General features: G+C 41.0%; 6 protein-coding genes and 1 long non-coding RNA gene across 8 annotated transcripts in view; 5 read left to right on the top strand and 2 right to left on the bottom strand.

Annotated features, from left to right (window-relative positions):
- Window positions 1-32109: 32109 nt before the first annotated feature.
- PDP2 (pyruvate dehydrogenase phosphatase catalytic subunit 2) lies at window positions 32110-49277 on the bottom strand. Of its 2 annotated transcripts, none has more exons than XM_087728627.1 (3): window positions 49192-49277; window positions 45860-45924; window positions 32110-33938 (listed from the first exon to the last, which is right to left on the bottom strand). In XM_087728627.1, exons 2-3 carry the CDS (start codon window positions 45869-45871, stop codon window positions 32277-32279), a joined length of 1674 nt encoding a protein of 557 aa, XP_087584753.1. In that variant the 5' UTR covers window positions 45872-45924; window positions 49192-49277; the 3' UTR covers window positions 32110-32276. The 2 variants fall into 2 exon arrangements, with proteins under 2 accessions (XP_087584753.1, XP_087584752.1); XM_087728626.1 differs by lacking the exon at window positions 49192-49277 and adding an exon at window positions 48701-48796.
- Window positions 49278-50281: 1004 nt separating this feature from the next.
- Window positions 50282-54756, top strand: LOC148042780 (uncharacterized). The gene is made up of 3 exons (XR_015698453.1): window positions 50282-50564; window positions 50737-50852; window positions 54630-54756. It is a non-coding gene; the product is annotated as an uncharacterized LOC148042780 (long non-coding RNA).
- On the bottom strand, window positions 53687-67311 carry CA7 (carbonic anhydrase 7). The gene is made up of 7 exons (XM_087728874.1): window positions 67230-67311; window positions 64716-64913; window positions 63159-63277; window positions 62109-62204; window positions 59907-59969; window positions 56965-57120; window positions 53687-54739 (listed from the first exon to the last, which is right to left on the bottom strand). The coding sequence occupies exons 1-7, from the start codon at window positions 67267-67269 to the stop codon at window positions 54617-54619; spliced, it is 795 nt and encodes a 264-aa protein (XP_087585000.1). The 5' UTR covers window positions 67270-67311; the 3' UTR covers window positions 53687-54616.
- Window positions 67312-73308: 5997 nt separating this feature from the next.
- On the top strand, window positions 73309-90902 carry NAE1 (NEDD8 activating enzyme E1 subunit 1). The gene is made up of 20 exons (XM_087728563.1): window positions 73309-73408; window positions 75498-75601; window positions 75685-75745; window positions 77346-77376; window positions 78094-78165; window positions 79467-79546; window positions 80209-80318; window positions 81468-81577; window positions 84187-84249; window positions 85892-85955; window positions 86206-86297; window positions 86406-86465; window positions 86577-86710; window positions 87534-87609; window positions 87932-87971; window positions 88768-88854; window positions 89302-89394; window positions 89583-89697; window positions 89777-89826; window positions 90607-90902. Exons 1-20 carry the CDS (start codon window positions 73344-73346, stop codon window positions 90714-90716), a joined length of 1617 nt encoding a protein of 538 aa, XP_087584689.1. The 5' UTR covers window positions 73309-73343; the 3' UTR covers window positions 90717-90902.
- A 2678-nt stretch (window positions 90903-93580) lies between these two features.
- TERB1 (telomere repeat binding bouquet formation protein 1) lies at window positions 93581-105901 on the top strand. Its single transcript, XM_014071009.2, has 18 exons — window positions 93581-93614; window positions 93936-94046; window positions 94171-94299; window positions 95218-95349; window positions 95609-95669; window positions 95756-95868; window positions 95991-96113; window positions 96937-97089; window positions 99392-99523; window positions 100478-100603; window positions 101528-101688; window positions 102221-102591; window positions 103288-103352; window positions 103819-103902; window positions 104401-104628; window positions 104733-104833; window positions 104963-105187; window positions 105621-105901. Exons 1-18 carry the CDS (start codon window positions 93581-93583, stop codon window positions 105654-105656), a joined length of 2385 nt encoding a protein of 794 aa, XP_013926484.2. The 3' UTR covers window positions 105657-105901.
- A 612-nt stretch (window positions 105902-106513) lies between these two features.
- DYNC1LI2 (dynein cytoplasmic 1 light intermediate chain 2) lies at window positions 106514-129887 on the top strand. The gene is made up of 13 exons (XM_087729191.1): window positions 106514-106644; window positions 108762-108835; window positions 109267-109383; window positions 110620-110850; window positions 116229-116392; window positions 117371-117464; window positions 118769-118904; window positions 120123-120234; window positions 121649-121708; window positions 122838-122879; window positions 123706-123823; window positions 125213-125332; window positions 126261-129887. Exons 1-13 carry the CDS (start codon window positions 106514-106516, stop codon window positions 126365-126367), a joined length of 1506 nt encoding a protein of 501 aa, XP_087585317.1. The 3' UTR covers window positions 126368-129887.
- An 8540-nt stretch (window positions 129888-138427) lies between these two features.
- Window positions 138428-143875, top strand: part of CMTM4 (CKLF like MARVEL transmembrane domain containing 4) — a 35511-nt gene continuing 30063 nt past the window's right edge. The window contains exon 1 of the mRNA XM_087728677.1: window positions 138428-138744. Within this exon, the coding sequence (XP_087584803.1) occupies window positions 138559-138744 (186 nt within the window). The 5' untranslated portion in view covers window positions 138428-138558. The remainder of the gene's footprint in view (window positions 138745-143875) is intronic.

Genomic DNA, 143875 nt, shown 5'->3' with positions numbered 1-143875 from the left:
GAACTATGGGCCTCCTTTGCATAAGGAATTGTTCACCTTTTAACCCTTGCTCAGAGTTAAGCAAGGGTTAAAAGGCGAAAAATTCCTTATGCAAAGGAGGCACGTGATTTTCCCGCCTCCTGATCTGGGAGCAGCAAATCACGCCTTGCCTAAGTAAGTTGCTTTTTTATTTAATTTTTTACATTTTCATCATGGCGGGCGGACAAGAGGAGAGTTGAAATCCACAGCAGGAAAAGGTATGTGGATCGGATGGAGAGAGGGGGGGAATTCAAAATTATTGTAATTTGTAATGTTTTATTGTGAGGAATTTGTATGTGTGCATGTGTGTGTGTGCGTGTGTTTCTTCACAGTGGTGGGATCGGAGGAGGGGGGCGAGGCAGCGGAGCGTGGCAGCGGCAGGGACGTTCTTGCTGCTGTGTCCAACAGGCCAGGCGTCTCGTGTTTATGTCCACCATAAACACGAGACACCTGGCCTGTAGGACACAGCGGTGGCGGGGGGAGGAATGGGCTGGGTGGGCTGGCTGGCTGAGGAGGGGGGAATCATGGCTGCTCAGGCCCCGGTGACAGGGCTTTAAAGTGGTGGCAGGGCCCCGGCGGCAGGGCTTTAAAGTCCTGGCACCATCCGCCATAGAGTGGGACTGCTCTTTAAAGCCCTGCCATTGCCGGGGCTTCGGCGGGGCTTTTGCACTTGCCTCACCGGCCATGAAGCTCACCGCACGTCACTGGTCTAAGTATATATTTAAGTACTATTGCAGGTGGGCAGGAAGAGAAAACTTTTGAGAAATTGCAAGGCTGAACTCTGCAGAGCATGGAAATTTCCCCTTGGAGAGAGAGACATTCATCCTCCGTCATGTATAACTTTTTTTTTTTAAACAGAGAAGTGGTTTCAGGAATCCACCCAACGGAGCCTGTTAGTCATGATTTCCAGTTGGCAATTTGCAAACCCAGGGTAGAGAAGGAGGCACTCAGTAAATGCACTTAGATAAATGGCTGTGGTTGGCAACGGGAAAGGTGGAGCCAAGGTTGGCATAGCTCTTGGTAAACATCTTCAGACCATAACTCAAAACATCTGAATGTTTACAAAAGTATTGTAAGCTGAAAGCAATGAGATCAAACAGCTGGCTTCCCCCACCACCATACCTTAATCTGTCATAACAATGAAAGAGGCTGCAGATTCTTAAGCAGATTCTTAAGCCCCTCCCGAATGTTGAGTGAATGTTGTGTTTTACCGCTAATTATTTTTACTCACATTTTCTTTTTGTGTTTTGTCCTGCACTCCCCTCCCCTATTATTGTAAGCCGCCCTGAGTCCCCTCAGGGAAAAGGGCGGCCTATAAATGTTTAATAAAAGTAAAAAAAAAAAAAAGTAAAAGCAAAAGAAAGCAGGTTATAAAACTGTCGATCTGCCTCCCTTATCAAGGGATTTTAGGATTCAGGTAAACATAGAAGAGGTTTGATTGCCTAAAATGCTGATCCCCAGCATGTCCTCTCAGTGACGTTTTGCCCTGAAAGGCAAAAACACAGGAATACATTCCAAGGCCATCCGAAACGAGGAGTAGAAAACCAGAAGCCTCTTCCACAGGAACCCAAAATTTTCAGGAAACCTGAAGACTTTGTGCATTTAAGGATGCTCCTGCTACAGGAATGAAGCTTGAAGTTGTAATTGCTCCCAAAGAGAAAAATGGGTATAAGTATCCATAAGGACTTCATATGATTTAGCCCAGGAATGTCAAACTCAAGGCCCCGGGATCGAATCTGACCCACGAGGTACTTAGATCTGGCCCGTGACACTGCCCTGTGAAGGACCATCCCAAAAATGGAGCTCAGGAGGGTCACGCCAGCAAAAATGGATCTCGAGAGGGCCACGTGTGGCCAGTGGTGGGTTTCAAAAATTGTTCGAACCTACTCTGTGGGTGTGGCCTCCTTTGTGGGAGTGGCTTGCTGCCCATGTGACCAGATGGGAGTGGCTTGCCATCCATGTGACCGGATATGAAGATGCCGACGACACTTGTCAGAACCACCTTAAATTACCTCACACGCAGCACTGGCATGCATAAGAATATGATGTAAACTTGTTTTTTAAAAGGCATCTTTGGTTTGCATTAAAACAACTTCAACACATGCAATGTTCTGATTGCACCACAAACACAGTAGTCATCCTTACCTTTCACAGAGGCACTGAGTTTTATAAATATGAGCATGATAATGTAGAATAATCATATCCAAGGACCAGTGGTGGGTTTCAAAAATTTTTGGAACCTCTTCTGTAGGTGTGGCCTGCTTTCTGGGTCCACTGGTGGAACCTCTTCTAACCGGTTCGGTAGATTTGATGAACCGGTTCTACCGAATAGGTGCAAACTGGTAGGAACCCACCTCTGCGTGCGGCCCACCTGAGCTCCGTTTTCACTGGAAGAGGGTTGCAGGAGGCCGTGGCAGCTGAAAACAGAGCTCAAGAGCCCATTTTCATTGGTAGAGCGCTCGCGCTACCACAGGCGCCCCTGACACAAGTGGTGTCAAGCTGGCCACACCCATCCTGGACCCACACACAGACCCAAGGTCAAACACAACCCTGACGCAGTTCTCAATGAAATCGAGTTTGGTACCTCTGATTTAGCCCTTCTAACACATCAGTTCAAATTGGGGAAAAGAGGGGAGAAGAAGCGGTGTTTACCTGGGAGGTGGGGTGGATCAAAGAAATCAAGATGGCATCCCTCATCCTCATCCTCCACCTCAACCCTCATCTTTTTTTTTTTAATATGAATCATGCTCTATGTAACCCAAATCCAGTCTTAAATCCCACGGTGTTGATCACACATTTCATTTATCGCTTCCTCGTACAGACATTCTTGAAAGAAGAATTAAAGGCTCTGAGAACTAAGCAATTCAAATCCCTTTTTTGCTGTGAAGTGCCTGCTCTCTCTATTTTATGCTACAATTCTGAGAATACAAGGGACTAATTCTGAGTAGGCTGCTCCCTGCTCAACCAGAGGGAAAGAATATCAGCAATGTGAGATGGATCTTTTAATTGTCAGGCGGCGTTTTCTTATGAATCACCCGTTTTTATTAGAACTCCATGGAAGGCACCACTGAGCATTTGCAACAATAAAGATCCAGAGAATGAGCCAATATTTGCCTTAGGACAGGTTGTATTCTTGCATGAGTTTACAAAAAAAACAACAACCCTGAAGGTCAATGTCTTTTGTAAGCCTCATGGTCAATTGCGAAGCCCAGTTGCATTTCATCTCCTTTAGAAGAGGAATCGGAGTGTTCCTAAATGCTGGGCATGGGGGTTGATTTACCACCATTTAGCCACTAGAACAATTTGTACTTCTGCAATATTCTATTGTGGTTTGTTCACAACAGCCAAGGTAGGTTGCCAAGCAGAGAGGAGATCCAATAAATTTACAAAGTGAGACCAGAAATGGATGCCACAGCTTTAGCTCAGGGAAAGGGGTGACATCACTCAGGAAAAGTTATCTTGCATGCCATGGAATACCCTGAAGTTAGTTCAAACTTCTGAGGACAAACAGAGGTTTCTTTCTCCTTCATTTGAAATCACTAGTTGAATAGCAATAGCAATAGCAGTTAGACTTATATACCGCTTCATAGGGCTTTCAGCCCTCTCTAAGCGGTTTACAGAGTCAGAATATTGCCCCCAACAACAATCTGGGTCTTCATTTTACCCACCTCGGAAGGATGGAAGGCTGAGTCAACCCTGAGCCGGTGAGATTTGAACAGCCGAACTGCAGAACTGCAGTCAGCTGAAATAGCCTGCAGTGCTGCATTTAACCACTGCACCACCTCGGCTCTATAGTTGAACCCAGTTGTGGGATTCAATTTTTTTTTGCTACAGGTTCCGTGGGCGTGGTGTGGCTTGGTGGGCGTGGCAGGGGAAGGATACTGCAAAATTCCCATTCCTTCCCCACCCCATTAGCCTGCTTTCCAGCTCCGTTCTCCTGTGCAGGGCAACAGAAGAAGACCCGGGGCAATCAGCTGAGATTCGAAAGGCAGCAAATAGATGGGGGTAGAGCCAGCCAGAGGTGGTATTTGCCAGTTCTCTGAACTATTCAAAATTTCCACTACCGGTTCTCTAGAACCAGTCAGTACTGGCTGAATATCAGCTCTGGTTGAAACCAACCTCCTCTAAAGATATACTCTACTGTATGCTTGAGTGTCCTCATATCTGACCCAGAAAAATGTGAGCCTTGATAAGCATCAAGTTAACAGAAAAATAGACTTGAAATGGACCTTGGAGGTCTTCTGGTCTATCTCCTTGCTCAAGCAGGAGACCCTATGCCATTTCAGACAAATGGCTGTCCAGTCTCTTCTTAAAAACCTCCAGTGATGGAGAAGTGCCCACAACTTTTGAAGGCAAGCCGTTCTATTGGTTGATTATTCTCACTTTCAGCTTGCTAAAATGATTAGATATGGCATTTTTGTGCATTGGAGATCAGGGTTCAGGGTCACATCAGAACGTCTATTTTGCCCAACATCTAGACCAGTGTTTTTCAACCTTTTTTGTGCAAAGGCACACTTTTTTCATGAAAAAAATCACGAGGCACACCACCATTAGAAAATGTTAAAAAAAATTAACTCTGTGCCTATAGGTTGTAATTCCCCCACATTAGGTGCAGTATAGTTCCCCCACAGACATACAGACTTCAGCCATACAGTGTATTACTGAAGGCTGTATGCCTGTGTACTGCCCCACTTCGGTGCTCGGAACACCGAAGGAGATGCGCTGCTGGTAACACTTACCAAGTTGACAGCGCGCGTTCTCCTCGCTGCTCCGGTCCTCCGCGATTGTTGCTATGGGCGCACGCATGGGACGTCAGTGACGTCCCTGCGTGCGCTACCTCCCGGCAGTCCCCGCGTTTTTAAAGTAAACGCAGGGCCGCAGGGACTTAATAGAGGCATCCCTGTGTCCCGAAAGCAACTTTCGGGACACAGAGATGTCCTGAGGCAAAAACACCCAGCGGGTGTTTTTCCCACGGCACACCTTACACTATGTCACGGCACACTAGTGTGCCGCGGCACAGTGGTTGAAAAACACTGATCTAGACTATGGAAATTATGCAGCTTTAGAACTTGTTGCCTTCACACTTTTATAGCCCTTTTATAGCCCTATATATGGAGTGCACCATAATTTTTGATTCTCCAATCTTTTAAGGTGAGAAGGATGTAAATGTAGGCTTCCTGCAATCCAGAAAACCCTTCGGTGCAGTGATGGGTTGCTTATCCCGTTCCAACTGGTTCGGTTGGAATGGGGTGGTGGCGTCCTCGTGCACGTGCGCAGTTCACGCATGCGTCTTAGCGCCTGCGTGATGCTCCAGCTGCTCACGGAGAATCACGCAGGCGCTGTATGTGCCATGCCCCTGCGTGGAAGCGCAGAAGCCTTCAAAGACCAGTAAGGAGCGCAGGCAGGCGGGTGGGCCCTTCGGCGTTCCCGGAAGTTACTTACTTCCGGGTTCACCGACCAACCGGTCCGCGCGGACCACCGTGGACCGGTTGAAACCCACCCCTGCTTTGGTGCCATCCAATGGCGGTCAATATTTTTGCAGTCCAGTTATGGAACAGCCAATAATTGGTCTGATAAATCCAACTTCAATGATTTTTCTCTTCTCTTGCCCCGCTCCCAACTGATCTTACCACCGAACCCTCCATAATAGTTTATTTATTTATTTAGACACCGTGTGGCCTAATTACTTAAGGTGTGAAGCGAGTCCATTTTTAGCTATCTACTGTAAAGTTAGCATTTGTTACTATTCTTAACCGCACCATGTGTCACATATTCCCACACTAGGCGAATATTTAGTAAGGTCGCAAGGGTTGAGCGTGCCCTTATCAAACACGTTCCTTGGAAACTTGGCAGACTTTCCACTCTAAAAAGACTTCTGATATGTTGCTTTGGTTACGTACTGTTGTTGGGCCCGGCTTCTCTCTCCTCCCCCCCCCTCCCGCCCCGTGCTATTTTCATCCATGTAATTTCTCCTAACTGCTGTTTTTCAATAATTTGAATCATATAGGGCAGCGGTCAAGGTTTATACGTTAAGATGGAGGGCATCCAACCTATTTTAATGGCTCTGGAATGAATTGATATTTGTGGGGTAAGGGTTTTTTTTTTTTTTTTGCATTAGATGGCATTGTGTAGGTTTCTAGACATTTTCTCCATTCATGTTGGTTTGAGAGGGAAATCTCTGCTTTGATAATTTGGGGGTTAATTGATGAAGGTGGCAAGCTGAAAGCTGAGTTGCACAAGAAAAGGTGCTTGAAGTGAGGAAGTTACGATGAGGAGCATTTTCTTATCTGTAGCACTCCTTTTGATGTACCGTATTTTTCGGACTATAAGACACACCGGAGTATAAGACGCACCATGATTTTGAAGAGGTACATTTTTTTTAAAAATGTTTTTGCACTCTGCAAGCCTCCCAAGCACTCTGCAGGCCTCGTTTTTTGCAAAACAAAATTGGGGGGGGCATGCAGAGCTTTGGGAGGCTTGAAGAGTGCGTCTGGGGGTTGGATGGGCCCCAAAAACGAGCAAAAAATGGGACATTTTTTTCAAAAAAAGAGAAGGGCATGCAGAGGTTTTGGGAAATTTGTAGAGTGCCCCTGGGGGCTGGAGGGGCAAAAATGGCTCCTTTTATGCTCTTTTTTTGCCCTCCCCAGCCCTCAAAACACTTTGCAAGCCTCCCAAACCCTCTGCATGTCCATTTTTGCAAAGGGGGTGGCGTTTTGGTAGGCCAAAAATGCTTTATTCAGTGTATAAGATGCACTTAGATTTTCACCCTCTTTTTTGAGGGAAAAGGTGCGTCTTATACTCCGGAAAATACTGTAAACATCAGATCAGGGATGAGATATCTAAAGACTATGTCCTTCTGGTAGGCTGTCCTATGTCAGGCTTCCTGACTACATGTTATGACAGATCTCTACAGGCATAGCCATCCTTTTAATTAAGAAATATAATAAAAGCCAGCCTGCTGCAAACTGTCAACCTTTATTTCTCAGAGTGCCTGTGGGTTCCTCATAGGTATGCTTAGAAATGCTCCATTGCTTTGAAAGCAGACCCATTGATCCAGAAAGTACACATACTGTACAAAGAAAATAAAGGTCACTCATGATTTTGACAGGAATATCCTTACAGTGTTAGGAGGCTGCAATGAAGCATCCTTACCAAGTTGCTTCTGGTAAATGGACATTTGACGATTGGTTACTAACATGGTATCCACCTTGGGACTTAATATTCCCTATCCATAGTGGATCTTTCATTAGAACACCCATGGCACAACATCAATGTTTCCAGTGTGCCAACAGTTTTAAAATGTTGCCTTTCTCTGCATGAGACCTTCTATTTTATACCCATGAGAGCCATGAATATGATGATACTAAGATGTGCAACCTGAACACTTTCTAGTTGCCTGGTAACTGCAGCCATTTTATTATTCCCCCAGAAAGCTAACTACTAGATAATTTCCAAGCTATTTTTGACAATAGATGAGATAGATGGCTAGATAGATAGATAGATAGATAGACAGACAGACAGATGGACGGACAGATGGATGAATAGATAGATGATAGATAGATAGATAGATAGATAGATAGATAGATAGATAGATAGATAGATATAACCACTAGATGATTCCAAGCTACTTTTGATTATAGATAAGATAGAGATATAGAGAAGATAGAGCTTACCAGTAGATGATTCCAAGCAACTTTTGACAATAGATTAGATAGATGAGATAGATGGCTAGATAGATAGATGGCTAGATGGCTAGATAGATAGATAGATAGATAGATAGATAGATAGATAGATAGATAGATAGATAGATAGATAGATAGATGGATGGATGGATGGATGGATGGATGGATGGATGGATGGATGGATGGATGGATGGATGGATGGATGGATGGATGGATGCATGGATGCATGGATGGATGCATGGATGGATGCATGGATGGATGCATGGATGGATGCATGGATGGATGCATGGATGGATGCATGGATGGATAGCAGATAGATAGATAGATAGATAGATAGATAGATAGATAGATAGATAGATAGATAGATATGGATGGATGGATAACTGATAGATAGTTGATAGATAGATAGATAGATAGATAGATAGATAGATAGATAGATAGATAGATAGATAGATAGATAGATAGATAGATAGATAGATAGATATGGATGGATGGATGGATGGATGGATGGATGGATAGATAGATAGATAGATAGATAGATAGATAGATAGATAGATAGATAGATAGATAGATAGATAGATAGATAATATAGATAACTATAGATGATTCCAAGCTATTTTTTATTATAGATGATAGAGAGATAGAGAAGACAGAAATTACCAGTAGATGATTCCAAGCAACTTTTGATGATATATAGATGAAAGAGGGAGAGAGAGAGGGAGAATATTAGGTGAGCCAGATCAATACATAGACAATGTATTTTGTGGCCGAGTAGAAGGCACTATTATGCACTTCTTATTCAAACGCACAATTCCCATGGTCCTCTATACAGGGTCCTCTCTGTACAGTTATCTTTACTGTCGGCGGGCCCTTGATTGTCTTTTTATCTGCCTTGATTTGAAGTGGCAGTGTCAACACTCCCAAACCAAAATAAGCTACCTCAACTGCCCAACAGAATCGAGACACTCTTCGGCTTAGGGAAAGAGCTTTTTATAGGCACCCTTTTGATTGGAGATACATCAACAGCTAGCTATTTTTGGCATAACCCTTCCCCCAACTCCCCCCCTGGGACTTTTGTGATCCTTGCCCTATGACATATTTTCACACACAGACCCTGGGATCTTCGGTTGCAATTAATTGTGGAAGCAAATCTCATCCCTCCCTAGTTTAAGGGCTTTGGGCTTTGCAGACCAAGAGGGCCCATGGCAGATTGGAGATGAAGAATTTGTGTAGAAGGGGCAAGAATAAAGCTTGGTGGTAGCAAATGTATGGGAATTAAAACAAAATCCAGGCGTAATAGAGGTGGAGCTCTCACTTCGCAATCAGGAGGCTGTGAGTTCGATCCTTGGTAGAGGCAGATGTAGGTTCTCCTGCTTGGGTAGGGGGTTGGACTAGATGATCTGCAAGGTCCCTTCCAACTCTGTTAATCTGTTAATGCCCCTTCTGCTAATACTTGGTTTTTTAAAAGAACATTTCAACAATCATTTCAAATACTGCCAAAATAAATTATCTTGAAGAGATTTTGGCATTCTTAAGTGAGAGCCAGTTGTAAGTTTAAAAAAAGAGAAAACTGGAAAGGGGCAATGAAACTATCCCCTACTTTTCATAAATGAACCCTCTCATAAATTATGGTTGCCCCATGTATCAGTGGTGGGGTGGTCAAAAGGAAAAAAAATTAAGAAGTTGGGAAAAGTGATATTATTCCAGATGTTAAAGGTGGGATTTGGGCGTGACCCAACAAATGTGCGCCCGACAAAACCGCCGTGACAAAACGGCAAAGTCGAAAGCGCACCCATTAAAGCGCACCAACAAAACCGCGCCCACAAAAGCGTGATTAGAGTTTTTAGGTTAGGAGTAGGGTTATGGTTATGGTTATGGTTATGGTTGTTATGGTTATGGTTATGGTTATGGTTATGGTTATGGTTAGGGTTAGGGTTAGGGTTAGGGTTAGGGTTAGGGTTAGGGTTAGGGTTAGGGTTAGGGTTAGGGTTAGGGTTAGGGTTAGGGTAAGGGTTAGGGTTGTTAACGTAGTTACCGTTGTTTTCACATTGTCAACGTGCTTTAGTGGGCGCGCTTTCGACTTTGCCATTTTGTCACGCTGGTTTTGTTGGCGTGCATTTGTCGCACGCATATTTGGCGGTGAACTGGATTTGGGAAATGTACCACTTAACCGATTCTAGAAAAGTAGAAAACTATTTTCTACTACCATGGCATATGGTATTTTTGTTAAACAGGGACTTAAAAGTTTAATATATAAGGTAGGTCTTTCTTATATGTTTGTTTTCATTTTCCCCCCCTCTTCTTTTCTTCTTTTGTTTTTGTTTTTAAATTATTTTTAACTTTAAGGATTCTTTCATTTAACTTCGTTGACCTGAGCTTAGTGCACAAGATTATGTTCCATAACGTCCTACCTGTTAATGACTACTTTTACTTCAACCGCAATAACACAAGGGCTATCAATAGATACAAACTAAATCTAATCCATTCTAATCTTGATTGTAGGAAGAACAATTTCAGCAATGGAGTAGTAAATGTACCCAGGTGGCGCGGTGGTTAGGGTGCAGTACTGCAGGCCACTTCAGCTGACTGTTATCTGCAGTTCAGCGGTTCAAATCTCACCGGCTCAAGGTTGACTCAGCCTTCCATCCTTCCGAGGTGGGTAAAAGGAGGACCCGGATTGTTGGGGGCAATATGCTGACTCTTTAAACTGCTTAGAGAGGGCTGAAAGCCCTATGAAGCAGTATATAAGTCTAACTGCTATTGCTATTGCTAAATGTGTGGTACACCCTACCTGATCCTGTTAGTTCTTCTAACCTCCATACCTTTTACCTAAAACTGTCTATTGCGAACTTTACACATTACTTAAGAGGTCCCTAAGCGCACCAGTGTGCCTATCGTCCCTGTCCTACTGTCCAATTTATATGTAATCTTTTTTATGTGTTTATGGCTATGTTTTGCTTATTTATATCCATTTATTTGTGTCATTTGTTCATGTGTTTTCATACTTGTTTCTTTGTACTTGTTGACAAATAAAATAAATAAATAAATAAATAAATAAATAAATAAATAAACTTGGTTATTTTAATGTATCTTGATATTTTGGGCATATTTTATACCCTTCTGAAATACATTAAAAGTAAGCATAAGTGACAACTCTTACGCAAGGGAGACATTTCAATACCTTGCAGTCAGATTTATTTTGTTTGTGAAATGATGTGATGAACAATGTCACACCTGTCTCTGAAACTAACACTGTGTGGATAAGAGGTGTCATCCTTCGGCCCAGCAGTGCAGAAAGAATGGCTACTGGATGGGTGGGAAAGATTGGTGGAATAACATGATGATTGCCTCTTGAAGCAATCATCATGATATTAAAGGAAAGTTGTGTGAGACAATCTACTAATTGCTTATGTGGATAGTAACATTAGAGACGTCAGTGATGTTACATCTAATTGACATTATGAGTCTTTAATATTTGTTTTGCTCTGACTAAGACACATAATCAGTTTTTTTCTCCCAATGAAAAACAATTCTTTGCTACCAAATCTATAGTAGCAAAGCTTGATCTAGTGATTAAGATACCAAGCTGGGAATTAGGAGTCTGTGATTTCAGGTTTCACCCAGTAAAAAAGATGATTAGGGGACCAGTGGCTTAAATGTATAAAGAACGGTTGCTGGAATTGGCTATGTCTAATTTGATGAAAAGAAGGACGAAGGGAGACATGATAGCATTGTTCCAATATGGGTTGCCACAAAGAAGAGGGAGTCAAGCTATTCTCTTAAGCACCTGAGGGGAGGAGAAGAAACCATGGGTGGAAACTAGTCAAGGAGAGAAGCAACTTAGAACTAAGGAGGAATTTCCTGACAGTTGGAACAATTAATCAGTGGAATAACTTTCCTCCAGAAGTTGTGAATGCTCCAACACTGGACGTTTTTAAGAAGAGAATGGCTAACCATTTGTCTGAAATGGTATAGGGTTTGTGCCTAAGCAGGGGGTTGGACTTTTTCTGGTTTCCAAGAGATGGAGTTGGAGTTGGAGTAGTTTATTTATATGCCGCCCTTTTCCCTGGGGGGACTCAGGGCGGCTTATAATTCGAAAGGAGGGGAAAACAAACAGATTAACACATAAGAACAGTACATCATTAAAAGCACAACATTCATACAATTCGGGTGGGTTACGGTCTTTAACCCCAGGCCTGACGGGATAGCCAGGTTTTGAGGGCTGTGCAGAAGGTCTGGAGGGTGGTGTGGGTACGAATCTCCACGGGGAGATCGTTCCATAGGGTCGGAGCTGCCACCGAGAAGGCTCTCCTCCGCGTGGTTGCCAGTCGACATTGACCGGCAGATGGAACTCAGAGGAGGCCTAATCTATGGGATCTAATTGGTCGAGTGGAGGTAATTGGCAGTAGGCGGCCTCTCAAGTTCCAGAGATCCAGAAAAGCAGAGGCTGTGAGTAGAAGGCAACCTCCGGATGGAAAACACAATGCAGGAGAAGAAAGAAGGGAATTGTCGGGTTGTTTTAGTGACTCGCCATTTTGCATTGGAGCAACCAACACTTAGCTAGAACTCATCATATTTTATGTCTTGCAATGTTTACGTTGGGGACGACAACAGAAACCAAGCAATTATGCTCCTATGGGCAATTAATCAAAACCAAACAATAATGAGAATATGACAGTGACGCGGAATAGATATTTGCTATTATTCCGGGCCCTCTCCTTGATCAGATCTTGTTGTATGGAGTGGTTAATTCCTGACACAAGATAAGCCAACTTTGTTTCCCTTAAAATTTTACTCTTCAGCCTGAAAATTCTTTTCTGAAACTGCAAGCTCAAAGACCTATTGAGTGCCTTCAGAATGAAATTTAGATATTTTGTGTGTGATTAGAAACTGTTTCCCCCCATGGATAGAGCAATAGCACTTAGGCTTATATACAGCTTCACAGTGCTTTACAGCCTTCTCTAAGCAGTTTACAGAGTCAGCCTATTGCCCTGAACAATCTGGGTCCTCCTTTTATCCACCTCGGAAGGATGGAAAGCTGAGTCAACCTTGAGCCTGATACTAAATAATCGCAACCAAAATGGCTGATGACAGTATAATTGTTAGAAATAGCTAATTCTGGCCATGCCTTAGTTTTACTTTTGGCAGTTGCGACTGTATCTGTCACAGACAGAGGTGGGTTCCTGCCAGTTCTAACCTCTTCTATAGAAGAGATTCCACAAATCTACAGTGCCATTTAGAACTGGTTCCAGCTCCCTCCGGCCCCTCCCGCCCGTCCATCCACACATCATCAAGATGAAGAGTGAGAGAAGGAATTCTGGGAGTTGAAGTCCACAAGTCTTAAAGGTGTCAAGTTTGAATACCTCTGGGTTTTTTTTCTAAAGGGTTAGGGGTGCAAGGGTCTTGTAACTTGACAGCTTTAAAACTTGTGTGCTTCAAATGCCAGAGTTTCTGAGCCAACATTTTGGTTGCTAAGCGAAAGCATTGTTAAGTGAGTTTCACCACATTTTACAAATTGGCCACGCCCACTCAGTCACATGACTGCCAAGCCACTCCCACTCAGTCACATAGCTGGCAAGCCACTCCCACCCAGTCACATGGTTGGCAAGCCACTCCCACAAAGCAGGCCACACCTACAGAAGAGGTTCTAAAAAATTCTGAAACCCACCACTGGTCACAGAGCTTACACTATATTGGACAAGAAAAAAACAGGTTTATAATCCGTAATTTGCATCCATTTTCCATGTAAAAGGAAGTGATTAAGTGGTCAAGGGTACACTTGCTCACCTGCGAATGATCACAGAGCTGTAATCTCTCTTGCTACTGCATCCCATGGTTTCCCTTCCATCATTGCACAGAATCCCCAGCAATCGTTCCAATTATCCGCTTGAACAGAACTCTTGGCAAAATGCCGTTGCTTTCTTGGTTACTGGGAAATTCTGCACGGAGACCTATTCTGCGCACGCTTTATATTTAACTCTCGTTAAATCATTCTCAGAGCAAGAACAGTTGGCTCCCTGCATAAGTGTTGCTATTAATTGTTCTGTTCCACTGCCTTGTTTACTTTAGAGCAAGTACTTAAGAGGAAAGTTGTATCTTCAATGATAGGGATGGCTTGGTCTAAGAGGGAAACCGGGAAGGAGTCAAGACCTCTGGTGCTGAAAAGAAATTACACAGCTATAAATTACAAGGGATGCACCGTGTTCCTTGCTCAGAAGTTATATTTAAGGCACTTCAACTTCACAACCATACCTCTATGACCTTACAACGCTGGCTTGTTTCAGACCGGAGCTAATGTATTGCTGGATCAGCTCTGATATGCATTGAAATTGCAATAAAGCTAGTTTTTTTTTCTTTACTGTAATTCCTTACAGCAGTATTTTTCCAACTTGGCAACTTGTCCAGATCTCTTTAAGTTGCCAAGTTGGAAAAATACTGCTGTAGATCTTTTGGCCGATCTGGTCTACGTCACCATAAGTTGTGCCTTTAGCCACCGTAACAGATGTGTTAAGGCAGAGGTGTCAAATTCAATTTCATTGAGGGCCACATCAGGGTTGTGTTTGATTGAAGGGGGGCATGACCAGCTCAATGTCATTCGTGTCAGGGGCACCTGTGTTGAGCAAGTGCTAAGGTAGGATTTCCCTCAGAGCCTCCCTCACTCTCAATATAATCCCCTTCCTTCCTTCCTTCCTTCCTTCCTTCCTTCCTTCCTTCCTTTCCTTCTTTCCTTCCCTTTTTCCTTCCCTCTTCATTCTCCTTTCTTCTGTCAGGGTTCCAAATAGCATCCAAAATTAAATCAGAGTCCAAGGCAAAGGATTCCTCAAAGTTCCAATTTATTAAAAGAGCCATGTTGGCACATCTGGGAAAACCCAAATCTGAAAGCTTCCAGGTTTTCCAACCCAGTTGAAACTTAAAGACCTGCCCCAACACTCACAAGTCCATCACATGGGCCAATCTTCCACTGCCACTAGGACAGATTCCACCCATCCAGTTCCGGACAGGTGCAGAGACAAAGATGACCTTGCCTTTCTAAGAAGAATGTTATCATGGCTACATATCATCCAACTCTGTATAATCCCCCCTCCCTTTTTCCCACAATAGAAAGTAGACGGTAGAAAGTGTGGCAGGCCTGAAATCCAAAGGAAAATATGGCTTGCAGGCATGACATCATCTTCCTTCCCCTCTTTCCTTATTTTTCCTTCCTTGTTCTCTTCCCATCTTCCCTTCTTTTTATTTGTCTTTCCCTTTCTCCTTTCCTGTCCCTTCTTGCATGCTCAAATGCAAAAGGAGAAACATTTCTCTTTTTGTTTTTAGTTTGTTTTGCTAGGGCTCTGCCAGTGAGAATGGAGCTGGCAGAGGGCTGTAGATGGCCAATGTGACCAAAAATGGAGGGGGGGCACTCGTGGCCCTCCTGCGCTCCGTTTTTGCTGGCAGAGGAACCACAGGCCAGTCCTTTGCTGCTTCCAGGGCGGCCAGATCTAAGCATTGAGTTGGACACCCTCGTTTTGAGGGAAAGATGGGTTGGTGACTATGTAACTTACCTTTCCACAACCCACTTGAATATTATAGTTTACTGTCATTATCATCATTTTATTTCTTCTGTTCACTCATGTCTGATTCTCAGAGACTGCTTGAATAAGTCCCTGTATTTTGGGCAAGAATTTTTCAGAAGTGGTTTTCCATTGCCTCTTTCCTAGGGCTGATAGAAAGTGACTGGTCCAAGGTCACCCGGATAGCTCTGTGCCCAAGGTGGGGCTAGAACCCACGGTCTCCGGGTTACCAGCCTGATGCTTTAACCCCTGTATCAATCTGGCTCTTCTTATCATCATTACTTTTGTTGAATAGAATATTGTGGGCTAATCAAGTAGGTGTTGAGTCAGATGGTTTGGATCATTGACAAAAATGCAAGAGGCACGAAGGCATGATTGTAAGTGTCTGCTGTTCCAAGAAGAGAAGTCTTGCAAAATTAGTGGCGTCAAGTCCAGTAAGTTTTAACTTTCCAAACTCTTGATGACTTAGTTTTAGCATGGCATTAGGAGTGCAAGTTACAGTTGGCATAACAATGAATGTTTAGGTCCATAATCTTGCAAGCTCAATTTGTTCATCACAATATTTCATTTGCTCTAGTTTTTTTCCTGTAACAGTAATATTTCTTATATACTGTTTTAACTGGCTATCAGTATGAATTCTGAAAACACACAATTTTATTGCCCTCGTTTTTTAAACTTTTGCAGGCCTAAAGTCTCAGTTGTGTTTGCAAACACTAAAGCTGAACACTTGGTTTTCAATGGATGATATTAGAGGTTTCCTCATGGAATTCCTTCCTTCCTTCCTTCCTTCCTTCCTTCCTTCCTTCCTTCCTTCCTTCCTTCCACCCTCCCTCTCTCCCTCCCTCCCTCCCTATTTCTACAACATCCATCTCACCTAAGTAATTCTAGGCAGCTTACAAAACACACAAACACCCCCCCACCCTCTGAAATAATTTTACTACAGCCACTAATGAGTTATGTTATAGTTTTATCTTACTTTTACCTAATCAGCATTTAGCATTGTTACAAATAAGTTCAATTTCAGTTCTGGTGATATTGCTTTGCAAGTTTTATCCTGAGCTGTCATATTTGCTTTCTCCATTTCTTTTTAAATGATTTCCAATTTCAGCAGCAACCATGATAGATTTTGATCTGCCTTTTCTTCATTATCCGGCATATACTGGACATGCAGTGGCTTGGTTTTCTAGCAATACAATCTTACTCCCTTTTATTTATTACTCCCATAACAGCAAGCATATACATAGAGGCAGTGGTGGGATTCAAATAATGGCCATCTGGGTAGGGGGGGGGGGGGGGCTTGGTGGTCATGTGACTGGGTGGGTGTGGCCAACTCAACATTACTCAGGTCGATGGGTGCTTCGCTGTTACAATGTAATAAATGTAATAAATGTAATAAAGGTTAACTGGAGAGGCAGTTTCTGTAAGCAGGGCAATAAAGATTAGGCTAGAAACAACACCAGAGTTTCCTTCCTGCCTTCCTTATAGGATTAGCCCTGTAAAGTGGAAGAAAACAAAATGAGATTTCTTCCAACAACCGGTTCTCCTGGATAGGTGCAAACTGGCTGAATCCCACCACTGCATAGAGGGTAATTCAACATTTGATTTGTAGGCTGTAACACAAAGACACAACTGGAAATTAATTCGGTTAATGATTATTCATTTTAATTCAGTAGAAATGCAATGAAATCAAATTTAGTTTTTATCTTAGTTGCACTAGCAACTTTTTGGAGTATGGATCCAAGCAAAAACCTTCCTTCCTAAAAAAAATTGTAAATTCTTTTTGGGGATTTTTGGCAAGTAAATAAATGGCCGGGAAGGCTTTCAGTCCCCTAACACCTACTCTCAAATGTCCTTGGCTGAATGGCTGCCAGGCTGTTTTTCATGCTATACTTTTAACTGATCATAATGAGATGAGATATTTGTTCTTAAATGGTCCATTGCTTCTAAATATAGATATCTTCCCGGCCCAGAATAAATGCATCTCATCACAAAGCCTTACTGTGTTCAAAAATAACTTATAATGAGTTGGGTGAGCAAATGTAAAGATGATACCGACACTGAAAAAGGAAAAGTAATCCTCCTTCATTTATGATTAATGATTCCCTCTCCCCCCCCCCCAAAAAAAGTTGAGAATTGAAATAGCATTTAACAAAAGGTTAGAGGAAATAGCCATTCCTTTCAGTTTGTAGCTGAGTGGAAATATAAGCCTATCCAATTACTTTTTAAATAGAAAATTCAGATGCAGCAAGTGCAGCCGCAGAAGTGGAAACAGAAAGAGTATTGATGCTCACAAAGAATAATGTTATCATCATCCGAGGCCTCTGAATGTTGAGGGTTAGAATTGGTTCAGCCTCGCAGAAGAGTTCAATTGAAGGAAAGTCCAACATCTGAACTCCAAAGTATCTTGAGGGAAACACTCGAGGGGCAGAATTGTCTCAAAAACAACTCGGTGAGGATTGCGCATGTCCAGAAAGTATGAGATGGAGGTACAGGAGAATACCCATCAACAACAGGAATGTACTTTAAGTATTACCCTGTTTCTCCAAAAATAAGATCTCCCCAGATAATAAGCCCAATCAGGCTTTTGATTGTGTGTGCTAAAATAAGCTTGTCATATTGGCTCTCCTTTGCAATACTAGGAAGAGTCACATTTGATTTCCTTTCCAATCGAAGTGCTAGCCAGTGTTGGGACCTGCCAGCAGAGCTGGCAGCAGATTCGGGCAGTGAGGAGTTTGGGGAGGAACATCGCCCAGTCCCGGAGTCTGGGGAAGGCTCTGATGAGGGCTCTGTGTCGGAGGGAGAGAGGGGGCCTGAGCCGCATGCCAGTTATCAGATGCCTTCGGAATCAGACATCAGTGAAGCAGATGAACAGCTGGAGCCTGTTCCCAGTGTGCGCATGCGCAGTTTCCAGATGAAGGGAACAGCTAAAGAACAGGGATCGACTTGAGGGTAAGGCTATAGGTGGATGATGAATGGCCCCTCCCAGAGGAAATAAAAGAGGAGCAAAAGGGGACTGGAGTTTGCAGGAGACAATTAGTTTGCTTAATTGGTTTGTGACTGTCCAGGACTCCTTGCCAAGTTTTGCAGATATTGGCCTGGCAGCTCTCCAAGCCAGATAAGGTCTGTGACTGTAAATCCTCCTTTGAGAGACTGGATGTGAATGAGCAGAATTCACAGTAAATTAATAATAGGGGTTTTTGTCAGGACCAGGAGTTTGCTTCATGCTCTTGGGAAGCCTCGGTCAGAACAGGCAACTGTAAGAGATAATAACACAGAGTGTGGCATTAAAGCAGCAAGTGCCAATTTACATGATATTAGAACCCGTTTCAACCATATGCAATGGTCGTCTTGTTCTTTTTTTCATCAAATCTTATTGGTGAGCAAACCAAAACCCTCTGTATGCTCCAAGTTCTTCCCTCTTTTTAAACATTTTCTGTGGGAATCCATTATCTGATTAAAAGCATTTCCAATTTTATTCTCTCTCTCTCTCTCTATCCAACAGTGAAAATAAGCCAAGTTTCCTAGCTGGATTGAAACCGATTGGAGATTAATTTCATGAGTTTGTTGTTGAAATGTCCTCCAAGTGCCAGAATTTTTCATAAATGTGTTTGGGGGTAGGAACAGGCTTCCTTGTTCATCAATTATAACTTTTCCTTATCTTTTCTGCATTCTGGTCTGCTCTTTCTCTGCCTCTCTCCCATCGCCTTCATTAGGAAAGATTTTAGTGGTCATAAATGAACAGCAAACAGTTAACCATCTGATGTATTATTATTGTCTAATACAAATCTCAGGATCTAATTTTAAACAGCAGCATGCACATAGATTAAAATAGCCCACTTCTCTTCCCCCACCCCCACCCCGGATGCTTGCAAAGCGTCCTGGAGATTTTTGATTTTGTAAACTTCCTGAAATGACTTTTCAGGATCTTACAAAAACCTTTATTTATTTTTTGCTCTCTTGCAAAAAAGAAAGAAAAATCAGTAAACAGAGCAGAACCAAAAGCTGTTCATTTTGAAGCAGGACATTTCTCAAGCTTCCTTTGCTTTCCAACTGAATTACCTTCTGTTGGCTTCCCTTATTTTTCATTGGCAGGATGAATAAAAGATGAATCAGCAGGGGAAACCATCGGAAGTCCTCATTAGAAGCCAGCAATGAAAGCAGCGAGAGGAGCTGTGCGGAAAAGCTGGCAGGAGAATCCATTTTAAATTGCATTACATTAAGTGGGCAATGTGATTTGGGATGGGTTCTTCCGGAGATGCCTTCAGGACAGCAATTTAGAACAGACGTCAGGATCTTAATAGAATGGGGAGAGCCCCGGAACCAAATCCATTAAGGAGCACGAGCTGAATTAGGAAGCCCAGGTAGTCCTTGACATACGACCACCATTGAGCCCAAAATTTATGTCGTTAAGTGAGACATCTGTTAAGTAGGTTTTGTCCATTTTATGACTTCTCCAGCCAAGTCAATCGCTGCAATGGTTAAGTTAGCAAGATAGTTGTTAAGTGAATCTGGCTTCACTCGCTGACTTGGCTTGTCGGAAGGTCGCAAAAGATGCTTACATCATCCCAGGACACTGCAACTGTCATAAATACGAATCAGTTGCCAAGCATCCGGATTTTGATCACATGGCCACAGGGATGCTGCAACCGTCGTGTGAAAAATGGTCCTAAGTCATTTTTTTCCCCAGTGCTGTTGTTACTTTGAACAGACATGGTTGTAACTCACAGTCTGGTTTCTGACCTGATGCCTTCATCACTGTACCAAGTTGGCTTACCCTTAGTGCAGGGGTCGGCCACCTGCAGCTCCGGAGCCACCTGTGGCTCTTTCATCCCTCTGCTGCGGCTCCCTGTCGCTGGTGAGTTCCACAATTGATAGGGCTTTTGGTTAGGACAGGTAGAGGAAAAAGGACACCACGCTAGGAAGAGACTCTATGGAGGGGGAACCGGACTTGCAGTCAGCTCCAGAATTGAATGGGAGGCTTCCGGTTAGGACCTTTGTGGCTCTTTGAGTGTTTAAGGTTGCCGACCCCTGCCTTAGTGAAATTAAGGCAGAGTTACTCTTCCTCTCTTTCTCACATTTAACTCCCTCCTCTGGACTCATAAATCCATCCCCCACTTCCTTTAACTGTCTTGTTAAGGTCTGTTAGGCATTCCTTTTTGGGGGCAGTGAGAATGGGGTAGACAAACAGGGAATATTCTTCGAGATGCCGCAGTCGCCATATTTTCAAAGTCCAAGTGGGCAAGATTATAACTTAAATAACTCACAGCATCTTAGTTCACCTCTCTGGGTAACATGGCTGCTCTGCTTTAATTTCTGCTTTGTGTAATTTATTCCATTTTTGAAATACAGTGTGTCTTCTCACCAACTGAAAATGTCAAACGAAATCTGTAGTGAAAGCTGTGCCCCAAAATAAAACAAAATATTTTTAAACTCGCCATGCGGGGAACATTTTGTTTTGCACGTTGACCTTATGCTGTCTTTCTCCTTTTTTTTCTTTCTTTCTTTCTTGCTGCGGATTCTTTATCCTAGCGGTTCAACAGACCCTGGGAAGGAGATAGGAAATTCTAATGCACCGGACTGAATGGATGCTAACCAACTATCTCTTTTGCTATCCACACAGTGTGTATTTCTTTCTTTCTTTCTTTCTTTCTTTCTTTCTTTCTTTCTTTCTTTCTTTCTTTCTTTCTTTCTTTCTTTCTTTCGGACAAATATGGAATTTTGCAAAAGGCATCTCAGCAGCTGGCATTGGCAGCTCCGGAAGGGAAACACGTTACAGGTAGCCCTTGATTTACAACACTTCATTTAGTGACTGTTCATAGTTACAATAGCACTGAAAAAAGTGATTTAAGACCGGTTTTTTTACACTTATGACAGCATCCCCATGGTCAAAATTCAGAAGCTTGGCAACTGACTCAGATTTATGATCCTAAGTTGCATTAACAGAGGGATACAATCAGTGGTGGGTTTCAAAAATTGTTGGAACCTACTCTGTGGGTGTGGCCTCCTTTGTGGGAGTGGCTTGCCACCCATGTGACCGGATGGGAGTGGCTTGCCACCCATGTGACCAGATATGAAATTATGAATTAGTACTTAGGTCGATCCAAGTAGCTATTCAAAGTTAGTGGTTAGAAGCAATCGTAAAGCAAGATATGGAATTAAAACCAAAAATATTTTGTTGGCTATTTGAAAAGGAGTATAATATATATTTAATTTTACACATGTTAGCAGCTGCTGGAATTGTGTTTGCACAACAGTGGAAAAACAGAGATATGTAAATGAATAAATATTACAATGTGCAGGAATAAATAAATTGACAATTAAAATCAAGAAGGCTTTGAATACTTTTTCACGTGGGATTGGTTTTAGCAATTGCCAACTAACGGAAACAGAAATTAGAAATCCAAAAGTATGAAAGAAAACACCAATTATGTAATGAAAGGTCCAGTGGTGGGTTTCAAAATTTTTTGGAACCTCTTCTGTAGGTGTGGCCTGCTTTCCAGGTCCACTGGTGGAACCTCTTCTAACCGGTTCGGTAGATTTGACGAACCGGTTCTACCGAATAGGTGCAAACTGGTAGGAACCCACCTCTGGATACAATCAAGATCGAGTGAGGTACTAATATCACTCTATAAAGCCTTAGTAAGACCACACCTAGAGTACTGCATCCAGTTTTGGTCACCACACTATAAAAAAGAGGTTGAGACTCTAGAAAAAGTGCAGAGAAGAGCAACCAAGAGGATTAGGGAACTGGAGTCTAAAACATACAATGAACGGTTGCAGGAACTGGGCATGGCTAGTCTAGTGAAGAGAAGGACTAGGGGAGACAAGATAGCAGTCTTCCAATATTTGTGGGGCTACTACAGACAGGAGAGGGGCCAAGCTATTTTCCAGGGCACCTAAAGGCCAGACAAGGAATAATGGATGGAAACTGAACAAGGAGAAATTCAACCTGGAAATAAGGAGACAATTTCTGACAGTGAGAACAATCCACCGATGGAATAGAAGCCTTCAGAAGTTGTGGGAGTTTCATCATCAGAGGCTTTCAAGAAGAGGCTGTACTGCCATGTGTCAGAAATGGTGTAGGGTCTGCTTGGACGGGGGGTTGGACTAGATGACCTATATGGTCCCTTCCAACTCTGTTAATCTGTTATCTCTTATGATGGTTGCAGTGTTGCAGGATCATGTGGTTCCCCTTTGCAACCTTCTGACAAGCAAAGTCAATGGAGAGGCCAGATTCACTTAACAACCATGTTACTAAGGTGATTCATTTAACAACTGTGGTAAGAAAGGTCGTAAAAGGGGGCAAAGCTCCCTTACCGACTGTCTTGCTTAACAGCAGAAATGTTGGGGTCCGGTGTGGTTGTGGTTCTCAGTTGAGAACTACCTGTATTAGTTATTTCCTTTATTTGATTATTTTATAACTCTTGGGGAGAGTTGATTGTAGAATTTCCTGCCTCAGGAGTCAAGGCAAGAACATCTGGAACCTAGTTCATTTGATTTTGGAAAAGTCAGTGGTGGGATTCAAATTTTTTTATTACCGGTTCTGCGGGCGTGGCTTGGTGGGCAAGGCTTGGTGGGCGTGGCAGGGGAAGGATACTGTAAAATCCCCATTCCCTCTCCACCCCACTAACCTGCTTTCCAGCTCTTGTGCAGGGCACAAAAAAAGACCCAGCTGATCAGCTGGGACTCTGATGAGCTGGGACTCTGATGAGTTGGGACTCCGATCAGCTGGGACTGGGGAGACAGAGAATAGATGGGGGCAGGGCCAGCCAGAGGTGGTATTTGCAGGTTCTCCGAACTACTCAAAATTTCAGCTACCGGTTCCCCAGAACTGGTACGAACCGCCTGAATGCCACCTCTGAAGTAAGTACTACTCAGAATCACTGATACACTTCTACCAGTTTCCAGCACTACCAACCTGGAAATTTGCTCTGGCAAATTTATGCCACTCGTCCAACTGGTTGCAGTCCTGAGGATTTTATTAAAGTTCCTTTGAGCCGTTTCATCCAAAGATCAGAGGGCTCTGTTGCTATTTTCCTTGGGCAAGTTTTTAACATTCATGTTTGCTTCACTGAATCTTATTGAATCAAACAACCTGGCTGACTTCGCATCATGCAGTAAGCCATTTACTGTAGTCTGATCCAGGGCCTTTGGATTAAGATGGAATTGCCTGGATTTACACAGCATGCTAAATGGTGAGCGATGCCTTTAGAAACCACATTGGCTTGCTAAGCCAAACTCGAGCAAGATTTAGTAAAGCTTAGCACATTGTGTGACTCCAGAAATGTGTTTATCCAATGCCCTGCTTGTCTCCTTCTTCGGTGACAACGGCAATCAGTTGCAGATTGGAGAACGGCTGCAGGTTTTGGGTTTGGCTAGTCCATAAAAAGACTGGGCTGACATGATAGCAGTATTCCAGTATTTGAGGGGCTGCCACAAAGAGAAGGGGGGTCAAATTATTCTCCAAAGCACCGGAGGGCAGGGCAGGAAACAATGGATGGAAACTAACCAAGGAAAGAAGCAAGCTGGAATTAAGGAGAAACTTCCTAACAGTGAGGACAATTAACCAGTGGAACAGCTTGAAGTTTAGGTGCTTCATCACTGGAGATTTTTTAGGAAGATACTAGGCAGTCATTTATCTGAAATGGTATAAGGTCTCCTGCTTGAGCAGGGGGTGGATTAGGAGACCTCCAAGGTTGTTGTAGCATAAGTGCAGGCATGCATAGGTATGCTGGAAAACGTATGCGGAACTACAACAGCAGTAATGATTTACTATACCATAAGGTCAGTAACACAACCTGCGGACTTTCAGCATTATGTGGGGTCAGAGGTTTGTGTGCCAGTAAAAGATTTACTGCTGACTTTGAGCATTATGTGGGGTCAGAGGTTTGTGTGGCAATCGATGATTTACTATACCATAGACTTGAATAACCATGATTGGCCTACATAGACCTTGCAACTTCACCCTTTTTTTGTGTATACTCAATAAAAGAGGTACCCGGACTCTGCTCTGGGTCGTCTCATCCCGAGGGAACTCGTGTCCGTGTCTTCCTTCATCATTGGCCTCATGGGCGACCCGCAGAGAAATCGCACAAGATCCCTTCCAGCTCTATTCTATTCAGATTATGGGTTCTGGCTGTTTTGCATCTTCTTTGTTTCTTCATCTCGTTGGGAGCTGAGCATAACCTGAAGGAGCTGTTACCTTTTTAAAATCTTGGACTTTTTCCAATCGTGGCTGATCTCCATAGGAGGAAGTTGGGGAAAAAAATTAAAAACTTTCCAAAGGTTGCAGCTATTCCAGTTGTATAAAGAGTCCCTTTGCAAAAGCAGAAGAGGAGCTAATGTTATTTTAGGCACCGGTTATTTTAAAATTGGTCAAGTTAAGAGTGAAAAAAGAACATGGTTGGTCAATTGGGACTGTTTACAATCAAGAGTTTACTCAAGCAAAGAAATGGTTACCTATGAATGAAACATTCATAAGCTGAGCTTATTGGTTCAACTGCCAAAACAGAAATGGTCTCAACTAAAAAAAATGAAACAAGAAAATAAATATTTGCATTTACAAGCATTCCATAACGTTCCTTTGTTTCTCTGCTTGTTGCTCCAAATATTTGGTTAGATGTATTGAAGATACATCTAGATGAATTGATGTATTGTAAGTTACATCTAGATGTATTGAAGAGGGACGTGGTGGCTCAGGGGCTAAGACACTGAGCTTGCCGATCAGAAAAGTCAGCAACTCGGCGGTTCAAATCCCTAGCACTGCGTAATGGAGTGAACTCCCCTTACTTGTCCCAGATTCTGCCAACCTAGCAGTTCGAAACAAGTAAAAATGCAAGTAGAAAAATAGGGACCTCCTTTGGTGGGAAGGTAACCATGTTCCGTGCACCTTTGGTATTTAGTCATGCCAGCCACAGGACCACAGAGGAGTCTTTGAACAGCGGTAGCTCTTCAGCTTTGAAACGGAGAAGAGCACCGCCCCCTTTAGAGTTGGGAATGACTAGCACATATGTATGAGGGGAACCTTTATCTTATTGAAGATAGCCAGTACAAGTGAGATCTGTTTTCCTTAAGAGTTTTAGCACATTCTGAAACCGGATGTACATTAGAATGAACTTTAACTTGCAAACTTTTGGTTTAGAATTGGAGGAGAGAAATAACCTATAGTTGCCCGAGATTTTACCATGCCAAAGTCAAGAGTGACATCTTGTGGCAGATCCTTGCTATGTCCTTTTCAAGCCTGCTCAAAGAGGAGATTTTGCCAGGTTTTGGGTTGGATCCTAAGTTGAACCCTTCTCTACGTAGAAGCAGGATGGCTCCGGATCTTGAAGCTGTAATGGAAGTTCAATATATCCATGTTCTTCTGCTGGAGTCCAACAGAATCAGACTCGATTCCTGGTCTGTGATAGAAACTCTGTTGGATCTGGTGTACCCTTTGCTTGAGCCAGGAGAACGTCTCTTGAGAAGGTCCAGCTAATCTCCCCTTGAACAAAAGAGAACAATCTGTCTCCAAATGTTAATTCTTAGAGGTTGAAGGAGATGGCCCTTTAGACATTCTACTCCCCCTCCCCGCCTAAAAAAACCGCTCTGATGGTAAGGGATTAGACTGAGGGAGAGAAGGGGATAAGATAGTAGAGGCCTCTGTGGGGCAAGCCTGAGGGAGAGAAGAGGAGAAGAGAAGAGAGGAGCCTGGTCACATAGTTTCGTAGCAGAGCACAGGTATCCAGCTAGTGTCTAAATAATGTGACCTGACAAATGTGCGCACGACAAATGCGCGCCGACAAAACCGCGGTGAGAAAACCACTATGTCAAAATCGCGCCCACAACAGCGTGCCGACAAAAGCGTGATTAGGGTTAAGGTAAGAGTTAGGGTTAGAGTTAGGTTCAGGGTTAGATTTAGGGTTAGGGTTAGGTTATTACGTTGTTTTCGCGTTGTTTGCTGATGGTGCGCTTTTGTCGGCGTGCTGTTGTCAGCGCGCTGTTGTGGGCACGATTTCGACGTCGCGGTTTTCTCACTGCGGTTTTGTCGGCGCGCATTTGTCGTGCGCACATTTGTCGGTAAACCTCTAAATAAAAGCTGAGAAGATAAGGAACATTCAGTTGCCTTTGAATCCCGCAGGGTAGATGTTTGTATTTAATGGGAAACTATGCTTGAATCGGTATAACTCAATTTTAAGAAGAAATTATTTCTACAAGTGATATAGAAGGTATGTTATCATTTGAACCTGTTGTAACCTCCTGAGCTCCGTTTTCGACCACGACGGTCTCCTGCTGCCATGCATGACCTTCCTGGGCTCTGTTTTCACTGGCAGAGGTGCTGCGGGCTGGCCCTTCTCTTGTTTCCAGGGCAGCCTCATCGGCCAGATTTAAGCACCTCACGGGCCTTGAGTTTGACACTGCTGCTTTATAGTCCCTCTGCTGAGGCTAAGCTGCATGGAAGATTGATTTTGAGCCGAGGTGGCGCAGTGGTTAAATGCAGCACTGCAGGCCACTTCAGCTGACTGCAGTTCTGCAGTTCGGCTGTTCAAATCTCACCGGCTCAGGGTTGACTCAGCCTTCCATCCTTCCGAGGTGGGTAAAATGAGGACCCGGATTGTTGTTGGGGGCAATATGCTGACTCTGTAAACCGCTTAGAGAGGGCTGAAAGCCCTATGAAGCGGTATATAAGTCTAACTGCTATTGCTATTGCTACCTTGAAATAAAGTTGGGTACTTCCAGTTTTATATTGTTGATTCTGTCACTGAGCGCATTACAGGTTTTCTCTCTCTTTTTCTTTTTCTGGTAAAGAATTTCACTTTTTTTTTTTTTTTACTTTGGTGGAAAGGCGTTGTTTTTTCTTCACCACAAGAGTTCCTTCTAGGTGCTGCAGACCACATTCAACACTGCTACGTCCAGCTGGAGCTAATGAAAAATGGAGCTTAATCATTGGCTTCTTCCTCCGAGTCTGTGACGAGCCAACCAAGGTATTGGACACGAGTTTAGCGTTCTTCCCGAACAGCGCTAAAGCTGTATTTGGAGAGAGTAGCAAGCACAGAACATGGTGACGTCATCACCTCTCCATTGAATGACTTGGTGGGGGGGGGGCTAAACCAGCTTTTCTGTCTTCACTTATCCATCTCCACCCATTTAGAGCAAGGAAACCCTCAGTTGGAGAGAAATGAAGGTGGGGGGAATATACCCGTCACCGTTCTTCATTGAACTCATGAGGCAGAATAGGGATCAGCGGAGGGCAATACAATTGATTCCAGTTTATGCTTTTTTTCTGGATTGAACGGGCATCATGTTTTTATATGCTTTCTGACTGTTCCTCAGTTAGAAAATTGGGAAAAGTACATGCTAGAAAAAGGTGTGTGAATATGCAGTTCAAGAGAGTTGCAAACTCCATTTACTTCTTTATGTTCACTTGGTTTATTTTTTTATTGTGTTATTGGGTTTATTTTGTTGTGTTATTGCATAAAAGCAGGATGTAAATCTAAAAATAAATACCATCTTGGGCCTGAAAACACAGTGTGTATTTTGCACAGAAGAAAAAACTGACTTCTTACCCTTTCAATTATCTTAACATACTTTTATTCCTGAGCAGAATAAGCTTTAAAAATAACAAAGGTATGTGAACGTATTTTTAAAGTACGTACATGTAAAAATGCTCTCTTCACCTCAATGCTAGCTCATTTTAACTTGTTAATATTTAAAAATGCTTGAAGTACTATGTTAAATTAACATTATACCTAAATAAATATGCTTCCTCTTGAAGCAGAAACATCTGTTATCTTGTAACCATATCATATAAAGATTAGTAATTTCTTGACATTGCTGATCCTGGTTTTTTCATATAACTCGTTGAACTGTATTTAACTCAGGCACAGGCCAGCTTCAAACTAGAGAAAATTCTGGAAAATGTTTCCAATTCAAATTCCTCTGAAATTAAAATACAGACATCTTGCTGAGAAAACCTGCATTATTTTGGAGATTGGTCTTAGAAGATCACCAATCTGCTTTGTAATTGTTGATACTCCAATATTCAAGGATATGTTGGTCTGTTCCCACATATGAAAGTAGCAACCAGCAAAATAGTTACAAGAAGAATGCACATAATCCAAACTATCATTTGCCAATCCATTCAAAAACTGGAAAGAGTTTTTACCATCAGCAATTTAAAAAATAAGCATGAGTTTTAAAGCAGCAATTGCTAACAAGTCTTGTTAAAGAAAACTCCTGCTTTTATTACTGGTAAAGTTCCACTTGCTAGAAAAATGACATCCAGTCATCCCATCTGTTAGCTGGGTGATAGGCAACTGATGATCAAAGAAAAACTTTGTCTAGGGAAAAGGCATAGACTGTTCTAGTGCTGCATTGGATTTTTCCCTGTGCTAAAAGAAACGATTCTGTAAATTTGATGTAGTCCAATAATACTTAGCAACATTACTTATAAAATGCACATCGTTGAGTTGTTCTCAGTGGTGGGATTCAGCCAGTTCACACCTATTCAGGAGAACCGGTTGTTAACTTTCTAAGCGGTTCGAAGAACTGATTGTTGGAAGAAATATCATTTTGTTTTTTTCCACTTTACAGGGCTAATTCTGTAAGGAAGGCAGGAAGGTGTTGTTTCTAGCCTAATCCTTGCTTACAGAAACTGCCCCTCTGGTTAACCCTTATTACATTGCAACACTCATGCTCATTGACATGAGTGACATTGAGTTGGCCATGCCCACCCAGTCACATGGCCATCAAGTCCCGCCTACCCAGTTGGTCATTAGGGCAGAGAACCGGTTGTCAAATTATTTGAATCCCACACCACTGGGTATTCTTGTTTTAAGCAATATTTTATTGTTAATTTTTTGTTGTTGTTCAAACTGCTAGAACTATTAGCTTAATGCTAACATTAAGGAAATGCTAACATTTCCCCTTTTCTGAATTTTTAAGCAGAATATATTACAAGGTTTGTGTTTTTCCTTCCTACTTAATTCTTCTTAATCAACTTGTTCCCTTTTTTCTGTAAACCACAGGCCATTCTTTAGAACCAAGGATATGAACTACTTCCCTTAACTACATCAAATTTAATCAACCATTCTGTAGCTTTTTTTTTATTGCTTCATTTGAGCCACTCCTTCCTCTTTGTCATTTGAAGACTTTCAATTCTCCCTGGGCTTAGTCCGAAAATATCTGCTATCTGATTGGTCATTCAAAAAGCTCTGAAATTTCCCTAAAAGAAAATTGTAAATGTCCATTAAAAAAAATATGGTCTGTTCGGTTTTTATGTTGAATTGGAATGCAAGTTGAAGAATGCCAAGCAGGGCTGGGCTGCTGGGGGTTCGCAGAGGTTTGGGAGAACCTCTAGCTGTGCAGTTCGCAGAACCCCCAAATCCCACTCCTGGCTGGCCTCACCCACCCCACTCCTCTCCTCCCAGGAATCCCCACGTGGCCCGTTTTGGATGCAGGTTAAGTGCAGGGCATGCGTGGATGCTTGGGGAGGGCAAACAACGGACCTACCAGAAGTTTGGGAATGCCAGAAATGGGCTTGTTCTGGCCTCTAGAGGGTCTCCGGAGCTCGGGAAGGTCATTTTCACCCTCCCAGAGGATCCAAGAAAGCCTCCAGAGCCTGGGGAGGTCAAAAAGCCCCCTCCTGTGGTGCAGGAAGCCAACAAGGCCACACCCACCATGGCCACGCCCACCAAGCAACTGGGCAGAGAACCCCTTGCTAAAAGTTTTGAAGTTCATCCCTGATGCCAAGTGTAACTCAGCAAACCATTCAATGGAAATGAAATGCAGCGTTGCAGACTTCCCTAAAATCATGAATCAGACAGTGACAAGTGTGTACTATAATAAAACCCTGCTTTTTTTCAGAGAACAGTCATCAACACAGTGTATTACTCATGCATGACTGGTATCAAACAGAATGTTAGTCAACGTTATGTTTGAAAAGATCAAACATAAATAAAAAGCACAATATTTGTCCATTCCCAGGGAATTAAAGCCATTTGTTTGCAGCTTTGTGCATTGGTCCAAGGGTGCAAATATCTCCTTATCTCCTTGCACTATAAAATGTCTTTTAATTACCTTTTCAGTAATCCTTTCTGAAGCTGCTTTTTTTTTTGAAAGACAACAAGAGAGACTCACGTAAGACTGCTATGGTAGCAGAAGCAATCAACAAGAGTTTGAAATCCCTGAAGTGCTTTCTACGAGTATTCCAGTAGTAATTGATGTAGTATATGAACAGTAGCCGTTCAGGTGAGGAAGGAAAAGGGCTTGCAGGCCTTCAAACAGAAAGGTAAGGAGGAAAACTGGTACCGTGGACGCTGTTTAAATAGCTGAAAGAAACTTTCCGTATTAATGTAAGGTAATGATGCCATCAGGAACCTTTGCAAATGTCTTGGGAGCAGAAGACAAAATTCAGCACTGCAGAAATGGATTTGCCTTGGGGGAAGTGTTGCACTGATCCTCCACAACCCTATGAAAATAGCTGTATCTTTAAGGAGCTCCAGTGGGGCAGGGGATTTTGACCTGGCGGAAATGGATATGCAGTGGCAAAGAGGTTCCACCACAAAATCGCGGAGGACAAAATCGCGCTCGACGAAAGCGCGCATTTGACGTCATCACAGCGCGACGAAAACATCGCACTGTGATCGAAAAATGTAAAAATAAAGCTAAAACCTTCCCCTAACCCCCCCAAACCTAACCCTAAACCTAACCCTTAACCTAACCCTAAATCTAACCCTAAACCTAACCGTTAACGTAACGAAAAACCTAACGCTAACCCTTAACCTAACGCTAAACCTAACGCTAACGCTCTAAACCTGACCCTAACCCTTAACCTAACCCTAACCCTTTAACCTAACCCTTACCTTTATGTGAATCGGCTTGCTTTAAATTTAATTTTATTTCAATTTTTAATTTTTTTCGTCGCGCTGTGATGACGTCACATGCGCGCTTTCGTCGAGCGCGATTTTGTCCTCCGCGCTTTTGACGGGTCACGGGCAAAGAAACATTATTGGATATAATTCTTTGACAGGCTCAGAGTAAACTCCCTTTGGAGTAGCACCTCTGCCTTTCAGTACAAGTCAGTGTGTATGGATTGGAATCCCCAACCCCACTACACCCCAAAGTGTCCTCAGGAAGATAATTCATCTCTTCCCCTGGGTGCAATCTTTTCACTGATGGTCATTTTGGAGACCTCGTAGAGCAGAGGTCTTCATACTTGGCAACTTCAAGACTTGTGGACTTTAACTCCCAGAATTCTCCTGCCAGCATAGCTGGCAGGAGAATTCTAGGAGTTGAAGTCCACAAGTCTTAAAATTGCGAGGTTTGGGGACCCCTGTCATAGAAGAAGAGCACTATCTGCCATTCCAATCTACTTTAGAGATTTGGAACATCACAAGCAACTCGCACACGTTTCTAACTACAAGTTTAATTTCCACTTAAATAACCATTACCAGTTTCTCCCCGGCACCCAGGGGTGAAATGCTACCAGTTCGGACTGGTATGCCCGAATCAGTAGTAAAAAAATGCTACTGGTTTGGGTGAACCGGTATTTCCGATGATCAGCTGTGATGCACGATTTATATTGGCTAGAAAGCAGGACTTCCTACTTTCTAGCTAATCTAAATCATGTGGCATAGTGGACTTCCCCCCTCTTTCTGTTCTACTTACCTTTCCAGGGACACTCGGTAGCAGGATCCACCCACCCACCCGTCCGTTTTTGACGCTCAGCGCATGCACGGAAGGTCCTACGCATGCACGGAGGTGGTGCGTGCCCTCACATTTGTGACCCAGTAGCGAAGGTAAGTAGATTTCACCCCTGCCGACACCCAATTGACTACAAAACCCAAGCGTTCCACTAAAATCAAACGATTGCCCCAAAATTATTTTACAAGCCAAAAATGAATGGATTTTTATAGGAATTCATGGCTTACAGAGAACTAAACTTGGTCTCCTGAAGGCAGGACAGAGTTTTTATGGGTGAGGCTCTCTCTCATGCAAGAATCTTTCAAGGAATTTGAAGTGAAGTGACCCTTGGAATTCGTGTAACTCAAGATCTTTCTTCCTCCTCTGGATAGTATCTGTCAATTACATCTGAATTAAAATAGACTACTGTAACCGTGATATCATCCCTATACATGCGTGCTAAGTCATCGGGAAGAGTCAACATTGCCATTAGCTTTTCCTGGTCTATCTCTCCATACTCATTACTGCCAATGGCATGTCTGATAAGGTGGGTTGCCACATTCTGGTCAGAGGGATGGGCAATCCGAGCCTTCCTCCGAAGTAGCAAGTCTTGTACATACCCCAGACTGGTTGGTTTCTTAAAAGTGAGCTGAGTTTTCTGGACATCGTCTTCCATTATATGGTTTGCAACGAGCTGGACCACCTCTTCATTGCTCAACATGTCCCACAGGCCATCAGAAGCAAGAACCAAGAACTTATCCTGCCGCCTGATTTTGTGGTAAGTGACCTCTGGCTCAGCTGTTAAATAAGGTGGGGTGTGGTAACACGGAGGGACATACTCGTAGATGTTTAAATCCTCCAGGTTGCAGTGGTTGTTGAGGATGCTCTGCTGCAGGTCCTGACTCCACTTGAACATGACGTCTCCAAAAGCTCTGGTAGGCATAAGGACGCCCAGCAATCTGTCGTTCATAATGAGGGTGTTCCCTTCAGAAGATGGGTGCGCGCCTTTCAACCGCGAGATTTCCGACACATTGAAAGCGTTGTGATCTCGGGTAAGGGGTAAAGCAGACCAGGAGCCATTGGGGTTCTGAACGCCCAGGATCACCCGGCAGTCCCCAGCATTTGCAACATGCAAGTGAGCCTGGTCAACATGAGCTAAGCAAGCCGTTGAGCCCGAGAAAGCCACCTGCAGAGCGATATCTTTCAGAAGTTCGTTCTTGGAAGGTGCCTGAGCTTCCAACGATATGTCTGAATCCAGCCGTTTATAAGCACCGATCAAAGCTTCTTCCATCGTCAGCCCAAGGTCTGCGTCCGAGTTCAGTAAGTCTTGCCAATAATATCTGAGCTTTTCCAGGTACACGGAGGCAACCTCGTGGAAGAACCTGTCGTTGGGGTGTTTGTGCCACTGGAGAATAGGCAGAATCGGCTTCATAGATTCCACGGCCATCTCAATCTCTTCCAGCGTTTGCCGAGACAGCAGAGAAACGGCAAGGTAAGAGAACAGCCTCTCGCTAACCGACTGAGCACAGGAATAGCCAGCATGGCCATCAAAGACTCCAAACATCATTCCCCTCGTCTGCAAACAGGTTGCCGCACTTCGGCGGTCTTCTATCGGCACATTGGCTGCCAGGTGGTTGGACTCGAATTTCAATACTGGGCTGGGATTTTTCCCATCAAATTCAGGGACGGTGTAGGACAACTCGCTCGCCCTTAGGACCTCGTTGATCTGCGATGGCGTCAAATGGAAGGAGAAGTCTTCTTCCTCAGTGGAGGTGTGTCGGAATGCTTTTCCCAGGGGGAAAGGGTGGTGATTGATCTTGCAACTGCAGCTTGCTGGGGACCAACCTAAACGACCTTTGGCAAACAGATTTTTCCATGCTTGATTTTGGGAGATAACGTATCTGGAGTAGAGGCGTCCTCCTCTTCCAGGCAAAGTGGCAACAGCGGATCTTGAAATAATAACCCAGCTAGGCATAATGCCTATCATACAATTCCTTAGACTTCCAATCAGCAGGTTCTGGAAAGTCTACAGGTAAAACGAAAACATAATTAAAGGAGAAAACAGGAAGATTGCATAATCTCTACAGCAAAAGGGTTGACCAAATTATTTTCTATCAAGAGGCTCCCGAAGACATAATTGCTTATGATTGTTCTCAATAATAATTTTGTCTGCATAGGCAACTTACACTCATCAATCTGGCAACATTCACATGGAAGAAATTAAACAATATGTCTGGAATCTTAACAGGGGTCAGCAGTAGGACACTTTCATAATTGCAATATCCCTTCTACTTGGAAACCACTTCTGGACTTTGTGCTTGAGGGGGAAAAATGAAACTTTGATTTTGGGTTTCCCCAATCAGATAGGATTGCTATTATAGAAATGGCTAGTATATATTATTATGTAAAAATAAAAAGTTGAGGTTCGATGTTATTAACTTATTCTATTGTGCCACAAGGAGTCAAAAGTCAATGTTTTCTGTTTCTTTTAGCTTTTACCCTCTTCCTCTTCCCTTTCTCGTCCTGTTCCCCATTATTTTCCTTTTTCTTTGTATTTCTGCATTTTACGTTCTGATTAATAAAATTTGCAATCTCCAAGATTTCATAACTGCAGCCTCTCAAAATAGCCTATACATCCTTACAAAATTCAGTATTTTTATAATTTTCAAAAATGGTAATGGTAGAAATCTTTTGAGATGGATTGCTCAATCTTTTGAAGCTTTGGGCTTTTCTTACATAATTTCTGATAATGGTATGTTGGAATGACCTTGAAGAAAAGAGGAAGAGCCACAGCCTAGACCAGGTGCATCAAACTCAAGACCCAAGGGCCAGATTCGGTCCGCGGGGTGCCTAGGTCTGGCATAATGGTTATTTAAGTGGAAACTAAACTTTGTAGCTAGAAATGTTTGTGAGCTGCTTGTGATGTTCAAAATTTCTAAAGTAGATTGGAATGGCAGTGCTCTTCTTCTATGACAGGGGTCCCCAAACCTCACAATATTAAGACTTGTGGACTTCAACTCCCAGAATTCTCCAGCCAACTATGCTGGCAGGAGAATTCTGGGAGTTAAAGTCCACAAGTCTTGAAGTTGCCAAGTATGAAAACCTCTGCTCTACAAGGTCTCCAAAATGACCATCAGTGAAAAGATTGCACCCAGGGGAAGAGATGAATTATCTTCCTGAGGACCTGGAAACAGTGAAGGACTGGCCTGTGGTGTCTGCCAGTGAAAACAGAGCTCAGGAGGGCTGTGTGAGGCTCTCCCCAGCTCCATTTTCACTGGCAGAGGGTTGCAAGAGGCTGTCACAGCTGAAAACGGAGCTCGGAAGCCCTTTTTCACTGGCAGAGCGCTTGAACCCACAGGCGCCCCTGACAGGAGTGACATCGAGCTGTCCATGCCCACCCTGGCCACGTGACCCGTCAAAACCGCGCTCGACTAAGCCGCGCCCGATTAAACCGCGTCGCTGACGTCATCAACAGGGCGACAACAGCCAGCGCGGAGAAAGAAGGGCGCTTTAAATAGCGCTTTGAAAGCAAGCCGATTCAACTTAAGGTAAGGGTTAGCTTTAGGGTTAGCTTTAGGGTTAGGTTAAGGGTTAGGGTTAGGGTTAGGTTAAGGGTTAGGGTTAGGTTAAGGGTTAGGGTTAGGTTAAGGGTTAGGTTAAGGGTTAGGTTTAGGATTAGGTTTAGGGGGGTTAGGTTTAGGTTTAGGGGTTAATTTTAGGTTTAGCGTTTACAGCGTGCTTCTGTCTCCGCGCTGTTGTCGCCCTGTTGATGACGTCAGCTACGCGGTTTAGTCGAGCGCGGTTTAGTCGAACGCGGTTTTGTGGTGGAACCCCCTGGCTATACCATCTCCCCACCCCCGATGACAAACACAACCCTGATGTGGCCATCAATGAAATCGAGTTTGACATCCCTGGCCTAGATAATCAAAAGGTATCTCAGTCCACCAAAAAAAAAGGGCGTGGGAAGCATCTCGGAAGGGACCTACCCTATGTTTCTGGAAAGTAAAAGTAAAGGAAGGAAGGTGAAAGTGCTTTCAAACATGCAAGATTCTGTTACTGTAGCCTTACAACAAAGGTAGCATCAATTCATGGTTTATATTTCTTGTTTGGACTATCTGATCAACAATATCTTAAAGAGCTGTGGTGGCGCAGTGGTTAAGTGCAGTATTGCAAGCTAATTCTGCTGACTGCCTGGGGTTCAATCATTACCAGGCTCAAGGTTGACTCAGCCTCCCATCCTTCAAGATGGGTAAAATGAGGAGCCAGATTGTTAGGAGCAATAGGCTGACTCTGTATACTGCTTAAAGTGGGCCGTAAAGCACCGTGAAGCAGTATATAAATATATAAGTGCTACTGCTATTGCTATTTCAGGAATACAATAGGTGGAACATTATGACATATAATGATCTTGAGAGCTTTCAAACATGGTATCAGACCTGGGTACTTGAGAGACCGCCTCCTGCCAATTACCTCCCTTCGACCAATTAGATCCCACAGATTAGGCCTCCTCCAGATTCTATCAGCTAGCCAGTGCCGACTGTCGACCACCCGGAGGAGGGCCTTCTCTGTGGCTGCTCCGGCCCTCTGGAACGATCTCCCCGTGGAGATTCGGACCCTCACCACCCTTCAGGCTTTCCGCAAAGCCGTCAAGACCTGGCTGTTCCGGCAGGCCTGGGGCTGATGAGTTCCCAGCCCCTCGAATTTGTTGTGACTGTTGAAGAGTTTTTTAATCTGTTTTTTGTATTTTGTTGTTTGTCTTGTTTGTTCTCTTTGTATTGCCCCTTTCCCTATCGGTTTGTTAGCCACCCTGAGTTCCTTTGGGAATAGGGTGGCATACAAGTTTAATAAAACTGAAAACTGAACTGAAACTGATTTCTTTTTAAGTAGGTGACACAGCAACCCATCATATATTGTGGATGCCCATTGCTTGAAAAGTCTGCTGATCTCTAGACCATCCAACAACATAGGTAGATTTCAAAACTGCCAACTGTAGGCATTGCTGGAATGTGTGTAGACACCAAGATAGCAAAAACTAGCATTTACTTAGTCCTCATCTCTTTTTACACAACATATGATTTTCTCCTATGGGTTAATTTTTGTAAGTTTATGTCATCAGAATAGGGTGATGCGGTGGCTCAGCAGTTTAGAGGCTGGGCTTATCAGCTAGGAAGCCGGCAGCCCAAGTTTGAGACCTGAGCACCATGTGATGAGCTCCCTTCCTCGCCTCCGCTCCTGCCAACCTAGCAGTTTGAAAGCATGCAAAAGCGAGTAGATAAATAGGTACCACTTCAGTGGGAAGGTAACAGTGCTCTGTGACGTCATGGTGGCCACATGATCACAGAAATACCTTCAGACAGTGCTGGCTCAATGGCCTTGAAACGGAGATGAGCACTGGCCCCTACAGTCAGCAGCAACTAGGAAAGTAAAATCCATAGGGATGGCTATTTTAGTTCACCAGAATGCACATTTTTTACAATTAAGGAAACCCAATGCTTTGCAGTGTTCTTTTTTCCAATAAAGACTTCTGACCCACTTCTCGTAAAATAGCTATAAATTAAAAGTTAGCCACCTCCCAGTCATCAACATCTTGCAAAATGCTTCATTTAAAAAAAAAAAATCCATTTTGTAACATCCCACATGCAGATGTAAAAATTGGGTTTGAGCTTCATGGCTGGCATAGAAGAAACCCAATAAATAAGGTAGCATCGTACATTGGCTACCCATTTCTCTTTGGTTGCAACTTAATGCACATTGTTTTGAGAGGAAATCAGGCTTATTGATATCAGAGTACTTGTTTCTGAGTAAACATGCTCAGTAGTGAGCAAATAAAAAGCTTGCATTAAATTGGAACAGGGGTCTGGAACAGGGGTCAGCAAACTTCGGCTCTGGAGCCGCACGTGGCTCTTTCCTCCCTCTGCTGCGGCTCCGTCACCGGTCGGTGCCACAATTTTGAGAGGAGCTTCCGGTGGTGGGGGGAGAGAAGCACAGTGTGCCAGGAGAAGACTCTATGGCAAGGGGAGGGTTTTCCAGTTGTCTCCACAATTGATAGGGCTTTCGGTTATGACAGGTAGACGAAAAAGTACGCCGCGCTAGGAGGAGACTCTATGGTGGGGGAACTGAACTTCCGGTCAGCTCCAGAATTGAACAGGGGGCTTCCAGTTAGGACCTTTGTGGCTCCCGGTGTTTTCTTTTCTGTGGGAAACGGGTCCAAATGACTCTTTGAGTGTTTACGTTTGCAGACTCTGGGACCATCCTTACCTTGACAAATGTTAACCCAACAAAGAGTGTTCTATTATTGTAAAAGGTAAACGTTTCTCTGTCTACTTGTGTCCAGTTCTAAGGCGCAGTACTCATATCCAGTTCTTGGCCAAGGAAGCCATCATTGTCTGAAGACAATTTCTGTGGTCATGTGTCCAGCATGGCTATATGTCAAACACACATGGAATGTGTTACTTTCCCCCGAAGTGGTACCTATTGATCTACTTGCATTTGCATGCTTTTGAACTGCTAGGTGGGCAGGAGCTGAAGCAAGGAACGAGAACTCACCCCATTGTGCAGAGCTCAGGTCTCAAACCCGGGATGTCAGTCTTCAGCTGAGAAACTCAGCATCTTTCATCACTGAGCCATTGCATTGCGTACATACACAATAAAACATTTGACTATGGACACCACTGAGTTAAATGAGCCCAGTGTAGATCTTCTACAGATGTTCCCCAGGGAAAAGAGTTATTCCTCTCCCACACCAATATTTAACAGTTTAATTAGGGGCAACTCTTGAGTAAGAGGGATGCGATGGCTCAGTGGCTAGGACGCTGAGCTTGTCGATCAGAAAGGTCAGCAGTTGGGCGGTTCGAATCCCTAGCATTGCGAGAGCAGTGAGCTCCCGTTAGTTGTCCCAGCTTCTGCCAACCTAGCAGTTCAAAAGCATGGAGAAATGCAGGTATAAAAATAGGAACCGGCTTTGGTGGGAAGTTAACAGAATTCTGTGCGCCTTCAGCATTTAATCATGCCGGCCACATGATCACGGAGATGTCTTCAGACAGCGCTGACTCTTCGGCTTTGAAACAGAGATAAGCACCGCCCCCTAGAGTCAGCAACGACTAGCACATATGTGCGAGGGAAACCTTTACCTTTTACCTTTAGTAACAGCTGAGCCTGGCTTTTGATCTGTTATTGAGAAACATAAAAGAAGAAATGAAAACAAAGCACAGGAGCATTTCCAAAGAAATTAATCTCTGGGGATACATAAGTCTACACTCTGTTTACCTGTGGTTGTTCTCCTTTTATCAAAGCTTGCAAGTAACTTAAATCATTAGGAAGTGTCCTATCTCAGTGGAAGAACACTGGCTTCCTACACAGAAGGTTTCAATGTTAAATCTTCACCCAAAGCTGGAGAATTGTTTCTCAAAACTTTCTTATCAGGAGCTGATTCACACATTACCCTGTATTTTGGTTGGTTCTATTTCAGTTAGTTCTGTGGAAATATCATTGGCAAAGAACGGATTAGAATCTAGTATAATATGGGAGCCAAACCAAGTGAGTTTTCCTCAACAAGCATGACTTTAAGACCTTTAAAAGACTTAAACAAGAAACACCTGTCAGGTGGAAGAAATCAGGAGCCAGGACAGAGTTCAAAGCACTGCAATTTTATTCTATGATACCTACACACAAAAATCAGATTTACTATGTCAGTCAGAATTGGCGCCAGATAAGTGTCAACGGATTTCAAGGGGAGCTGGAATTAGTTCTTACAGGGGTGTAGAGATTCCAAACTGATGATGTGTTTGACCCCACCCTCAGGCCCAGCCTCGTCATCTCCTACACTACCATGTAAAATAGGGTTCAGGATTTGGAGTGACCAGGACAAATTGATAACTTTATCAAGTTAAAAGATTCTCCCAAGATAAGCTTCTCTATACTTGACAATGATGGCCAAGAAAAGAGGTGGAAAAACTACACCAATATGGAAATCTATTTAAAAAACAAAACAAAAACGGAGAAGCCCAAAATTAAACCCAAACCCATCCAGGTCCTTCCAGGAGGTAATTCTGCCAGGGTCCTATTGGAAGCTGGAGCTTCTAAGGAAGATGCTAATAGCTGGAATGCAGAGAATGTCAACATGCAATCATTTTCAACCGCTATTCAAGGGAGCGTGGGAAAAGAGAGACCAAGGAAGCTTGGAAGCAGGGAAGGCTCTATAATATTCTATTCCAGTGATGCCAAAATTGTCTGTGTGCAGGCTATTGCACAGCAATTCAATCCTCCCCGCACACCTGCACATGTGCACGCGACCCACCCACCCACCCTGTGCATGCATGCATGTTTCCCTCCCCAGGCTCCGGAGGCTTTCCTGGGGAGAGCAAAAATGGCTTCCCCCGGCCTTCTGGAAGGCCAAAAATCAGCTGGTCTGCATGGACATGTGTGCTGGAGCTGATATGGCTCCGTGTGCCACCTGTGGCATGCATGCCATCGGTTCGCCATCACAGTTCTATACCATCTTTCACTTTGCTCAGTATGTGTCTTTCTTTCCTGAAAACAAAAATTCCTACACTGCGCTTGTCCATGTAACTGGGGAGTATATTGTCCAGTTCTGCCAGCCCTTCAAGGTGGTCAGGATTCAAGGAACACACAGGGCAAGAACTCCAGGAATATTTTATCGCCGTCTTGAAAGCTTGTTCTGAAGTTTCACCACCCCTTCTGAAAGACACTACAGCCTCTTCCTCATACTTTCTACTTTCCCAGAACTGAGTAATTTCTCTTCCCTCTTCCTCCTTCTAGCTTAGAACTAAATTCCTTTAACCACTTCTTCTCGTTTCAAGGGGATTTGACATCAGATAGGGGTTAGCCCAATTTGTAAATTCCACCCACAGGCTAAAACGTGGCTGGAGGAATCAAGATTTCAGATAAACTCAAGGCTGCTTCCAATTCCAGACTCAAGATAAAGTACGGTGCCTTTCTAGCAGCTCGCGATGTGCAAATTCACACTGGTAAATTATCTGACTCATGAGATCAGTAGAAGCAATCCCCAATTTTAATTCTGCAACTCAAGGTAGCTTTGCCCAAACTTGATGCAAAATAGGAGTAGGAAGGCAGGGTGGCTTCCTTCACCTCCGCCCATTATCTGCCCTTGAGAAGGATCCCAGGAGAGAGAGGCAGGAAGGCAATAAACTGACTCAACCAGATTCTTCTTTCTCCTGGCCCTTCCCCATAATCACAACAGCCACTAACCGGCCAAGTAACAAAAATGCTGTTGTTCATTGATTGCTCCTTCAAACAATATTCACTGCTGTTTTATTGACCCTAATTTACCCTGCTTGCAAACTGCTTTGGGAGGGTAGCTATCTAAACGGCAGGATATTAAAATAGCTGACAACAAAGATAACAACCAAGGTGACTAGGGGGAATAGCAGCTATCACCTATATTGGAGAACAATTGCAGGAATTGTGCATGTCTAATCTGATGATGGCAAATCTAGACAGCAGACTAAAAAGCAGAGACATCACCCTGCCAAGAAAAGTGTGCATAGTCACGGCTACAGTTTTCCCAGTTGCAACGGATGGCTGTGAAAGTTGGACCACAAGAAAGGCTGAGCGCCAAAGAATGGAGACCTTTGAACTCTGGTGCTGGAGAAGACTCCTGTGAGTCCCTTGGACTGCAAGGCGATCAACCCGTTTAGTCCTAGAAGAGATCAACTCTGACTGCTCTTTAGAAGGCAGATCCTGAAGATGAAACTCAAATACTTTGGCCACCTAATGAGAAGGAAGGACTCACTGGAGAAGAGCCTCATGCTGGGAACGATGGAGGGCAAAAGAAGAAGGGAACGACAGAGAATGGGGGGGCTGGATGGAGTCACCGAAGCAGTCAGTGTGAGCTTAAATGGACTCCAGAGGATGGTAGAGGACAGGAAGGTCTGGAGGAACATTGTCCATGGGGTTGTGATGGGTGGATACGACTTTGCAACAACAAATCTGATGAAAAGAAAGACTAGGGGTGACATGATAGCAGTGTTTCAACATCTAAGGTGCTGCCACAAAACACCTAAAAGCAGAACAAGAAGCAATGGATGGAAACTAATCAGAGAGAGAAGCAATCTAGAACTAAGGAAAAATTTCCTGAGAGTGAGAACAATTAATCAGTGGAACCACTTGCCTCCAGAAGTTGTGAATGCCCCAACACTGGAGGTTTTTAAGATGAGATTGGACAACCATTTTTCTGAAATGGTCTAAGGTTTCTTGCCTGGGACATGGGTTGGACTAGAAGCCCTCCAAGTTCCCTTCCAACTGTTATCCTGTTATTATTTCTGTATCCATCCCATCAAGCCCAAAGAAAGTCCAGAATGGCATAGGTTCTCCTGCAGGGGGTTGGACTACAAGACCTATTAGTCCCTTTCCAACTCTATTATTGTACTCTATGTTGTAATATGTCAGCTGTCAGTTTCTGGCGCCCTCCATCCTCAAAGAGTCCCTGCTCATTTCACAATTGGTCATGATACAATTTCTGCTTGAGACATGGGGAGGAAGAAAAGCAGTGAATGAACCCAGATAACACTCATAGAAAAGTCCTGGATTGTTTCATCAATTGGCACCACCTGTTTTTACTCTTTTGCATTAGGCATTGTGAAGTTACTGTCTCATAGCTGTTTCTGTCAGCCTCCCAAGCAGACCAGACAGGAAATACAACAAAGTGAGCTAATTCTGCTTTATTATAAGGCTACAATAAAAGAATCTTGCAAGTCCGGAAGAATAAATCTCCTGCCACCATTTCTTTTTACTGCCAGAAAAGCTAAGGTGGTTTTTTTTCTTTAAAAAAAAATTCTCTATACTCAGTTGTTCAGCTGCAGGCTGCGTCCTTATCTGATCATCCTCTAGGCAGCATTTTTATTCCCCTTCCAAGGTCATTTTCACATACCATTAAAAGTTTCTATTTGCCCCCAAACTACAGCTGCATCAACACATTCTGCTAATCCATTTTTGTAGAATAAGCCATAATTGGCTGTTAAGACCTTGCTAAGTTGTAAATCACAGTTCACAAGTTTAAATAGGAGTACCTATTCAGTGGTGGGATTCAATTTTTTTTACTAAGTTCTGTAGGCGTGGCATGGTTTGGTGGGTGTGGCTTGGTGGGCGTGGCAGGGGAAGAATACTGTAAAATCTCCATTCCCTCCTCACTCCAGGGGAAGGTTACTACAAAATCCTCATTCCCTCCTGATCAGTTGGGACTAGATGGAGGCAGGACCAGTCAGAGGTGGTATTTACTGGTTCTCCGAACTACTCAAAATTTCCACTACTGGTTGTCCAAAACTGGTCAGAACCTGCTGAATACCACCTCTTCTATTGATTTAAAAACAAAACCACCACATTACACTGCATCATATTCCTGGCAATGTCTGTGCCTGTAAATTTAATCTAGATTTTAGTTAATACTGAGCTGGACACAATTTCTGGCCATTGCATGGATGAACACTTGCTATCTGTCCACTATCGCTTTCCTCTTTTGTTATGTGTATGAATCTTATGATGTATAATTTTTTTTTCTAGTCACCTACTTGCAACTACGTGCCCAAAGTATGCAAATTTATGTCTGCTAATCAAAAACTCAACTATCCTGGACAGACTTGTTCAGTGGTAGTCAACCTGGTCCCTACCGCCCACTAGTGGGCGTTCCAGCTTTCATGATGGGCGGTAGGGGTTTTATCCGATACTGAAGTACTTTTATTATTTTAAATTTAATTGACTTTTTAAAAAAATGTCATAGTATTATTTAAAAACATTTTCATTAGGTTTTCATAAAATCACCATTACTGTGTGGTTAGAAAATTTTACTACTAACAGAGATCCAAAAGTGGGCGGTAGGTATAAAAAGGTTGACTACCCCTGGACTAGTTTGACTTGCAGCCCATGGTTTTCTTAGTAAATTATATGTATCTATAAATCAGTCCTCAATTTACAACCATTTGGAGTTACAACAGACCCTAAGGTCATATAATCAAAATTCAGGCAGTTGGTAACTGACATATCCTTATGTACAATGGTTGAACTTCCTAGTCAACTTCTGAAAAGCAAAGATAATAAGGGAAGCCAGATTGCTTAACCATATGAGTCTGTGGTGGTGCAGTGGTTAGAGTGTAGTACTGCAGGCTACTTGTGATTGCCAGCAGTTTGGCAGTTCAAGTCCCACCGGCTCAAGGTTGACTCACGGGGCAATATGGTGATTCTGTAAACCACTTAGAGAGGGCTGTAAAGCACTGTGAAGCGGTATCTAAGTCTTAAGTGCTGTTGCTATTCATTTAACTTCAGTGATTCGCTTAACAACTGGATGACTATTTAACAACTTATTTAGCAGTAGAAAATCTGGTCCAAATTGTGTTCAAAAATCAAGGACTACCTGTATATAACTCGGGTGAGAGCCATTGTCTACTTTCTCATTAAAAACAGAAGTTGTGTAGTTTCCTTTTGACAAATATAACATTGCCACTTTTTCTTCTGTTCGTTTCCAATGCAAATAGAAGAACAAGTGGAAATACTGTATTTGTCAAAAGGAAATTTCACAACTTCTGTTTTTAATGAGAAAGAAGATACTAGATCTTGCCCGTTATACATAGGTAATCCTTGGTTTACAACTGCAATTGGACCAGATTTTCTACTGCTAAACAAGGCGGTTGTTAAGTGAATAACTGAAGCGAATGTGATTGTTAAGTGAATCCAGCTTCCCCTGTTAGGAATATAATCTAACGGTTGGGTTGGCAATATATAAATCATATAGCAATGCTGTACCTGTTTCTCTAAATCATACTGTAAAATGTGATTGGTTGCTGTTTTCTTCAATTGGCCATAAGAGGGAACCAGAATGACTGTTAGCTCTCTGTTTTGTTAGATGCTGGGCTGATCTGATCTGAGTGTTTTGGAAGCTGGCTGTTAGAAAGTGCCATGAGCTATTGTAAGTTTTGCAACTGCTAGCAAACTTTGAGTACTGAACTGATTATAAGATACTGGACTATGTTATTTGGATTATCCCTTAACTGAAATGTATGACTTGGACTGTTTGATGGACTCTGATACCTCTATTTCCACGAAAGTAAAAGCCTATTTAAACTGCAGTGTCTCTATATGCTGGTTTATGTGTTCTCCAACGACACTCTCACAATGCTTCTCTGAACGTACTCGCTCTCCCAACGGGGAGCTTACCTAACACTGGTTATGGACCCAGAGTGTACCAGACGTAGCTAAAGGAGAGTTGGTGTTGATACGCAATACCGCATACAGACAGCTGTTTTCATTAGTGATTGTTACTATCCTGGAGAAGATGGCGAGCAACCCATCAACAAGCCTTTCGATGAGAACCCAGTTGGATGGAACAAACTATGTTTCCTGGTCTATGAAATGCAGTCTACTCCTGCGTAGGGAAGGTTTATGGGATGCTGTACAGAATCCACCGGATGTAACTGCTTGGAATCCAGAAAACGATGATGATGCCAAAGGAGGATAACAGGGTTACTGCTACTTTAAAAAATGGTTTGTATGTTATACTGGATGGCCAGATGGCTAACACAGCTTATCGTAATGTTAAACTCCATGATGAATGCATACATTTACTACATAGACGCATGGGGCACATTAATTTCAAGATGCTGCAACAAACTGTTAAGTTGGCAGAAGGAGTAAAATTAAAACCATGCAGTAAATATTTAAACTGCAATGTTTGCAATCAGGAGAAAAGCAAAGTTACTCCAGCAAACAGACTGAATGGTTTTAAAACAAAGGAACCTCTGGTTACTTATTATCTTTCCTTCGCCAAGTTTTTCAAATCATGTCTGCTTTCTTTTTTAGAGTTTCTTATTGCACTCCATTCTCATAAATTATAATCAATAAGTATTTTTCTATGTATAGAAACAAAGAATTTTTTTTAAAAAAACTATCAGAATTATGAAACAATTCAAAGTTATTTACCTTGTTAATCATTCATGTTTTGGCTTTTTCCAAGTATTAGCAAGGCAGATGTCCTTCACCAAGACCTGTTGAAAAATCAATGTGAGATTTTAAAAAAAAGATAAGACAGAAACATGCCAAATGTCAGGGCTGCAAAACAAAGCCATTATTCCTCTTTAACTATAAATTTAAATATATTCACAATATATACCTGACCATTAGGTACAGTTTGTTATAATTTCAATATCTCCAGTATCTCAGCGGTTGCCACAAAGAAGAGGGAGTCAAGTTATTCTGCAAAGCACCTGAAGGTAGATAAGAAGCAAGGGGTGGAAACTAACCAAGGACAGAAGCAACTTAGAACTAAGGAGAAATTTCCTGACAGTTAGAACAATTCATCAGTGGAACAACTTTCACCCAGAAGTTGTAAATGCTCCAACACTGGAGGTTTTTTTAAGATGAGATTGGATAATCATTTGTCTGAAATGGTATAGGGTTTCCTGACTAAGCAGGGGGTTGGACTAGAAGATCTCCAAGGTCCCTTCCAACTCTGTTATTCTATTTTTATCCACAGGCAAAGATTTATTTTCCTTGCACAGAAAAAGGATCCCACTACAATGGGATGCACAAAAATTCTGGAAAACAGTGCAGGCCACACAATAAAAAATTGCAGTGAGAAAAGTAAGCAGCCTTTTAAGGGCTGAATTTCCATATTACGCTGAAGTATCTTCCCCTCGACTCGGATCAGCTTCAGAAACACAAATACAAACTTGTTTTGAGTCTGAATATTATAGCCTTCTCTTTTATCATGCCACAGACATTGTTTAAAACAGCAATTTCCCACTCTGTAACTACACCCTTCACATAATTGCTTCACAACCTCAGTGCAAAATATAACGTGCAGTTAAACACCTTGGGGGATCAGGCCAGCTGAGCAAAACAGAACCTAAAATGTATCCAAGTTTTTAATAGTCACACATCCAACTAAACTGTTTGAGTAACAGGTCAGCAGAAGGAATGTTATTTTAGTTCCTGATACCAATGTTTGTGGATGAGGTTTGCTGTTGGTTGACTTTGCTTTTGTGATGTTGTTAGGCCCACATTTGCATAGGCAAAAAGGTCAGCCAGCAAAAAAACAGAACATACAACACTGATAACTGGAAACGTATCAGGCGGTTGATCTTTTCACACAGGCTTTCAAAAATTATACTGCATGCAGAATCACATTAAAGATGAGGCCCAGTGGTTAGAGTGCAATACTGCAGGCTATTTCTGCTGCCTGCCGGCTGCTTGCAATTAGGCAGTTCAAATCCCACCAGGCTCAAGGTTGACTCAGCCTTCCATCCTTCCGAGGTGGGTAAAATGAGGACCCGGATTGTTGGGGGCAAGAGGCTGACTCTGTAAACCACTTAGAAAGGGCTGTAAAAGCACTATGAAGCGGTATATAAGTCTAACTGCCATTGCCATAACTGCCAGAAATGGTGGCAGGAGATTTATTCTTCCAGACTTGCAAGATTCTTTTATTGTAGCCTTATAATAAAGCAGAATTAGCTCACTTTGTTGTATTTCCTGTCTGGTCTGCTTAGGAGGCTGACAGAAACAGCTATGAGACAGTAACTTCACAATGCATAATGCAAAAGAGTAAAAACAGGTTTGGCAGTTCAAATCCCACCAGGCTCAAGGTAGACTCAGCCTTCCATCCTTCCAAGGTGGGTAAAATGAGGACCCGGATTGTTGGGGGCAAGAGGCTGACTCTGTAAACCACTTAGAAAGGGCTGTAAAGAGTAGAAACAGGTTTGGCAGTTCAAATCCCACCAGGCTCAAGGTAGACTCAGCCTTCCATCCTTCCAAGGTGGGTAAAATGAGGACCCAAATTGTTGGGGGCAATAGATTGACTCTGTAAAACGGAGGGTTGTAAAGCACTGTGAATAGGTATATACGTCTAAATGCTATTGCTATTTCAATGATCCAGGTTATTAAAGCAGCAGCATCTTATTTCAGGGTCTGGTGAAGGCTCCCGCACAGACCTTCCTGTTTAATGAACGGAAAGTAGCTGCATTCACACAGGTTCCAAAACATTTCAAATCGTACAGCTCTAAAACATGCACAGCTCCTTACTCTGTGAAAAGTAAACCAACAAGTAGAGAAACTGTTCCTCTACTAAACTTACACCCTAAGTTTTGTAAATCCATTCCCCACTTATGCAAGAGAGAGAGAGAAAAAAAAACTTTAGCAAATGCACCCAGCTGCCCTCAAATCTTGCAACTTTGGAAAATGTTGGGATATTCATTAGAATCTTTTTTCTTCTTTTCTAATACTTTAACTACATTTCTTCCCCCCTTGATTACTTTTCTTCTTCTTCCTTAACTCCAAATCTCCGCCGTTTTAATTCTGCTTTAACACGTCAAATATAAAAAAATGGATTTTAGAAAGGAAAACTGAATGCAGCGCCTCCTTTAAAAAAAAAAAAAATCTTCCCTACCGCACCAAATTTGCTGTCGCACCTTTAAGAGCAATAAAAAGAATCATATTAATAAAATTGAATAGCAACCGAATTGACAAGCTTGGGAACTAACTAGGCGTCCAGCTAGAGAGCTTCCAAACTTTAAAAGAGTTCCTTGGCAACTCCTGAACCCAGTTCCGTTTCTGGACTAGCGCCGATCCGATCTGCAGCCATGAACGGCTGATCCCGTTTACACGGCGCTCCTTTGATAAACCTACCGTAGAGAAAGGAAATAACCTTAAAAACCAAAACAAGGCAACCAACCCTGTATTTTTTTCCCCTCCAGGCGATTAATAGGTTCACTTGCTGAATTCCTGGCACGTTGAAACCTCCGCGAAAAAAGGAAAAAAAAACCCTACTTTCCTCTCTTCTCCTTGCAAATCACATTCCGGTTTGGGGCGTTGAGTAGAAGCAGCAGCTGGATTTACAGTACGGCAAGGCAAAGCGAGGCTTCAATAGAGGCTTGGCTCCGCCCTTGGAATGCACAGCCATTGGCTGCAGCGGGAGGCGTGAGAGGGTGTTCAGCGAGCTGAATGGCGGCCGGCGGTGGCGAAGCCACGCCCCTCGCACCAGTACTAACTCGCGTGGGGCTTTTCCGGCTGGGTTCCGCTGACCCCCTAGCGGCCGTTCGGAGTTTTGCAGCCTCAACCAGGCACGCAAGGAGAGTTCCGAACGCGTCGAAATCCGCCCGGCAGGATTTCTTAGAACGTGTGAAGGGGCACTTATAGAACGTTTTTCGGGTTCTTTTGGATGCAGGCATCCCCAGGAATTAAAAGTGAACCGGTATGTTCTCAGGGAGAAACCTCCACGCCCGTGCCCCCTTAGGAAGACTAGGGAAGAAAAGACCTACCTCGTGTCGGGTTGTGCCTGCCTGCTAAGCAACCGGGAGCCGTGTGAGTTACACGGAGGCGAAGCAAAAGCGCTCCTCCCCTCCTCTACGGGAAATGACAGCCAGCCCAACCCCAAACTCGCTTCCTCTGGATAGAATAAACCCGCCCCGCGTCACTTCTAGAAGGGAGGTGGACGACCCGGGAGCCTTTTGTTGTAATTGAGTGTATCATCTGCACCTCTATAACTGCCTGGTTTGGTTCTGCAACCCAACAAAACAAGACAGAGACTTCAGAGGATAATTAGAAATGCAGAAAAAACAATTATTGCCAAATACTTGCCTTCCATTGAGAACCTGTATACTTGCACGAGTAAAAAAAAGGGTTGTGAAAATAACTACAGACCCCTCACATCCCGACATAAACTGTTTCAACTCCTACCCTCAAAATGGACTTATAGAGCAATGCACACCAGAATAACAAGACACAAGGACAGGTTTTTCCCCAACGCCATCACTCTGCTAAACAAACAATTCCCTCAACACTGTCAAACTAGTCACTAAGGCTGCATAACTATTACTATTAGTCTCCTCATCGTTCCTATCACCCATCTCCTCCCACTTATGACTGTATGACTGTAACTTTGTTGTTTGTATCCTTATGATTTATATTGATATCGATTGTTTCCTGATTGCTTATTTGTACCCCATGACTTTCATTAAGTGTTGCACCTTATGATTCTTGACGAATGTATCTTATCGTTTTATGTACACTGAAAGCATCTGCACCAAAGACAAATTCCTTGGCCAATAAAGAATTCTATTCTATTCTTGCAAACTGGGAGATTCCCCCACGCCTTTTAGTCAGCGTTTCCTTAACAAGCCTGGATGAAGTCGGTTTGCAATCCGGCTCAACCCTAACCCCACGCCCTGCCATCAGAACCCCGCTCTCCACCCACCCACCTACCTCAGTAAAAATAAAACAAAAACAAACAAACAAAAAAAGCCAGGAGCGCAGCCCCTGCAAACACGGAAAGCTCCACGTGCGCGCAAGTACCCCACGTTCTCCAAAGCCGCGTGTCGACCCGTGGCTCTTGGGGTCGAAGAAGGGAAAAAGCCGACAAGGAGCAGCCCCGCCTGGATACGAACCCGCCCTCTGCCAACCTCGCTTGTCCTCGGATGGCCTCACCGGCTGCCGCCCCTGTGATCAAAGCCGAGCCCGCGGGTGGAGGCTTGGTGCCCGCCAGGCCTTCCTGTGGATTCCGACGTTGCACGAGACAGAGGAGGAGGAGGAGAAAAACATGCAAGCTTACTCCCTGGGTCGCCCAGCGGTTTTCAGCGCCTTGCAAAGCGCTGCAAAAGCCGTTTTCTGCTCTTTGGGAATTAGCTGGTCAAAGGTACATCTTTAAAGGGATTTTGGATACGGTCGTTAAAACTAATCCATGAATAAACTCTGCCGCCTTTAAAGGTGAGGCGAGAGCATTTGGGTAGGATTTCACTGGGGCCCTAAACCAGAAAATCCATTTTTTGCTTCTTCTTCTTCTTTTTTTTTTTTTTTTTGGTGGACAGAAGGAACGAGGATGTTGATGGTGCAGATGGAAAAAAACCCAGGTTGACGTTTGTCACGTTTTTTCAGTTGCAAGCCTTTCCAAATCAGAGGTTGGGTTTTTTCCATCCTAAATCAGGTACTTGATCTGCTGCTGTGTACTGTTATAAATGTCAGTGAGTTGGTAATTTTTGGCTTAATTCCCTATTTAGATTTAGGGGAAATGCCAAAAGACAAAATGCATCTTAAAAAAAATAATACCAAAGCCCTTTTTAAAAAGATGTTGAATGACACTTTCAGTTATAATCAATTAAAAAGCTGATGTACTATAAACCTCTGGAGAGCCGTTTGGTTTAAAAAGCCCACTTGCGGTTGTAACATCTGTAGTAAAGAGTGAGTAGGTCTACAGTGTGGATTTTGGATCACATTTGGAAAAGGATCCCCAAGAGGTCAAGACACTTCTGATTTAATCTCAGTCATTACAACTATGAATAATAATAATCACAATATACAAAAACTCTCTAAGCATACTAATGTGCTAGGAATCCATTGGTGATTCCATTTTGCTGTCCAAATTCATGGAGACCTAACCCTAACCCTAAGTGGATCCCTGGTGGGATTTTCCCATGCATTTTTCCAGGAAACATAGATAAGTGTTGTGACTCAGCAGATGTCTTCTGTGAGTCTTTTCAGGATGCAAGATTAACACTGCAGCTGGGGCTTGTGCTTGGCGTGTTCTGGGGATAAAAGGACGGATGGTGCCACGCCCTGGTTGCAGGAGTCAACGTTCGTTCCTTGGTTTGTTCAACATTGATTGATCATCAGTCGTGGTTTATGTAAGATACACTTGGAAAAGTGCTTTGTTTCCTGTAATCCTGATCCAAGGCTACACTTGGAGAAGTGCATTGCTTGTAAGAGTTGTTTTGTATTCTGTTATCTGCTTGAAAGAGACTTTATTTCTGTTTATTTTTTGGGCTCGCAGCCAGTCCGAGCTGAGAACTGATAAAGAGAGTTCCTTTTACGTTTGTCTGCTTGCCATTTGTTAACCAGCTGAGAAGGGGGGACAGAACAGATAAGGCAGACTCAAAAAGCATGCACCCTCCTAACCATACCCCTGGGCTCCGAAACCATTGGCGATGTCCATTTTGCTCTCAGAATTCATGGTGTCCTAACCCTAAGTGGATTTTACTCCAGTGGGATTTTCCCATGTATTTCACCTGGAAACACAAATAGAATCCAAAAGTCTCCTAAGCATACCAATGTGCCAGGAATCCATTGGTGATGTCCATTTTGCTCTCCAAATTCATGGAGACCTAACCCTAAATGGATTATCCCCCCCAATGGGATTTTCCTATGTATTTTACCCAGAAACTGTCAATAGAAACAGAATGGCTCTGGCAAAAGAAAGCAAAAATAGTACCTATTGGGGCTTTGCAACCAAAACAATCTGGAGCTGCACTTGAATACTATCAGCATTGACACAATCACCATCGGTCAACTGCAAAATGCAGCTTTATTTGGAATAGCTTACATCTCACCACGATACCTTTAATATTATTAAACAAGAACCTTTATCGTGAGTCCTTGAGAAACACTTGGGAGATGGGCATATGTGCCAAATCCAGTCTGAACCTCTCCCTGACTTTGTGACGAGCATAATAATTTAAATTTTGCATTATTAAATGATTTGGGGGGGGGGAGGGCAACTTTACAACAAAGCTGAAAATTTGGAGTATTAAGTATAAGTATGATCTTTATTGTCATTGTACTTAAATGCAATGAAATTCTCTACTCTTGTAAAAAAGAATGGAGAATACACCCAATACCTGAGCAAATGGGGAACTCAGAGTCCTATGAGTCTGAACCGCCTCTTGTGGTCTCTAGAAACTCAGCTATTTAATGATATATGACATGTACTGTTTGGAAAGGCTTAGACTAAATCACAAGCATTACATTAAAGAAGGAAAACAAGTTCCCGTGTAAGCTTTGAAGAACCATCATTAGTGGTTGGATTGGTTTGGTTAGAGCTCAGTGCAGGGGTGGGCTGCTGGGAGTTCGGTAGAACCTCTAGCTAAGATTCTGTGCAGTTCGGAGAACCCCCAAATCCCACTCCTGGCTGGCCCTGCCCACCCCTCCCTGTCCCTCCCAGGAGTCCCCACGTGGCCCGTTTTGGATGCAGGTAAGTGCAGGGCGCGCAGGGAGGTTTGGGGAGGGCAAAAAACAAGCCTACTGGAAGTTTGGGAAGAGGGCTTCCGGAGCCTAGGGAGGCCATTTTCGCCCTCCCTAAGGCTTGAGAAAAGTCTCCGGAGCCCGGGGAGGGCAAACCCCCCCCCCATGGTGCAGGAGACCAACTAGGCCACACCCACTATGGCCACGCCCACCCAACAACCAGGCAGAGGCCCCCTTGCTAAAATTTTTGAAGCCCACCCCAGGCTCAGTGAAATGTGTAAACTCAGCATTTTGAAGCTTATTCAAGAAAACATGGCTGCCACAAGGGCCAACTTACTTACCCAAGCACTCTAGGCAGGACAAGAAACAATGGATGAACACTTATCACTCTCCCGGCCTTTCGTAAAGCCACCAAGACCTGGCTGTTCCGGCAGGCCTGGGGCTGTTGATCAATATCCAGCCCCACTTAGACGGAATGCACGATGTGGAATTTTAATAATTGTATCTTATTTTTTAACTTTTAAATGTTTCTTTCTACTTTGCCTGTAAGCCGCCCAGAGTCCCAAGGGAGTGGGCGGCATACAAATCTTATTAAACTAAACTATTAAACTAAAACTAAACTAGCCAAGGAGAGAAGCAACCTAGAACTAAGGAGAACATTTCTAACAGTGAGAACAATTAACCAGTGGAACAAATTGTCTTTGGAAATTGTAGATACCCCAATATTGGAGGTTTTAAAAAAAAGACTTGACAACCATCTATCAGAAATGGTATAGGTCTCCTGCAAGAACTGGGCGTTGGACTAGAAAACCTCCAAGGTCCCTTCCAACTTTGTTAGCTGTTGTTATCTAGGTCTGTAAAGTCCTGGAATGAATGAATGGGTGGTTTTCAAACTGACACCATCCCTTTCTATTATCCTTGCTGGTTAGGACCAAGTTGGAGTTTTAGGTAAGCAGCATTTTTGAAGGACTATGGTTCTCTATCCTTGGCAAATATCTTCAAAAAGGATTGTCTGAAGCAGAAAAACATAGCATGAAGGGCAATGAAGTTCGAGGAAAGCATTGAAGTATTGATGGCTTTAGTCAAGCACAAATTTCTCTTGCTTATTTTAGGCTTTGCGGCTATAAAAGCACATCAGAGGACGGCTGATACTGATGGGTGTGAAAAATATATTGCCCTTTAATACCCATTAATTTTCAGCTAGAAACATTGAAGGGCTTTTCATTCTGTTTTCCTAAATTATCCAACTTTTTCTACAAGTGGGTGACAGGTAATGTGAACATAAAATGATTTCAGTTCTCCAAAATGCTGGTCCTTCCATAATCCAAGGAACATCACAGACAAGCTGGGGGTATTGGACATCACTTGCACTGTTCAATAGTTCAGGGGGGGAGAATTATGGATGGATGGATGGATGGATGGATGGATGGATGGATGGAAGGAAGGAAGGAAGGAAGGAAGGAAGGAAGGAAGGAAGGAAGGAAGGAAGGAAGGAAGGAAGGAAGGCAGGCAGGCAGGCAGGCAGGCTCAGGTTCTTAAAAGCATCTTCTGTGGAGGTCTGGAGTGATATGGATGCTTTTCAAGATATCTTGAAATAGATAAAATCATGTCAAAGTCAATAGATGTCCTGTAGCCATCTTGCATTTTACAGCCTTGGATGCAAATCAGTCTTAAGTCGGCTGATTTTAGAAACCCTCTGTGTTGTTCCTTCTCCTTTTCATTCATTTGTTCTTTTTATACCTTGAAGGATGCACGAACGACCCTTCCTTTAAGAGGCTGAGGAGGCCGAAAATTATTCACCATTGGGATTTTTTCATCTTCCTCCATCGTAAAAAGAAGACTTCTGAATTTCTCCATCTGTAAACGCACACGAGACGGCGTTACAGCTAGAAACAAAGTCTGTAACAATGCCAACAAGCAAATCATACTAAAAAAAATATCCCTGAACACTCTTTCATCGTTTTTTATTTCGTTCTGTTCATCCAGTCATACTCATAACTAGGCTATTTATCCAGGGTTGTTTGGGAGGTGAGGTTTGCAACAGATTTGCAAAATTTGATTTTAAAGAATTAAAGCATCCTAACAGCTGGAGAAATACAAAAAGAAGTCTACATGTTAGTATAATACACAATGCTTTTAAACCTGAGATACAGCAACACAAAAAAGGGAATTTATATAAGGCCTAAGTACTGCAGTTAAAGAGGGAAAACAATTTCACTGGAAACACAATATAGCCCAGCTTAATGGCAATCAAAACGTAAGTCCTTACCTGCTGCTTTTAAGACTTTTTTCTCTTAAAGATTACATTTAGACAGTGACGTGTGGTGAGCTTTATGGCTGGTGAGGCAGCTTTTTAGACTCGTGGACTTCAACTCCCAGAATTCCATAGCCAGGCATGCTCAGTTCCGATTTAAAGCGACAGCATTTTCCCCCCTTGCAAGATAAGTTTTCCCATTCTTTTTCTTCTCCCTCCCCCTCCTTCTTCCCTCTCCCCTCTCTCAAACAGACACACGCACACAGAGAAGTTGGATCCCTCTCTCACTCACTCACTCTCAAACAAACACAAACACAGAAGTTGGATTGGATATATTTTCCAAAGGCTTGAAAGCAGCTCCTCTGCCTTCCCCGCCCCCCTTCCCCTGCTGCCTTCCAATCGGTGCCTTTGATTGTGAATCACGTTGTCTTTTCAAACTTGTAATCAGTGAAGCTGGGCTTATATACTTCTATCCAGCTCTCTGTGTGTATGTGTGTGTGTGTGTGCGTGTGTGCGCGCATGTTTGAAAAGGCAACGTGGTTCTGCCAGAGCTCTGAGTCAGACTGAGCTAGTTGCGCCCAGAGAACTCTAAAAAGCCTCTAAAAATGCCCTCTACAGGAGGCGAGAGAACACGTGCCTCCTTTGCATACGAATTTTTTCGCTTTTTAACCCTTGCCTAACTCTTAAAAGGCGAAAAATTGCTTATGCATAGGAGGCCCCTAGTTCTCTCGCCTCCTCCTATAGTTAACACTAAGCACTGTTCCAAGTCACTGTGACTTGGAATCTGGCAGCAACTACCTTGGCTTTAATTATTTTAAAAACATTCTTTAAAATTCTTTCCTTTTCCTCATGACTGGTGAGGCCACGCCTCCCCTGCCTCTAGTGACTGCACATCCCTGCATTTAGAGATAATGAGAATAATTTAACAGATATACAATCCATCTTAACCACAGTTTAATAAAAGCTCTGTGGCCAAGTGAATGCAGTTCATTCTACAGATGTTAACCGTAGATGGACAACATTAAGATCCTGCTGCCTCCTTTGAATTTTTTTGTTTTCAGTCTTTATAAAGAACGTTTTAAATATGCAAAACTGGGCCACTCCTTTTCTTAATCTCACAGTGCTCTTTAAGACCACACCACTATGATTTGCCAGAAAAAAAATCAAATACAGGTGGTCCTCAACTTACAACAATTCATTTAGTGACTGTTGGAAGTTATGCCAGCACTAAAAATGTGACTTATAGCCTTGGTCACATGATCGAAATTCAGATGCTTGGCAAGTGACTCATATTTATGATCGTTGCAGTGTCCCAAGGTCGCTTCTTCTTGTGACTTTTTGATAAGCAAAGTCAAAGAGGAAGTCAAATTCCTCTTAAGGAACTTAACTGTGTTGCTAACTTAACAACAGCAATGATTCGCTGAACTGTGGCAAGAAAAGTCGTGAAATGAGGCAAAACTGATTTAACTGTTTCCCTTAGCAACAGAAATTTTGGGTTCAATTGTGGTCGTAAGTGGTACCAGTATGAACAATGTTAATTCCCTGCTGATTTTCAATGGAACCTGCCTCCACGCATAAATAAACCTACTTATAAATCCCTCTCCAAAATGATAATTTTTTAAAATCATGGAGGAAAAAAACAATCAATTTATCTGGATAGGATAACTAAATCTTTTGCAGCTTGGTTGCTGAAAGGGCATTTCCAGGAGAATAACTGGTGTGTGTGTGTTTTTTTTAAATACAGCATTTTCTCCTGACAACTCTCTAGAAGAATATTTTCCATAAACATGGCACAACTACATTCTCATCACTCACCCGCAAGATTTACCTGTTTCTCTGATATTTGGATAGCTTCCTTCATTACTATCCAGGTTACACTCTCATGAAGAGGTGGCGTTGTCAAAGATCCAGCATAAGTCCAGTACTTTTTGCCAGAGGGAAGCAGAGTGCTTGGGTTGAAAGATCTGAATTCAGCTTTTGTTCCCTAGGAGAAGTTTCAACAGGAAGGAGAACACTTGACATTTTAAAATAAGATAAAATTAAAAGACAAGTTCACTAGAGAAAGCAATTACTGTGTGTTTGGAAGAGTTGGCGTAAGCAGGGGTGAAATTCAGTGGGTTCTGACAGGTTCTGGAGAACCAGTAGCGGAAATTTTGAGTAGTTTAGAGAACCGGCAAATACTACCTCTGGCTGGCCCCAAAGTGGGCAGGAATGGAGATTTTGCAGTATCCTTCCCCTGGAGTGGGGAGGGAATGGAGATTTTGCTGTATCCTTCCCCTGCCATGCCCACCAAGCCATGCCCACAGAACCGGTAGTAAAAAAAAGTTGAATTCTACCACCGAGTAAAAGGAAACCAGGCCACCAAAGGACACAGTGGCTGGACACCAGCCAGATCATAGAAAAATTCAAAGAAGTGGTGCAAGATCAGAAGACGTGAAGAGATCTGGCTCACAGAAACGCCAAGAGTCAGATATCACTGAATGGATATCATCATCATCATCATCATCATCATCATCATCAAGAGACGACTAAAGATGCAAATGAAAATGATTTTTTTAAAAAAACCTCTTGGAAACTACAAAAAAACAAGAACGAGGGAAGCAAAACCCCCAAAGGACTAACAGAACTAAAAACTTGGTTCCACACTGAACTTGTGAAAAGAGACACAAAATGGATCTCTGATATGAAATGATCTAAGGAAAAAAAAACACAAAACCAGATGCCTTACCAGAATCACACTATATATATATATATGTTCTTTTATTTGTGCTGATAAATAAATAAAGGGAGACTAGTATAGATCTATTTCAAGCTATTTAGCTCTCATCAGCTAGCCATACCCTTACTGGGATTTGTACCTGGGCTATATGGCATACTAGGCATACCAGGCAGAGATCTTAGTCATTAGGCCACAGGCTCTTATCCATTATCAGCGAAGCCAGGGTGAAAGGTATCTATTAGATTTTTACAACCCCTGGTAAGCCCCAATTATGGGAGGAAGCTTTTAAACTTTCAGAGTATATATATATATATATATATATATATATATATATATATATATATATATATATATATATATATATATATATATATATATATATATATATATATATATATATATATATATATATATATTGCTCTGAAAGTTTAAAAGAATTTTATAAAAGTTAGAAATCTTGGTTTTTTTGGTTTTTTTGCATGAGTAATGTAATATAATTCACATCCCGGCTCCAAAATAAAAATGTAAAAAACCAACGCCATAGGTGTCAGTTTTGCATTATGATAATATAGCTAAAAGAATACATGAAGCAGGTGCAGAAAATATTGAGCATCGAGATAAGTATATAGACATGCACACTTCTATAAATATTATGGCTTCCACAGTTTAATTGGATTTAACTTCCGTAATTCACTTAAGCACAATTGATTTCCATAGGTTACTTCCAAGGGCATTAATTCTGGATTCAATCTAAAATGTCCAGCAGAACACAACTACAACATCCCTTCCTCTTGTTATTGCAAAGCTTAATCTTTCTTATATATGCAAGAAAGGTGCAGTTGTGTTGGATTTGATTCCATAAACTTGCTTGAAGAAAGCAGGGCAGCAAATGTAGTATTCGTCTGAGCTCCATAGAATAGCTGTGTCCTTTTGTAGGATTGTGAGTACAATCCCAGGAAAAGATGCTGCTGATTTGAAGAGTTCCAGATGGTTGCCATGTCTCAACCTTCATGAGCTCTGAAGCACCTATTCAAATCTACTTCCTCCTTAGAGAAGTAGTACTGAGGAAAGACAGTAGAAGGAAAACTCCAATGTCTACTTTAGAATTTTATTATATGTTCATGTGATTTGTCTTTCCCTTTCTTCCCTATCAAGCTCGAAAATTTGGCCTTGACAACTACGCCACCTACAATCTGACCTAAGCATAGCACACAAAATTGTCTGCTACCATGTCCTACCTGTCAATGACTACTTCATCTTCAACCTCAATAATACACGGGCAAAAACAATTGATACAAACTCAAACTTGATGCAGAAAATGCGACTTCAGCAACAGAGTGGTCAACACCTGGAATGCTCTACCTGACTCTGTTGTTACATCCTCAAACCCTCACAGCTTCAACCTTAAACTGTCTACCATGGACCTCACCCCATTCCTAAGAGGTCCTTAAAGGGGACATGCATAAGCGCATCAGTGTGCCTACGGTCCCTGTTCTATTGTCCCCATTTATTTGTATTCATTTCTTTGTTCATGTCCATGTTCATACCTATACCTGCTATCTTGCACATGTTTGACAAATAAATAAACAAATAAACATACAGTATATCAGGCTCACTGAAATCCTGTTGTAAAGTTAGATATTAAGCTTCAGTAGTGTTTGACTTAGGTCAAAATAGGGTTGATAGTTTGTAGTTCAAAATATAATGGAAATCTGGCATGCTATTTGAATCAGACCATTACATGAAACCATGATGTTTTGTAGGAGTCAGTAGACATCCTTCTGAAGAAAGTCTTATTCAGCCTAGAAGTTCTAGAGAAGTTCTGGTTGATTCCAACCACTGTTGAGAAAGTAAGTGGAGTTTGTCCACAGGGAGCCCTGGAAGAAACAGATTATCTGGATCGCTTAAAGTGATGTTGCAGGCCAAGGCATATCTAACAACTGACTCAAAATGTCCATGAAAGAACAGTGAACATAACAGAGAAAAACTCAATAAGAAATGTCAACATTCATGTTCATATAATTCAAGAGCAATCTATGTTGAAAACTTACTTTATATTTGACCATATAGAAGGCATCAGTCAATCGGTTCATAGTAGTATGTTCTTCTCCAACCTAAATGTTGAAAAAGCCAGAGGAGATACAATATGAAAGTAGAGGCAATTACAATACAGAGTAAGTTAATAATTTCTTCAGTCTGTGGCTTGTAGACTCCTGCTTTACCCACAATTCTTGAAACCATTCAACTTTTTAGAAACACTATGTTGTTGTTAGTTGCAAAGTCATGTCCAACCCATTGCAACCCAATGGACAACGTTACTACAGGTCTTCCTGTCCTCTACCAACCCCTTTATGCATTACTGCCTTGTTGTGGTGAAGGGGCTTGCATAGCTCAATGAAGTTATGAGCTATGCCGTGCAGGGCCACCCAAGATGGACAGGTCATAGCAGAGGGCTCTGACAAAAAAATGATCCACTGGAGAAGAAAAAGGCAACCCACTCCAGTCTCTTTGCCATGAAATCCCATGGACAGAAACACTCTGAGGTTACGATAAAAGGGAAGGTGATCACACCTTCCTTTTTCTTTTCCCTGTGCCTAGAATGACTTTCTGAGGGCGGTGTGCCTAAAATGACACTAACTCATTCACTTATATTCCTCTCGTGTAAACCCATGTTTTTGGCACTACTCTCTCTTAACCCAGTTCACTTCCCAGTTTTGTTCACATAGTAAAAAACCGTGACCCGACAAAAGGGCGAACGACAAAACCGCGCTGACTAAACCGCGTCGCTAAAACCGCGACGTCATCAACGCAGCGACGACAACGCGGCGACAACAGCGCGGAGACAGAAGGGCGATTTCAGTCGACAGAGGGGCGATTTAAGTTAAGGTAAGGGTTAGGTTTAGGGTTAGGTTTAGGGTTAGGTTTAGGGTTAGGTTTAGGGTTAGGTTTAGGGTTAGGTTTAGGGTTAGGTTTAGGGTTAGGTTTAGGGTTAGGTTTAGGGTTAGGTTTAGGGTTAGGTTTAGGGTTAGGTTTAGCGTTACGTTTAGGGTTAGGTTTAGGGTTAGGATTAGCGTTACGTTTAGGGTTAGGTTTAGGGTTAGGGTTAGGGTTAGGGTTAGGGTTACGTTTAGGGTTAGGGTTAGGGTTAGGTTTAGTTTTACAGCGTGCTTCTGTTGCCGTGCTGTTGTCGGCGCCATTCAGTGCTCATTCGTCGGAGCGCTTTAGAACACGCGGTTTTGTCACTGCGGTTTAGTCGGGCGCGGTTTTGTCGTTCGCCCTTTTGTCGGTGAACCGTAAAAAATAGGAGGAGAGGGCATTAGGTACCCTGCTTTGAGGTGTACCCTACCAAAATGGTGGAATACCAATCAAAACACATCAATTATAAAATAAGTAAATAAAATATCCTTTCAGACTTGATTGCCTCCTGGTGTACATTTTCAAGATGGAAAGCCTGTTCGTGTCTGCACAGAGAGAAACTCATAGCATTGCAGGCACTGTAGAAGACTCATGTTGACTGATGGGGCCAAACATTTCAGCAGGAGGCTGCCAAATAGCAATAGCACTTAGACTTATATACCGCTTCATTGTGCTTTGCAGCCCTCTCTAAGCCGTTTTGCAGAGTCATCATCTTGCCCCCAACAATCTGGATCCTCATTTTACCAACCTCGGAAGGATGGAAGGCTGAGTCAACCTTGAGCCTGGTGAGATTCGATCTGCCAAACTGCTGGCAGCCAGTGATCAGCAGAAGTAACCTGCAGTACTGCACTCTAACCACTGCACCGTTGAGGCTCTAACCATTGACATCCCCCTTTTCCAACTAACAGATTTTACTGGAAATGTGTTATTATCCGGATTCTTCTGGATGTGTAGCCTTGTGGTTGTCTATCCTTTTACACTGACATGTTCACCTTTTGTGTTAAGCTGTGTGCTTCATGACGGTTTGCTGAAGAGAGTGAACTATGCTTTTTGTTTTTACTTAATGCAAGCCAGAAGCCAGGATTTTCAAACCAGGACTGTCTTTACTTAACATATTGGAGAAAAAACCCCAATCACATGATGGCAAAGGAAAAGTGTGACCTCAAATGCTGTATATCTGGGGTGTCCAATCTTGGCAACTTTAAGTTCTATGGACTTCAATTCCAGAATTCTAGGAGTTGAAGTCCACAAGTATTAAAAGTTGCCCCGATTGGACACCTTTGCTGTGCAACATGTGTTGATGGGTGGTAAGCATATAACACATATAGGCTGCTCACCTCTAAGAAAACCCCAATCACGGCAAGGCCATCTGCGGCAACTACAGCTTCTCCAAATGTTGGGTATTTCTTGGCATTCCAGTGTACTAAATGGAGCTTGGGAGGAGAACCAGACAACACCGTTACTCAAAACATAAACACACCAAGGTATTATTCTTCCTATCCCTGACCACATCAAGCAGGTGAGCTGAAATTTATTGCTTTGTCCAAAAAAGAAAGTTGGATTTTTGGAAGGTCCAATAAGATTGGCAGATAGTTATTTTTCACCAGGTAAGTCAGGAGGAAATGCTAAGGAAACTCCAGCTTTAGAAAAAGTGTTCAGAGAAGCTGACTCCCAATTCCCCAGCCAGCCAATCCTTTAACCGTGGTGGTTGGGGAATTCTGGGAGTTGTCCACACAACCCTTAAATTCGCTAGGGCTGAGAAACACTGCTCTAGATATCCACATTTGTGAATTAAAAATATGAACTCAGATCAGCAACTGCCACTGAATCTTTTTGCAGACACCGGATTCAGATAGAGAAAAATAAAGGAACAAGAAGATTTGCAGGATATTAACATTTAATGTAAAAGGAAGTCCTAAAAAAAAAAAAAAATCCAAAAAGGATTCAGGAAGGAGAGGCCTGACAACATAAATGCAGTTTGCTTACCTGTGGCTTAATATATTAAGGTGACCTACCTACTGGAATTTCCAAACCATAGTTTATGAATAGGCATGTGTGAACACAGCCATGGTTAAGCAAAGCATAATGTGTCATGTGAAATTTTACTTGTGGGAAATTAACTTTTTGAATTGGCTATTTGCTGTTTTTCACATTCTTGCTAAACAATGATAAAGAAAAATCCAATAGGACCATTTTTATACAGAACTATTAAAATAACTTTATTTTTAGGTGATTGTATAATCTATACTGGGCACAAAGCTTTGCTTTTAAAAATCTGGAGACCTTTTAGCAATTTTTGGCTAATCTGAAAGGTCCAAAGATGCTCCGTCTCCTTTAAGCTTTGTTTTGTACACAGCTTTGCTCCGCCAAGATTGATAATAACTCACCTCGCAAGGAAAAGATTTCCCATTAATGGTATGTTCGGACCCCAACTTCTGGCTTGTCCCCCAGTGAAAATGGAATTGTTTCAGCCTGTAAGGATTTTGCAAGGGGCCTCCACTAATAGCTGGAACCAAAAAAAAAAAGCAGGAATTGATAGATGTTCCGTTAGAGTAGTAACAATCAGGTACTCCTTTCTTCCCATCTTCATTGGCCAAAGGCAGAGGACAAAAGGGCAGGTGGTGTAGTGGTTAAGGCAGAAGCTGGGACAAGTAACGGGAGCTCACTCCATTACGCGGCACTAGGGATTCAACTGCCAAACTGCCGACCTTTCTGATCAACAAACTCAGCGTCTTAGCCACTGAAGTGAAAAACGAAAGGGTTTACAAGGAGAGTTTCTGTAACAGACAACCGGACACTTTCTAGGTTTATAGTTTTATTTACAACACACACAGCAGTGTACAAGCAGAAACAGAAATGGTCCTTTTTCAAAACAGTAGGTTTTGCCTCCAAAACCCCAGAAAGTTCCATGTTGTAATGTGCATTCCACTCAGTCTTAAGCTCCAAAACTCCTTGACTGGCTCCAATATCAAATTAAGCCACTTTGCTTAACCAGAGTTTATTGAGTATGTAACAATTGTCTAGTTTCACACCACAGCCATAAATGATGTAATGATTTCTTACTTTCCTGTGGAAACAAATAATATGATAACACCCAAGATTATCCACAGAAGCCCCGACTTCCAGATGCCCAATTCCAAAGTCCAAAATTATTTTAACTGGTTCACCGACAAAAGGGCGAATGACAAAACCGCGCCCGACTAAACCGCGGTGATAAAACCGCGTGTTCTAAAGCGCTCCAACGAATGAGCACTGAATCGTGCCAACAACAGTGCGGCGACAGAAGCGCGCTGTAAAACTAAACCTAACCCTAAACCTAAACCTAACCCTAAACGTAACACTAAACTTAACCCTAAACCTAACCCTAAACATAACGCTAAACCTAACCCTAACCCTAACCCTAAACCTAAACCTAACCCTAAACCTAACCCTAACCCTTACCTTAACTTAAATTGCCCCTCTGTCGACTGAAATCACCCTTCTGTCTCCGCGCTGTTGTCTCCGCGCTGTTGTCGCCGCGTTGATGACATCGCGGTTTTAGCGACGCGGTTTAGTCGGCCACGGTCTTGTCATTCGCCCTTTTGTCGGGTCATGATTTTAACTGTTGGGGCTGGAATGCACTGGCTGAAATCTGTGCAAAGTCATCCATTTTAGTGCCCTCAAGGACACCCAGTGTTAACGCTGTGCTGAGATGTGCAGTTTTTCCCTTGCAAAAGAGGCTTTTGATGTATTATGCTTGAGAATCTTTCCAATTCCACATATCAGTTCCATCTGAATGGCCCTAGAGATGAAATAAATTTCTGAAGATCGCTGGAATTCCAATTCATCTTGGAGCCCTAACTGTTTCTTTGGTTCATTTTATGGTGGTCCTAGATTATATCTTGTGTAGAAAGTGTGTGTGTGTGTGTTTGTGAAGGTTTTAAAAATCAATACACTCTACTCACCTGTTTTGTCATCTACATCCTTGAAATCTACCATGACTGAATGTCCATTGTTGGAGATACCAAGAGATGAATCCGATTCATAGGAAATATTGAGAGGCTTCAAACTGGGGTCATAGATAGCTTGCGTGGAAATGATATCAATTGGAGATTGACGGCTGCCTTGGGCAACGGGATAAGACTTATACCATAGAGAAGGTCCTTTGGGGAGAAAGAAACAACAGCTAAGAATGTCTTTCAAAATCATGGAACTTGTTCCACTTCCCCCTACATGTTTGGAGTCCTAGTCAGTTGAAGTTGACACATTAGCACGGAACTCTTTTGTTGAGGAGCTCAACAAAAGAGAAAAATGTTGCAAGTTCAGAAGGAGGATTCTTAGCTTACAAAAGTTACCGCTGCAACTCCTGGCATTTCCTGTGAAAAGATTTGGAATTGGGGCAGGAGATAGGAGAGATTTATGGAGATCAGCTGCAGCCACATGATGATAGCCCCTACTTTTAAGGCACACTTGGATTTCTGCTTGTTCACAGTGCAAACCATAAAGCTATTACATCTGATGGAGTTGATAGTGATGTCTTTGGCAGAGACATAAATCTAACGTGCAATTCATCAAAGGTAATATGCTCACGGTTAAAACAACTACTAAGTCAATTAGAATCCTTATCTCTTTTTGCCTGGTTTGGGATGAGTTTCAGTACAGATTAACAGAGTTGGCATCCCCTAAGCTTGATTGTTTGCTTGTACACATGTGGTTGAGTGCACATGGCTACTTCTGCTGCCTGCCGGCTGCCTGCAATTTGGCAGTTCGAATCTCATCAGCTCAAGGTTGCCTCAGCCTTCCATCCTTCCAAGGTGGGTAAAATGAGATTGTTGGGGGCAAGAGGCTGACTCTATAAACCGCTTAGAGAGGGCTGTAAAGCACCGTAAAGTGGTATATAAGTGTAAGTGCTATAGCTATTGTTACCAACTAGGTCAGTGATGGGGAACCTTTTTGGCACCAAGTGCCGAAAAGGGAGTGTGCGCACGCTCGTCGGGACAGCAACCCAGAAGAGGAACTGTCCAGGGGGCATGAACCTCTAGGGTTTCCAGTGTATGCATGCACATCGGCCAGCTAGTTTTCTGGTTTCTGGCCAGTGGTGGGCTCCTACAGGTTCAGACCGGTTCTGCCGAACCGGTAGTAGTTTGGTGGCCTGAATCGCTAGAACTGGCAGTGACCCAGGCTTGCCACGCCCCTGAATTGGTTCCCCCATCTTGTTGTTTGCTTCTGCGCATGCACAGAGCAATTTTTATTGCTCTGCACATGCGCGCGCATGCTTTGCACACCCAGAAGCAAACCAGCAATAGTAACTGATGGAATCCACCCCTGTGGCGCGCACGCATGCGCAATGACCAACTGGCCGCTGCACATGCTCACACTGGAAAATGGACAGTTCTTCCAATTTCCCGCACTGGCACATGCCTGAAGGCCAGCTGATCGTCATGCGTGCGTGCATGCCAGAAACCCAGAAGAGGAACAGGCAATGCCGCACATGCCAGGCAACATAGCTCCGCGTGCCACTTTGGGCATGTGTTCGCCCTCATGGAACTAGGTTGTACTCCTCAATGCAGATGGTGATCTATGCACTGATGATGTTACCTAGTTGGTTAATGAACTCTCCGAGGGATCCTTGGTGGTGCTCTCTGAGCTTGGTTGTTTTGATGCATGCAGACTTTTCATTAACCAAACTAGGTGACATCATCAGGGCTAGATCTTTCCCCCTTATCACTCAATTGGTCTGGGATAAGCCACAGAGAAGAAGTCCATGTGCAGAACTCAACAGTACTGATTGAAACCTGTCTTCAACCCTGGGTCAGTATCCTCAATTACCCCCAAAGGCATCAGATATAGTTACTCCTCCAACATCCTCTTGCCACTTCCTACCACCTGGTTACTGAAGTAGTTGCCTTCTTAAGACTGATAGTATGTAGTCGCTCCTAAATCACTCCTCTTCCGGGCCAAACTGCTTGGGGAGCATTTGTTTCCGATGCCTTATTTTAAAAATGCGACTTATTCCTTCATCAGCGTTAGAGTACCCATATTCTATCGGCTCCCCCCCCCCCCCGGTTTGCTTTGCATCCAGAATAATGTTTGATCAGCATTGCTTGCAACCATCTTTTGAATGGGTTTCCATATTTGGAAAAGCAGATAGAAAAGGACCCCAGCTCAGCAAAAGTACTCAGAAGGACTACAGCCACAGAACGCTTATTTCCTAATAATAATAATAAAATAAAAAACGTTACCAAAAAAATATATAAATCAGATAATATTTTGACCCAGTGATAATGTAAAAGCCACTTTAAAGTTAACCCTTTTGTCCCCTGTTGTTTATTGCCTGATGGTCGTGGGATTTGGGGTGTAGGGGTGAACCCAAGAAGTACGATATAACTCTTCTGAGTAGAAGGAAGAAAAGATCAGATGCAGGAAAAAAGAGAGAGAGAGAGAAAGAGAGAAGGGGAAGGGTTGTGCAAATCACCTACCATCTTTCTGGCTGTATCCCCAGCAGTTATGGCCTGTCATTATGTGGGTTGCTTCCTTCTGCCCGGCTGCCAGATCATTTAATCCCAACTGCATCAGCTTACCTGCCTTTATAACAGCTCACTTACAGTTTGGCTCTTAAAGAGACAGCAGCGAATTCTTCTATTAAATCCACTTAGAATTTATATATGTGCAGGGGGGAAAAACATAAACTACAGCATTTTTCCTTCATGTGCAGATTACGGATTGTCATTCTTCAGGTTAAGAGGCCCGTCAACAAGGACCGCATGGGACACGGGAGACTTCGGTGTGCGATTGGGATATTTCTGCACTGAGGAAGTCTTATGCATGGGCTGATTACCCTAAGATGATTAATAGTTCTGCTGAATTTAAAGCCAGTTGGAAAGCAGGAGCAAAGATGCTTTTTTTAAAATTGTTCAAAACACAGTTGGGATTCAAAACACACTGGAGTCAGAATGGGGATTTCTTATTCCTTTGGAATGGAATGAAGGGTTGGTGGATATGAACTAGCCTGAGAACCCATTTTTTGAATTTGTTAAACCTTTTGTACCATTTGGGCTAGGGACGTGGTGACTCAGTGGCTAAGATGTTGAGCTTGTCAATCAGAAAGGTCGGCAGTTCAGCGGTTCGAATCCCTAGAGCCGCGTAATGGAGTGAGCTCCTGTTACTTGTCCCAGCTTCTGCCAACCTAGCAGTTTGAAAGCACATAAAAATGCAAGTAGAAAAATAGGAACCATCTTTGGTGGAAACAGCATTCCATGCGCCTTCGGCATTTAGCCATGCTGCCCACATGACCACGGAGACGTCTTCAGACAGCGCTGGCTCTTCGGCTTTGAAATGGAGCTGAGCACCGCCCCCTGGAGTCAGGAACCACTAGGACACATGTGTGAGAGGAACCTTTACTTGTACCATTTGAAAGATTTTTTACTATTTGTGCATTTATTATAGACTTTATTATTATAGGACAGACTGCCATACACTAAATAAATACATTTATTATAGACTGAATCATGGGCCATTTTACAATTTCACCTGGAATTATGGCATAATAAAAGCAGCTGTTTTAAATGTCAAAAAACTGCCGGATAACAGATCAGTATATATCTACAGTGGGATAGTTTTGTTTTTGTTTTACTATCTAAGCCAGCTATTAATATTGAAGTTTCCCTTGTACAATAAATAGACTTGATGGGTCAGCATTACATGTACATCCAGCCAATTGCAACTTAATCAAAGTATGGATTAAATGCAAAATGCAAAGGTAGATTATATATTGTCTTTTGGACCTTCTAAATGGATGTTAAATCTTGCAGGACATCTGTAAACTTTTCTGACTTACAGTGCCTCCTAAAAACAAAGATGTTGGTCATCCTGCAAAGGTTGGTGTGTATGCATGTGTTGTTGTGTGTTGTGCATGTGTGGTGTGTGGTGTGCATGTGCGTATACACATGTACACGTTTTATGAACTAAAGTCTCATCACTATTCTATTCAAGGACAAATTAACCTCCACAGCACACAGATAATACTGTCCTTGAACGAGAGCCATAATGTGAATTTAGTTCCTCCTATGTTATTATCTCTTAGTGAAGAGTAAGGTCTCATAAAACAATTTATCACTGGAGTCGTTCATGAGAAACACCATTTCAACAGCCAATTTTGAAATATATGTGTGGGAACAGTGGTCTGGTTTGTGAAGCAATGTATATGTTTTAATCCAGAGATGCACAACCTGAGCCTTCTTTGACATGGCTGCCATTGGCTATTAATGTAGTTTTTAATAAAATACATGATGAAAGAGCATTAACTTTAATATTAATAGCAATTATTAATACGTGGCTATCCTATTTTTATTTTTAATGTGTAAGGTACATGGTGGCTCAGTGGCTAAGACACTGAGCTTGTCGATCAGAGAGGTTGAATCTCTAGTGCCGCGTAATGGAGTGAGCTCCCGTTACTTGTCCTAACTTCTGCCAACCTAGCAGTTTGAAAGCATCTAAAAATGCAAGTAGAAAAAAAAAAGGAACCACCTTTGGTGGGAAAGTAACAGCGTTCCATGCCCCTTCGGCATTTAGTCATGCCAGCCACATGACCACGGAGACGTCTTTGGACAGTGCTGGCTCTTTGGCTTTGAAATGGAGAGCACACACACACCCAGAGTCGGGAAGAACTTTAACCTTTACCTTTAACCTATTTTTTAAGTGCAGATCATAAGTTTCACATGGTACATGAATTCTGACCCATGAAGTTGCCCAATCCCTGCTGCTGGGGTTGATTTAATAAACCATGGTTAAACATAGTTTGGTATAACATGCAGATTAAGAGTTACAGAGCCTCATTGCTTTCAACAGGAGTGTTGTGGAAGAATTCGATCATGCTGTGATAAATATGCTCCACTTGACAATTCTTTCTATGACCATTTTTGAAACAATTTTCTGTGTCTTCAGAGGTTGCTCTGAAATTCATGATACTGTCTCAGCGACTGTACAATATTCATTCATGTTGCTTTCTAAAGAAAGTTATATGAGCTGCTTCTTTATTATATACCTGAAATTATAGACAAATGCCACCCCCGCAATAAATGTTCTATTTAATTGATGTTTATACTGCTTACCCTATCAAGAATGATATTTTGAAGTAGAGCATAATATTTTAAAATTTATAATTATAAAAATGAGATATAATTACACCATAATTACAAATATAATTATAAACTATAATTATAAACAATTTCATTTAATTCCACAGTAATTCTGGTATTAACATCTCAAAATAGAATTCACAGCATACACTTAAGGCTGGGTTTGCCAATAAGCCATGGTTTGTTTCAACCATGATACGGCTTTGTTCATCCAACATACTAAACCAAAACCAACAAAAATGCACAGTAGGCCTTTGTGTGATTCAGGAACCAGGTCAATTTAAGTTTGTTATAATGTTATTTGTATTTTATTAATTTAGCTTTTTTTCAGGTGACATTTTAAGAGTCATGAGTCTTTGTTTATACTTTACCATATCCTATTTATCTTGATGTCCATTAATTTGTCTGATCAAAAGACTATTTAGACAGGAAAATTTGGGTTATAACAACATTCACCAAACTGATTTGCTTCCGGAAGCATCAGTCTTTCCCTTTTCTTTATAATGCCTTGGTAAGACCACACTTAGAATTCTGCATCCAGTTTTGGTCACCATGATATAAAAAAGATGTAGAGACTCTAGAAAGAGCACAGAGAAGAGCAACAAAGATTATCAAGGGACTGCAGGCTAAAACATATGAAGAATGGATGCAGGAACTGGGTTTCTGTCTAGTTTAATGAAAAGGAGGACTAGGGGTGACATGATACCAGTGTTCTGATATCTCAGGGGCTGTCACAAAGAAGTGGGAGTCAAGTTATTCTCCAAAGCACTTGAAGGGAGGACAAGAAGCAATGGGTGGAAACTAATCAAGGAGAGAAGCAACCTAGAACTTTGTGCCTGTGCATGTGCAGTGCAATAGAAATTATTCTGTGCATGCACAGAACTGAAAAACAAGATGGTGGCTGCGGTGACCAGGGAACCAGTTCAGGGGCGTGGCACGCCTGGGTCGCTTCCGGTTCCAGTGACCCAGGCTGCCAAACCACTACCGATTCGGCCAAACTGGTCCGAACCGGTAGGAACCCACCACTGATCTGGCCATGGGGAAATTACCGTGAATGTGTTCCTTTTTATTTCATTCAGCAAAGTGCCAAATATTTAAATCTGCACAAAGAGGAAGAATGAACATAGCAAACAGAATGCATGAAGGCAGAGAAAAGGGGGCTCAGATAAGAGAGCTGAGAAAGAGGAAATGATCCCTTACTATCATTCTTTTTCTCTATAATAAAATATTACGACAATCATCTCATACATTTTTGTTCTTCTCCTCAATCATGTCCAATTCTCCAAGGCTGCCAGGACTAATCCCTGCAGTTTTCTTGGCAGCTTTTTCAAAAGTGGTTGGCCATTGCCTCCTTCCTGAGAGAGCGTGACCAGTCCAAGGTCACCCAGCTTGTTTGCTTTGTGCTTAGGGCAGAACTAGAACTCCTGGTTTCTGATTTCTAGCCAATCTATTCTCCATAGCACCAGAGGGCAGGACAAGAAACAATGGTTGGAAACTAACCAAAGACTGAAGCAACCTGGAATAAAGGAGAAACTTCCTAACAGGGAAGACTATTAACCAGTGCAACAGCTTATCTCCAGAAATCGTGGGCACTCCATCACTGGAGGTTTTTAAGAAGAGACACTAGACAGTCACTTGTCTATAATTGTATAGATTCTCCTGCTTGAGCAGGGGGCTGGACTAGAAGACCACCCAAGTTTTATTCTATTCCTATTCTATTCCTATTATATTCTGTATATTCTATTCTATTCCATTCCTATTCCTATTCAATCCCTATTCCATTCCTATTCCTATTCTATTATATCCCTATTCCATTCCTAGTCTGTTCTATTCTATTTTCTATTCTATTCCTATTCTATTCTCTATATTCTATTTTCTATTCTATTCTCTATATTCTATTCTATTCTTATTCTATTCCATTCCTATTCTATTCTCTATATTCTATTCCTATTCTATTCTCTATATTCTATTCCATTCCTATTCCTATTCTATTATATCCCTATTCCATTCCTAGTCTGTTCTATTCTATTTTCTATTCTATTAGCAATAGCAATAGCAGTTAGACTTATATACCGCTTCATAGGGTTTTCAGCCCTCTCTAAGCAGTTTACAGAGTCAGCATATCGCCCCCAACAACAATCCGGGTCCTCATTTTACCCACCTCGGAAGGATGGAAGGCTGAGTCAACCCTGAGCCGGTGAGATTTGAACAGCTGAACTGCAGTCAGCTGAAGTAGCCTGCAGTGTTGTATTTAACCACTGCGCCACCTCGGCTCTATTCTATTCTATTGTATTCTATTCCTATTCTATTATCTATATTCTATTCTATTCCTATTCCATTATATCCCTATTATATTCTCTATATTCTATTCTATTCCTATTATATTCCTATTCCATTCCTACTCTATACAATGATACAATAGCAGAGTTGGAAGGGCCCTTGGAGGTCTTCTAGTCCAACCCCCTGCCTAGGCAGGAAACCCTATACCGTTTCAGACAAATGGCTATCCAACATCTTATTAAAGCCTTCCAGTTTTGGAGTATTCACAACTTCTGGAGGCAACTTCTGTTCCACTGATGAATTGTTCTAACTGTCAGGAAATTTCTCCTCAGTTCTAAGTTGCTTCTCCCCTTGATTAGTTTCCACCCATTGCTTCTTGTTCTACCCTCAGGTGCCTTGGAAAATAGTTTGACTCCCTCTTCTTTGTGGCAACCCCTGAGATATTCTATTATATCCCTATTCCATTCCTATTCAATTTCTATTCCATTCCATTCCTAGTCTGTTCTATTATATTTTCTATTCTATACTGTTCTATTTTCTATTCTATACTATTCCTATTCCATTCCTATTCCTATTCCATTCCTGGTCTGTTCTATTATATTTTCTATTCTATTCTATTCTATTCTATTCTATTCTTCTAATACTCAACTCAAGACATGAAGATGCTCTCAAGCAGCCTTTACATACTACCCTGCCCCAATTGCAAGGTGTTGACCACTGCCCTCTTCTGATCTCAGTTTCCTACTTTCTCAATTTTGCCTGGCCCTCTCCCTCCGGAACCTAAGAAGGTTTAGAGCCTTTTCCCGCAACAACGGATCTTGAGAAGCTAAACCTGCTTAGGACCGCGCACGGAGGATGCAGACAGCCACCCACCTACCCCCGGCTGAGTCGCAAGCCTGCAACCGCTTACGACGTTCCTCCTATAGCCCTGCCTCCGGGGAGCATCTCCGGGGAGACGCATTACAGTGATTCCTCCTGCTAGCCCGTTCTGGCCTCACCCATCTTTTGCAATGTCAAAGCTCTCTACGCAGAGCGCGCATCCCATCGCCTGTACACCAACAAGGGCATTCCCAGGCAGCGGGAGTGGGATTCCGCGCAGGCGCAGAAACGGCGCCCTCGGTCGCCCTCTCCGGCGGCGCGAGGAAGCGCAGGGAGGCCCAGCGGCGGAGTGGAGTCATGGCGTCGGGGCGAACGGCGGGGCGGCTCAGCCTGAAGGAGCAGCGCTACGACCGGCAGCTGAGGCGAGGAAGAGCCGGAGGGGTCCGGCTGTGGGCCGCGGGGGAAGGAGGGCTCTCTGAGCTTCGGGTCGCAGGGCGGAGGTTCAGCGTATCCATGGGGGTGGGGGGTTGCAACCTTCGCAGCTGCTTTTGGTCCCCGCTTCTCTCGTGCAAATCCCTTCGCCTCTTCTTCCTCCTCCTCTTCTTCCTCCTCTCCATCCGGAGCCTCCTGGCCGGGGACGGCTACTGTTCCTCGGGCTCCCGGTTGTCCTGATCCTTCGGATGGAGGATGGCCATTCATGGTCCTGCCTCTCTTGGCTCCTTATTTCCGGAATCCTTGTTTATTTATTTGTTTATCCTTCGGCCCCAGGGATAAGAATTTAGGGTGCATGCTTACACATTTGCATATCTAGTTGTATGTGCATGTTTTAACCATGCACCCATATGCACATGTTACATATGCACATGTCTTATATGTACGTGCATGTCTACAGGTGTCTGTATGTGGTATATAAAATATATATTTATATATACTGTATAAGACTATTATGTATGTGGGTATATGTAGAGCAGTGTTTCTCAACCTTGGCAACTTGAAGATGTCCGGACTTCAACTCCCAGAAGTCCAGACATCTTCAAGTTGCCAAGGTTTAGAAACACTGATGTCTCTCGTGCAAATCCCTTCGCCTCTTCTTCCTCCTCTTCTTCTTCCTCCTCTCCATCCGGAGCCTCCTGGCCGGGGACGGCTACTGTTCCTCGGGCTCCCGGTTGCCCGGATCCTTCGGATGGAGGATGGCCATTCATGGTCCTGCCTCTCTTGGCTCCTTATTTCCGGAATCCTTATTTATTTATTTGTTTATCCTTCGGCCCCAGGGATAAGAATTTAGGGTGCATGCTTACACATTTGCATATCTAGTTGTATGTGCATGCTTTAACCATGCACCCATATGCACATGTTACATATGCACATGTCTTATATGTATGTGCATGTCTACAGGTGTCTGTATGTGGTATATAAAATATATATTTATATATACTGTATAAGACTATTACGTATGTGGGTATATGTAGAGCAGTGTTTCTCAACCTTGGCAACTTGAAGATGTCCGGACTTCAACTCCCAGAATTCTGGGAGTTGAAGTCCAGACATCTTCAAGTTGCCAAGGTTGAGAAACATTGATGTAGAGTATTATATTTGTGTGTGTGTATAATGCATTTCCATTTCAAATAAATTTCATTCGAATATCTCATTGCAGACATACAATCTATGTCTCTGTCTATCCATCCATCTATAAATATAATATAGGATAGGATAGAATAGATAATGGAATGGAATAGAATAGAATAGATAATGGAATTGAATGAAATAGAATAGAATAGATAATGGAATGGAATAGAATAGAACAGAATAGAAGAATAGAATAGAATAGAATTCTTTGCTGGCCAAGTATGATTGGACACACAAGGAATTTGTCTTTGGTGCATATGCTCTCAGTGTACATAAGGAGAATAAAATATATTCATCAAGAATAAAAGATACAATGCTTAGTGATAGTCAAGGTTACTAATAAGCTATCAAATCGTACTAGAAAACAAATGTGAATAATGCAGCGTGTGTATACACAAACACACAATGAAATCCTCCTTTCAGGAAACCTAGGAGAAGACAGCAATAAATATTTTGAGCGACTGATTGTTTTATGTTTGTTTTGCTTTTGGTTCATTTATTTTATGCTTCTGTTTTACTGCCTACAGACTGCCTTTCAATCCATTTTTTTCTCTCCCTTTTGGAGTCGGAAATATTTTAAATTTTAAAGCAACAATTGGTAATGTATATCTATGGAGATTCTCAGTCATCCAGGTCATGGTTGCCCCAAAGGTGCTTTTTCAAGAGGCCACTGGACTTTCTTGGGGTTGTTTTTTTTTTTAAGACGTTTCGCTTCTCATCCAAGAAGCTTCAGAGCTGAAGAAGCTTATTGGATGAGAAGCAAAATGTCTTCAAAAAACCCCCAGAAAGTCCAATTGCCTCTTGAAAAATAAAAGCACCTTTGGGACATTGCTATTTTCTTTGTTAAGTTCTTTGTCTTGACAGTCATATGTTTTGATGTTGCAGGCTATGGGGTGATCATGGACAAGAGGCTTTAGAATCTGCTCACGTTTGTGTGATAACTGCAACAGCCACCGGAACAGAAATACTCAAAAACCTAGTTCTACCAGGTATAAATGACTTTTAAAAACTGTAATTGGTCCCCAGTAAATTTGTAGTTCAATCTGATCACTGGTTTGGTTTGTTCTTTAAGGTATTGGATCTTTTACAATCATAGATGGGAATCCAGTCACTGGGGAAGATGTTGGAAACAGGTAATGCGTTTTCTACAAATATTGGGTAATATTCCGGTGAATATTCCTCTTATGGTCTAAACAATGGCATCATACAAAAGCATAATGATTTGTTTCAGTAAATAAAATACTTAGGAACTTTAAACTTCATTTTAACGTATGATTAAAAACCACTAATGCTGACTTTTACCAATTATTTCACTACATTCCAATGAATGTTTGTGTAAAATCAACAGTACATTTGTTTTTGTTTTGAGATTAGCCAATTGTGCCGCAATGTTTATGGCAAGAATATCATTTATTTTTAATTAAAGTATATAAATATCCAATGGGATTTTTTTTGTCCCATTTGCAATGGTAGATGGAAGATTTTTAAAAATCCTTGTTACTCCATGAACTACAGTTAGATTGTGTGCCATTTTTAATACTTCCATATTGTTTATCTGGATAGAAAACTGATAGTGTTCTCTGTGTCTAAGTCTTTCTATCTCAATGTTTTATGGTTGGTAAAAGCATAATTTCAAGTCAATTTCAAACTTGGTGGGAATATGGAACAAAAATATGTGAAATACTTTATTGCTGTTATAAATATAGTTTACATTGATAGATAACCCTTGCTGCTTACTGATTTTGATCATATTATATAGCCGTGTTGAAGCTTAGTCAATATTCACATGCCATTGTTCAACCTCATTCCTTGTGACCATTTTTATAGCATGGTAAAATCAACTGAGATATTAAAATGTAAATCTTTAAATAAAAGAGATCTGTATAGATCAGTGGTAGTCAACCTGGTCCCTGCCACCCACTAGTGGGCGTTCCAGCTTTCATGGTGGGCGGTAGGGGTTTGCTGTAACTCTGATTTATAAATTTTATAAAGTAAAGTTACTTTCCTACTTTATAAATCACCATTACTGTGGAACCGGTGGGCGGTTAGAAAATTTTACTACTAACAGAGATACAAAAGTGGGCGGTAGGTATAAAAAGGTTGACTACCCCTGGTATAGACTAAGCCTGAAATGCCCTGATTGGAATTACTGGTTTTATGTATGTGAATTTACAAATTCACATACAGTACTCAGATGTATTGATTTCAAGCAAGTCTTTAAAATGTTCCAAGATTTTAGAGAGGAAAAATATATTAGAGCAGTAATGGCGAAGCACGCATGCGGGCACGCATGCTTCACATACACGGGCTCGCTCCCCTGGGCCGCAACCAGGAAGAGGTGCTGCCCAGGGGGCATGCGCGTGCCAGAAAAGGAATTTCTGGTTTGCGGCACACACATGCACGCCAGCCAGCAAGTCTTCCAGTTAACTGCTGCGCACGCATGTGTGCCGATCAGCTGGCTGGTGCTGATGCTCAGGGCAGAAAACAGAAGGCATTGCCGCACATATACCAGCTGATTGTTGCATGCGCATGGGCACTAGAAACCTGGAAGAGGAATGGGCAATGCCACGTGTGCCAGATTGCATGGCTCTGTGTGCCACTTCGGGCAGGCATGCCATAGGTTCACCATCATTGTATTATGGAGTTTTCTCTGGAGTACACTGTTTACATTGTTTTATTTTAGAAATTGTGATTATGATAAAATTCTAAAGGAATATTTTTTTTCTTTTTTAGCTTCTTCCTGCAAAGAAGCAATATTGGTCAAGTAAGGAAATACTAAATGTGTTTATTTATGTGAGTGGTTATGTAATGCATAGGATTTTTTTCCCTTTTACAATAAAGATACACATACACAATGTCTTGTATGATTAAAAAGGCAATTGTATACATATCTACAGAGAAGTGATCCCCTTGTGAGAATTTATTCCTAAATAAATATATGTTGCAGCCTAAATTTATGTCCTTGTGTGACCCACTTTTAATACAAATAAGTAGATTTCTTAGGTAGACACGCATGTAATCCTTTTCAAATGATTAGTTAATTCGCTTTGAAGATCTAACCATGGGTGCTTGTAAACAAAGTGTTATCCTGAACAAAACTTAAAACAGTTTTTTTGTTTCCTGTTATGTAAGTTTGTATGCCCTTCTGTATCAATGCTGGACATTTTCTGGTATACCCTAACATCATACATTTTTCAGAAGGAATTGCTTCAGGATTTCCCCTAACATTTCCCCATTAATATTTATTAAAGCATCTGTATGCATATCTCTCTTGAATGTTGTAATCTGTCTACAATTATATCTACCCCAAAATCCTTATTTTGGAAATTGGAACATGCAGTACAATTTGGCATCTATTTATTGAAAGGTGGGGGTGGGGTTTGGGGGGAGGATATTTATATTCTCATACTCAGGATAAAATTTTAAATCTTTTTATAGCAGTCACAACAATGTAACACACCTGCTTATCATTTTTAAACAGAATCGAGCGCAGTGTGCCACAGAACTGCTGCAAGAGTTGAATAATGATGTCTCTGGAAATTTTGTGGAAGAGGTTTGCATTAAACATTTTTACACATGTTATACATATGTGCTAACATGTCACAAACGTATGTCAGCTATTACTACCATAATATCAAATCTTGCTCTTGTGTAGGCTCATTTCAAAATAGTATCCTTTTTCTCACTTTCAAGCAACAAATCCTTTTTAAGAGGCGTATGATTTCATACCCTAAGCAACATGAATTTGTTCCTGGGACAGTCTTCTTTTGCAGTGGTTACTATGTTGATACAAATCCATATTAATTCTAATGTGAATTTAATAATAGCCAAGGTAGAATAGTCTTGATTGAGGAGGCTTATCTGACCAATGTAGGTAAGGTATGCCAACTCTGATGGACAGAACTGAACTGTCTATAGACGTGCGATTCCAAAGGGTAAAATATTTTAGATTATTGTACTGATTGCAGTTTATATATATATATATATATATATATATATATATATATATATATATATATATATATATATATATATATATATATATATACACACATACATACATACATACATATATACATTATATATATATATATACATACACACACACACACACACACACACATATACATACATACATACACACACACACACACATTTTATGGAAAGTACATTGACTGGGTCAAATCTTTTTTAAACCACATAAACAATAGTAATACAAATAAATATGTATACTTCAAATTTTCCAACTTCAACACTATTGTCTCTTTCCATAATCCTATATCATTTTTCCAATAGTTCATTTAAACATAAATAGCATTTCTTTGTGCCCTATATTTATTATTCCCTGCTAAGTAATATCATTTGATATTTTAAAAATTACTCATTATTCCACCATAACTTCAATGTTCCAAATGTGTAGAGTTGCTAATAATGCCAAGTATCAACAATATTTAATTAATCTCCGGAATGTATCTCAAAATCCCCATAACTTCTAAACCTTACTATTTTAAACTCACAGTATACTTTAACAATTATTAATGTTATTAATGCAATTAAATTACCTAATCCTAAATTCCCACCTACTAATCTTCACTTATTGGGATTACAACAAATATATATTGTCTAGTAATATATATACTACTATTTTATCTATATATATCTTCCCCTTTTATTAATATATTTTCTCATTATCCATCATCTCTTAATCTTTGAAATTCCATCATTTATTGACTTTTTAATCAGCCTTGCAGTTGATGAAGAACTGCATTGAGCTAGAAGTGTTAATTCTGAATCTTTTTATATTTATTGCTTTATGCTGCAATACAGATGCGTGTTTTTTTATGTTTTCTCAAGAACCCAGATAAACTTCTAGACAACGATCCTTCTTTTTTCTGTCGGTTTAATGTAGTGATTGCAACTCAACTCCCAGAAAAGTAAGCTGGAACGAATTTGATAGTATTGTCTTTATATACATGTTTTATTTCGTGTTTGTTTGGTAAAAATGGAAATTCTACGTTTTTATTTTCAGGATATAATCTCTCTAGCTGGTTATTTTTCTTTATTCCTTGCTTGATACAGCTGTGCCTCCGTTCAAACGTGGTTTATTAATTAGGCCACAGTGTCTGAGTTCACACATACTATCAAAACCAAACAAGTAATATTTGATTTAATGTGATATGTGGTCTAATTGTCCAGACATCTCTTGTCATTCCCATGTTAAATTGTGTGAGTATGGATCAGACAAGGTCCTTTTTTATCTTTGATACACAAAGGTCAAAAATCAAAGCTGTCTCATGTTCTATCAAAAAAAGGCTGAATGGAAATTTTGCATGTGTTTGCTTGAACACAAATACAGATATAACAAGCCTTTCAAAGAATTGCTACTTTATATGCAATATAAAATTGTAAATTGTTTTTAAATATACCAGGAGGTTGCAAGCTAAAGGATCTCAGTTGCAAGATATTGTTGCTTGTTCAAGATCTTGAAGTATAGATGCTCTGTATACGGAATAAATATTTGTGGGTAGATTCTAGTTGCTGTGTATTTTCTGTTCATTGTTCACTGTTCAATTGCCTTACATCTTCTGTTTTTCAGTACGTTGCTCAGATTAGCTGATGTCCTCTGGAATTACAACATCCCCCTGTTAATTTGTAGGACTTACGGACTAATAGGCTATATGAGAATTGTTATTAAAGAACATCCTGGTAAGATATTTAATGATTTAAAAAAAAAAACATTCCATTGTTAAAGAACATCCAAATGAAATAATCAGTGAATACAAATTACCCTAAATATGTAACCATTTATTAAAATGGTAAGTAGCAAAGTGTCTATGTCCCCCCCCCCCGTATTTTTAATCTCAGGTGGCTCATTTTCAGAAACTAACATCCATAATGTAAGATGTATAAGGAAATAGATTATTTTGATTAAAAAATAGAGTAGGTAATTCTTTAAATCACCTTCGTAACTTGTAAGGCAAGAAATATAATCAGTTTCAAATTATAATTTATCATTTGAAATCTGACTTGAAATACTTTTTGGATTTTACATTGTATGTTATCACTTCTGGATGCAATGTTAAATAGCCAGGAAAGGTCACATCATTTACAAATGTATGCATAATCATTGAATTGTGTTTATTTAAAATATTTTAACACCAACTTTTTAAACACAAGCCCTTCAAGGGCAGCTTACATAGTAACATCTCTTATAGAATATAGAATTCTTTATTGGCCAAGTGTGATTGGACACACAAGGAATTTGTCTTTGGTGTATATACTATCAGTATACATAAAGAAAAATAAAATAGAATACATTCATCAAGCATCATAAGGTACAACACTTAGTGAAAGTCATAAGCTATTAATAAGCAATCAAATTATACTAGGAAACAAAACAATATAAATTTTAAAGATACAAGCAACACAGAGTCATTAGTGGGAAGAGATAGGTACTAGGAAGGAAGAGAAGAATAATAGTAATAGAGTCTTAGTAGATAATTTGACACTGTTGTGGGAATTAGCTGTTTAGCAGAGGGTTGGCATTCGGGGAAAAACTGTCCTTGTGTCTAGTTGTTCTGGTGTGCAATGCTCTATAGCGTTGTTTTGAGGGTAGACGTTGAAACAATTAATGTCCAGGATGTGAGGGGTCTCTAGTTATTTTGACTCGTGCAGTAAGAGGGCTGTGAAAATAACCACGGACCCCTCACATCCTGGACATAAGACATATGTATACTGTATATGTGTATATGTATATGTTTTATATAATAATGGGAACAAAATTGCGGCGAAACCACAGACTTTAGCAATAATGCTATGGCTTTAGAACTGAAATGTTGTTTAATCTTTCAATAGTTATAGAATCTCACCCTGATAACGCCTTGGATGATTTGAGACTGGACAATCCATTTCCAGAGCTGAGAGAACATATCCAGTCTTATGATTTAGAGCATATGGAAAAAAAGGTTGGTACAGGCTTGGCCAACTCATCAGTATGTGCATGCAAGCATTAGCGCTGTCCCAAAGGTGCTTTTTCAGGAGGCCACTGAACTTTCTGATTTTTCTTTAAAGAGGTTTTGTTTCTCATCCAAGAAACTTCTTCAGCTCTGAGAGAAGAGCCGAAGAAGCTTCTTGGATGAGATGTGAAATGTCTGCAAAGAAAAAAACCATAAAGTCCAGTTGCCTCTAGACTGAAAATATCCATAGATAAGTATGAGAAATGTTGCTTGAATTTGTTCTAGAACTGCATTATATGCTATTATACAGGGCATCTATGAAGTGTCTCGATCATCCAGATCAGTGGTGGGTTTCAAAAAATTTTCGAACTTACTCTGTAGGTGTGGCCTCCTTTGTGGGAGTGGCTTGCCAGCCATGTGACCTGGTGGGAATGGTTTGCTGGCCATGTGTTCTCTCTCTCTCTCTCTCTCTCTCTCTCTCTCTCTTTCTCTCTCTCTCTCTCTTTCTTTCTTTCTTTCCTTTTGTCTCTCTGTCCCTTTTTTCTTTTTTTCTTTCATCTCTCACTTTTTCTTTCTTTCTTTCTTCCTTCCTTCCTTCCTTTCTTTCTCTTTCTCTTTCTCTCTCTGTGTGAGTCTGTGTGTGTGTGGTTCTTTGCCCCGCCCTCCCTCCCTCCTCCCCTCTGTGTGTCTCTATGTGATTCTCTCTGTGTGTCTGTCTATCTCTCTGTGTGTATCTCTCTCCTCTAGTGGTGGGTTTCAAAAATTTTTGGAAACTCTTCTGTAGGTGTGGCCTGCTTTCCAGGTCCACTGGTGGAATCTCTTCTAACTGGTTCGGGAGATTTGACAAACCAGTTCTACCAAATAGGTGCGAACTGGTAGGAACCCACCTCTGATCCAGATCATGATTATCCGAAAGGTGCTTTTTCCAAAAGGCAACTGGACTTTCTTGGGTATTTTTTGCTTGAAAACATTTTGCTTCTCATCCAAGGAGCTTCTTCAGATCAGAACTGAAGAAGTTTCTTGGATGAGAAGCGAAATGTTATCAAGGAAAACAACAACAAGGAAATCCAGTTGCCTATCAGAAAAGCACCTTTAGGACATACAAAGGATATTTTAGGTATTTAGGTATTTATTATAATTTATAGGCCGCCCTTTTCCCTGAGGGGACTCAGGGCGGCTTACAAAACACGGGAAAGGGGGTACAAGACAAAAAAACATAAGACAATACATAATATTAAAAATAGAGCACAACATTCATTCATCATTCGGGAGGGGACAAACTAAGATTTTTTATCCCCAGGCCTGACGGGATAGCCAGATCTTAAGGGCCGTGCGGAAGGCCTGGGCGGTGGTGAGGGTGCGAATCTCCACGGGGAGATTGTTCCATAGCGTCGGAGCTGCAACTGAGAAGGCTCTCCTCCGCGTAGTCGCCAGTCGGCACTGACTGGCGGATGGAATTCGGAGGAGGCCTACCCTGTGCGATCTGATGGGACGCAGGGAGGCAGAAGGCGGTCTCTCAAATAGCCAGATCCACTACCATGGAGCGCTTTGTGAGTGGTAAGTAGGACCTTGAAGTGCACCCGGAGATCAACAGGTAGCCAGCGCAGCTCACGGAGGATCGGTGTTATGTGGGCGAACCGTGGTGCACCCACGATCACTCGCGCGGCCGCATTCTGGACTAGCTGAAGTCGCCGGATGCTCTTCAAGGGCAGCCCCATGTAGAGCACGTTGCAGTATTCCAGCCTAGAGATCACAAGGGCTCGAGTGACTGTTGTGAGGGCCTCCCTGTTCAGGTAGGGCCGCAACTGGCGCATCAGGCGAACCTGAGCAAATGCCCCCCTGGTCACAGCTGACAAATGATGGTCAAAACTCAGCTGTGGGTCCAGGAGGACTCCCAAGTTGCGGACCCTGTCTGAGGGGTATAAATTTTGTCCCCCCAGCCTGATTGATGGAACATTAGCCAAATTATTGGGAGGAAAACACAACAGCCACTCGGTCTTTTCCGGGTTGAGCACCAGTTTCTTTTCAGAGATGAAAATGGGGCTTGATCTAGATCAATGGATTCATCTGTTACATGTCAAATCTGATTTTGTTATGGTGACTGGCTCATTGAAGTTACATAGAAATTTGTTCAGTCTGTTGGTTTAGGGGGGAAAAAAAACAAATCCAAGCATGCTTTTTGAACAAGCTCCATTATTACAGACTTGCCTTCTCCACATGCTTTCAGTATAATTTTAAGGTGGGGCAGCCAGCCAATAAGCTTATATAATTCAAAGGAATCTAAATGCTTTGAATTTCTTTAAAGTGCCCAGCTCCATTTGACTTCTTGTGATTTCCAACCTAGGATTGTGAATCTCTTATTTTTCCCTGGGGTTTTTCAAAATCAAATGGAAAACTGAGGAAACAATTTACATTCTGTCGATCTATCACACCAAGTGAAAAGGGGTAGTTAATTATTTCGTAGCAACCCTTAACCGAATGCAATTCTGTTGATTTAGCTATTTTTGTTGCATTATGAATTTAGTTTGTACCAACTACCCTGCTTTCCAACTTTAGAAGTGCACTATTTCCGTTGGTTTCTTTATTTCGCTATACTTGCTTTAATTTTGCATTTGCAGGAACACAGCCACATTCCATGGATTGTGATTGTATCCCAGTATCTAGAAAAATGGTGTCATGAGGTATGTAGATACCTTGACGGTAGTAGTCTAACTTACAGTCACTCATGCTTTCTGCTGCAGATCCGGGGGAATAATGCCTTCCACCAGAGAGGCTTATGTGCTTTTATATGCTGCAGTCTTGATCACAGGCTGCCTGCATGCTGCTGAAATCACAGGGTTGAATCAAGCAATTATACGTGAGATTGAATTGTAGCTAGTTATGAAGCTGATCAAATGCCATTCAGAGGAAATTTTAGAAGCCCTTAACTTGGGCCGGTTGTGGTTAAGTGAAGCCCCACAGACTTCAATAAATGCTTCTTGTTCCCCAATCTCTTCTTCCCATCTAACTGGCATGCAGAAAACTGTTTGCAGGCTGTGCATGGCAGCACTGCAGAGAAAGGGAATTTAGTGTTCATCTCCAATATGCCATTTCAGCTATATCCTATTCTCTGCACCGGGGAAGTATTCATCCATATGCTTAGGTTGTTGGGGGTGGATTGTGCCCATGTCTACATCACGTTTAACTGTATTTATTAAATTTGTAGGCTATGCATCTCGCCATCAAGTGACTCTAGGCAGCTTACAGTATTATAAAAGCACCATAGACAAAGTTAGCAACATTAAAACACTGCTCCTTAAAATCAAAACATTAACAATAAATTATATAAAGGATCCATGGGTAAATGGGTTGGAAGTTGGATCTTATGTAATCTACCAGCTGTCTCCAGATTGGGACAACCCCATTTCAGCCCCAGGGCCATTTGGCAGAGCCAAAGTTTTAGGCCCTTACAGGAGGCCAAATGAGTTGCAGGGGGCAGATCAATTTTTTTACTGCCGGTTCTGTGGGTGTGGTGTGGTTTGGTGGGAATGGCTTGGTGGGCATGGCAGGGGAAGGATACTGTAAAATATCCATTCCTTCCTCATTCCAGGGGAAGGTTACTGCAAAATCTCCATTCCCTCCCGATCAGCTGGGACTCAGGAGGCAGAGAATAGCAGAGGTGGTATTTACCAGTTCTCCAAACTACTCAAAATTTCCACTACCGGTTCTCCAGAACTGGTCAGAACCTGCTGAATACCACCTCTGGGGCAGATCACATTTTTAGGAGCATGATCTTCCAAAGAATGCCTATTTTTTAATGTAAATCCTGTTGCTAAGCTTGTTATTAGTTTTAGTGCCTTGTTTAAACTAGCCACATCCTGTATGGGAGATACTATATCTGTTCATATCTATATATGTATGCAAATGAAAATTTTAAAAAACCTCATGTACTCTTGAGTCATAGAATGGGCCTTAATTTAGTCATAGCTTATTCCACTGATGATAATTATTTACACTAAAATTGATTGAATTTGGCTGTAACTCACGAGTATCCTGGCTTAAACATTTCAACTTAAATATGTACATTTTGATGTGCTCCACTTTATATATTCTTGCTTGAACCCATCGTCCAGCAGGTGCATCTACCTATGATTTGGTTAGCATTATTATATGTAAAATGGGAATTCTGACTTGTTTCCTAATAGAGTAGAATTTTAAGTCTCATTTGTTCTTATGAAAAAAACACGAACCAGATTCATTTACTCTTTGATGTTGAACTAATTTTTATTTGCCTTAATTAATACATAATTTAATAAACTTCAAACCTGTTGTATTTCTGTTTAGAATAATGGTCAGATACCTAAGAACTACAAAGAAAAGGAGGCCTTCCGGGAGATGATTAGGCAAGGTGAGAGTTTTTGACCATCTCTGTCTATCTATTGTAGTATTATGTTTGGGTGAACTTTATTTAAAGACGAATGTACTGTAAATATGTGTCTAAGTCTACATCAGTGGCATGCAGTATTTATCAGAAGTTCCTTAACCTATCTAAAGAATTCCCACATAGTAATATTAATTCAAAAGATAGAGGTTGTCTGTTTATCACCTATTTTTTAGTTAATAAAATCTTATTCAGTAGGTTCTTCATTTCTTTCTAGGAATTTTAAAGAATGAAAATGGAATCCTGGAAGATGAGGAAAACTTTGAAGAAGCCATTAAAAATGTAAACACCGCTGTAACTGCTACTAAGGTAAAGGAAGGTTGCCACCTTCTATCAGAATTTTTAATTGCTTAGTGACTGCATTCCTAATAGAAAAAATAATGTGGAAATAAATATTATCTTGAATTTGACTTTTAGGTACCAAGTTGTATTGAAGATATTTTCAGTGATGATCATTGTATCAATCTCTCACAGCAGGTAATAAATACAAACCACTTTAGTATTCTAGTCTAGTATTCTGACACTCTGAATAAAAACTTGATCAATCAATTTTGGTTTTTGACTTGTTTGGTTCTCCTTTCTCCTTAGACTTCTTCTTTTTGGATTCTGGCTCGAGCTGTAAAAGAGTTTGTGAGCAAAGAAGGTCAAGGAAATTTACCCATTAGGGGTACAATTCCAGATATGATTGCAGATTCGAGTAAATTTATCAGCTTGCAAAATATGTAAGTATTTTTCTACAGTTGTTTTATATTTGTACTGAGATCCCCTTCAAAACCAATGTTTTCTGCAAAGATTTTCATTGTGACTACTTTATAAGCTCCCTATTTTGGGGTGGCTTTAACTTCGGTATAAGGGTGCTCTCAAACTGATGGCAAATTTTTGCAATCTGCTAGCTCTAAAAATATCAAAGACTGCTTTTAATTCATAGTACAAATAATAAGTTGTAATCACAATGGAAAAAGCTTTCCTGTAGGTTTAAGACAAGCATTTAGGCAGAGACAGTATATATAGAAGTGATAATTTGTAATTGGTTGGTTCCAGATTTGTATTCAGTAGATGTTAGCAAAGAATCAGGACCATGCCATAAGTTGCAGTTCAAAAGATTTATTGCCCAAGCCTATACATGAGAATCCAGTCAACTAAAGTTTAGTACGAAATTGGTGCCAGATAAGAGTCAACATAAAAGGGGGTTGGGCAGTTTGTGGCAATGTAATGACTCTAAGCTTATGACATGCTTAACTTAAAGAAAATAAGTTCCTCAGTTCCTTTTTTGTAACACCATTTTACTCATTTGGAGAAAGGACAAGAATTACTTCATCCACTTTCAATTTCTTGTTCAAAGAATTCATATTCTTGGTTAGAGAATTCCAACTTGAATATAAAATATTGAAAATTCTTACTGCTTTGCACACTCCATACATACAGTACAGTTGGCTTTGCATCCATTGGTCACTACCAAGTAAACTATGGATATTTCGAAATCTATTGATTTGGGGGTTAGATTTGCTGAAGTTCATTTTTGGAACTTTATTTTTATTTTTTAAGATACCGTGATAAAGCCAAGAAAGATGCCGAAGCTGTGTCTAATTATGCTGCAAAGCTGTTGCAGTCAGTTGGCAAAGTGAGTAGTAGAAAATGCAGTTTTCATTCCCTTAAAGACATCGAAGTAAAGAATGAAGTAAAATTTATTTATGTTTTTTTTTAATTTATAGAACTGCCCATCTCACCAAACAAAGAGAGGGGGATGGGTGAGCCAGCCTGAAATATTTCTTGTCATGATTGATTCCCAAAATGGGGAATTGTAGAAGATAGATAAAACATTGTAATTGTGTATGTGCCCCCAGCTATGGACATATGATTAAATCAAATTCTATAACAGGAATCTAGAAGACAATTGTCAGGCATTCTAATTTCATTAAAACAAATTTGCATTTTGTTCACAGGCACCAGAATCCATTTCTCAAAAAGAATTGAAATTGCTTTGTAAGTATTTCGTTCTACTTACATCAGGTTAATGGTTTCACCACAAAACCACGCTCGACTAAACCGCGTCCGACTAAACCGCGTAGCTGACGTCATCAACAGGGCGGAGACAGAAGCACGCTGTGAACCCTAAACCTAAAATTAACCCCTAAACCTAAACCTAACCCCCCTAAACCTAATCCAAAACCTAGCCCTAAACCTAACCCTTAACCTAACCCTAAACCTAACCCTAAACCTAACCCTAAACCTAACCCTAAACCTAACCCTAAACCTAACCCTTACCTTAAGTTGAATCGGCTTGCTTTCAAAGCGCTATTTAAAGCGCCCTTCTTTCTCCACGCTGGCTGTTGTCGCCCTGTTGATAACGTCAGCGACGCGGTTTAATCGGGCGCGGCTTAGTCGAGCGCGGTTTTGACGGGTCACGCAGGTTAATAAGGCTAAATTGTAAGGAATGCTGTAAGGAATCAGTCATTGTTTAATAATGTATCCAAACTGAATTTGCTAAAATGCTCTTTTCTTAATTAGCCTTAATGGTGCATGAAGAACATTGAAAAAAGGACTTTGCTACTCTATAACTGCTGTATAACTAGAAGTCACAGTTGAGAACTTTATAGAAAATTTGAAATTTTTTACTTCAAATTCCACGGGAAATTTTAAAATACTGTTTTGAAATATAATTGCAAGAATGACATAACTATCTCTCGCATGTTGTAACAATTAAGTCTTTATATTTAAAGTACCTATTCTCTCCTGCTCTCTTCCCATTTTCCCACTCTCCTTGATATTCTGCGTTTAGGCAGTAACTCAGCATTTCTTCGCATAGTACGATGTAGATGTCTTTCTGAAGAACATGGACTGAATACTTCAAACAAAGACGAGATCAGTAAGTTTATTTAGTTGTGTCCTTTTGCAGTGTTTTCATGTACAAATCAAATATGTTTGATGTAGAAGAGGCACGGCCTTTTTTCTGCTTTCTTCATTTTTGCTATAATGTAAAGGCAAGTTTTTAATTGCAAGAAAGATCTGAGATCTCCCAAAAAACCCACTTTGAATTTGTATATATTGTGAATGCAATGTTGCAGTGATGAATCACATGTGTAGCTTGTTTTTATTGTTCAGTAAATACTCTTATTGTGCCTGTATAACATTTGAATCAGTCACAATCTGAATGGAGAGAATAGACAGGAGAGATATGATATGGAAACATTCTTATAGCAAGTGGAATATGTTATGTGAAAAATTGAGGAATAGGAAACATATTTAGTTAAATTAATCTCAAGCCTTTTTACAATTTTCTCTTGTAAATTATATTTTGTTTTGTTTCTTGAAGCTTCTCATATGGATAATCCAGATAGTGAAATGGTGCTGTACCTAATGTTACGAGCTGTGGACAGATTTTTTAAACACAATGGTAGATACCCCGGTAAGGTTGTATGTATATATCATATCCTTTCTGAGATAAAAATGAATACTTTCTCTAATACTGTAATTTCTGTAATTTTGTTCTTTTCTGCTTTTTCTATAGGATAGAATATTCTCTAACAAAATTATATGTCATTTACTTGCAATAAAAAGTTAGTTCCGTCTATAATAATTATATCTTTTTTTCAGGGGTTTATAACTATCAAGTGGAGGATGACATTGGAAAACTGAAATCTTGCCTTAATAGTTTTCTTCAGGAGTATGGATTGCCTGTAACAGTCAAAGATGATTATGTCCATGAATTGTAAGTGTTGTTAAAAAAATACTTTCCAAGATCTTATTATGATGCATTATAATATGACAACTTTGTTTTCTTTTTGTAGTTGTCGATACGGAGCTGCTGAGCCACACACCATAGCAGCATTCATAGGAGGTAAAAAGATTGCTTTTTTCATGTGTCGATGGTGAACCACAAGCCAATTGACACGCAAAAAGATTTAGTATGTCTTACTTTGATACTATTTTGTATTCTCATGCCCATTGTACTAATATCTTTATGTTGATTAGAGGTAGTAACTATTCATTATATTGATATAATTCCATCTCCTCTGATAAAAATGTCTCAGATTTAAAATTGTTTCCAAAGTTTATACATGTACAATAATATTAGTTTCTACTCTATAGTTGTTCGTATATTTTGATATATGCGCTGAGATATTAAACAAATAAGCTCTAAACTGCAGCCATTATTCTTTTGTGACAAATCTTATATGCATATAAAACTCCCCAGATTAAATTGCCCTGTTTGAATTTTAATTGGGAGGATCAACCAACATGAATTTGGAATCATAAATTGCTAACAAAAATAATGAAGATCCTACCATAATTTCTTAGGGAACAAAGTTGGTAATTGAATTTTCCAATACCTATTACCCCATTTCTCTTGTTGATGATAGGCTGTATAAGGGCTCAACTGACAAATTCAGTTTATGGACAAGCTTGTGCCACAAAAAACTCTTGCCAGGGTTTTTTTTAACTGCCAGAGATTTAACATGGAAAAAGTGCAATTGGCCATTGAGCTGAGTATTTAACAGTATACCACGTAAGGTGGTATCTGTTAAAAAAATGTAGAGCTAGAAAATAAGCATTTGGATTTGAATCAATTGGCTTCTGTTACATATTTTTAATTTGTCATTCCTTGGCTGTTTTACAGGAGCTGCTGCTCAGGAAGTTGTGAAAATTGTTACCAGGCAATTTGTAATATTTAATAACACCTACATTTACAATGGGATGTCTCAGACCTCAGCAACGTTCAAACTGTAAACCAACCAAACTGTGTTGTTGAAATCTGTAGCTGCTTTTGATTTGCATTCTGTTCTGTTAAAAGTATTGCTGAAAAGAATGTATGATGCCAGTTGCTTTCTTTGTATTATTTTTGTCTTTCTAAATTCTTTGAAATTGTAATAAAGAATGTACCTCGCATTTCAATAAAAGATACTGGAATGTGAACATTATGACTTCTTCAAAATGTAGCCAGATTACCTACACCGATTCTCCATATTTTACATTTTGTTCTTCACAAAAACATTAGCTGGTTTACAGGACTCAGGAAAGTATTTTTAAACATTGTGCTAAATAAATTACTGTTTGAAGCAAATGGAGAGTGGTATTAAGTGCAATGTGTTGGATCTTCATGATTAAGAGACAGTTTCTTGCAAAATACAGATGTTCCCCATGCAAAGACTGGTTCACAAAGAGGGTTGGGCATTCATTGAAAACTACTAGTGAAGAAAAAGGCAGCAATCTTTAATTGATTTTTTCTTTCCACTGCCGAAACCAGTATCTTTTTGAACATTGTTTTGGAGGTTTTCATAATCCTTATAGCAGCTTTTGGGGATATTTGGCTACAAAGAAATGGAGCCCACAAAAATCACTCCTCAGATTTTCCTCTACGATCAGCTGTGGTCTAAATTCCAGATCCCACACACTATATAATATGCAGTGTTGTTCTCAATATTAGGAATGTGTCTTTAAACCGTTAAGAAAATGTAAAATGTTTTGAAAAAGAATTCATGACACTGTGATATAGTGGTAAGGGTTACATGCAATAAACATTTTTAATGGGTCATGCAAGTTTTATTTATATTTTGAGAAAGGCAAGCCCTTTAAAAATGGCTGCTCTTGAAACATTTCAGTGCAAAATCATTGTTGATATCTCTGATTCTGTCACTAGAACAGTAATGGAAACACTCAATTTCAGACCTGTATATCCTCCCCCCCCCCCTTTCTATCTGATCTATTTGGATTTCACTAAGTTTTTTAGCTGCACACTAAGTTTGGAAATTTGATAATCTACCTTTGAAAGGATGTTATGGGTCATTGGTACAAGAAAATTTGGTCCCAAATGTGGTCATAAGTTGAGGATTACCAACACAGGAGATAAAGCTGCAGCCTTACTGCATTTAGTAGGTGGTGGGAACATCCCAATCAGTCTGTTTGTGTTGTCATTCAGATCCCATTTTTTGGGTAGGAAAAGGATCTGCCATCACTGCTTCCCCTCCAGGAAAAAAAAATTGCCCAATTTTTAAACAGGGAAACAAGAAAGAAATGAAGACTTGTAAAGGCCACACCAAGGTGGCTAATATTAGAAGTACAGATTGGTGGCCTGCAGACTCCCATCGCCAAGGCCCTTTCAGTCCTGCCAGACAAGACCAGAGACAAATTTGAAAGCTTATCAGTTGCTTCCTGGTTTGTCCTCTGAGCCAGCTGAGCAGTGGGTGCTGAGCTAAGAATGCTGGGACTTGTAGTTCCAATTTACCTGGCGGACACCTGATGGGGTGGGCTGCTATTGAATGACATAGGCAGCTTGGCGGGAGAGGGATGTTTGCCCACCTGGGAGGCAGAGACATGTTTATTTGACGCAGATTTGATACAAATGACCAACAAAACCCACTGCATTGAAGACCTGAGTAAAATATTGGGAAGAAACATGATAAAATTCTTCGGAGTACCTAGAGGGGTCTTTTTTGAGGCCTCGGCGGCAATTATTTGTGATTATTTTTGGAAAAGCGCCCCATTTTGCATGAGAGGAAGTCGGGCCTTCAATTCTGATTGAATACAGTCTCAGAATTGATTCAGTCACATCCTGTTTTTACTAGGTGGCATCGAACATCTCTATATCGTTAATTGTGTGTGTGTGGGGGGGGGGAATGTATGGTTTTGACCTCAAATATCCATTTTATTCTTCAAGAAACCAGGAAGATGTTTTCAGTTCAAGAGGGCTGACAGGCCCCATTTACTGGATTCGTATGTCTCATGATGTCCTAATATGGCTGCTTGATTGGAGCTTCATTCGTTTATAATCCAGACCAGGGGTGCTTGCGGGGTGTCAAAAAAGTCAAGATGGCGGCCGCAATATTGCCCTTGAAGTTTCACCTGTTTTGTTTTGTTTTTATGCTGCCATCTTGACTTTGTTGCCTTGAAATGCAGGCACCCTGAATGGCATGGAACTGAGGACCCATTCTCTGCATTGGAGAGACAAAAAACACTTTTTAATCTTTGCAAGAGAGGCATTTCCACCTAACCTGAAAATGCAAATTGCCAAGCAATCCAGGCAAAGTAAAAAGCATTTATTAAGGAGGAGGGTCAAGTCTTTTTATAGGGTACAGAAACAATTTATACATATATTTAGTATATGCGATACATTAGAAATCAAGTGCTCAAACAAACACAGAGATTATATGTGAGAATTGATCGATAGAAAAAGTTGATTCTAGGTAACAGTCCAGAAGTGGCAAATTTATGGGTTAAACTATAAATTAAATTATTCCCCTTTCCAGCCAGGTTTGCATCTAAGGGTTTCTGTTGTTTAATTGTGGAAAAGGCAAGTTCTTGCAAATCAAAAGAAATGGTCTTGAATACGAAGGGGGAAAAATGCTTTTTTAAAATTAGAAAAGAGGCCTGGGTTACCATGTTAAAAATGCTAATATTGCCTTTTTAAAATGTTAATTATGAAGCATAAAATTCCAAGTACCAGATCCACCCATTTTTTTTATACCTCCATTTTGACATTTTGGACTGCAGATGCCCCAGACCAAGCGTGGGTTTTGTAAATGAAGAAATTGCTTGTGTTTTATTTCTCCACCTTCTTTATTATAGATAAAAGCTGAGGAAAAAATATGATCAAAATGGAAAATGGAAAAGATCAGAAAATCACTTGTGGTAAGATTGGCATAGACACAATAAATTAAAAGTTGATATTAAATCTGCTCTGTGTATTCACAACTCTGGAAAGAGTTCTTTTTCTGGTATTTGTGAATGCAAACACAAGTTCAAACTTCCATATAAATAAAGACATGGATTAACAAGAGCAATTCTCATTTATTAAAAAAATATTTTTACACAGTACACTAACTAGTAATTGTTTGGAATATTGTTGGCATTCTTAACATTTGTGCAATTGGCTGTTACAGATGACAAGATTCTACTATTGACAAGTTTTTTTTTTTAAAGGATTCTGAAATTATTGTGTTATCCTTTCAGATATGAAAACGGATTTGAATTTACTCCTTGAATGTCTTAAGTATCAAATGGACCATCCAACTTCTCAAAAGGAAGCCTTGGTTACTATTTATTCGGTTTGTCAACAAAACAGTAAGCTACTGTTTACAATTGTAGGTCTATTGGGTTTGTTTTGGTCATAGGGATTATTAGTATGGAAATAAATGTTATTTCAAAACATCATCTGTTATTCACTATTCATCTGTTTTTGCTACAGGTGCTGCCTGTGATTATTTTAGAGAAATAGGTGGCTTGATATTTGTATGGAATCTTGCAAAGTCACAAATGCACAGTTTGGTTCAAGAAGCTGCTTTATTTACATTAGGAGGTTTAGCTGAGAATAATGGTAAGACAAAATTTCATTCTCATTTCATTATATCATTATTTCAGAATCCTTTGTTTTTATTGATCCATTTTTGACGATCAGTACAATAAAATGTGCATTTAGAAATATTTACTGTTTATCTAAAATCTGTTCACCTGAAAAATAATTTTATTAAGGAAATCTCCATGTAACAGTAGATCAGATGGAGGGGCAAAAGATGGCGAGCCAGCTATATTTTAAACATCACCAGATGTTTAAATGTCAGCTTTTGTTTTCCACAGAAGGAAAATTAAAGAACATATATATTGAGCAAATGCTATGAAAATATTTCATCATTCTGGTTGATTTAATATCAACGTGCCTTTAAACTCATAAGTGATTCTGCAAATATTAATAAAGAGATGCATACATGAAATAAGTACTTCGAGTCATGGTTGCTATGAGGTTACTTGAACTCCCATCAAAATAGTCTCCCTAAATCTCACTGAAAACACTCTTAGAATATTTAGAACTACTCTCAAGCTAGTGTATATAACGTTGCAATATGAAAGACACTTTACTGCAATGTAAGTTTCAACAAAAATTGGGTATATTTTCTGCATTTGAATAAATTGAAATATTTTATGTTCCTAGAGTTACCATTATATATACCGGTAGTTCTAGCCATATTTTTGAAAAGTAAGTTCCATTAGGTAAGTGAGACCAGTGACTATAGTTTCTATATCTGCTCAATTACCGCAATAATACTAGCACTTAGACTTATATACTGTGCCATAATGCTTTATAGCACTCTCTGGTGGTTTATAATGCCATAATATTTGCTCCCAACAATCTGGATTATTGGGGGGAAGTATGCATAATTATGAGGAAATTCAATTGTATTTATCAATTAATGTAATGCAATATAGTCTTATTCACATTATATTTATTTTTTTGTAGTGTTCTGCCAGCAGATGTTATGCACAGCTGAATTATTTAAGGATCTTCGTACGTTTTTAACTAATAAGGATTCAAGTATGAATTTGAAAAGAATGTCTGTATATGTCTTACTGGTGCTGGTTTCAAATAATAGTAAGAGTTCTTCTTCTCCATGTATAAAGAAATTGTTCAAACACGTATAAAGGCAGTCCTCACTTTAACAATATTAAGATTAATTAGATGGGAACTAATCTACTAAGATTAGTTCCCATCTAATTGGGACTCATTGGTATGAATCAGAAATCCTAGTTTGTTTTAGGTAAAATGTTGAAATTTTGTAAACAATCATTAGATTTCATTATTGCTTAAAATTTGTTCTTTTTATTTTTTTAAATGTTATTTAAAAATATAGACAGTGGACAAACACACATGAGAGAATCTGGATGCCTCAATGTTCTGCTCCAGTTATTCAGGTAAATTAACCCCAACAAAATTCAATTAAAAAGTAATTTTTATAAAATGACTTTTTTCATTATATGCTATCTATTTTCTTGAACAGGATAATTCCTTCAGAATCTCAAATTAACCTTTTCAATCATAAAATTGATCAGTATCATCTATGGTCCTCGGTTTGTAGTAATCTTTGTGTATGTGTCAACAATCCTCAGAATGGTAATTAGTTTATCAAGAATTTCTTCTTCTTCCTCCTCCTCCTCCTCCTCCTCCTCCTGTAAATACAGGTGGGAGGGGATGACAAATGGCTTGTGTTCAACACACATTTTGTTCCCCTCCAGAGGAAAATCAGAAAGCCTGTAGTTTGGTTTTTCCATATGCAAAAGATTGGCTGCAAAGTAGTATGAAGGCTGAGATAATTCGCCCAATATGTTCATTCATTGGGCTCACTGTTGCAAATAATTGTAAGTATCTAAAAATACACACTAGGAAAATGTTTATTCTGTGGAGTAAAATATCATTCCTAAGTAGGGAGAAAAGAGATAGAGTGTCCTAATGTGTGATAGAAACTCTAATGTGATTTTGAGAGGATGAAGTTTGCAATAAGCAAAGTGATGATGTGAAGTAAGCGATGTAGTGTAGTCTATGCAGCAAGGCTGGCATATATTTTCCTTTTCTTTTTTTGTTTAATTGTGTGATTTTTCTTTCTCTTATTAGGTTGGTTTTAAGTTAATGCTACAGTTTACATTTCCTTTCTAAACACAGTGAAATCCAAAATTTGGCAATGCCATTGAAGGGGATTAGGAGCAGCAAAAAGGAGATCAAAAGGCTACAAAAGGCATGATTTGATGCATTGTGCAAGCCAAACATTTTGAGTTATCCAGAAAAATGTTATTTAGAAATATCAATTTTTAAGATTTAAATCTTAAAAATTTAAGGTTACATGAGAACATCAGTATTTCTTACAGTTTCCCACGTGTACTTATTTTATGAATCTTTTGTGTGAGGCCATGGAATAAATTAGTTTTGTGTACATCAGTTACACATTTTGTTCACCTATCTCAGTTATAAATGCAGTTACAATTGAGTTTATTTGAGATTCCTTTAGATATTTTTTATTTTGATTTAAGATTTTGGTTTATTTATCTGCTTTAACATAATTAAAGAACTAATGAAACATTGCTCCCTTCTCCAAATCTGTTTAACTTTATAATGTATTTAATTTTAAACATCATTATCTTAAAGCAATCTGATAATGGTTTATTTTTGGGATATTTTTTTTTCAAGCAAGAACGCAGAATTTTTTTATTTCTATTGGGGGATTAGCTGTTTTGGATGAGCTTCTTCTCAAACTGATACATGGTTCATTGGAGAACAATACAAATCTAAAACTTGCTGTGGTGGTGATAAAAACATTGGATGCCTGCATTGCTAACAATGGTAAATAGTTTCTATTCATAAACTTATTGTTAATTACATAGTGTGTTCTGTGTGTGGATTTATATTCAACTCATTGCCTTAATAGTAACATATAATCTTACCTGTTGATCTTATTGCTAGGATCTGTTTTGCCTTCTGGTTTTCTCTGAAAGAATTGCAAATGTGGTTGAAAGACTTTAAACTACATTAGAAATGCTGTAAGAGCAGGGGTGGGTTCCTGCCAGTGCTGTTTAGAATCGCTTCCAGCTCGCCCCCCCCCCCCCCCCGCCTGTCTGCACATCATCAAGATGAAGAGCGAGAGGAAGAATTCTGGGAGTTAGCAATAGCAATAGCAGTTAGACTTATATACCGCTTCATAGGGCTTTCAGCCCTCTCTAAGCGGTTTACAGAGTCAGCATATTGCCCCCAACAACAATCCGGGTCCTCATTTTACCTACCTCGGAAGGATGGAAGGCTGAGTCAACCCTGAGCCAGTGAGATTTGAACAGCTGAACTGCAGATCTTGGTTCCACCACAAAACCGCGGACGACAAAATCGCGGTCGACGAAAGCGCGTATGTGACGTCATCACAGCGCGACGAAAAAGATCGAAAAATGTAAAAATAAAGCGAAAACCTTACCCTAACCCCCCCCAAACCTAACCCTAAACCTAACCCTTAACCTAACCCTAAACCTAACCCTAAACCTAACCCTTAACCTAACGAAAAACCTAACGCTAACCCTTAACCTAACGCTAAACGTAACACTAACGCTCTAAACCTAACGCTAACCCTTAACCTAACGCTAAACGTAACGCTAACGCTCTAAACCTAACCCTAACCCTTAACCTAACCCTAACCCTAACCCTTAACCTAACGCTTACCTTTATGTGAATCGGCTTGCTGTAATGTAATTTTTATTTCAATTTTTCGATCTTTTTCGTCGCATTGTGATGACGTCACATACGCGATTTCGTCGACCGCGCTTTTGTGGAACGCGGTTTTGACGGGTCACGCAGATCTTCAGTCAGCTGAAGTAGCCTGCAGTGCTGCATTTAACCACTGCGCCACCTCGGCTCTAGTTGAAGTCCACAAGTCTTAAAGCTGTCAAGTTTGAATACCCCTGGGTTTTTTTTTCCCTAAAGGGTGAGGTGTGCAAGGGTCTTGTAACTTGACAGCTTAAGACTTGCGTCCTTCAAATGCCAGAGTTCCTGAGCCAACATGACTGGAGGAGGAATTCTGGGAGTTGAAGTCCACAAGTCTTAAAGCTGTCAAGTTTGAACACCCCTGGTTTTTTTTCTAAAGGGTTAGGGGTACAAAGGTCTTGTAACTTGACAGCTTTAAGACTTGCATGCTTCAAATGCCAGAGTTTCTGAACCAACATTTTGGTTGCTAAGCAAGAACGTTGTTAAGTGAGTTTCACCACATTTTACAAGTTGGCCATGCCCACCTGGTCACATGGACGCAAGCCACTCCCACAAAGCAGGCCACACTTACAGAAGAGGTTCTAAAATTTTTTTGAAACCCACCACTGTGTAAGAGGCATAAGAGAGCTGAAAGTCTTCCAGATCTCCTTCAATGTACAGATAACCCTTCAACCATTCATTTAGAGACTGGTCACAGTTACAACAGCAATGAAAAAAGTGACAACAGGTCTTGGCACTTACGACCATGGTAGCATCCTCAAGGTCACCTGGTCTAAATTTAGGCACTTGGCAACCACCATGTATTTATGACAGTTGCAGCTTCTCAGGGTTATGTGATTGTCATTTACAACTTTCCAGCTGGTTTCCAACAAGCAATAGAAGCTGGGTTTGTTTAATGACCATGCATCCACTAAACAACCACATTAAGCCATGACTATGGCAAAAAAAATGTCATAATGTCAAGCATAATTCACTTATTGACTACCTTACTTCACAATGGAAGTTTTGGTCTCATTAGGTGGTTGTAAGTTGAGGACTATCTCTATTTTCACTTCTTATATGAGTCACAGTGGTGCAGTGGTTAGAGTGCAGTACTGCTGCCTGCCTGCAATTTGGCAGTTCAAATCTCACCAGGGCTCAAGGTTGACTCAACCTTCCATCCTTCCGAGATGGGTAAAATGAGAACCTAAATTGTTGGGGTCAAGATGATGACCCTATAAACTGCTTAGAGAGAGTTGTAAAGCACTGTGAAACGGTATATTGCTATATCCCTGTGTTTATCATGGCTCAGATAGTAACATTTGATCCAGAGAGAAAGTTTGAAAAAACTAGAACTTTGTATATGGTTTCATTCTATTGCATACCTAAAAAATTTTTAAAAACTGTTTTGTGTTTGCAGCTACAGTTGGCATTCACTTATCAAAGTATAACATTGTGCCTAATCTACTGAAACTGCTTTCTTACAACATTTTGGACTCAGGAGAGCGATTCAGCATTATACTTACTCTTGGACATTGTACAGAAGTCTGTGGTAAGATTCCTAATAATATATTGACTTATTTATTTGAGGGTAGTGAATGCTGCATTGAGATGCAGACTGTATTCGAATTTCAACATGTAGTTTATAGCAATAAACAAGAATGACCAAAGCTGATATTGATAGAATAATCTATGTCTGATTTTTCAAGTTGCATTTAGCTTTCATCTAAATGGAAAAATCAGCCAAAATAAAACATTGGAAATTCCTAGTGATGTAAGTGCAATAAAATATGAAGGAAGTCATTCCAACAACTTAATAGAACTTTGCTCCCTAAATGGGGCAATTTGCAATTGTGTATGCATTTATCTGAGGGAGAAGCTCTGAGCAGCCACAAGTAGGATTTGACAATATCTCGGAATTGTGCTTTAGTTAGCTTTCCAACTGTGGAATCGTAGGAGTCATTCTCATATCTGATCTCTGCTGAAATATGTACTGTATATAGTACTTTGAATTACTACTGATTTGGTTTACACATAATAGTATGCTACAATTAACTTAAAATGGTTTATTAAATAAACTAAAAGTTTTGTGCAACATAAGCCATAAACTGTGATTTGCAAACTACAACATAGTGGTCCAGAAAACACCTTAAATTATATATTGGTTGCTGTACACACTCTGTAACTATCTTTTAGAATTTTGGGGGGGATTAATTTTTTTTCTGGATAACTATTATAGTTCTAAGCTAATATAAGTTCTTGAGTTTATGATATATTGTAAAAATAAACTGCTGATGGCAAGTTGGCAGTGATAACAAGATGTGACTTTAAATTTTAGACCTTACTAGTAGTTTGAGGTTTGAAGTAAGTGAGATCACATGTTTCTGATTAAGCAAACTTGTGCTGAAAAACTCAGAATCAATTGCTTTTTCTTGGAAAGAAGGTTTGAAATGATCTTATTTTTACAGTTTGAAGAAATATGTTTACTAAGGCTGATTTTTTTTAGAGGAAAATCAGTATACTCTGATTAAGAACAATGGCCTTCCACTTATGATTCAAGCCCTCACTGAAATGCAGGATGATGAACTAAATAAAGCGGCTACCTTTGTATTGCAAAACTGCAAACAGATGAGTAAGATTATCTTGATTTCTGTATTTAAAATCAACCCGAAAGGCATCTGAATAGTCACGTGGATGGTTAAATTCAGAAGTAACTACTGTATCCAAGTGCTCAGTATGAACCTGTTGCAAAATCAGTTCCTTAGGTTGAAACTAATGGTATTTGTTAGACTGTCTTCCAATGTATAGATTGTAAAGTATCATTTTATAAGAAGTTTAATTTTGTGATTGAGAATGTGTTTTTTGTGAAAGCAGTGCTATAAGTTAACAAATGTTTCTAAAATTCTCCTAGTGGCATCTAATGTGATGCCCTCAGTTGTTTTATCCTATGCTAAAACTCTATGATTGGAGATGATGATTTCATCCTGAGATGCTTGGATCAAGAAACTACTATTAAACCACCCATTCTGGTCATTTGGGCGGTTTCTTGTGTGACTAAAATATTTCATTTGATACAAATCAAACCTTAAATATGTTACGTATGAGATGAGATGGATGTAATGTACTGTCTTTAATATGAAATATATAATCTTTAAGGGATGTGGTGGCTCAATGGCTAAGACTCTGAGCTTGTCGATCAGAAAGGTTGGCAGTTCAGTGGTTCAAATCCCTAGTGCCACGTAACAGAGTGAGCACCTGTTACTTGTCCCAGCTACTGCCAACCTAGCAGTTCGAAAGCACATAAAAAAGTGCAAGTAGAAAAATAGGAACCATCTTTGGTGGGAAGGTAACAGTATTCCGTGTGTCTTTGGCGTCTAGTCATGATCACGGAAATGTCTTCAGTCGGCACTAGTTCTTCGGCTTTGAAATGGAGAGGAGCACTGCCCCCTAGAGTCACGAATGACTATCACATATGTGCAAGGGGAACCTTTACCTTTACTTTACCTTTATATATCTTTATTTCTGTGAAACCTTTGTTTCTATTCTTTTTCACAAGCTGAAAAATTGTCGGTGAAGATGAATCAGCATTCATTACAAGAGGACGAAAGAAGAATATTGGAAGTAGATTGGGAGAACAAAGAAAGGATTCTTGAAGATTATTGGAATGAAGCCAAACAAATTTTAAACAGAATCAAAGGGCTTGAAAATGAACAAGAGGTGGTTTTTTTCCCCCTTCTTCTTCTTCTCCCTCCCTCCCTCCCTCCCTCCCTCTTAGTAGTTGAGGAAATCTATCAAAATCAGAAAGCCTCTCCTGACATTCTCAGTAGAATCTAATTGTTTTGTTTTATTCCAGTCTTTCAGTTCTTGGAATTAATAACTCAATAAGCTATGCTCATTTGCATTTTAAAAATAAATGGAATGAAATTCCACTCCCCTGTTAGTCAGTGCTTGATGGCCCCTTCTAGCTATTGTGGGTATTCTTTTACATATAGGTTTGATTTCTTGAAAAGTAGTTACTGCTGAGATAAATATTCAGTCATGGTACTAAATTAATGGATTACCTTATATCTATATGAGCTTTTTTGAAAGCAGTTTTTCACTGGCTTTCCTGTTGTTTTTATAGTCAAACAGAAGGTGTAATGTTTGCTTAGTTTTGTTTAACATCTACAGTCATGTTTGGCCTGGTCCTATCCTGCAGCTTTGTGTTTTGTCTATGCATTTGTTTAATTTCCCTACTGTTTTTAAACAGGAAAATATCAGAAGAGAAATATTAATTAATGAGGATACCCCTCAAGAAAAGTTTTTTCAGGCTATGACCCAATACCGTCAAACAAATTCCAGCAAGCAGCCTTTAGAGAACAGCAAAATATGTTCAAAAATGAAACACCCTCTACAAAATACTATTTCTAAAGTGCAGAATACTTCTAAATTTGAAAAGAGTTCTTCTAGTAGAGAACAATTGAAGTCTGCCATTTGGAATTCAACTGATGCTTCGCTCACTCAAAATGATCACAATAATCTTTATGCAGCTGAAAAAACAACACCACCCAACATAAATGAAGCTTATATTACAAATAAAAACAGTTTTTGTGATTTTAGGAAAGTTGATGCCCAAGCAAGGTACTGTACCTAGGATCTTCTGTCTAAAGCTGGCTTGTTAGTTTGATCTTAATTATAAATCAGATTTTCAAATGGAAATTTCATATTGGGTTGCTTCCAGATTTAGTTATGTTTAGGATAGATCCAGTTATTTTAAATGATAAAGGGTCTCTTATATTATCTAATTCCATTTTAAGTTTTGGGATGAATTCTGAACAGCCTAGAATTTTATCCTAAATTGTATGTTATCTACGGTAAATGTTTCTCTAAAAAATATAAATCAATTATTATCTTTCATAATAATTCATGACTTCTAGATAATGCCACATACAGGAACAATGTGTGATATTCTGTGAATTTTTCCTCGCATATCAATAATAAATTAATTATATGATGTGAAAATTTTCCAAATTTGAGTTTGAATGTGAAACATCAAATTGATCAGGAGGCAAAGTAATATTGTGTTGTCACAATACAAGTCCTGCCCACTTTGTATATGTGTGTCATGGTGTTATATGTGTGTACAAATGAGATGGAGTTTGTGGCACAAAAGTACAACATTGGTTTTAGCATTTGACAGACTTGGCTGTGGATACCCAGGAATAAACACGGTATAATCCTCAGTTAGCGGTGAGATATGAAAGATCGAAGTACTTTTGAGGCAGCTGTCAAATCTCCAAGTTAAAATTCTCAATAATACTCTTTTAATCTTTTCAGTGAAATCATTTTTAATAAACCAGATTGTGTAGTAAAAAGTCCAATGCGAAAGATTCAACATTCAGGTAGATATAATTTATCTAAATATTTTAATTTCAATTTGATTTTTGGAAATTATATTGTTTTTGCATGGATGGCTAAAAGGTACACAGCTACATTCTGTGATATGCTACTCAAAAGAGCTAAGTATGGATAGAATATTGTTACAACAATAATAAGTTTGCTTTCTATTGAAAATATGATTCTAATTCTTTTTAACATTCTTTTGAAGAATCAATATGTAAACTAAACATTACCAATGTAAGCCCTGTTTTGCTGTATCATACAAAGAAAGCTAGTATAACAGAGTTAGTGATTAAATTGATAGATCAAAAAAATAAGCTGGAAATGTTAGTTGGCAAGTAGTTTTTCTTTATGCTGGTGTGTATTACAGTATTTCAGTTTAATTCTTTTTAAATACAGTGGTAATATATAAAAATAAATACATCCATTGATTAATGCATTTCACATTAGATATTTTGTTTTTCAAAGAGCTAAAATATCCAAGGAACCCAAGCAGAGGAATGGGCCATATTCTGACTGTTCCCCCTAAAATAAGAGAACTCAAATGTTCAGGTAATTAAAAAAAAACATATTTAAATATGCTCATAGATTTTTATGTTCAAAAGGAAGTCCCACTGAATTAAACAGTACTGATACCCTGAATACAATTTCAGCCATTCAGTCAGCCTATCCAAAGTAATGAAAATTGTTAAGGGGGCTGTGCAACATTCCTAATATTAGTCATATGAGTATAGAAAGATGGCATGGATAGTCAGTACAATTTTCTGGGACTGCTCTCCTCCTGGCTATGTGCCAATATTATCCTTTTCTTTGGGGTGGAGGGGGTTTGCTACTATATAACTTGGCTCCTTCCTTGCCTAGCAGAAAAATCTCTTTTGGGGCTTTTTTATGAGGCTATAATTGACCTATAGATCTGGCAATGTAGATCTATTGATTTTGTAGATTTAGTGATGATTTATCACAATGTGGTTAAAACATAAAATAAGAAATATTAAATAATTTAATGTCTTGCACCTGTAACATTTTATTTCTATAATATTATATTGTCAGGTTGTAGAATAGGAAGACTTTCCTTAAACAGCCGAAACTTTAGCAAGACTCTACAATCTTGTCCATATCTGTGTGAACAACACAAAATTATTCTTGAATCTGAGATGGAATATAAAAGGAAATTGAGAAGATCCATTGTGGCTCACGAGAATACTTCTGCATATAATAGTAATCACGATGACCGGAGAGTCAGCTGCAAGAGAAGCTCAACAACTGTGAAAGAGTTAGGTGTGTCAAGGAACTTTTATCCCTGGTAGTAATATCTAGTTAGCCCCATTCTGTGGTAATTTTCAGAAAGCCTGAATAAACAAATAATGTTTTGTTTGAAACAGCAAATTTTCAATGTGATGCACATTCTAAGAACCAAACAATGAAACAGAACTATAGCCTTCAAGACCTGGACCTGAGCGAAAACCATCCATTTGAAAAGGAGGTATGGACACCTAAATACCAACGTTTTGTATATTAATATATGGGTACAAATTCTAACACCAGATAGTGTTCTTTATTGAAAAGGCTTATACTTAAAACTCTTGGTGTACTGTTTTAATTATTGTTGCAGAGTACTGAATGTTGCAGTATACAGAATACTGAAACACTATCAAATAGGTCTACAACAACTTTAAAGAAAAGGAGAATCAGGAAAGATTTTACGTCAGAAGAAATAAGTTATCTTTTTGAAGGTGTAAGGAAAATGGGGCATCATTGGAATTCAATTTTATGGGCTTACCCATTTCAGAAAGGACGGACGAATGTTGATCTTGCTAAGAAATACTGCAAGTTACAGGTATTTTTTGTTTTCTTTCATAACTATTCTATATGGATTTGGATTGAGAGTAGCCGAGACCTTAAAGTTAATAGCTAGTTGGATAAATCAGCTTAGAAGGACTAAGAAATGTGTTATTAGATGGTGATGGAGGAACCAATGATAAAAGTTAATCATATACCTTTCGAGAGATTTCTCTCGCTGGGCACACTGAGAATATATCTGCTGAACAAATCTCCACATTGGTGACAGGAAGGGCATCCGGCCAGTAAACACTCTGCTGGCTTCATTCAGTTGCCCAAACTCCACTCCGCAAGGAATTATGGGGTCATTAAATGATGATGATGATGCACTTTTCCTGATTACTTCAATTCTACAGCCGTATTAGAGGCAATGAGTAATTGATACAAGATTAATATGCTTAGCTTTGTGTTGGTTTTTTTCTTTTTTACAGAAGAATGGAAAGAGCAGAAATACCCAACCTCGGTGAAAATGGCATACAGTAAAAGCTCAATGTGTGTTGTTTAAAATGTATGACTTCGGCGAATACTTGCTTTGTATCTAGGGAATTAACAAGAGGGGCTCTTTCCAATAATATTTAAATTTGAAGATAACTGTATGTTATTTGCCCAGTGCAATTATGTTGCATATTGATACTGTATACAATTCAAAATGACCCCCATTGTCTTTTAAGGAAGTGTATAATATATCACCTGTAAAAAAAATAAATTTGAAAAGAATGACTCAGAAGCAAATATGAGTCTAGCGTTTTATTAAACTGAATTATGCTTTTGCGTTCCTTTCAAACCATTTGGGCTTTTCAAGCTCTCGGCAACGGAATCCAGTCTCGCAACTGATGCTGCTACAAAACGGTGCGGCTCCGTTTATGCCCCTTGCAAGCTCCGCATCCTCTTAGTGTAGTAGTAAGGGGGAGGGGAGGGGGGCGGGGCTAAACCGAGGGATTACCGTATTGTGCCTGTATCGAAACCTTCGGGCGTAACCAAAGAGCCTGCTGCGCTCCTTGTCGCCACTAGGGGTCCCTATTTGGCGCAAACTGGGCGGCGGCCCCGAAAATCTTGAACTCATCCTCCAGCGAAAAACCCGCTGCCGTGGGTGTCCTCCGAACTGCCTGATCGAAAAAGAGAGGGTGGCTCAGCCTCCCGTGGGAACCAAAGCTTCCGCGTGTAGTGAAAGCCGCCGATGAAGCCACGAACGCACTTGGGGAGCCGGAAAAGGCTTCCAAGAGAGGGCCGCCCAAAAGAAAAAGAATAGGCACCCGTCCGGACAGTCGGGGTCCTTAGCCGAGAGCGTAGGAAAGCTGGGGTCCTGCCGGCGGAGCCTGGGCGGATGAGGTCACTCTTTGTGGCGGCTGCCGTTGGCAAGATGGCGCCGGTGTTGGCAGAGAAGAAGCTGCTGGAGCCGGACGGGCCTTTGGCTGCGGACCTCCCCAGCGAGGAGGAGGAAGGCCAGAGCCTCTGGTGAGGCAGCCGGGCCGGGGCTTCAGGCGGCTGCGGGGGAGGTTTTGGGGAGACTGGGCGGGGACGGCGTTGCATCCTCTCCCTTCGCAGGTGGGACTCGGCTTGGCAGGGCCGGTTGAGGGGCTGCCGCCGCCGCCGAGCTCGGCTTCAGCCAAGGGAGCCCCGGGCGGCCTCTTGCAGCCCGTTTTTCCCCGGCGGGATGGCCTCGGGAGGGGCGCCTCCTGCATCTTGGGGAGCTTGCCCTGCCCGCAGGGTGGAGGGGCGGCTGCTCCCTCCCTGCCAAGTCGACAACATGGGCGGCAGCCTTTCCCCGGCCTGGAGCTACTAACCATGGGCATGAGACAACCACACCCATCCTCCCCTCCCGCCTTGGAGGGCGGACAGGTGGATTTCGCCTTCTGCCCGAAATGGGGCTCCTGGCGCTGCATCTTCCCTCCCTCCCTCCCTCCCTTTAGGGGATGCAGAATGCTCTTTTTTTCCTGTACCCCAAAGAGTTGCTGGAGGCTTGGGAGGTTTAAAATGCCTGGCAAGCCTCTGTTTCGGGTTTCTTTGAAGTAGGATGCCTCTAAAGCAGTGGTTCCCAACCTTTTTTTGGCCATGCCCCACCTAAGCACCTCTGAAATCCTGATTCCCCCCCACACACAGATAATTCTTACTCAAAAAGTGAACTCTACTCAGGTGGAGGAAGCCTAAAAGGCCATTTACTTGGTTTAAACAAGGTTCAAATTGCCAACATTAAAAATCAAATTGCCCCCCCTGTAGGATGTGTGCCACACATTGGGAACCACTGCTCTAAAATATTATCCTTCGTACTTGGAGCTTTAATCCTATGCAAAGTAAGCGGACATCCTCCAGCTTTGACATGGCAATTTTGCATCTCACTATTGCTTTCTTTTTTTTCCCCTCACTAACATCTCCCACCTGCTTGGACGTTGTTTATTCCAGGGTCACCAACCTTTCTGACCTCAGGGACCACTAAATTCATAATTTTAAATCCCACGGGCCACTAATATGATTTTTTAAAAAAAAAAGATACATAGTATTTAGTGCAATATAAAAAATGCAAGTAATTGCACCAAAATTTTCTCACGAACCACCAGTTGATGACCGCTGCTTTATTTGATAAAAGCAGAGTTCTGCAGCTAGCCTTATTTGTAAGGATGCTTGGCTGGCATTGCTTCTATACTGATTTCTGTAAACTATGGTGTTTTCTGATTTTATCAGTAGGCTGCTTTTATTTTCATTGATAGTTCCCTTTGTAATGAATTCATGCTTAACCATGGTTTAAGGGATGCATGTATTCTGAACTCCTTTGAGTTGCCATGCATTTTATTTAAAAGGAGCAATTAACTCTTACTCTGGGCTTGCTTTGTGTTTTGTGACTCACTACTATAATCTGTTGTGAAAGAATGCTCTAAAATATGTGAGACGGTGAGAATAAACCCTTTTTGGTCTGTGTACTAGATCTAGAATGTTTCTAGACAGTTAACAAATGTCCAGGATTTCTTTTTGGTTTATTACAGTCACAATCCTTTCTTTATAATTGAAATATTGCAGTCAAATTCTTTAACAAGAGAATAGGTGTGAAAGATAGAGTCAAGGCCTTTGACTCCTGGTAGCCAAGTCTTGTGGGGAGCAACTTTCCATAATATATGCAGTACATAAACTATAGTTCCTTGTTTATTAAAATTTGTACAGCTGTCCATCTCATATAGTGTCATGTTTATAGTGGTTGCTCTCAGAAAACATAATATTCCACTGTTGGTTCATGCTCAAAATCATAGTATTAGTTCAACACTAATTCATAAAAGGTAGGCTTTCCCTCAATTTGTCTTAAAAAATTATGGTTGTAGTCTGATATTATAATGCCTAACATGATTGAATGTAAATGGTAAAGCATAAAAAATTGTTCCTGACCCAAGGATTTAAATATTTATTTACTGTTTGGAAATGACATTTGGACATGAAAACCATAGAAAGCAAAAAAAAAAAAAAAGCTGATTCATTTATTTATAGGATGGTCACTTCTGGGTTTTTTGTTTTTTCTTTTGTCATTCATCCTGTTTTTTGATTTGTATCTTTCATCCTTGACTAAAAAGAATGTTACTTCAATGCAGGTTATCAATATTGAGTGAAGTCTCCACCCGCTCAAGATCTAAATTACCATCAGGCAAAAATATTCTTGTCTTTGGTGAGTATGAGTGAGTAAGTTAGAGGAGGCTATTGGTTCTTCAGGAAGGTTAACTGATGAAAGAAAAAAGCCATTTAATGTGAACGAAAGCCTTTGTTGATAGATTGAATATACATTAGTTAATCTTCACATGGTCTTGTGTGCATTTTGTGAGGCCTCTAGTGCTTCTTACAGACTTAATGGTTCCCCCCCCCCCCCAGTTTTTCTTTTTGAGAAATAATGTTCCCTTTTTGAAGAAGAAAATGAAAGGTAATTGATATTTAACAAGTTAGAAAGTGAAAGAAGCAGACTGGCACCATAAAGAGGCCTGGCTTTGTTCTGTAAAATGGAATGTTTCTTCAGCTGCTGTAAAGGTACATACAACTTGTCAATTCAAAGGCATGATATGATTATCTTCCTATTTCTTCTCTTCCTTGCAAACATACTGGCAGGTGATGATGGCTCTGGTAAAACAACCCTGCTGACTAAAATCCAAGGAGTAGAGCATGGCAAGAAAGGAAGAGGGCTGGAATATCTATACCTAAATGTCCATGATGAAGATAGAGATGGTAAAGTCTTTGTTTTACCTGTCTTTTTTTTTTTTTGCCTAAAGTTCAAGGTCAGCTTACCTCAAAGATGTTACTGTCAGAAGTTTAAGTGTCTTTATTCTTTTCACTTTCTTTTTATGTCCTGTTCATTCTCTTTCCTTTGATGCCTACATTCAGGCAATTTAGCAAAATATGCTATTCCCACCACAAAAAATGGCCCTTATTTGTTACCACTTTTAGTACATTCTGCTTCATCATCTCTTTTAGCATTTTTTTTTGTGAAACGCACCACCTCCACTTTTCATTTAAGTCTGGTTTCTGTCCATTTCTCTATCCTGTATACATTTTTCAGAATCCTCCACAGTCATCCTCCTGGCCCACTTGTTGCTCCGTTCGTACAACCTGAAAGCTTTTTTTTTTTGACATTCACTCATCCAGCTTCACTGCTTTCAGAATTACTTGATCCTTTTGTCCTTTCTGCCCTGTGCATTTAAAATTGCTCGTCAGAATGCTTCAGCTGCCCTACTTTTTCTAAGCTTGTCCTCAGAACTCACCTCTGAAAAATGCTGAGTAGTGCAGCATTTCCAAGTCTGGTACACTCTGGATCATCCTTGTCTTCTGTGACCACAATAAACACAAACAGATCTAATTTAATTTCCCAAAATATTAAATTAAAGGGTAATTATGCATACATGGTTGTGGTTTTGTGAATTTTGTGATGCAGTCCTCTAGTCATAAACTATAAATACAAACACAGAGATGTCTGCCTCTAAATACACATGCTAATCAGGTTAAAGGCACAGCATTTAAGAAACATTTCTTGCAAAAATCATGAATTAGGAAAAATACAGACACTGGTGAAATGCTCATGGAACTTCTGAACATTAGTGTGGAGCTGAGTGATACAAATTGTAGCAATAAACTCAAAGATGAAGCAGCTGAAACCAGAAGCTTTATCCAGATTTATCCAGCCAATTTGGAAAGACCATCCTAGTATTTTTAGGTAAGAATGTCTGAAATAGCTGCACATTCTTGTACTTAGTCAGTCTCTGCTTCTCTCCTCTTTCTCTACCTCTCTGATGCTGACTTCTTGTTTGTAGTCTCCCTTGCAGCAAAGTTGTGCTATATTTAGTGCTGGCTGTATGTACTTGGTGCTTTAGAATGCCTACATTCAGTCAGTGCCAAGTATGTTAATGGATGCTATATCTTTTAATGTGAGAAGAATTTCCTACTTAAAAGGAATTGTCTCCTTTGCAGATCAAACCCGCTGTAATGTTTGGATTCTTGATGGTGATTTGTATCACAAAGGTCTCTTGAAGTTTGCTGTGACAGCAGAATCGTTGCAGGAGACTCTCGTAATCTTTGTGGCAGATATGTCTAGGCCATGGACTATTCTGGAATCCTTACAAAAATGGGCAAGTGTCTTGCGGGAACATATTGATAAACTGAAAATACCCCCAGAAGAAATGAGGAACATGGAGCAACAATGTAAGTTATGTGAGGCTGACATTTCTTTAATGTCCGTGCACTTTATTTAGAAGAGTGCCCGTAACTATATTGAGCCAGGCCAAAAGTCCATTAACACTGTCTACCTTACTTGCCTGCCTGCAGTTTGTGTTTGAGTCTCTTCGTTTTAAACAGCATTGCTAATTATGTGGATTTTGTAATAGAGCATGTAATTTGTTCATCTAATGAAGAATTGGTCATCTGAGAAAGTAGGCTTGTAAATAAATAATATTAGCAATAGCACTTAGACTGATATACCATTTCACAGTGCTTTACAACCCCCCTCTAAGCGGTTTACAGAGTCAGTATATTGCCTCCAAACAATTTTGGGTCCTCATTTTACCCACCTCGGAAGGATGGAAGGCTGAGTCAACCTTGAGCAGGTGAGACTTGAACTGCCAAATTGCAGGCAGTCAACAGAAATAGCCTGCAGTACTGCACTCTAACCACTGCACCACTGTGGCTCATATTCCTGTTCCTTTTACAATACAATTAAATAAATGTTGGAATGATAGAGGTAGGTTAGATTGCATGAGTAACATTTCAGAGGTTTGCACTATGAATGAGGGCATAATGGGTTAGATCTAAATTTGATACTGCCTGGAGTAGAACATTTGACAGTGATGGTTCTTGAGTTAGTCATTACAAAGTTGCTTTGCTGATGAAATGGATTCGTTCTAAGCATGATTGTGTCTCAAAAGTTTTATGGCTTGTAAGATAAACAATATATGGATATACCAATAGCACGTATACCACTTCATAGTACTATGGAGTGTTTTACAACCCTCCATAAGCAGTTTAAACAGTCAGCATATTGCCCCCAACAATCCGGGTCCTCATTTTACTGACCTCGGAAGGATGGAAAGGCTGCCTTGAGACGGTGAGGATCAAACTCCTAGCAGTGAGCTGAATGAGCCTGCAATGCTGCATTGTAAACAACACCGCTAAATAGCTTAAGCTAAAGCAAGCTTTCAAGTTGCTACTTCCCTTTTAAGAAATTGAGGAGAAAAGCGACAATGGAATACTGCTTCCTAAAGCTGCTCTTCTTGAGATTGAAGAGCAATTATTTTCTCCAGTTGTGACAGAGGGAAGTCATACAAAGCTGGTGCCAAAGCACCATGCATTTACCCTGATTTTCCAGGAAGTCATCTTCTGCTGTCAATAGTCGAGTGTGATTTGATGTTTGCCTAATACTAAATTTAGACCCCATTTTCCCTTCCCCTGTTTGCATTGCTGGGCTTCTTGGTTTAATTTGGGCAAAATCTCTGCAGACATTGTTTCGTCCCAGTATGGATCCTTGGCAGCTCTTGTGCAAAGCTCAATTAAACTATTTTCAGAGAGCTGTGTCTTTGTATAGGTAGTCCTCGATTTATGGATCACAAGTGAGAGCCCAAAATTTTTGTTGCTAAATGAAACATTTGTTATCAGGTTTTGCCTCATTTTACAAATTTTCTTGCCGCAGCCGCTAAGTGAATTTTTATAGTTGTTAAGCTAATAAAACAGTTGTTAAACGAACCTGGTTTTTCTATTGTCTTTGCTTGCCAGACGCAGAGACAGTCTGGAAGTTGAGTCATGGCAACTGAACTTTTTTTTCTTTTTTGGGTTGAAAAGTTCTGCTGCTGAGTCAGATAGCTTCTTCAGGCTGTCCATTTCAAATAAAAAACAGAAAAGAAAAGTCAAGTTGCCATGACTCAACTTTTAGACAATTCTACCTACTTGATTATCTTCACTGACAAGCAGAGACAATGGAAAAGCTTGTCATATGATCGCAAGTCTCAGTCACATGATGTCTTGCTTACCAGCCACCTTGCTTAGTAACAATTGTGGGTCCCAATTGTGATCAGTTAGTGAAGACTACTACAATTCATTTAGAATGAATTGATGGTTAACTCGATTGGTTTATTTACTTTAAAAATGTTGAAGAATTTTAACATAAGAATACACTGAGTTTCGACTTGCTTGTTGATATAATCCATGGTGGGCTACTACCGGAACCAGTAGTTTCGGCAATCAGTTGGCCCCACTCACCCACCCCCTTCCTATCCTGTCCTATAGTTCCTTCTTTCTGGCTCAGCTGATTCTCGTGGCACAGCTGATTTCCGCCTCTACTTACTGGGGCTGCCTTAGAAGGTAAGCAGCTGAGCTTCAAAGTGCTGCATTTTGAACGCTGTGTGCAAGCACATTATGCGCGCACACATACATGCAAAGCGTGCAATCACCGGTTGTTAAACCGGTTGCAGCCCACCCCTGGATATATCTTCTAAATTGCGTTTCTAAGAATTATTTCAAAAGCATAATGATGAACTTTCCGTCCTCAAAGTATTCTTCTTACAATGGGCATTGAATGGTGCTGGCGCTGAACTTTAGGGGCTGCAGTGATTATAATCTTGTGCATGGCATTGACCTGGTAGAAAGCCGTTATCCAAAACCGAATAGCATTTTCCAGTAACCAGTTTGTTTATGACACACATGCAAGTGGTGTAGTGATGATCGTGATAATGGTTGATTCATAAAAAAGCAATTGGAGCTATGGAATTCTGGAGGTCCAGCAGGGAGGAAATTCCGCCAAGAGAATCATTAAAAAAAAAACCTTTTTAAAAATACCAACTCTTATTAGAAAAACAATGTGTCATCAGAATTTCTATTCCAAACATTTGGGCACTGTCATCTTTTTCAAGAAGTATACTCTGGCAAGCACTTCCACTACTTGACACAAACATCTCTGGCTCAATGTGACACTGAGCTCATATTATGCTGGTGGTAGGGAAAAAATATATATATTTCAGGTGTCTGAAGCTGTATCACGTGAGTTCATCAAACCTATAAATACTTCCAAATACAGTGAATAAAAGAATGCCTTTCTTCTGCCAAGAAGTTACAGGTTGTGGATTGTATCATTCCACATTTATATGGAAACTTAAATAGACACGTCCGTTACAGTAGAAAAAATGCAAAACACAGAAGTTGTCAGGGTTCCAAGTAACACCCCCAACGAAAGAAGACTCTGAGGCTTGCGTTTCCTCAAAGTTTCATTTTATTAGAGATGTCATATTGACACACCTGGGAAAACCCCGAATCTGAAAGCTTCCAGGTTTTCCCCACAAACGAAAGTTCAAGTCTCTGCCCGGCGCCCACATGTCCATTACATAGTCAAATCAGGCACTGTCCAAAACTGGAGATGCCTCCCAGCCACACCATCGCAGCTGCAGGGCATGATGGCCTTGACTCTCTGAGAAAGGAATGTTATTTTGACTATATATCACCCGTACTCCATGTAATCCCCCCTCCCATTTTCCCACAGCAGAAAATGTGGCAGGCCTGAAGGCCCAATGCAAAAGATGGCCTCCAGGTCTGACACAAGTCATTTCTGTGTATTCCCTGGATGTAGTAATGATTGTTGTGTATCTGTTGTTGTGAGCCGAGATGGTGCAGTGGTTATAGTGCAGTACTGCAGGCTACTTCAGCTGAGTGCTAGCTGCAGTTCGGCAGTTCAAATCTCACTGGCTCAAGGTTGACTCCGCCTTCCATCCTTCCAAGGTGGGTAAAACGAGGACCCAGATTGTTGGGGGCAATAGGCTGACTTTGTAAACCGCTTAGAGAGGGCTGTAAAAGCACTATGAAGAGGTATATAAGTCTAAGTGCTATTGCTATTGCTATCTGTGCCCAAAATGAAAGTTTCCAAAGCTATCGAAAAATGCAAGAATATGTTGTTGTTTTCCACCATAGAAGGAGTTGTTATCTTAGCTAAGGAGGCAGTCATATAAAACAGCTGATTGATTTGATTTGATTTGATTATATTTATATGCTGCCCTTTCCCCCCGAAGGGGACTCAGGGCGGCTCACAATTCAAATCAGGGAAGGGGGGTACAGACAGAAAAATAAAAAGACGAAACATAACAATACATAATTTAAAAACACACAACAGTCAAACCATTCGAGACGGGGGCAACAGCTCTTTAGCCCCAGGCCTGTCGGAACAGCCAAGTTTTAAGGGCTTTGCAGAAGGCCTGGAGGGTGGTGAGGGTTCGAATCTCCACGGGGAGTTCGTTCCAGAGGGTTGGAGCAGCCACAGAGAAGGCTCTCCTCCAGGTAGTCGCCAGTCGGCATTGGCTGGCGGATGGAATTCGGAGGAGGCCTAATCTGTGGGATCTAATCGGTCTAGTGGAAGTAATTGGCAGCAGGCAGTCTCTCAAGTACCCAGGTCCAATACCATGAAGGGCTTTATAAGTGACGACTAGCGCCTTGAAGCGTATCCGGAGACCAATAGGCAGCCAGTGCAGCTCGTGGAGGATAGGTGTTACGTGGGTGAACCGAGGTGCACCCACGATCGCTCGCACGGCTGCATTCTGGACAAGCTGAAGTCTCCGAATGCTCTTCAAGGGCTGCCCCATGTAGAGCATGGGGCGAGACTTGCCATAAAACTAGTGAAAGCTGCTCAGAGTTGTATGTGGGTGACATACACATTTAATAAATAAATGCAGTTGTGCACAGGTGCCTCTTTTGAAAATATCAGCTCCTTCAATAGAGACAAAGCATTTGGCATGCTGCAGATGTTTGTCTTTCCTGGCTCTTGGTAAAGCAAAATTTGACTCTGGCCCAAAGAGCCTTCAAGAATAGATTGCACTAAAACTCCATACAAATGGATTTCAGTGATGTAAGATGCTTCATTTGTGCTGTTGGAGCTACTAATAAATTTGCACCCTCACTTGATTTTGTACTCACTTTTTGGGACATTTATCTCACAAAATAGAAAGGATGGCATTTTTTGGAAGGGTAGCATTCACCAACCTTGAAAATATCTGCAACCATTGGGATATTAAGGGTAAAAGCTAGGAGTACAGTTTCCGAAAGCCTATTAAAAGAAGGCTTGTTCTCTGCACTTCAGGTCTTTTGAATTTTTAATATGCTGAATTCTTGTAGGGTTTCCTCTCCCAGAAAACCTGGCAGAGATAGAGCATTCCCCCCCCCACCCTTTAGCTGCCTGTAGTAGTTTACTGAAAAAGCCTTAAAACAATGAAGCCTTGAGGTTTAATAATAAATTTAATAATGAAGTTACCCAAATTCCATTTTTGAAAAACATTTCTGTTTTTGTTTTTACATTGTGAAGGGTTCTTGGAGACCTGGAAGATTAAGTGGGATAACTGGTAAACATATTAAAACTATTTTGAGGGGGGGAGGAATTGACGGTGTTTTTTTTTTTAACCAAGCAGGTGCTTTGTCCTAATTTTTGCTCTTTAATTTCAAACAATACCTGTTTTTTTTAATAAAGAACATTTGAAACAATAGCTATAGCTTTTAACATTAAAAACATTTTTTTGTTAAACAAAAAACAAAACAAATAAGTATCTGTTTTGTTGTAGTTGTGAAGATTTTTCAAGAATATGTAGAGCCGGAAGGAGGTTATCAGGGATCCCCTCAAAGAAGAGGCCCATCAGGGCAAGAGGAGGAGAATATCGCTCTACCGCTCGGAGAGAATGTGCTGACTCACAATCTTGGGATCCCTATGGTGGTAGTTTGCACAAAGGTAAGCTTGAAGTCCCCTGCCCCGCCCCCAATTTATACAATGGAATTGAATCTTGTTACGCTAAAGAATGAAATCTGATTTGTGGGGAAGATGTTTTTTTCCTCCCTCATATCTTCCTCCCTCCCTATTGTCTCATATCATCTCCCTCCTTCCTTCCCTCTTATATCATCTCCTTCCTCCCTCCCTCTCTCTTCTCTCATATCTTCCTCCCTCCCTATTGTCTCATATCATCTCCTCCCTCCTTCCCTCTTATATCATCTCCTTCCTCCCTCCCTCCCTCTTCTCTCATATCTTCCTCCCTCCATCCCTGTCTTATATCTCCTTCCTCCCTCTATCCCTCTTCTCTCATATCTCCTCCCTCCTCTTCTCTATCTTCCTTCCTCCTTCCCCCATCTCCTTCCTCCTTCCTTCCTGTTTCTTTAACATTCATTTAGTCCAGCAATGAAACTTTGGGCACTTTTGCATGTTCTTTTTTGATTTTGATATCTCTCATATTTCCCATTCTTTACAATCCAGGAAGAACATTGAGTTCCGCCTGCTCCCTTTTTCTTCAGGCTGCCCTTTTGTATATGCTAATTTTAGACTGTTCTGCCAAATATTCGAAATCGCAGGAGATCTCTATTTTAAATTTACACGCCACGCAGCTGACGTGTGTGATTAAATAGCAAATCCGGTCTAAGAAGTTGCATGTTTTTGAATCGGATAAAGCTGCCGTGGGTGCAATGTTTTCAAACAGAAAAACATTGGAGAATGTTATTATCTGTTTTTATTTGTGTACGTTGCCCTGAATTATATGTGGATTGGGTTGGTAGCTATACAAATGGACTAAATGAATAAATACAATTGAAACTTTCTCCTTAATCTCTTCAAAGTTTGCTCTAAATATTGATCTACGCAAAAGTCCGTCTTCCGCACTCATTTTATTGTGTGGCAGATTTTCAGAACTCTTGAGATTCCTTTGGTTGTTTTTTTCCCCAGTGTGACGCAATGAGTGTGTTAGAAAAAGAGCACGACTACAGGGAAGAACACTTTGATTTCATTCAGTCGCACATTCGTAGGTTCTGCTTGCAGTGTATCCTTTTTCCTAAGTTGAAGTGGTATATTAAAGCAGTGCTTTATAAACTTGAAACGATGTTTAACGCGAGTCCAATGCTGTTCTTTGTATTGTTTCCACCAATTGAAAAACAGTCACATGCTATGCTTTCATTTCCCTTTCACGAGCACATTTTCAGATTTAAAACCACAAAGGTCAGCTGTCAGGGTTGCAAGGAATAACCTCAAAGCAATCAAAACTCTCAGGCCTAGAGTTTCCTCAAAGAATATATTTATTTGGGATGTCATATTGGCATGGCTGGTGAAAACCTGACTCTGAAGGGCCCAGGGTTTCCCCCTCTGAAATCAAAGTCCCTTGCCCTCCAGGTCATATGTCCCATCGGATCATAGTCCTAACTCCGACTGGCTTCGGTCCGCACTCTTCCAACACCTGGCAAAGCATCCTTGGCTCCCACAAGACAGGATGTTATTTTGGCTACGTACACATTCCCCCCCCCCCAAACTATCTCTACATCCCCCTCCATATATGCATTCTCACAGCTCCCTCCCGGCCTCCCTGTAGCAACTCTGAAGATGTCTCCAAAATGGGTCTAGGGCTAAACCAGCATCTTCCATTTTCTTGGTGATGGTGAGAGATTTTGTATTTCCAGTAAAGGCTGGTAAATGAACAGCAGTTTTAGATGTTCTGTATCTTAGCAGTGAACAGTTCCAACCCCATGAATGTTGACTCTGAGAGAAAATCTTGCTGTTGTCCTGGATCCTACCTGCCAGTTCAGCTGCTCTTAAGTAGATCTTTCACATTTATAGGATTATGCTGCAAGTGCAATTAGTTAATTTGTGAATTATGTTTAAATTAATAAATTAATTTTGCTAGGAAACAAATTTAGGGATTCTTTAGGGATTCTTATATTTCTTTAAACTGCTTATTGTAATAACTTTTGAATTTGAAAACTTTTAACATGCTCATTTCTGCATTGTGCTACCCTCCTTACCTTGGGCTTAAAATTAGAAGGATGGGCTGCTTCAAACCATTACCATTTGGGCCCATTATCATCAGTACATAGTAAATAAACATATGGCGTAAAGTGTTGGACAGGTGACCAATGCCTAGTTGTGTTACTCTCTCACAGGGGTGCTCTGGGGAAAAGAGGAGAAAGCAGCAACTTACTGTCTTGAATTTCTGAGATAAAGGCAGGATATAAAATTAGCAACTAGATATATCATTTAGAAACAGATACTTACTTTTGAGAGACTTAAATGTATACATTCAGCCCTTGAAATTTGCTACTTTGCCTTGGAATTTTCCTTAAACAAAACGAATAGATGGAGCGGCCTTGATCTATACATCCGTTAAGGAGGAGAAGAACCTTGACTTGTTATATAAGTACATTGTACATAAAAAATATGGCTTTCACTTTGCAACCCCTGCCTTAGTGGTAGAAAAGGACGCAGTTTTTATGTAAGTTGAAGGGCAAAATAAGCATCAAAAGCCTACTGTATGTTGTGGCTGCTAGTGGCCAACGGAGCTGGCTGCAGATTCGGATAGTGAGGAGGTTGGGGAGGAACATGGGCCAGGCTCTGATGAGGGCTCTGTGTCGGAGGCAGAGAGGGGGCGAGAGCCGTATGCCAGTTATCAGCTGCCTTCAGAGTCAGATGTCAGTGAAGCAGACAAACAGCTGGAGCATGTTCCCAGAGTGCCCATGCACAGAGTTGCCAGACAAAGGGAACAGCTAAAGAACAGTGGTCGACTTGGGACTAAGTCCACACACAGGTGGACAATGAATGGCCCCTCCCAGAGGAAATAAAGAGAAGCGAAAGAGAGAAAGGGGAATGGAGTTTGCAGGAGACAATTAGTTTGCTTAATTGGTTCGTGACTCTCCAAGACTCCTTGCCAAGTTTTGCAGATATCGTCCTGGCAGCTCTCCAAGCCAGATAAGCTCTGTGACTGTAAATCCTCCCTCAAAAGAGTTTGCTGGATATGAATGAGCAGAATTCACAGTAAATTAATAAAAGGGTTTCTTGTTTGGACAAGGAGTTCTTTGGAAGCCAAGGTCAGAACACGGTAACTGAAACACAATATTTTTCTGACTTGGTGCAGGGGAGATGAAACCTACGTAAAAGATGCCAATATCTGTCTCAATTCTAATAGAAATATTCTTGAATAATATTGTCTGGATGCAATTAATCTTATAGTAATTCCTATAATTATTTGAAGAGCACCAGTTTTGGAAGAGATGCATAGTTTTCATGCTCTGGGTAGACTTAAGTAACTTCTTGGGATTGGTCTTTTCTGGTTAGCATTTCATCTTCATGCCTTTGGCTCTTTTTTTGAGAAATGTCCTTTGTCTCCGAATTCTCTTTTCTCGGTACCTCCCAGAATTTCCTTTGAAAATTATTGAATTTCAATAAATATGGCAAATAAGCACTGAAATTAGTTTTATTCATTTTAATCATAAAATAAAACTTCCTAGTTCCCAAAACCTGTGAATAAAATTATTACATGTGTGTGATAATTTCATTCACCGCAGCCCTCCTCCCTGCCCATCAAATAAATTGCCTCAATTTACAAGTGTCTCTTTTCAAGGGGAATAAAAGACAAGCAAATCACTCCTTTATGTCCAAAAACACATTTCTGAAAAAAAGATGTGCTTGCAAGAATGGCAATTCTTTTCTCTAGACCTGCTGGCTGGGACAATGAAAAGAAAATTGCAATCCTGCATGAGAATTTCACAACAGTGAAGCCGGAAGATGCATATGAAGACTTCATCGTGAAGCCGCCTGTAAGAAAGGTATGGCTGCTTTGAACTCTGCTCCATTATCCTTTATGTGAAACTAGCTGCTGGCCATTGACACTGAAGTTCATACCGTATTTCCTCGAAAATAAGACAGAGTCTTATTTTCTTTTGACCCCCGAAATAAGCATTTGGCCTTATTTTCACAGAGATCTTATTATTTTTGAGGTGCAGGAGGCAGTGAGTGTGGTCACCTCATGGCTGCTGCTGTGCTGCAATATTTTTTGGAAGGGCTTATTTTTGGGAGAGGGCTTATTTTAGCGTAGGCACTCAAAAGCCCAATTGGGCTTATTATCTGTGGAGGTCTTATTTTCAGGGTATTTTAAATTACATTAAACTTTTGTTTGGCATCTGTAATGCGGAGTAGTGAATCTGCTAACTATTCACTTATGAACTACTTGGAGAAGTGCTTCTTGGGACTTTGTTGACTAACAAAGAGCACTTACAAAAAACAGAACGCTACTTTCCACCCCAGGCAAGGAGCTGTAGTTTGGCATGGAAAAGACCAGAATAAAATGGCTTGGGTCCAACTAACCATGAGTGAAAGAGTGCTCTGAGACATGGAAGCGTTCTGAGGAGGCTTTTGATGTACGTCTTCCCCTGCCTCAGGCACAGAATTTTGCAGGAGGAACCCAGAAAATATTTCCTTCTTAACTACCTGAGTTTATCAGCCTGGCAGTCATCTTTGTAGTCCAACAGCATTTAACATGTGCAGGCTGTGGCTGCTTGTGCCTATACAGTCTAAAAATGCTGGTCCAGAAGTGGAAGTTAAGCCCTACAGTTCCTACTCTGGCAGCAAATCAAGGAAGCTGATTACTCCTTAGCTGTATCTGAGAAAGTCACTCTCCCCGTGTGGTGAGAGAAGCCAATGGCTTCTTTTGCGTATGGAGAAATGGGTCTTTCCTAGAACGGAGCTGTGTTCCACCCCTTTCCATGCACAGCAAATGAGGGGGGTGTCATTTGCAAGGGGTTGCCCTTGCAATGTCCAGGGGCCATCTCCGGGCCTTCTTCTCTGGGTTGAACTCAGCCCAGAGTGACTGTTCAGCAGGACTTCTAACCCTAAAACTCCACGCTTACGAAGTGGAATGGAAAGTTGCTACCATAAGCCAGGCATTTGCACGTAGCAATTTTCTGCAGTTTCCACACATTACATCCCAGGTTGGCGTGTGTAGGGGTGAGAGGGACACCCTTGTGTATTGTTTCTTTCCTTGTGTGTGTGTTTTTCCCCCCTAAGATCCAAACAGGTGTTTGCATCCACACTTCTTGCATTTATTACACCAGATGTCAAGGCGTATAATAATCTCCCTCCGCCCCTCCCCTTGACTGCTCTTAATGGAGATCATTTCAGATAACTGAACATCTGTTTGTGAGAAAACCCTTTCCTCCCTTTTTTTTTTATTTCCCTTGTCAGTTAGTTCATGATAAAGAGTTTGCGGCAGAAGATGAACAGGTCTTTCTGATGAAGCAGCAGGTAAGTGGAGGAAAAAAGCACTATTTTCTGTTTTTGCTTGTCTCTGGTGCTTAGGATACTTTAAAATAGGGTCTATGCATCATGAGGCTTTGGGTCTCAATGCAGCCCCCTAATTCCCCCCTCCCCCCAATGCTCCCTTTTTGTAGCCTTTGCATCCCTTTTTGATCACAGTTGCAGAAAACCCACCTTCATGGTTTGCTGGCAGGTAAAGCTCAAAACATTTCAACCTATACTTCTCAAATTAGAGGAACATCATCCTGGTCTTCTCCATAGAGCATTGACTACTTAGCATTATTATCCTACCACTACAGACCATAATCCTCCTCTTTTTCCTATGATAGTAAGTCTTCAATGAATCTCCAGTAAGCAGAATCCTTGCCAGAAGGACCAGGCTGTAAAGCTCCATGGGAAAAAAATAATTCCCAGAACTTCTATGCAGAGCGAAAGCGATGCTTTCTCTGTTTTGCGTGGTGGCTTTCTCTCAAAAGCAATTCTTGGAATTGTAGTTGTCTGATGTAGTGAAAGAGATCACTGTGTCTGGTCACATGGGGCTTCTCTAATTCGTGGATGAGCTGTTTCCTTAGGGTAATTTTGAATTTTAATTTAGAAATACTGCTCTTTTTTTTTCATTTGAAACTAGTGACTCTGATTCACCCTTATCAGACATTTATAACATAGGCACAATATGCCATCACCCTGGTGTTGCTGAACACATCTGCCATTGTCCTTCACTGTTAACTATGCTAGATGAATTCGTGTTCACAAACATCTGGAGTGCTGTACCTTGTGCCTCCATGAGCGAGTTTGTTTGTTTGTATCCTGCCTTTATTATTTTTGCAAATAACTCAACATATCGAAAACCCCTTCCTCACCTCAACCAGCCCTTGTAAGATTAGGACTAGAACTAGCCCAGTCTCCTGCGTATTGACCTTAAGTCACACAACCAGCTTTTATTCCTCAGGTGGGACTAGAACTCAGAGTCTTCTACTTTCTAGCATGGTGCCACAGCCACATCACCTCTCCTCTTTAACAATACAAAATCTAGTGGGGGGAAAAAGCTTTCTAAAATAAAATGGTGTATCGCTGTTTTTTGGATAATCAGTTGACAGGACTGTGACTTTTCTTTCAGTCATTCCTTGCCAAGCAGCCGGCAACCCCTACAAGAGCTTCTGTAAGTACACATACTTAAAATTGGTTACATTCCATAAGGCAGTATAATCAGATAAGAGACAAGAATATTAAGAGTAATCCACCAGTGAACATCTCAGGAATGTGAAATTGTTTGACAGATGATTGCACTCCACCAAGGGAAATCTGTATTTTATTAATGACTTCAATTCATTGTTGTACACACACAATCCTAAGTTGCATTAACAGAGAGATACAATCAAGACCAAGGGAGGTACTAATACCACTCTACAAAGCCTTAGTAAGACCACACCTAGAACATGGCATCCAGTTTTGGTCACCACACTATAAAAAAGACGTTGAGATTCTAGAAAGAGTGCAGAGAAGAGCAACCAAGATGATTAGGCGACTGGAGGCTAAGAACGGTTGCAGGAACTGGGCATGGCTAATCTAGTGAAGAGAAGGACCAGGGGAGACATGATAGCAGTGTTCCAATATTTGAGGGGCTGCCATAGAGTGGAAGGGGGTCAAGCTATTCTCCAAAGCACCTGAAGGCCAGACAAAGAAGAGTGGATGGAAACAGAACAAGGAGATATTCAACCTGGAAATGAGAAATTTTGATGATGAGAGCAATCAACCAATGGAACAGAAGTTGTCTTTGGAAGTTGTGGGAGCTTCATCCCTGGAAGCTTTCAAGAAGAGACTGGACTGCCATTTGTCAGAAATAGTGTAGAGTCTGCTTGGGCCAAGGGTTGGACTAGATGGCCTACAAGGTCCCTTCCAACTCTGTTAATCTGTATCTAAGGTGGTATTTTACAAAAAGATGGCATCAGTAAAACCACACTCTGTTGCTTTTTATCATTGTCCAGGAATCTCCTGCTCGTGGCCCTTCTGGCTCGCCCCGACCGCAAGGCAGGACAGGCCCTGCCGCCGTCCCCAGCGCCTCGCCAATAGCATCCGTCAAGAAGCCAGATCCGGCTATTAAAAGTATGCAGTTCACTGTAGAATGTTTGTTTTGTTTTGAACTTTGCCGGGGTGCAGCATTTTATGGTCTGTCGGTTCAAAGGCTGTGGGGATGTTTGGAAAGTTTTTTTGTGAACTGCTACACTGATCATTAGCATAATGAAACTTGCTATGGTGAAAAAAGTCGAATCTCTTAAATGTAATTTTAAAAAAAATCATTTTCAATTATAGCATTTTAAAAAAACCGTAAATCTCACCTCCTGCTTTAATCCTTCATTGGATGTAATAATTAGAGGTGTATCTTCATAATAAATCCATGCCCAAGCAAGAAGATAAAAACATTTTAGGAAAGCTAAGGTGTTTTTGGAACAATAGTGGATCTATGGCTAGAAAAGGCAGCAGATCCCTCCCCCTCTCATGTTAATCAAATACAGATATATTGTTAACTACTGAAGCTATAGTACAGTAGTATGTTTTGATGAAGATGATATGGTTTTATTTGAAAGCCAGTGTAGTCTAGTGGTCAAAGTGCTGGACTAGAGGTTAGAGGAACCAGATTCTAGATCTCCCTTCGGCCCGGAAGCCATCTAGGTGATCTTGGACAAGTAGTGAAATCCAGCAGGTTCTGACAGGTTCCGGAGAACCGGGAGCGGAAATTTTGAGTAGTTCGGAGAACTGGCAAATGAAATGCCACCTCTGGCTGGCCCCAGAATGGAGTGGGAATGGAGTTTTTGCAGTAACCTTCCCCTGGAGTGGGGAGGAAATTGAGATTTTGCAGTATCCTTACCCTGCCACGCCTACCAGGCCACACTACACCCATCAAGCCATGCCCACAGAACCGGTAGTAAAAAAAATTGAATTTCACCACTGTCTTGGACCAGTTATGCCCTTCTTAGCCCAAATCAGTATTGGGCCTTGTAACAATAGCCCCCTTGTTGCATCATGCACTTTTCTGCAAGAAATCGCCCTCATGCAAAAACGAAAAGGATGTTGCAATGAAATGGGAAAATGGGTAACAAGATCATGGTCTGTTGAACACATACACACAAACACAAACACAAAATTTTGCAGGATCCAATCTGGGTCGGTCACCAGGACCAGAGGTTTTAGTCTTCCAAGGTTTCGGACTCGAGCTGGAGCCCATCCTCAGGGAACTTTGCTCTAGCAGAATGTAACATTCTGGTCCTGGTGACCGACCCAGATTGGGTTCTGCTGTTAACACCATTCTGGGATACGTCTTATTTGCCTTCACACAAAATTTTCCATATAATCCCACCTTTGACCTCAGAAAGATGATCAGTGTCATGGTTTTCTTCTTTTATTTCTCAGCTTCTGTTTTGAAAGTCAGTTTCTTTTAAGGGTCAGCATTTGCCCACCTTTGCCCACTTTCAGCGTTTGCCTCTTCCTCCTTAGACAATGCGGCAAGCGAAGGCGTGCTAGCCAGTTTCTTCAACAGCCTCTTGAGTAAAAAGACAGGTTCTCCCGGGAGCCCTGGTGCAGGAGGAGGCGTGCAAAGCACCGGCAAAAAATCAGGTATTGTCCAAAAGAAGCCATTTCTCCTTAATTTCATTGGGCCCATTTACATGCAGTACTTCGTAATCTCTGGTTTTAACCAGGGTGGATTTGATTTAAATTGAGTCAATTTAAATCACTAGTAAATAGGCTTAAATCGATTTAAATCATAATTTTTAAAGAGCAACTGTCATCTCTGTCTCGCAGCAGCTCCTCCTCTGACCTGCGGTTGACTCACCAACAGTCCCATTCACTTTAATGGGACGGCTGGTGATGCAGCAGTGATCCAACACGGTGAGGGATGTGGCGGGCAGCAGGTGAGTGGATGCCCGCTAACAGGCGCTGCCAAGATGGATCTGAAATGACAAGTGCTCTTTAAATGTAAGCACTCCTTGCTTGGTAGTTAGAATCTTTAATATTATTATTTGCAAACAAAATGAAGGTTTCCTATTTAGCTTGCAGAGCTTGGATTCATTGAATGAGTTTACCAGAAATGTAAATATTGCAGAATATACATCCTCAGCGGAAATCGCGGGTGGCCCTGCCCACCTGCCCCGACTCTATGGCATCCCATTTAGGCACTTTTTTTTGAGCCAAAATGAATGTGCGGAAGCCTGAGTGCATGCGCGGACGGGACAGGGCGCGTGTGCTCACATTTGCGAACCGGTAGGGAAGGTAAGTGAATACCACCCCTGAGCCTCATGCTACATAACTAAACTCCATTTCATGCTGAATACACTAAATGATTAATGTATCTGAAATTGAAAACTATCTTTAGATAGATTTTTACTCCAAAAGCATTTTATGAAAATAAATTTAATTTAAAAAACCCGATTTAAATTTTAAAAAATATGAGTTTTTTTTTATTTAAAAAGTCTTCAATTCCCCCTCCCCCTCTGGTTTGAATGAATTTTCTGCATACGTATACTGTGCCTTCCTTTTTTTATAGGGCAAAAACCTGTTTTGACGAATGTCCAAGAGGAGCTGGATAGAATGACTCGCAAGCCAGACTCGGTAGTAACGTCCAACTCCTCTCTGGCGGAGAACGAAGCTTGAGAATCCTTGAACCTCCATATGTAAATGACCAAATAGTGATGTACATTGACCTGATAACACCAGGAGCTTCCTGCTGTGGCAGATGCTATCAGTTTTTTCTTGGGGAAATGAAATTTAACCTTCATTGGCTTGTCCCAGTGTCAAGTGCACATTCAGGAAGTTTTGCGTCTAAATTTCCTCTGTTTTACGATAACCATTTTAGAGTTTAAATAGGGCATTTCTCTTAATTTGGTTGCAAGCAATAGGGAGAAGCGCACAGAAGCAAGAGGTGGAGTTCCTGCTGAAAAGCCACGAGCTGCTGCTGGCACGGAGGAAGCGCCAAGTCCTCTCTGTTTTGTTTTTCCAAGTTAACTGGAGTTGGCCATGAAAATGCTTACTTGTGTTTGTAGAGGGTGCGATGTAGCAGAATGTTGGTTGGTTGGATGAATGAGTGTGTACAAAATGCAGTGTTTTGAAAGGATAAAAGGCAAGACCTGATCCGTAGAAGCGAAAAGCACGTTGGATGTAAATCAAATAATCATGTCGGGAAAAAAAATAAAGTAAAATAAATGCCTTTGCAGTAGGGAAACAGAAAATACGAGCATCATGGGAACTATTCCGATGGCATTTTTTTTTCCAGTTCTAATAAGAAGATACATTAAAATATGGTGGGTGCTCTTTTTGTCATAACTGACATGGGGAGAAACTTGTTCAGACCAAGTGCCTGGCACAGTGTGAGATGTGTCTTCTTGAAGGTGCTTGAACCTCTTGTGCACTATTGTACAAACAGTGTCTGTTTAATTTTTTTATTTTATTTTAACCTGGTAACTTTTGATCGCCAGGTTGAATTTTTTGCATCCTTTTTTTTTTCTTCCCCTGATAACTTTTTTTTTCTTTTTCTTTTCCTTTCTTTTTAATACCAACCATCTGGCCTGTTAAGAGGAATGAGGGACATGTCATTTCTCTGTAATGAAATGGAAACGCAAATCTTTCTTTTGTATCCAAGAGTTAATTGCAAAGGTCAACACTGATTTTCTGCCTTAAGGCTTTAGAAACCCCTATGGTGAGTTTGGGGTAGCCTCCAAAATTCTCGTTCCAGATTGGATTAAACAAAGGGTTGTAGGTATACGCAGGAGAAGGGGAAAAAAACAACGCAGACTTACGTGACTTCATTACATTTGTGCTTTACCCCTTCGGTGTTGCCTTTTCAATGTGGAAATGATTTTGACGGTTGGCTCCTGTTGCTGCTCAGACGAGATCCTGTAGCCACTTGGAGTAAGACTCCCACAGTTAATCGAAATGGCACTTTTGAGTTTCTGTACAATTTATTTGACAGAGAAACACTAACTTATTTGTACCAAACTTGTTTGTAAGCAACACATTGGAGGGATATACCACCATGGATGATGCAGAGTTTACTTTGTATTGATAAAAAGGTTTTTTGTGTTAACGTTAAATCTTGTTTCTGAATAGAACAACCCTAATATTTATATACCTATATCTATATATATTGTTATATATACGAAATAAATTGACCACTAACACATTACTGGATGTAATTGCAACCCACCTGTTGTAGAGAGAGGCCATTCCTCTTTGTTTTTGTAAGTCTGTCTAAGGCTAGCTAGAAAACTAAGAGTATTTACTTGCATTAACATAACATGAAAGTACGTTTACTCATGTCAGTTACTTTTTTTTTTAATACAATACATGTTCAACTACATTACAAAACTCAGTTTTGCCCAATGTTACCTGGCTCTTACACTGAGAGGTTGTGATCAGGGAATTTGGTGTGTCTTTTGGCTGCCATTACAAGCCAGCGTAGGCTTTGCTATATTGTAAAATTAGCCTTGTGCCATCCCAATAGTAATAATTCAATCTGTCCCCATGGCAGGACCTTTTAAGTACACCCTATTCCAGTGATGGGGAACCTTTTCAGCCCCGAGTGCCCACAAACCGGAATGCATGTGCATGCGCGCGCACCCAAGCATGGGAAATCCGAAGACCAGCTGGTAGGTGGGTATGTGTGCTCCTGCCAGCTGCTCTTTGGGTTTCTGCCGTGTGTGTGCACACTAGCCAGCTGGTCTTTGCGCATGTAAGAGCACTGAAAACCCGAAGATCAGCTGGCCTGCCAGCGTATGCCTGTTTTGGGGGTGTTTTTCGGCTCAAAAAAGGAGTCTGAAAACAGCCTGAAAAATGGCCTGGTTTTTGGCTGTTTGCCAGAGCTCTGGAGAAGACCTGCTGGCCGATGCGCAAGTGCACACAGGAAACCAGAAGAGCAGCTGGCAATGTTGCACATGCCCAGAGAGAGGGCTTTGTGCGCCACCTGTAGCATGGCTGCCATAGGTTCTCCATCACGGCCCTATTCAGTAACTACAGTTTTGGTGCCATTTATACATGTAGAACCAGTGAGTGTATTGAGATGATTGAATTTATGCTTGGATCTGAATAGATGGAGTGTAACAGTTATGGGGTGGTTGTTTTTGATGGATTGGCCGTTCCGAAGATGATTATGGCAGCCGGATGATTTCATGGAATTCTGGAGAATAAAACCTTTAAGATTGAAACTGGGTTTGGGGAAAACACAACAAATTATTTACTGCTGTTCTAAGAGCACCAGTTAGGTCTCAAGGCCCAACTGGGTCTTATTAAAAGTTTTGTCACGCACCAAGATAATTTACTTTTTTTTTTTTTTTAAGCTGTAGACAACAGGATTTTTTTTTATTTGCATAAAATGAACGTTGGATTTGCAAAACAAAAAAGGCCAATAGCATATGCCTTTCCAGTTCTACAAAAGATTCATTGGGACTCATACAGAATTTGGAAATGCCCCCACCCCCACCATCTACTCTTCCACTTTGCAAGTGAATGCTCCTAGTTTTTCAAAAGAAGGAAACTGTAAGTGATGTGATGTTTGTCAGTTGCCAAAGTCTAGCAACTTTGGAAAGCTGCACCATTGTCTTTTCTGGTGTTCTCAAGCATTAGAACCAAAGGCCAAATGCAAAACAGCCTTTTATGTTTAAAACTACCGTTTTAAGTTTATTTTCAGGATTCACTTTTATGGAAGACTGTTAGAATTACTACCTGGCTCTATTTATATTGCATATAATAATTGCATCTGCTGTTCATGTTTAAACTAAAGTAATAATATATTGGACTTGAAGATAAGGCAAATATAAATCAGTTAAGGATTGGCCCGCCATCAAAAATTTTGTTTTATGCTGCTTGATTTTTAAGTTTGCACTTCTATTGGCATTTTAAAACTCGTTTAAACAGAACTTGTACGTACGTATTTAATTTAACACATTGAAAGTGACTGAACTTAACCATACCCATGCTGTAAATGAAAGTTTTCTCTCTCCTGTATTCAGTTTATTGATGTTTTTAACTTTTCAATGGAGACTGCAGATGTATCCAGCACAAACCCTTAGTCCAGTTGTATGGCTTTAACCAGGTGAAGTCCTGTGGAACCTTGCTTTCTAGTGCTGGCGAAAATGAGGACATGTCTTTAACGGCTTCAAATAAACACCAACCAAGATGACTTACCTGTGTTGGGTCACCTTTTTTCTCCCCCTTTTGGCAAGGTGGGCCATTTTGAAGAATGCTAAATTGAAGCAAACACTAAATATAGAGATGTGTTTCCAGACTGATCAGCTTTTTTCTTAGGGTGGGTAAATTTTCTTACTTTTTTGCTGAGAACGTAGAAAGGATTGTAGCTAAGCAGCCGAACGACTGAGAAAATACTGTCTGAAATCCTAGAGAGACAGAGTCATTTGTGTATTGGGCAAGGCCAGTGTGCAGATGACGTGTTCCCCCAAACTGAGAAAATACTATCTGAAATCCTAGAGAGGAAGAATCATTCGCATAATGGGTAAGGCCAGTATGCAGATGATGTGTTCCCCCAAACGGAGAAAATACTGTCTGAAATCCTAAGAGAGGCAGATAGCAGTAGACTTATATACCGCTTCATAGGGCTTTCAGCCCTCTCTAAGCGGTTTACAGAGAGTCAGCATATTGCCCCCAACAATCTGGGTCCTCATTTTACCCACCTCGGAAGGATGGAAGGCTGAGTCAACCCTGAGCCGGTGAGATTTGAACCGCTGAACTGCTGATCTAGCAGTAGCCTGCAGTGCTGCATTTAACCACTGCGCCACCTTGCAATATGCAGAATCATTCGGCATATTGGGGAGGGGCAGTATGCCGATTGAAGTGGTCCCCCCAAACTGAGAAAATACTGTCTGAAATCCTAAGAGAGGCAGAATCATTCGGCATATTGGGGAGGGCTAGTATGCAGTTGACATGAACCCTCATCACTGGAACTCTAGTCAAATGAATTATTAGTTTTCAGCCATGTGATTTCCCCCTCCCCGACTAAGGATTCTAAAGGTGTCCACACTTAAAATCTCCCTGCCCCCCCCCAAAGTGCACTATTGTTGCTAGTTTTCAAGTGCATTAATTCATGTCTTGGAGGGTTTAAAAATGAGAATGGTACAAGTCTATTCCTACAGTCTCCCCGACCCCATTTCCAACTTTTAAGATAGACCAAAAAATGGGACAGTCATGGAGGTTTCTTGACAAATTGCAAGCTGCAGGCCTATAATGTGCTGAACCTCGCTTGATGAGTGATAGCTTCATATTCTTCTAAAATGTAGAAAAATCCTATACTTTCTTTGATGGGCATCAGTGACTATTTTGGGATATTTTTCTAAGTAAAATGAATGCAATGTATTGTTATATTGCATTGATCTTAAGGGGCCCTTTTCTACCAGATGTCCGTTTTCAAGATTAAATAGGGATAGGATATTCCAGATGCCCTCCGAAAGATACTGGATGCTCAGACCTAGATACTGGATTAACTTAGTAGTAGCCCTCTGCCTCACCATTTAGGTGTGCCAGGTGGCGGGGTGTTTTTTTTTTTTTTTTGTAAGATAAAAATATTCCTAAGAGAGCATTTGGATTTAATTTACAGACCTATGAGTTTAGCTTCATTATTTGTTGATACAACAGATGTATTTTATGGCCCTATTAATGTTTTACTCAAATGCTGTAAGCAGCCAGAATTTGGAGAGTAAGGCAGCATATAAATTTTGGTAAAGATCCATCACCACACTCCCTAGAATAGCTCTGAAGTCTTTAAACCTTAGAAAATGGTAAATATCTGTAACCTGGTCCTTTTTTTTGACAAATTATCATCCAAATAATTCCCATTTTGTCACTAGCTGCCACTCACCAGGAAAGCCATTCTAAGTAGTTTTCTTCCCCTATTTGAGGGGTCATTCATATTATACAGTGAATATTCCAGGTATACTTATACTTACCAATTGCAAGTAGTTCCTCATGTTCTCTGCAGTGTATTTTAAAGCAAGCTGTGGAGGAGAGAATCTGTTCAATAGCAGTAGTAGACTTATATACCGCTTCATAGGGCTTTCAGCCCTCTCTAAGCGGTTTACAAAGAGTCAGCATATTGCCCCCAACAATCTGGGTCCTCATTTTACCCACCTCGGAAGGATGGAAGGCTAAGTCAACCCTGAGCCGGTGGGATTTGAACCGCTGAACTGCTGATCTAGCAGTAGCTTGCAGTGCTGCATTTAACCACTGCGCCACCTTGGCTCTTTTAGTTCTTTGGTTCAGAGAGGCCACGCATTTAAAGAGAAGCTGATTTATTCCAATCATGCTGGAAGCCACTCTTCTTTAAATTTCAAGGCCAGATGTGTTGGCCTACAGAACAAGATTTTTTCAATGTGGTTAGTTGCGAAGTCGTGTCCGACCCATCGCAACCCCATGGATAACGTTCCTCCAGGCCTTCCTGTCCTCTACCATCCTCTGAAGTCCATACAAGTTCACACCTGCTGCTTCAGTGACTCCATCTAGCCATCTCATTCTGTCGTCCTCTTCTTTTGCCCTCCATCTTTCCCAGCATTAGGCTCTTCTCTAGTGAGTCCTTCCTTCTCATTAGGTGGCCAAAGGATTTGAGTTTCATCTTCAGTATAAAACCACAAGAAAACTGACCACCTTTATTTGCCAAATTGAGTATGTCTGTCTATATTGTTGCTTTTTCTGTGCATTTGGAGACATTTGGCCCAATAGGCCACAGCAATACTTGGAACATTTCTTCACGTTCAATCGGTTGAAGACCACGTATCTTAAAAGTTGCCAAGTTTAAGAAACGCTGTCACATGATTAGACTCTACTACCATATCCTCAATGGGACGTGGTGGCTCAGTGGCTAAGATGCTGAGCTTGTCGATCAGGAAGGTCAGCAGTTTGGCAGTTCGAATCCCTAACATCACGTAACGGAGTGAGCTCTCGTTACTTGTCCCAGCTTCTACCAACCTAGCAGTTTGAAAGCATGTTAAAAATGCAAGTAGAAAAATAGGAACCACCTTTGGTGGGAAGGTAACAGCGTACCATGGGCCTTTGGCGTTTAGTCCTGCCGGCTACATGACCACAGAGACGTCTTCGGACAGTGCTGGCTCTTCAGCTTTGAAACCGAGATGAGCACCGCCCCCTTGAGTCGGTAATGACTAGCACATATGTGCGATGGGAACCTTTACCTTACTATATCCTCCCTCATCCCAGTCTTGTAAGACTGTTATTGATGGAGTGCTTTGTGTGACTTTGGGGCACAGCTTGGTAAGGGGCTGTGATTTTAACCGAAAGCAAAACAAAACCCTTGGCATCCAATTTTTAAGATAGAAGATATAAAATCTAACACGGAAATTGATACAGAATGTTGTGCCTGCTAAAATGCTCTCTCAGTAAGAAGAGTTAAATTGCAAATTGAGTCAAAGGACTGACTTAAAAAAAAACAATTAACCACGTAAAGACAGTAAGAAAGAGAAACTAATCCAGTTTCTCAGGGGGAAAAAAAAGTGACACACGAGCTGCTTCCTGGAATGGCCTCAACTAGTTGGCTTTCAAACCACTCTGAGATAAAAGATGAAAACACTTCCTCATATAACTAGTTTCACATTGACTTTTTATGTATGTTTACTGTATTCAGAACTGATCACATTAGGCTGAATAAACTGATCGTATTCTAGCTTTATCTTCCTTTTAGCGTCTAAAAGTCATTTGTCGTTTCTCTTTGTGGTGAATTTACTGGGAAGACCGGAATTAGAGGAGGCATTTAGCCAGTTCTGACCAGTTCATTCATTCATTTCATTTATTAAATTTATAGGTCGCCCAATCCCGGAGGACTCCGGGCGGCTTACAACGAAAGAGGAAAAAAAGAAAAGCAAAATAAGTAAAAATAGTTTAAAATTCACAACACACATATGTTCTAATCGGGGCTGGACCTTAACACTAAGGTCAACAGCCCCAGGCCTGCCGGAATAGCCAGGTTTTAACGGATTTCCTGAAGGCCATGAGAGTGGGTAAGGTCCGGACCTCTGGGGGTAGCTGATTCCACAGGGTCGGAGCAGCCACAGAGAAGGCTGTAGAACTGGTAGCGGAAATTTTGAGTAGTTCGGAGAACCGGCAAATAGGCTGGCCCCGCCCCTGCTGCCTCCCAGCTGATCTTCTGTTGTTGCCCTGCACAGGAAAAGGGAGCTGGAAAGCAGGTTAGTGGGGTGGGGGGTGGGGATGGGGATTTTGCAGTATCCTTCCCTGCCACACCCACAAAGCCACGCCCACAGAACCGGTAGTAAAAAAAAAATTGAATCCCATCACTGACTGGAATGCTTAAAAAGATCTTTATAAACTGCTTCCCATCTTGTGAATACAATCCCACTTCTCATAAATTTTGGGCCCAGCATGCAGAATGAATAGGTCCATTCATTTTCACTGATGCAAAATAAAACACACACACACACACACAAACAAACCTTGGCTGGTAATTCGTTTCAGAAACATAAGTTTGATTTTTTTTGAAGGGTCATTTTTAAATTATTTTGCTACCCCTTTTTCCCTTTTAAAGTTAGTTCGTATTTTAATGTTTGACAATGAAACCTAATATAAAAAATATAGGAAGCTTTTTTGCAATAATTTTATTAAGGATTATATTAAACAAGTAAATGTTATTACAAATATAATACAGAAATACATCAAGGAATATAGCTATATATATAGCTTTATATATATATAAAGTGCAGAAATCCCCCAAGCAATATATATATATATATATATATATATATATAGATAGATAGATAGATAGATAGATAGATAGATAGATAGATGATAGATAGATAGATATATAGATATATATATAGATATATAGATATTTATATATATATATATAAAGTGCAGAAATCCCCCAAGCAAAAATTCTACATCTTTCTTTTTAATTAACTAATTAAGGGGTTGAGGCCTTTTTCAGTATTGTCTCTAATGTTTTGTCTTGCTTTTTTTTTCTCTTCGAAAGCACTTTAAGTGGTTAACATAATTAAAAGCAGAATCATGGCCATTAAGTGAGTAGTGAAATTTCTTCTGCAATTTAATACAAATGGCCTTAATGAAGGTTGAAGGACCAGAGAAAAGAACTAAGGAAGTTCTTTAAATTGTGCCTTTTTTTACAATCCCTGTGAAATGATAGATTTTTTTACCTTATCCTCGTATCACTTACTCGCTTTCATCTCAACATCCAGCTGCAAGAGTTATTTTTGTAGATTTTCTTTTGTTGCAACATTGCGATATATGGATTTTGAAACCTACATTTGAAAGTACCTTGAGCTAATACTCTGCTCTAATTAGCTTAATTTATGCCTTTGTTTTTAAAGTGGATATCACTCCTTTCCCCTCAAAATTGCAAAGATGTATAGGCTCTTGATTTGAACTGAGGGAGTTGGGAAATTTGGCTTCCCCAAAATGCCTTGCTTTAAAGGAAAAACAAAATTATTTTACCAGCAGCCCATAGCTCTTATATTCTTATCTAAACTTTTGTGGGAGGAAAAAAAGGGAAATATATCTAAGACTAATACAGTGAATGTGACATCTATCGTGGTTGACAAGGAGAATAAGTCGGGGGGGGGGGGGGGTTCCAACCTTGGCAACTTTTAAGACTTGTGGACTTCCAACTCCCAGAATTTTCCAGCATGGCTAGCTGAGGAATTCTGGGAGTTGAAGTCCGCAAAAACCCTGGAATAGGTTGTTAAAAGCAAGGCCACACAATTTATTATTACTAGTAGTTCACAACAATTTGAAGTCACAACTGCCAATTTTTTTAAAGCTGATGTAGGCCTTCAAATGCATCGAGTTGTTCCAAGAATATCGGGGTAGTATATACATGCAAATCCAAGCATTATGGCCTTTTGCAATTGACAGATGGAAATGTTGTCAATTCCCTGATTTCCTAGGTGCTGCCCAAAATGTATTGCTCCCAGTGTGCCCATAACCACTGGCAAAATTTATGCCATAATCTTTCAATTTCTATATCCCGATCTTGATACTTTTTGATCTCCAATTATTTGTCTTGTGCTCTACTATCCCCTGACATTGCCACACCAATTAACCATACTTCCTTCTTTTCAACCACAATTATATCTGGTATGTTACGAGCCAAGCCCTTTTCAGTTTGTATTTGGAAATCCCACAATATTTTAACTTGCTCATATTATGCCATAATGGCACAATTTTGAAACACAGTGTACTTTTATTTGTGGTTGTTCTTCCAGTAACCCTCCAGGGTTACGGTTTTTCCATTTTCTTTCCCTATTAAAAGGGATGATAGATACAAGGAGTTCTCAACTTACAATTATTTATTTCGTGAACATTCAGAGTTGCAAAAACACTTAAGTTACAACAGTTACAGCAGTCATCCATCGTCATATGATCAAAATGGCAAACAGCATGTATTTATGAGGGTTATGAGTTAGTTGCCATTTGCAACCTTCTCGGCCGGCTTATGACAAGCTAAGTCCATGGGGGAAGGTGGATTCACTTAACAACCAAATGATCCCTTTCACTTTGCAGTGATTTACTTAATCATGGCAAAAAGGGAAGCGGGTTCATTTAGTGACCGTTCAACGTTACGCCGCCACTGAAAAATGGGATTAATGACCGTTTTTCATAGTTACTGCCTTTTCAGCGACCCAAAATCACGTGATTTACATTCAGATGTTTGACAAATGACTCACATTTATGACGGTTGCAGTGTCCCAGTGGTCACGAGATCTCCTTTTGCGACCTTCCGACAAGCAAAGTCAATGGGGAAGCCAGATTCACTTAACAACCAGGTTACTAACTTGTCAGCTGCAGTGTGATTAATCTTCATAATTGTGGCAAGAAAAGTTGTAGAATGGGGCAAAATCCACTTAACAATGGAAATGTTGGGCTCAGTTGTGGTCATAAGTCAAGGACTACCTGTACATTACGGTCAGCATAGCTCTCAGCCTCATCATAGCATTGCAAGGCCCTCCACCACAGAGGAATATTATTACACATCACACTTATTAGAGGAAATCTGTGCAGTTGGTAAGAGGGATATATAATCATAATGTATGATTAGAATTAATGTCTGATCATATTTGGTCTACTGGTTAAGGCTGCCTTAGCCATGAAAACAGCTGGGTGACCATGGGTCAGTCATTCTCTCTGTCAGCCCAACCTCACAGGGTTGTTGTTGGGAAAACAGGAGGAGGTGGGAGATGTTCCCCACCTTGAGTTCCTTGTAAAAATAATAGGGGTGTGTGTGTGTGAGAGTGCAAATTACAAAAATAAAAATTAAAACAAGGATGAAATCTGCCTTCCACTGAGGACCTGCATACTGCAGAAATTCAAGAAGAGGGCTGTGAAAATATCTACAGACCCCTCACACCCTGGACATAAATGGTTTCAACTCCTACCCTCAAAACGACGCTATAGGGCACTGCACACCAAGACAACTAGACACAAGGACAGTTTTTTTCCTGAATGCCATCATTCTGCTACACAAATGATTCCCTCAACACTGTCAAATTACCTACTAAGACTGTATTACTATTCTTCTTCTCTTCCTTCCTAGCACCTATCTCTTCCCACTTATGACTAATAACCATGTTGCTTGTATCTTTACAATTTATATTGTTTTATTTGTTTCCTAGTATAATTTGATAACCTACGACTATCACTAAGTGTTGCATCTTGTGATTCTTGATGAATGTGTTCTATTTTTTTTTCTTTATGTACACCGAGAGCATCTGCACCAAAGACAAATTCCTTGGGTGTCCAACTACACTTGGCCAAGAAAGAACTCTACAAAGTCCAAGAACTGGAAAAAAAAACCTGGGATAAAACAATATTAGATTCTATAGTATCAGGTCTGACAGAAGATGAAGCAAAACATATGGGTGGGATTGGTCCATAGTGGTGTCTTATTTAATGGAAAAGTTGAGGCTTTCTGACCCATCAATCATTTCTTTGAAATTTTGGTTATGGTAGAACTTTGGATTCAGAAGTTAGTGGGGGTTTTTTTCATGATTAATTTGAATATTTGGTCATTTTTTTTTCAAGACAGCTTTGAAAATATGGTTCTTTTTATAAGGGAAAGCAACCATACTTGTTATGATATTGTACTAGTGACTCACTATTATCACAGTTGAGGTATGCTTAACAAACTTCTTGTCTTTCTCTTGTATTGCAATCATGACACTATCTGTTTGATTTAACCATGGCACAGTTTAATGCTCTGATAATAATTTTCTGCCATGTTCTCATATTCCCTGAGTCCCCCCAGGGAAAAGGGCGGCATATAAATAAACTCTCAACCAATCAATCAATATATTGCTTTTATCGTACCTCTGGGTTAGGATTCTGATAGAGCCCCTCAACTCCTACTAAGTGAGGTGCTGCTTCCAGGTTTGTGGTCTGGGGTCGCTCCTTCGCCCACCCTTCCCGAGGGGGAGCTTCCCGCCAACCGGGTCGCGCGCCCCTTCCCCTTCGGACACCCCCACCGCACAGCTCTCTACCTGTTGAACGGCGGCCCTCTCCGGCTCCCTCCGTTTCCCCCCAGCCGGGCGAGGGAGTCCGGGGGTCGCCCCCTTGGCAATGCGGTGCGGCCTCCCCCCCCCCCCCCCGCCACCTTCTCTCCCGGGCCTGCCTCCTTCCTTTCCGCCGCCGAGCGGGAGGAGCAGCGGGCGACGGGGCGGGACCAGGACGGGGCAGGAGCTGAGGCCGGGGCGGTCCGCCGCGCTCCGCGGACCGACATGCCGCCGCTGCTGCTGCTGCCGCTTGCTGCGCCTTCCCCGCCGTCCTCTTCTTCCTCCTCGGCGTGAAGCGAGGCTCCGTCCCGGCCCGCCATGAGGAGCCCCGAGGACCTGGAGGGCTTCGACGGCGAGGCGTCCAGCACCTCCATGATCTCGGGCGCCAGCAGCCCCTACCAGCCCACCACCGAGCCCGTCAGCCAGCGCCACGGGCTGCGCGGCCTCCGCTGCGACCTCGACTACCTGCGCAGCCTGCCCGGCTACCTGAAGATCGCCCAGGTGGTGGGTATGCAGAGATCCCCCTTGCCCTGCAAAGGGAGGTCGGCCTCCGGGGGTCCCAGATCGGTTTTTTTTTTTGGGGGGGAGATCTGCGGGGGGAGGGGAGGTTTGTCTCCCCTCTTTGGTGGTCTCCCCACGCTTCTCCCTCCCCCTCCCCAAGAAGAACCCCTGGATGGCGACTTCCAGATGTTGCACCAACCTTTTGTGCTCCTGCTCTGTTTACCTTATTTCCTAGGGAACATCTGGAGCCTGCCAGCCCTTGGGGGGTGGGTGGGACGGTGTGTGCATGTGCGCGTTTGTGTGTGTTGAGGGTGGGGATGATGGGTACTGGGGTTCAAGGTATGGCTTTCCACCCTGCTTGTGGAAAGACCCCCTGGTCTCTTCTCCTTTTCCTTGCTTTCAACTTTGGGTGTTTCACAACCACCCAAGATTGTGAAATGGCCTTGAAGGCTCCAAATGTTTGATTTACCCCCCCTCCCCCTGTTTCAACAGATAGAAAGGTGTGGGGACATCTCAGGACGTCCTAAAGAATTAACCCTGATCCTGATGACCAAGAGGGCTGGGTCCTTTCAGTTTGGTGGCATGGGTGTTGCCTTTCATTGTTTGGCAGAGATATATGATCTAACTATGGTTGCTCCCAAAGGGGGAAGAAATTATGGAGCTCGTCCTTCCCCTGTGTTTATACTCCTTATCCTTGTAGCCCCTGGTGTATTTTTTTTTGAAGTGTGCCTGATGGGGATTGTTTTGCCCAGTGCTGGTATCATGTTGGATATGACTCTTCTAAATACTCTAAAAAATTAACACATGTAGAAAATATAACCTGTGTATTTTCACCGAACAGTTTTTGGCGTTATTTGTGTATATATGTGTTATTTGTCTTTTGGGGGAGTGTATCAGTCTGCGGAGGATAAAGTATGATAATCTATAAAAACTTCTGCTGCAAATCTGTAGAATTACAAGGGTTCTTTTGTTGGTTGTGTCCGAACCTGTGGAATTGGGATTTAGGGAGAAATTCATATTCCATTTGGAGATCTTTGGAATGGGATAAAAATGATTATGTACTGTATAGCATATTTTTTTCTGCTAATTCCCTCTTCTCCTTTTTATGAGAAACTGCTTTAAGGTTAGGGGAAGGGAATCTCTGCAAAATTTGTGCGGGTACTGGCATTCCTTTTATTTGTCTTCCTGGTGCCCTGGATTTTTTTTTTCCTTCCAGAAAAAGGAAAACTTTTCCTTTAGTCCATTTTCTTTTCTTTCTTCCTCATTCCTGTAATTTCACCAGTATTTCTTTTTAAGTTTTGGTTCTGCTTGATTAAGGAGCAGTTTGGCAACAGGTGACATTCCCGAAGGTTATTTATATTTATCCAGTTTTCAAAGGTCATTCTTTATGACTAGGGAAAAATGGAAGATAAGATGTCCTCTTTTGTTCTCTTATCACTTCCCTCAAGGTGTGTTCTAGAAAGTGTGTTTTACTGGATTTAACTGATAGGTCTACACATGCTTTTGTTTCTGTAGCATTGCAATGATGAAATATGTGGGTCTTTTGGTCTGTGACTGCTTCATTTGGAATGAAAATATGTCCACTTGGAAGTACATAGAAAATGTGGTTTCTACTGTGTTAGCGAAATAGGAACAATTTGTTATCATTTGTCTTTGTCTGCCTCATATTGCTCAAGCGACTCCAAATAAGATATATCCTGTTTTCCCCAAAATAAGACCTCCCCAGATAATAAGCCCAATCAGGCTTCTAAGCGCATGCACTAAAATAAGCCCTCCCCAAAAATATTGAAACAGAGCAGCAGCCATGAGGTGACCATGCTTACTGCCTCCTGCACCTTAATAATAAGACCTCCTTGAAAATAAGGCCAAGTGCTTATTTCGGGGGTAAAAAGAAAAGAAGAGCCTGTCTTATTTTCAGGGAAACACAGCAAAACTTATAGCGTTTAGAAGTTTTATATCCCAATTGGTCTATAAGATTCCTGAAAACAGTTTTAGACACTTGATGAAAAACGTACACTATAAAGTTGCTATCATATCATAGCAAAATGCAAAAGCAAAGCAGGTTTAAAATTAAGAATGTTTCCAAAACTCCAGTAAAATAAGGAAATGTTGACTGTTTGCCTAAAGCTGTGTTTCTCAATCTTGGCAATTTTAAGGCCTGTGGACTTCGACTCCCAGAATTCCCCAAGCAGCCATGAGAAAAACTGGCCTAAAGGCTTAAAGAGAAAAGCAATTAAACTTTTGGAGGGAATATAATTTGTGTATTGAAATAATAGAAATGGCAAATCTAGACAGCATACTAAAAAGCAGAGACATCACCCTGCCAACAAAAGTGTGTATAGTCAAGGCTAAGGTTTTCCCAGTTGCAAAGGATGGTTGTGAAAGTTGGATCATAACAAAGGTGGAAATAAGAATTGAATCCTTTGAACTCTGGTGCTGGAGAAGACTTCTGCAAGTCCCTTGGACTGCAAGGCGATCAAACCAGTCAGTCCTAGAAGAGGTCAACCCTGACTGCTCTTTAGAAGCCCAGATCCTGAAGATGAAACTCAAATTCTTTGGCCCCCTAATGAGAAGGAAGGACTCACTAGAGAAGAGCCTAATGCTGGGAACGATGGAGGGCAAAAGAAGAAGAGGACGACAGAATGAGATGGCTAGATGGAGTCACTGAAGCAGCAGGTGTGAACTTGTATGGACTTCAGAGGATGGTAGAGGACAGAAAGGCCTGGAGAAACGTTATCCATGGGGTTGCGATGGGTCGGACACGACTTCGCAACTAACCACATTGAAAAAATCTTGTTCTGTAGCCCAACACATCTGGCCTTGAAATTTAAGGAAGAGTGGCTTCCAGCAATTTTATAATGGACATTCAGTAAATTCATATGGGGAAGGCTTTCAGTTTCTCTTTTCCCAAACAATTACAAAAGCAAAAGGCAAAACAAGCCGGCAGTTTAGATGGTGGAGAGTGGGAGGTGTTGAACCTGGTTCTCTTCCAAATAATATATAAAGACAGTCATTGATTTACAACATTTGTTTAGTGACTGTTCGAAGTTACAATGGCTCTGAAAAAAAGTGACTTGCGACTGTTTTTCACACTTACGACCGTTGCACTATCCCTGGGATCAAATTTAAAATTCAAATGCATGTATTTATGATGGTTGTAGGGTCCTGGGATGACGGGACCACTTTTTGCGATCTTCTGACAAGCAAAGTCAAAGATTTGCATAACAACCATGGTACTAACTTAATAACCATGGTGATTTACTTAACAACTGTGGCAAGATAGGTTGTAAAATGGGACAATATTAGCAAGTGTCTTGCTTAGCACCAGAAATTTTGGGTTCGACTTTCAAGGATTACCTGTAGGTCAATGAGAGCAGCAGCCGTAGGTTTGCCAAAGCCACAAAGGGATTTATTATAGATTAGATTTGACAGTTTAAGGTGTGGCCACAGAAATAGCTGCCATCATAGACAAGTTTCTGATGTGGTACTGCATGATGAATGTATTGTGATCTTCTTCTTGTTTTTTTCCTGCCTTGGCTGCTAGTTTGTTGGTATCTTAATAGCTTTAATTTTTCATCTGAGATTTGTATCTCAATAGCTTGGACATATACCCCCATCATACATCTATTGTGCATGGCCAAATGGGGAAAGGAAAAGGGGTATATTTTACTGACCTTGGTCTGGCTAGTTTGGGTTGTGTCTGTGGCTCAGGGGCCCTTGTTCTTACCTCTGCATTTGAACACAGCAGTGCTGATGTCCTAAGTGCTTTTAATGGCATTTCAAGGACACAGATATACATCTCAGGGACACAAAATTTTGCTTTACTATAATTGACCCGTTATTTAGCATTGTGTGCATAAACAGTTGTGACCTGGGCTTACACATTGCTCCTCTCTCCTTTTCTACTCCGTGGCTGGAATATTACAATGGTAGCAGCAAATCATGGTTTGCCATTTCTGCTCAGTGTGCACAAATGAGAGTTTGCTGCCTTAAGACAAACTTTTTACCGTTAATCTGAGTTAAACGTTTCCGGCAGCATTTTTTTTAATTAACAAGACTGCAAACTTGATGTCCCCATTTGCTTGTGTCAGGGTGACCTAAATGTAGAGTATGCATATTTTATGCATTTAACTAGAGAACTTTTAAGGATGCATTTTCCATGGGCAGCTTTAGGAACTTGGGAAAAAAATTCTGGGTGATCAGTGGAATTTGTCCAGCCTGAGAAAAGCACCTACTATGATTATATACGGGAAGGAACTATGACTCTATAGTCATTTCTTTCTATTTCTGTTCCAAAAATGCAACAAAATCTTGTCAGTGGAAAATAGCTCATACCACATTGGCTACTGGAACTAGATTTTTGTTGTGTTTTAAGAAGAAAGCATTCGTTAATTAATGTGTGTTGTGTGGCTTTCAAGTAAACATGTCAGTCTAATACATGTAGTTCTGTTTTCATTGGAATTCACTGATCACAAGATAATAAAAATCTACATTTTGGTATTCCTTGGGCCCCTGATTTATTGGCTTGAACATTTAAAAAAATGCTAACTTTATAGTCACTTCAGAACAATTTGAGGTTTATTATCTGATTGGAAGATCTATCATGTACAACTGTAATCTGACGTTTAAAATTAGTCTGGGCCTGGATTGTCCATTGAGCTTTTAAAGTGCTTTCTCTGTGTTTTGTCTAAACTCAAAACCCACTATAAAAAAAATATCAAGCAAAATGCAAGATAAACACAATTCAAAATTACTGTTTATGTATTACTGTACTTTAAAGTCACATTTATTGGGATGTTATTATAAGATCAAAATGGAAGCACAACTATTTTCAGTAATTAGATTTCATGAGCAAATAAAACAAGAGACAATTGTTATACTAATTGTCTTTTATGTCACCAGGATAAAGAGTAGGGAAACTATAAAATGCAGGCTCTGTGGCTGCTCTTTAAAAATAACATTTTGGAGCTCCTCATGTTTTGCAATTAAATACACTACAACAGATGTATTTATTGTCTTAATGCTCAAGTTAGCCTATCTAAGCTAAATTGCACCTTTTCACTGAATTAGTTACAGGACTTCAATTCTGTACAATAAATTTGGTATTAAAATTTTTCAGGGACAAAAAAAAGGT

The sequence above is a fragment of the Thamnophis sirtalis genome, unplaced genomic scaffold (genome assembly GCF_051295495.1).
Source record: "Thamnophis sirtalis isolate CommonGarterSnake01/CBP01778 unplaced genomic scaffold, rThaSir2_p1.2 scaffold_14, whole genome shotgun sequence".
NCBI classification, from domain to species: Eukaryota; Metazoa; Chordata; class Lepidosauria; order Squamata; family Natricidae; genus Thamnophis; species Thamnophis sirtalis.
The sequence above is the reverse complement of the archived record's forward strand: the minus strand, read 5'-3'. Positions and strand labels throughout refer to the sequence as shown.

Coding starts and splice junctions, on each gene's coding strand:
- DYNC1LI2 (XM_087729191.1), top strand. CDS start 106,514: ATGAGGTCACTCTTTGTGGCGGCTGCCGTTGGCAAGATGGCGCCGGTG. Junction 117,465..118,768: donor TCGTAGGTTCTGCTTGCAGT/GTATCCTTTTTC, acceptor CAAAACGAATAG/ATGGAGCGGCCTTGATCTAT. Junction 122,880..123,705: donor CAACCCCTACAAGAGCTTCT/GTAAGTACACAT, acceptor ATCATTGTCCAG/GAATCTCCTGCTCGTGGCCC.
- TERB1 (XM_014071009.2), top strand. CDS start 93,581: ATGGAAAATGGAAAAGATCAGAAAATCACTTGTG. Junction 95,869..95,990: donor TGTCAACAATCCTCAGAATG/GTAATTAGTTTA, acceptor GTTCCCCTCCAG/AGGAAAATCAGAAAGCCTGT. Junction 100,604..101,527: donor GCAAAACTGCAAACAGATGA/GTAAGATTATCT, acceptor CTTTTTCACAAG/CTGAAAAATTGTCGGTGAAG.
- NAE1 (XM_087728563.1), top strand. CDS start 73,344: ATGGCGTCGGGGCGAACGGCGGGGCGGCTCAGCCTGAAGGAGCAGCGC. Junction 85,956..86,205: donor CCGGGAGATGATTAGGCAAG/GTGAGAGTTTTT, acceptor ATTTCTTTCTAG/GAATTTTAAAGAATGAAAAT. Junction 86,298..86,405: donor CCGCTGTAACTGCTACTAAG/GTAAAGGAAGGT, acceptor TTTGACTTTTAG/GTACCAAGTTGTATTGAAGA.
- CA7 (XM_087728874.1), bottom strand. CDS start 67,269: ATGACAGGCCATAACTGCTGGGGATACAGCCAGAAAGATG. Junction 63,278..64,715: donor GGATGTAGATGACAAAACAG/GTGAGTAGAGTG, acceptor TTTTGGTTCCAG/CTATTAGTGGAGGCCCCTTG. Junction 54,740..56,964: donor TCCAAATATCAGAGAAACAG/GTAAATCTTGCG, acceptor GTGCGTTTACAG/ATGGAGAAATTCAGAAGTCT.